Below are 132,238 nucleotides of genomic sequence, written 5' to 3' on the forward strand. Positions count from 1 at the left end.
ATTCCGTTTAATGATCATGTTCATCCTTAGGCTGCTTTCAGCCTATTGCAATCCTATGAGTATTTGTTGATCAATGTATTTATTTACTTTACTGAATCTGAAATAAAGAACAGTAGAAGAGGACGGGTGGGGGTGGGGTGGAGAATGCTCAGAGTGGGGGGGGGCACCTGCACAGGCTCACCCGGGGAATTCTTTGTGGGTGCCAGGACACCTGGCCCGCCGGTCGATTTATTCCAGCCCCTGTGGCGGCAGTATATGTTTTGGGGTAAAATCCTTTTTTAAAAAAAACTCAGCTCAATGCATTTTCACTTCATCAAATTTGGCCCTTTTTGAAAAAAACATTTGGGCACCCCAGACCTGATCTAAAGTGTTCTTTCCACATCAGATGCAGGCTTTCTGCTCCACAACATAGCTATAAACCCTCTTTCCTTTTTCAAAAAATATTTTTATTAGATTTTGCATTTTAAACATCAAAATTTCATATCATATCATATCAATCTATCTATCTACACACACACACACAAACACACACACATATATAATACAATTCCCAAATCCCCCCCCCCTGTTATTTCCCTCAACTTCCTCTTCTGGTTTTTTTACATCTTAACTTCTGTTTGCTCCAATATATTTTAATTTCAAAATCTTTAACTGAATTAGTTATACTCTTCTCATTTTCACATCCTCGTTATAGTCCCATTATTTATTTGTTGCTATAAGCCTCTTTCCTGTCAACCCCCAATCACTCTCTCAAAATTCAAAATATATTTTTACTTTTATTTATTTCATTACCCTGCCTGAGTGTAAAAAAACACACAAAAATCTCAAGGTGGTTTACAAAAAGATAAATCAAGAAAATCAATAAAAATCTACAACCATACTTTAGAACATACAAAAAGCTAGAATACTGAAAGAAATTAAAATTCACATCCACTTTCTAAGTATCTGGAAATGCGCTCACAGGTCCACAGGGATTTATCCCTTGTGCCACATAATATTCTCTCCCTCTCCTCTCCCTTCATGCAATAACTTGCCTGAAGCTTGCCAGTGATATTTGGCTGAATTTTTTTCAGAAACTCCTCAGGTAAATACAAAAACTGGATACACAATAGAATAAACCACCCAGAATCCCAACTTGACTCAAAGCTGCCTCTTGGTAGAGGCTTGGTGAGAATCTCAGCTGTCCATTAAAATAAAATGTCTTGCAGATAATGTATAGATGGTACATTACAATGGTCAGATTAGCGAAAATGTATAAGGTTGATAACAAGTGTTGGAAATGTAAGGAAAAGGAAGGTACCTTTAATCAGATGTGGTGGGCATGTAAGAAGGTGAGAGGCTTCTGGGATATGATTTATAATGAAATGAAGAAAATGTTGAAATATACGTTTGCTATAAAAAAAAACCCAGAAGCCTTCTTACTGGGCATTACTGGTACAGACATTAAAAAGAGAGACTTTAAACTTTTCCAATATGCAGTAACTGCGGCGAAAATCTTAATAGCACAAAAATGGAAACAAGAAGAAACATTGACAAGTTAAGAATAGGCAGTGAAATTACTGGAGTATGTGGAATTGGATAAAATGACGGGAAGAAACCGAGAACAGCGGGACCAGAAATTCATCAAAGACTGGACTAAATTTACGAATTATTGACTTCCGGCGAGGACGCCATCGCGGGCGGTTGTGGGTCGCTTCGGCAGCGAAGCGACTCAAGCCTGCCCGGGGGTAGGAGCCCCGCTACCGCAAAGCAGGGCTCCGCTAAACCGCGGGTCGAGCATCCCGCGGCATGGGCTCTCCAGCGAGCCCGCTATGGCACCGAACCCTTCCCCCGTTCCCTGTAAAGGGGGAGTGGGGGTGAAGGGACCACGGCGCCGGGCTGTGGAGGCATGCCCCAACCGGACCGGCGAAGCAGCGGCTGCCGCTCGCGATGAGCGAGATTGTTCTACCTGTCAGGAGGAAAACAGAAGAAGCCCGTTGGCCGTGAGTACGTTAACAATTGGACTTATTTTTGACATTTGGCGCTCCGGGAGCCACGATGGAAAGGAAGCCCGTTTTTTTCCCTTTGTGTGGAGAGAAAGTAACTGCTTTTGATGGCGACTGCTGTTGCAGTGGTGGATACAATGTTCTGAATCTGACAAGTGAGATCAGTTAGACCCCTTTGGGGGGACTTAAGTTGGTGGAAATATTTCTTCCTGAAGTGGATAGAATGTAATCTTTTCGCCCTGACTCCAGGGAAAATGGCTGCGGAGATCTGTAACTGAGATGGAAAAGTACTGAAATCTGATACCCTATGCCCACTTCTACCATGTTGGGTTTCGTTTTCAAGCTGGTTTTAGACTCTGGACTGACTCACGAACAAAGGATTATTTTTTTGAATTTAGAATTGCTGAACCAGAAATTAATTTTGCTGAATCAGGATGACAATTTATATCCCACAAGAAAGACTATTCAGAACATTGTTAAAATGGAAGAAAACCTTGGCAGGGAACTTAAGGGAATTATTGAAGTACAAAGTACAATGCTTTGGCAACTCCAAGAAGATGAAAAATCCTGTTGGGGTGAGAGACCCAGGATTAGAAAACAATTTATATCCAATTTCTGGGGTGAGAGCCCAGGAATGATGGGGAAAAGATTTATATATCTACAATTAGAAGATGAACGGAATTTTGAAGCGGAGATGCTGGAAGGTGATGATCTGTGTACCCTGATGCTCCCTGTAAGGACTGTTATGGACTACGTCTGGAACTGTGGACTTATAAGAAAAGAGGAGATTCTGAAAAATGGTTTTGGTGTAAGATGGAGAAATGTCTGCGGGGAGACCCCGAGATGGCGAAAGAAAATGGTTAGAAAAGGGATAGGGTGAAATACATTAAATAAAATTAGGATGGTTTATTATGGTACCCTGAAGCCGGTGTGTTAAGATTTTAAGCTTTTGAACTAGAGAAGAGATATCTGAATTTCTTTATTAGCAGCAGTCTAAGTGAAAAAAGAAGGTGCATGATTTGATACAAGAAGTAATATGTTGTGTTATGTAGTTTTATTATTAATTATTATGAAGTTATATTTGGAATAGATTTGATTCAAGCTAAGAAGTGATAGAATATTTTGGAGTAAAAACTAGATTTTAAGAAGTATGTTTAGTTTTGATTTTTGAATGATTTAATTTTAGAGATGAGAAGTTACTAAAGTAAAATTAGAATTGGAACCAAAGGAGAGAAAACGGGGGAAGTCACCTAGTATTGATTCGAACAAGAAAAGTTTTTTTTGTGTAAACAAGAAAAAGAATTATTGGTGTGATTTGTATTTGTTTTTATTATGGTTTGATTGTTGGGTTTGTGTTTGTGTTTGTGTTTGTGTATGTGTTATGTTGTTCTTTGTTTTGTAAAAACCAATAAATTCTTTATAAAAAAATAAATTTACGAATTATTTAAAATACGGTGGTATTCAATTAAATACGTTGATAGGATTGCAAGAAGCTTTGTAGATTATCGAAGAAATGTCGTTGTAAATATGAAATTATAGTGATTAAGTTGGATATGATGATTTAAAGCAATGATTGAGTTAAGAAGTATAGTATAAAGTAATAGAAATTAGAAAATCATGTGGAGGGTTTGAGGGAAGCCACGGCCCTAAAAGGCCAAAATGTTAAATGAATGGAAAAATAAATGCGAAAGTTTTTCTCAATGTATTTACTGTATATAAAAACAATAAAAATTATATATATATATATTTAAAAAGAGAATCTCAGCAGTCATGTCTTTGGTTTTATGGTAATAGAACTGCTCTATTCTGCCTTCATCACAGGACACCTAAAGTCCTGTATCCAGTTCGGGGCACCATGATTTGAGAAGATATGGACAATCTGGAACATGGGCAGAGGAGAGTGACCGAGGTGATCAAGAGTCTTATGAGGCACAGTTGAGGGATCTGGATATGCTTGGCCTACAAAAGAGGAAACTGAGAAGAGATATGATGTCCACCTTCAAATATCTAATAGGCTGTCATATGGAACATGGAGAAAGCTTGTTTTCTCCTGCTCTGGATGGTAGGACACAAACCAATGGATTCAAGTTCCAAGAAACGAGACAAATACTAAATATCAGGAAGGGCTTTCTGCAGGTAAGATGTATTCAGCTATGCAACGGACTCCATCAGAAGGTGGTGGGTTCTCCTTCCTTTGAGTTTTTAAAGCAGAGGTTGAATACCTATCTGTCATAGAGGAGATTCCCGCAGAGTCCCTTCAATTCTACAATCCTATGATCCTATAACTCTTTGATTCTCTCCGCTGTGAGTTCTTTGATGGAACATTAGATTGGCACGGCGGCTGAAGCCCTTTCCACATTCCAAGCATGGATATGTTTTCTCCCCCATATGGACTCTTTGATGGGAAGTGAGAGTTCTCTTGGAATTGAAGCTTTTTCCACATTCCAAGCATTTAAATGGTTTCTCGCCACTGTGAGTCATTTGATGGGAAGTGAGATTGGAACTCTGAATGAAGCTCTTTCCACATTCCATGCACTGATACGGTTTCTCCCCTGTATGAATCCTTTGATGTGAAGTGAGACTATTCTTGCAGCTTAAGCTTTTTCCACATTCTAAGCACGGATATGGATTTTCTCCTGTATGAATTCTTTGGTGGGAAGTGAACGTTTTCTTCCAATTGAACCTCTTTCCACACTCCCAGCATTGATATGGTTTCTCCCCTGTATGAATCCTTTGATGGAGAGTGAGACTATCCTTCCGACTGAAGCTTTTTCCACATTCCGTGCACTGATAAGGTTTCTCCCCACTGTGAGTTATTTGATGGGAAGTGAGAGCAGCCCTATGACTGAAGTTCTTTCCACATTCCAAGCATTGATATGGTTTCTCTCCAGTATGAATTCTTTGATGGGACCTGAGACCTGCGCTCTGAGTGAAGCTCCTTCCACATTCCAAGCACTGAGATGGTTTCTCCCCAGTATGAGTTCTTTGATGAGAAGTGAGACTATCCTTCCGACTGAAGCTCTTTCCACATTCCAAACAATGATATGGTTTCTCACCAGTATGAATTCTTTGATGGACTGTGAAATGGGCCCTAGTTCTGAAGCTCTTTCCACATGCGAGGCAATGATATCGTTTCTCCCCTGTGTGAATTCTTTGATGCGAAGTGAGTCTTTTCTTCCAGCTGAAACTCTTTCCACATTCTAAGCAGTGATATGGTTTCTCTCCTGTATGAATTCTTTGATGGGAAGTGAGACTTCTCTTCTGACTGAAGCTCTTTCCACATTCTTGGCACTTAAATGGTTTCTCCCTGCTGTGAGTTACTTGATGGTAAGTGAGGTGGGATTTCCGACAGAAGTTCTTTCCACATTCCGAACACAGATAGATTTTCTTCCCCGAGAGATTTCTTAGATGGGAAGTGGAGTGGAAGCTCTGGCTGAAATTCCCATGTCCCGAATATTTAAATGGCTTCCTCTTCATGTGGATTTTGTGGGGCCCTCCCTTATTCTTATTTTCCAATTCATCAACACCTGCAACAAAGAGAGAAACTGATTCTAGTTTCAAGAAGAAATGCAAAGTCAAAATATCAGAACCTGAGATTTGAAAAGCCAGACTCTTTTCTTCAATGGATTTTGTTTAGCACAATCACGGATTCCGCAGCACCTCCAAGGTCATTCATCTCTTTGGTGAAACAAAAATGGAAACAAGCAAAATCAAATAACCTGACAGAAGCTACTCCAACTCAAAACCAAGATTTTAAAAAGCCTGGCCAGTTCACACCAGCCTGATCATGGTTTAATAAGGCATCAATGGAGGAAGAATATTCAAAGTAGGAAACAGTAGATAGCACTCCAATCAAGATGAGCTGTGTTGGCGTGTTAGAATCCCAGGTGCTGTAGGAAGTACACCAAAATATTAGAGGTTCATCATGTAAATAATTTCAATAGAGATGTTGTGTTCCAACAGGAGGCCTTACTTAGAGAGTCCATGATCCCACGATTCTCCTCCATGACTTCCTTATGCAGAGCTCTCTGGTCAGGATCCAGCAACGCCCACTCCTCATCTGTGAAATGAACAGCTACATCTTCAAAGCAAACTGAACCCTACAAGAAAAAGAAAAGTATATTCCTTTTAGACACAATAAAGATTATCTTCCACACAGGTACCGTAACCACTGACTAGTGCACTTCACATCAGTACTTTGGGAAATTCCTAGAACAGATGATTAAACAGTCTGGGAGCACTTAATAGAAAAGGATGCTGTGATTACTAAGATATAGCATGGGTTTCTCAAAAACAAGACTTGCCAGACAAATCTCATTTTTTTTTTGACAGGATTACAATCTTGGTGGATCAGGGGAATGCTGTGGACGTGATATATCTTGATTTCAATAAGGCTTTTGACAGTGTCCCCCATGATACTTTTGTGGTGAAGCTGGATAAGGTAATTCTATGATTTTGTGAAATATAAGATGGGGAATATCTGGCTTACTGGTAGCACCTGTGAAAAGGATCTAGGGGGTCTTACTCAGTGCTTTTTTATTTAAAAAATGTTTAGGGGTACTCTCATTTCCCTACTCATATTGAAATATTGCCCTTCAATGAGGCCAAACTTAGATTCACAAAATGTTTAGGGGTGTGTGTACTCCTGCGTCCCCCCAGAAAAAAGCACTGGTCTTAGTAGACCACGAGCTTAACATGAGATGACAGTGTGATGCAGGAGCAAAAAAGCTAATATCAATTTAGGCTGCATCCACCAGAAATCTACTGTCCAGATCAAGGAAAGTAATAGTCCTGCTCCGTTCTGCCCTGGTCAGACCACACCTGGAATCCTTTGTCCAGTTATGGGCACCACAATTTCAGAAAGAACTTGACAAGCTGGAATGTGTGCAGAGCGGGGTGTCTGAAAACCAAGCCTTATGAGGAATGCTTGAAGAAACTTAATTTGTTTAGCCTGGTAAAAAAGAGACTGAGAGGAGATAGGATAGCCATCTTCAAATATGTGAAGGGCTGCCACATGGAAGATGGATCAAGGAACAAGATGGAAGAGGGAACAAGATGGAGAAAGCTTCTTTTCTCCTGCTCTGCAAACCAATGGATCCAAGTTACAAGAAAAAAGCTACATGCTAAACATGAGGAAGAACTTCATGCAGGTAAGAACTATTCAACAGAGGAACCAACTCCCTCAGAAGGTGACGGGTTGTCCTTCCTTGGAGGTTGTTAAGCAGAGCATGGATGGCCCTCTGTCATGGATGCTTTTGTTGAAATTATTGCATTGCAGAAGGTTGGACGAGATGACCCTTGGGATCCCTTCCAACTCTCCAAGTCTGCATTCCTATTGCTCTCTTGTTTCCTGCCTATTAATTATGGTGTTGTTTTAATGGGATTGTTTTGCTGCACAGTTGAGTTATGGGTGCTTTTTTAAGGTCTTAATCAAATTCTTCATTGTCTCTTAACGATGGGTCTGAATCTAGTTGTGGAATCCCACATGGTGGTCTTCAAACCATTCCATCTGCACAAGGATTCCTGTTTGCCTCTACTCTCCCCATGCACTATTCTGGATGGAAGAGAGATTTTCCTGATGCCCTAAAGCCAACTTCAAGGGGTGCCTGGGAGCAAGGGGAGGAAAGCGGGGAATCATTGTGCAACTGATGGAGCCACTTAGGTGAACCCTGGCAACGGTTTTGTAGGGTTTCTTAACTGCTTCAAAGCCCATCTCAGCATTCAACAATTAACATAGGAATAAAATATAGTGGTTGATAAATAATGCTAGCGATATTCAGAAGGCGAGGTAAGGTGAGTCTGTTGTTGTTCAGTCGTTCAGTCGTGTCCGACTCTTCGTGAGTCTGCTGTGCATTATTCTCAGAATGGCAGTTTCAGCCCTTCTTGACAGCCAACTTTGACAAAAGCCGAAGGGAGGAGGAGAGACATTTATTCAGGCGGAAAGGCAGCCTGGCTTCCCCTCTTTCCCCACAATGCTCCTTCTCCCTACCTGCTCTGGTACCACAGCCGCTGCTTCTCCTTCACCACCATGAGGAGATCCTGCCAGTGTCATTTTGTCACCTGCGAGAAACAAGTGGGAAGTCATGAGTTCATGCTTCTCTGAGAGGAGAAACGGGGCCTCTCTCACTTAAGATGGGCCTCAGAATAAGTCTCCGGTGCTGAATATATTTCAGTGTTTGTGCCCATTTCATGATTTAGTTGTGCAAAAATACATCTCTCCTTTTCTGGGCTCTTGGCCCCAAATCTCCCCCCCCCCAAAAAAGAGCAAAGGAACCAATGGATTAGTTTCAAAATCCACAGAATGTGACCAAACAGAGAAAAAGTTCCTTCCACCTTACCCAGTGACCTCTCTCTGGTGACCAACGGAGTCTTCTCTGCCTCAGGGGAACCCAGGCTCCTTTCTGCAAAAGGATCCTTCCCCTGATAGAACAAAGATTCAAAACAGAGAATGGGGAGCAGGATTACAAAATGAATGACAAAGGGAAAACTTTAGGGGTACTGTATCTGATATCATTTCTAGGATGCTTCCCCCCCAAAAAGGATGGGCCATTAGCAGAACATTTTGGAGATTTTCTCCCTCCTGTTCAGAGCCCCTTGGGAGTATCCTGAGGACAGACTCTCTCACCTGCTGATCTGCCTGCTTCCTCTCCTCTGCCTGACTCAGGAGGAAACCTTCGGCCAGGGCCACCGCCTGGGAGCTGGTCTCCGCTCCACATTCCCTCACCCAGCTCTCCATCTCCGGTGGAAGGACAGCCAGGAACTGCTCCAAGACCACCAAGTCCAGCATCTGAGCTTTCGTGTGCCTTTCTGGCTTTAGCCACTGACAGTCAATGTGGTGAAGTCGGCTGCAAACTTCTCGAGGTCCTTCAGTCTCCTGGTAGCAGAACTCCCTGAACTGCTGGCTCTGCACATCTGAGCAGAGAGTGTCCTCCTCACCCAGGATCTTCTGCACAGAGTTTTCCCAAAATGCCCCACTGTTCCCAGTGTTGATGACATGACCTTTTCCTGCTTCAGGGCCAGCTGAGTCTAGCTCATCCATCTGGGCTCTCAGGAAGCCTCCAAGAGATCGGAAGGAATCTTTTGGTCTTCTGCCCAGTTCTGTCTGTCCTATGTCTGCAAATCCTACAAAGCAAATACATTGTTCTGTTATGAAACAGATACATGGCCACAGGAAGAACAAAGTTCCCTGAGCAAACGTGGAGGAGTCTTGTTAAGAACCAGGGCTGGAATTTATCGCAGCCCAGACTCTGAGCCTTCTTCAAGAAACGAGCAAACAAATAAAATGAAGAAGAAGTAAGCCTCCCGCCCTCCTAAAAGTAAAGTTACCATGCAAAATGTCCAGGTGGGATGAAGAATCTGCCTAGCTGCTCCTTTCTCTCAGTATTTTCAGTCAAGGAATGAATCAGAACTCTTATGGACAAGTGAATCACTCGTAGTGAGTGTAATTTGAACACTAGGCTACATTGCGGGTCCTAACCCTGGAGTCCTCAAGAGTTGCTCTCCCTCTCACTACATATCTTTATATATATTAAAGGGGGTTTTTTTGCATGCACCCCCCCAATGCAGTCCTGGGACCCCCCTTCTCCCCATTGAACCCAAAAGAGGGGAGAGAGAGGAGACTCACCAAATCCCGGGAGGCGCCGCCAAGGAAGTACTTGCAGAGAGAGACAAAAGCCAGCCTCCCTTTGCAGGAAGGGGCTTTTGCTGTGGAGGAGCTGCTCTCCTCCCGCCTTTATTCCTATTCTCTCCGGGAATCCAGCTCAGCACCTTTTAACTCTGGCAAAGCCGAGCGCACCAAACTCACGCTTTCTCTCTCCGAGGCAGGAGCCCAGAAGGAGCCCCGTGCATTGCGCACACTCGGAGGAGAGGCTTTATTTTGGGGGGACCCTCCTGGCTGGGTTGTGTTCTGAGGGAGCTGCTTCCTCCCTTGGCCAGGAACAGGAGGAGCAGCTGGCAGGGAAAAGGCTTCGCAAGAAGCAGGAAACCCCTTTCTAAAACCCGAGAATGGGAGAGGGGAAAGAGGAGGGGGGGATAATTCTCTCTGCGATTTAGAATAACAATGAAACAAAAGCTGTGCTGTAGAGCATCCATCTATTCCTATTCATGTCCTTGCGAGGAAGGACAATAGCTTCCTTGGGTGTGGAGGAGCACCTGACTTCTGGTTGGGAGCGAAACCTCATCAGTCTCCTCAGGAAGGGGCCCCAAGGGTCATCCAGTCCAACCCGAGGCCATGCAGGAATCTCAGCTGAAGCATCCGTGGCAGATGGTCATCCAGCCTCCGCTTGAAAACCTCCAAGGAAGGAGAGTCCAGCACCTCCCAAGGAAGTGTGTTCCAATGTTGCTGAGTCTTGTTAAAAACAAAGTAATATTCCTGTGCTACTGGTCCTGAACAAAGGGCTGATTCAAGTAAAACATGCCTTCGACCAAGTTGGACGCCTGGTCCCTTGCGCTGCGCATGAACTGGCAGTGTCTCTCCACCATTTCAGGTGGGGATGTCCCCAGCCCTTATGTTCTTAAAGACTCGCTTCTGGGTCTGATCCTGGAAGTCAAGGCTTGTGGAACCAGAAACAAGCAGGAGAACCAAGATCACAAGCAAAGCGGATTGGAGATGTGTGTTGAAATCACAGCAGGGCATACAAATGGCGACAGTTTATAAACTCAGAAAGAAAACGTGTGAGAACGGGGAAAGCAGAGCATAAAAAGCAGTGTTTGTGTGATATGAGAGAATTAAAGAGAAGAGGAACATATACTGGTGAAACTCGAAAAATTAGAATATTGTGGAAAAGTCCATTTATGTAAGCAATTGTCTTCATTAGCTACCTGAGTTTAATATATGAGATAGACTCATGACATGCAAGGCGAGATATGGCAAGCCTTTGCTTGTTATAATTGTGAGGATTATGGCACACAGCTGATGAAAACCCCAAAGTTGAAATTGTTAAATTGGGGTTTTCATCAGCTGCGCGCCATAATCCTCACAATTATAACAAATAATGGCTTGGCATATCTCGCTTTGCATGTCATGAGTCTATCTCATATATTAGTTTCACCTTTTAAGTTGAATTACTGAAAGAAATTAACCTTTACACGATATTCTAATTTTTCGAGTTTCACCTGTATAAAGCAATTAATGTGTGAAATAGCTAAAGAGGAAGGCTATAGGCAGAAAACAATGATCCCTATGTGTAAAGTTTACCATTCTTCATATTCCCTACCCACCTTCTAGTACCACATCCACCACATAAAAATTATACAATACAGGCTTCCTCAACCTCGGCCCTCCAGATGTTTTGAGACTACAGTTCCCATCATCCCTGACCACTGGTCCTGCTAGCTAGGGATCATGGCAGTTGTAGGCCAAAAACATCTGGAGGGCCGAGTTTGAGGAAACCTGCTCTAGTACCACGTCCACCACATAAACATTATAAAATAACAAAACCAAAGAAGGCAAAATAAATCTGCAAACTGCCACCCTGGTGGCGGGGATGGCTGAAGGTACGAGTGAAGGAGGCACTTCCTGTAATCCTCATGGGGAAACTGGGGGGAGCTGAGAAAGAGTCATCTGCTGGAAAGGGAGAGGGGAAGCCCCTTCCACCACAGCCAAGTCCCCCTCAGTCCCAGGGGCACTTCAGGACACAAGAGCCCGGCCATGAACCCCAGGGGCATTTGGATGGAGGGCAGTGAGGGCAGGACGAGGAAAGTGTTTCCAGCTCTTCTTCAATGGGAAATATTGACCTCGTCTTGCTGGCCCAGTGGGTCCACCCTCACTCGGAGGATTGTGCTGATAGTGGGGCTTTTCCGAGGGCCTCGGCTGTTGTAGTTCTTACTGCGTATTAAAACCAATTAAGTTATCTGCGGAAAGGGAGACGGGACTTCTCAAATAAAGCTAGTGGGTGGTAATTTGACTAGGGTGCCAGCAAAAAGATTTGCACTAGTGCAAGGAGGCGTCCCTGCCTCACCCTCCTTCCTCCCAGTGTGCCTTGTGTCTCCCCCACATCTGCTCTCAAGGGTTGGGGGGCTCCCAGAGCGGATTTGGGGGGAGGGAGAGGAGTGGGGGAGAGCGTTCTGCTGTTGCACAATGAGAAATCTTTACACGGGCGCTGCCAACCTTTGGGGCCAGTGAAAACATTTCCAGATGCTTAGAAAGTTGGTGTTAATTTTCATTTCTTTCACTATTTTAGCTTTTTGTTTGTTCTAAAGTACGATTGCAATTCCCCCCCCCCCTTAATTTTATTGTTTTATCTTTCTGCAGAGCTTTTTCCCTCCCATCTCCTCCTCCCGTTCCTGGCCAAGGAGGGAGCAGCTCAGAGCCCAGCCAGGGGCTCCCCCCACCCCCCAAGGAAGCCTCTCCTCTGTGCGCAATGCCCGGGGCTCCTCCGGGACTCCTGCTTTCCAGAGGGACGGGGCGAGCTTGCTCCGCTCGGCATTGCAAGGGTTAAAAGGAGCTGAGCCTGATTCCTAGAGGGGGAGGAGATCACGGAGGGGGTGGGGCCAGATCCTGCCTAGCAAAGCTCCCTCTCCCTCGCCACTTCCTGCATGTTTGGTGTGTCTCCTGCGCAAGGGCTGCTGCCTTGGTGGCTCCTCCGGGGATCTGGTGAGTCTCCTCTCTCTTCCCCCTCTGGGTGCAGTGGGTGTTTTTGTTGTGATTTTATTGGTGTTAGCCGCCCTGAGCCCGGTTTCGCAGGGAAGGGCAGGGTATAAATAAAAAATTATTAATATTATTATTATTATTAGAAGAAGGAACAAAAAATCTGCATCTTATAACAATCTAATGCAATACAAAAATGTGATAATAAAACATAGCTTTAAAATAAGCAACCTACATCAAAAAGTAACATTCAACAATTATTAGAGTAGTATAAAATAATATCAACATATAAAAGTAAAACAGAAATTCACTCATTAATTACAATAAATAATTTCTAAACTAATCAATAAAACAACGGCAAGCCACAGTACATAAAATAATAAAATACTAATTGAGAAGCAAAGACTAGAGGGTGGGGCAAGGAAGGTGGAAAGAGGGCCTGCCTGACGGGAGTCTCTACCCTCACAGTTCATACACAGCCATTGATAGATGGTTTCTCTGCACTGAGTTCTCAGGTGGGCAGTAGTGACTCTTGAGAGTCCCGTGGAGTGCAAGAAGATCAAGCCTTAAAGAAATCCTTAAAGAAATCAGCCCTGAGTGCTCACTGGGAGGACAGATCCTGAAGTTGGTTTGGCCACCTCATGAGAAGAGAAGACTCCCTGGAAAAGACCCTGATGTTGGGAAAGATGGAGGGCACAAGGAGAAGGGGATGACAGAGGACAAGATGGTTGGACACTGTTCTCAAAGCGACTGGCATGAGTCTGACCAAACTGCGGGAGGCAGTGGAAGACAGGAGTGCCTGGTGTGCTCTGGTCCATGGGGCCACGAAAAGTCGGACACGACTGAACAACAACAACAGTGAGATTGGTGCTTACTGAAGCTCTTGCCATATTCCAATCCCTACTATGGTTTCCCCCTTGCATGAATTCTTTGATGGGCTGTGAGATTGCCCCTCTTATTGAAGCTTTTCCCACATTCCAAGCACTGATATGGTCTCTCCCCTGTATGAATTAGATGGTGGGAAATGAGACTTAACTTCTGGGTGAAGGTGTTCCCACATTCCAAGCACTGATACGGTTTCTCCCCTGTATGAATTGTTTGATGGAGAGTGAGATTTCTCTTACAGCTGAAGCTGTTTCCACATTCCAAGCATTTAAATGGTTCCTCCCCACTATGAAGTCTTTGGTGGGAATTGAGACTTTCCTTCCAGGTGAAGCTTTTTCCACATTCCAGGCACTGATATGGCTCCTCCCCACTATGAATTCTTTTGTGGGAATTGAGACTATCTTTCCGACTGAAGCTCTTTCCACATTCCAAGCACTGATATGGCTTTTCTCCAGTATGAATTCTTTGATGGGGTGTGAGATGGCAGCTCTTACGGAAGCACTTTCCACATTCCAAACACTGATATGGTTTCTCCCTTGTATGAATTATTTGATGGGAAATGAGATTTTTCTTTTGGTTGAAGCTCTTTCTACATTCCAAGCACTGATACGGTTTATCCCCTGTATGATTTCTTTGGTGGGAAGTGAGACTTTCCCTCCGAATGAAGCTCTTTCCGCATTCCAAGCACTGGTATGGATTCTCCCCGGTATGAATTCTTTGATGGCAAGTGAGATTTTTCTTATGGGTGAATCTCTTTCCACATTCCAAGCACTGATACGCTTTCTCCCCTGTATGAATTATTTGATGGGAGGTGAGATTGGAGTTCCGACTGAAGCTCCTTCCACATTCCAAGCACTGATAGGGTTTCTGTCCAATGGGGTTTCTTTGATGGGAAGAGGAATGGGAGCTCTGCCTGAAACTCTCTCCACACTCCAAATATTGATATGGTTTTTTCACTGTGTGGATTTTGTCCTGTTCTCTCTTGCTCCTAATTTCCAATTCATCGCCACCTGCAATGAAGAGAGAAAATAATTAGGAAGAAATGGTGCCCCAAATTACTGAACAATGCTAATGAATGCTTGTGATAGAAGAAGAACTGAACGGAATTAGTTGTGAGGTCTTCCTACATGGTTTGTTACCCTGATACTGAGGGATAATTTCAAATCACCATGGGAAGGGGAGATGGTGGAGGAAGTGCAGAAGTGCGGACTGTTCTCCCTTTATATAGAGTCCATGACTTATAGCCATGCTAAAGCGGTGATCGCTCAGAGATTGGGGGATATCGCCAGACACGAGGACATAGCCCGCGTGAAACCTGGGATGTTTCTGGGGGAGCAGGTGTATCGGGCTGCACCAGCCCATTACCTGGCAGATATCCACTATGTGGAATACCGCAGACTTCTCACTGCGGCTAGACTGAACGTTCTCGACTTTGCGGTTTTGAGGGGAAGATTTAGAGGAGTTCCATATGATCAGAGAACGTGCCATTGTGCTTTGGGAGAGGTAGAATCCACAGAACACATTCTACTGAGTTGTCCCTTTTATAACGACTTAAGGCAATATCTCATAGCCCCATATTTATATCAGTTTAGCTCTCGATTAAGAGAAAGGCAGGTAGCATATCTGCTGAATAAGTGTCGGAAGCATAAAATCAAATGCCTCGATGTGGGTTATCTGTATGAGGTTCAGTAGTACTGTCCTATTTTATTTGTGTACCCCTCTGATGTTTTTAGTTTTATAATTTTGTATTGAGAAATGTTTTTCTTTCTGACTATCGGTCAAATAAAGGATATGTATGTATGTATGTTACCTTTGTTAACTGGTATTAACAGACATATCTTTGGTAACCTTAGTTTGAAAAAGCCTGGCTCTTTCTGAAATAGAGTTTGTTTGGCCCTGTCATGGAAGCCCACCTTTTTTGGTAATAAAAAAACCTGACAGATGCAACAAAATAAATAAACATCCTGGCAGAAGCTACTTCAGCTTCCCTAGAACCATAGAATCCTAGAGTTGGAAGAGACAACAAGGGCCATCCAGTCCAACCCCCTGCCAAGCAGGAAACACCATCAAAGCATTCCTGACAGATGGCTGTCAAGCCTCCGCTTAAAGACCTCCAAAGAAGGAGACTCCACCACACTCCTTGGCAGCAAATTCCACTGCCGAACAGCTCTCACTGTCAGGAAGTTCTTCCTAATGTTTAGGTGGAATCTTCTTTCTTGTAGTTTGAATCTATTGCCCCGTGTCCGCTTCTCTGGAGCAGCAGAAAACAACCTTTCACCCTCCTCTATATGACATCCTTTTATATATTTGAACATGGCTATCATATCACCCCTTAACCTTCTCTTCTCCAAGCTAAACATACCCAGCTCCCTAAGCCACCCCTCACCACTCTGAAGCCTACATTTTAACAGTTCTGGTTCCTTCAGAGCAAACTGGTCATTGTTTAAAAAGGCGTAACTGGAGGAAGAATATTCACAAACATTAGATAACTCTCCATTCAAGGTGTGCTTTGGGGGGGTGTTAGAATCCCATATGCTGTACGTGGTCCTGCTGAGCTCCGTCAAAATATTGGAGGTTTGTTACATAGAGATACCGTACGTACCGAATTCCAAAACTGATATTATGATCCAACAGGGAGCCTTACCAAGCGAGTCCATGATCCCATGATTCTCCTCCATGACTTCCTTATGCAGAGTCTTCTGGTCAGGATCCAGCAACGCCCACTCCTCGTCTGTGAAACGGAGAGCTACATCTTCAAAGCACACTGGACCCTAAAATGAAAAAGAATCTTCCTCTTAGACAGCATACAGATTATCTACTACATGCTGCTCTGTCGCTTACTGCCTGTCAATGGCTGTGTTGTTTTAATGGGATTGTTTTCCTGCATATTTTAATTAAACGTGAGATTATTTTAATGTACTCAATCGTGTCTTTTAATGATGGGTATTAATCTTTTGGAGAAGAGTGGAACTCCAAATGGTGGTCTTCAGGTCATTTTATCTGCGCAAGCCTTCTCGTTTGCCCCATGGAAGGACCCCCTGTCTGCTGTTCTGGGGCAGAACCTTCCTGGTGCCTTAAAGCCAACTTCAAGGGGCACATGGGGGCACAGGGAAGGGGGTCAGAGGGAGCATAGCCTCATTGTGCAGCTGGTGTGGCTGTTAGGTGAATCCTCACCACTCTGTTGTATGGTTTTCCAACAGCCGATTTTAGCATTAAGAGATAAAGATGTAAATTAAACTGAAGCTACAGATAATATGATAATATGGTGCTGGAGGAGACTCTTGAGAGTCCCATGGACTGCAAGAAGATCAAACCTATCCATTCTTAAAGAAATCAGCCCTGAGTGCTCACTGGAAGGGCAGATCCTGAAGCTGAAGCTCCAAGACTTTGGCCACCTCATGAGAAGAGAAGACTCCCTGGAAAAGACCCTGATGTTGGGAAAGATGGAGGGCACAAGGAGAAGGGGACGACCGAGGACGAGATGGTTGGACAGTGTTCTCAAAGCTACCAACATGAGTCTGACCAAACTGACAGTGGAAGACAGGAGAGCCTGGTGTGCTCTGGTCCATGGGGTCACGAAGAGTTGGACACGACTAAATGACTGAACAACAACAACAACAACAACTGATAAATAATGCTAGCAACCTTCTGAAGGCCAGTCAAGGTGAGGATCCTTATTCTCAACACATAAACCTTGATTGGCACGCTCAGACTTTGTTCAGGGCAGCTTTGACAGGAGTCAAGAGGAGGAGAGAAGATTCTTTTGGGCCGAAAAGCAGTCTGGCTGCCCCACCACCACCATCTGCCCCTTCCCCACAAAGGCTCCTTCCCGCTACCTGATCTGGTTCCACAGCCACTGCTTCTGCTCCACCTCCATGGAAAGGCAGATGAAGAGGTCTCGCCAACATCCTTCTGTCACCTGACAAAGTTAAGTGGGAAGCCATGAGGGCCTGCTTCTCTCAGAGGTGAAGCTGTGCATCTCTAGCTACAGGTGGGCCTTAGAAAAAGCCTCACTTGAGGCTTTCATTTAGACATTTCAACCCATTTCGTCATTTAAGCTGTGTAAAAATACATTTCCCCTCCTTAGGATTCTAGGTCACAAATGCTTTCTCCAAAAAGTTGAGAAGAACTCTCATCATCATTATTATTTACCTGGGGGCCTCTCTCTGGTATTCAACAGAGTCCTCCTTGCCTCAGAGAAATCCGGGCCCATCTCTGCAAATGGATCCTTTCCCTGAAAGAACAAGGATTTGAGAAGAATTAGAAAAAGAATGGCAGATGTAAACACTCTAATGGTGTCAGACATCATTCCTTGGAAGCTTTCCAAAAAAGGATAGGCAAACGAGTACAGTGTTGGGGGGTACTCTCCCTCCTGTTTGGAGCCCCTTTGGGAGCATCCAGAGGAAAGTCTCTCTCACCTGCTGCTCTGCCTGCTTCCTCTCCTCTGCCTGACTCAGGAGGAATCCTTCGGCCAGGGCCACCGCCTGGGAACTGGTCTCCGCTCCACATTCCCTCACCCAGCTCTCCATCTTCGGGGGAAGGACAGCCAGGAACTGCTCCAAGATCACCAGGTCCAGCATCTGAGCTTTCGTGTGCCTTTCTGGCTTCAGCCACTGATGGCAAAGGTGGTAGAGTCGGCTGCAAACCTCACGGGGTCCTTCGGTCTCCTGGTAGCACAACTGCCTGAACTGCTGGCTCTTCATATCTGAGCAAACGGTGTCCTCCTCACCCAGGATCTTCTGCATGGAACTTTCCCAGCATCCTTCACTGCTCCCAGTGTTGATGACATGACCTCTTCCTGCTTCAGGGCCAGCTGAGTCTTGCTCATCCATCTGGGCTCTCAGGAAGCCTCCAAGAGATCAGAAGGAAGCCCTTGGTCTTCTGCCAAGTTCCGTCTGTCCTTATGAGAGGTGCTACCAAATCCTACAAAGCAAATACATTGTTTTGTTATAAAATTCATACACTGTCAGCAGAAGAACAAATGTCCCCAGAGCAAGCATGGTTGAGTCTTGCTAGGAAGAAGGCCTGTACCCCCTCACAGCTCAGATTCTTAGCTTTATTCAAGAAGCAAGCAAACAAGCAGGCAAGAAGGAGATGTAAGCCTCTAGCCCTCCTAGAGGGAAAGTTACCATGCAAAATGTGCATGCAACTGAAGGGATTTCTGTGCTATGAATGAGCCTGGTTGCTCCTGCCTTTCGGTATTTTCAGTCAAAGATTGAAGTCAGAATTCTGATTGACGCATGAGTAATATGCATGGGGTGGAATTCGTTTCCAGGCTCAATTCAAGGTGCTCACATGAGGGACTCACTTAGGCCCCCAAATATCTGAAGAACTGTCTCCTTCCCTACGCACCATCTTGGGTGTTCAGGTTGGCAGAGGGGGTCCTCCTGGTAGTTTCATCACCACCCTCAGAGTTTTCGGTGGGAGTGGCCCAAGTGTGGGCGTCTTGGTGGCAGTTCCTCAGTGAGGGAATTCCCTCCCAACAGAGGCCAGCCAGGCACCTCCCCCTCTTTACCACGATATCCGACTGCTGAGACGTGTGTTTTTAACACTGAATATGGTTGCAACCAGCCCTGGGTTATAAACGTAGTTTTAGTGATAAGAGTAACAAAAATAACAACCGGAACAATAAAAAAATAAAGTGTAGGGGGGAGGAAAATAAAACCGCAAGAAAACACCCACCCACCCCATCAGCATTTGGCTCAGTGTGGTTGATCTAAATTTAAATTATCTTCACTTTGAACGCCGCTCCCACATTCAACCAAAAACCAACATTTTTTTTTTATTTCATTGGTAACATAAGGAGAAATATGACTATTACTCTTAATTAACTACAAGGGCTCCTGACATCGCAGAGGGTTGGAATAGATGATCCTCAGGACCCCTTCCAACTGATTCTATGGCTTCCTCCACAGTATAATAATAATAATTATTATAAATATAATTATTTATTCTTTATACCCCGCCCATCTGGCTGGGTTTCCCCAGCCACTCTGGGCGGCTTCCAACAGAATATTAAAATACAATAGTCTATTAAACTTTAAAAGCCTCCCTAAACATGGCTGCCTTCAGATGTCTTCTAAAAGTCTAGTAGCTGGTTTTCTCTTTGACATCTGGTGGGAGGGCGTTCCACAGGGCGGGTGCCACTACTGAGAAGGCCCTCGGTCTGGTTCCCTGTAACTTGGCTTCTCGCAGCGAGGGAACCTCCAGAAGGCCCTTGGCGCTGGACCTCAGTGTCCGGGCAGAATGATGTGGGCTGGAAACCATAGTTATGGATGCTGATAGTTGCTAGGAGACACCCCCCCCCTTCCCAGAGTGGTTTAACAATCCATCCTCCTTGCCAGGGAACTCAGATAATTGTACCTTGGGCAAAGGGGGCTGGTGGAAGAGGGGGGGTGTGCTGCCCGTTTCACCCCCAGCTGAGCTTTGCTTCCTTTCCAGCAGGGCTCTTCTGCCTTGGATGGTGAGACCTCCGGGGGGGGGGGGTTCTTAGCAGGGTTTTCTGTTAAGTCTCCAAAGATTCTCAGGACATCTGAGCAATGGATGCGTGTCTGAATGGGTGCACATGGGTTAGCCAGGAATCTGGATTGCATCGGGACGATCTCAGCATCAGAACAGAAGATGAGTTCCACAGGATCAGGCCAAAGGGCCCACTGTGGAGGCCAGAGTAGACCCACCCAGGCTCCCCTCTCCTCCTCCTCCTCCTCCTTTTAAAGCCATCCAAGTTGGTGACCTTCCCTGCCTCCTGCAGGAGGGAGTTCCAAAGGTTTAACTCTGCACCGCAGGAAGAAGCACTTTCTTTCCCCTTCCCTCCACCTCCCGACATTCCTTATTTATTTACTGCACAGATCAGGTGTTCATTTTTACTGTGTATTTTATGTCCGAATGTTTCCGTCTGGCTGCCACCTCTAGTAATAAATGCGACTTGTGCATCTCCATGTGAATTGGGTTTATCTGCATGGCTTTTCCCGCGACCCACAGACCAGCCCCCTGCCCCCCCCCCCAAGTGACAAGAACCCCATGGATCCGGAGGAGCTGAGTTGCAGACTAGGAACTCTCCTCGGCTTTGCAGAGAGGAAGGAGTGGAGCGGGACCCTCTGCTCCTTGATCCGGTGGGTCCTCTATGCATGAGCCGAACAGCCCCACCCCCATGCAGCCCTGGGACCCCCCCCCCATTCTCCCCAATGCACGCCCAGGGGGAAGAGAGGGGAGACTCACCAGATCCCAGGAGGGGCCGCCGAGGCAGCATTTGCAGAGAGAGATCAGAGCCACCCCTCTCCCTATGCAAGCGGGGGGGGGGGGCGTTTAGGGAGAAGTTTTAGCTCTGGGGGGGGGGAGGACACCTGCCCCCTCCTTTATTTCCTCTCCTCTCTAGGAATGCAGCTCCACTCCTTTTAACCCTTGCAAAGCCGAGCGCAGCCAGCTGACCCCTCGCCCCGTCCCTCTGGAAAGCAGGAGTCCCGGAGGAGCCCCGGGCATTGCGCACAGAGGAGAGGCTTCAATGGGGGGCGGTGGGGGGGGGCAATCCTTTCTTCTGCAACTCAGAATAGCAGCCTCGGCTGCAAGCAACCTCTCCCTGTGCAAGTGGACGGAGGGAGGGCGATACTTTCCTCGGGTCTGGACGAGCCTCTGACACCTGGCTGCGAAACCTCTTCGGCGGGCTCCTCGGGAAGGGACCCCCGGGGGTCATCTAGTCCAACCCCCTCGTGCAAGGAGCATCCTCTGCAGACGCCCCCCTCCCCGCCTCTGCTTACTAACCTCCAGGGGAAGAGAGCCCACCGCCAACAGACTCAGAGAAATAGTAGAGCTGGGACCCCGCAAGGCCATCTAGTCCAGCCCCCTGCCATGCCCTGCCCTCGCTCCCCCGCCCCTCTCTTTTCTCAAGCGCCGGAAGCGGAACCTTTGCGCGCGGGCCCTGCCGCCGGGGGGGACGCCTTTCCTGTAGGGACGCGGGGCGCCTTCCGCCTCCGCCTCGCTCTGCCTCTCCTGTCATGGCGGCAGCCCTTCTCGGAGGCTGCGCAGGAGAGGCGCTCTGCGCCCAAAAGCTGCAGCAGAAGCACAAAGCATGCGCGACACGCGCAACAATGTGAAGCGGGAGATGTGGGGAGAACAGAGCAGCTTCAAGCAGGTGCTCTGTATCAGTTAAGAGCATAAGTTAAGAGCTTAGGGCCTCACTCTCTTGGGGGGCCCCCAAAAATTAAGGAAAAAATAACCTGGATGTACATTTCCAAAATATAAGACAAAAAACAATTACTTTGATAAAATACCTATTTTGCTATGTGCAAATGACTTCAGATACCAATTAGGTCCATCAATTGCCATAGCATGTATTCAACACAAAAAGTAGCGACCATTTGTTGTTGACAAAGGACAGCTGGACATAGAAAGGGCCCCATGACCTTCAGGAGCTGAGGGCCGCATCAGACCTAAATCCGGCCCTGTTCTTAATGCTAGTTGTACAATTCATGTCTCCCTGGAAGTAAGTGCACTAAGTGCAACAGGTCTTAAGTGTTTATGGGATTTCAACCTAAAGCACCTTGAAGAACAGCAGTGGGCTTTTTGAGAGTGGAAAGGCCTCCTCCTTTGTGGCAAGAGATTCTTCATCCCTGAAGAACACAGGACAAAGTCGTCCCTTGCCATGATGATGATGGGCATATTGATCAATGGTTGAGTTTACATCACAGTCCTAAGCATTTCTACCCAGAAACAAATCCCTCTTGAGTAATGGGACCAAGTGTAGAATAACTCTTTTGGATTACAGCCTTAAACTGCTCTAAATATACCCGGATGGGGTCTGAGCCAACCGTGCCAAAATAGAGGCCTGTCTTGGATGAGATCTGTCTCCGTTACTGGAGCAAGCAGGTTTGCCCCCTTTTATCATGGATCTCTCTGATTGTGCGGCATGTGTATTGTGTGGAACAGAGTTGGCTTCCCTCACCACTGTGGATGATGGGAGTTGTAGTCCAAAAACAGCTGGAGACCCAAGTTTGAGAAACGCTGCACTAGAGCAACGGGTCAATACAAAAACAGTAGAATATACAACTGAAATGTTACATTTGTTTTACTACTAATACTGTATTTGAGTTACTAATGAGGTCTTGTTTTATTTTGGCTTCTGTCATGAACAATTAGATCTGATTTTTTATAGTAGCATCACTGGGCAGCTGTTAAGATGGACGAATGGCAAAGTGCAGTCCTAATTGGTTCAGTCCATAAAAGCCTCAACTACCACAATCCTCACCACCAGAGCTCCAGTTTTGCTTAACCGGAGTGTGGTGGAGTCTCCTTCTTTGGAGGTCTTTAAGCGGAGGCTTGACAGCCATCTGTCAGGAATGCTTTGATGGCGTTCCCTGCTTGGCAGGGGGTTGGACTGGATGGCCCTTGGGGTCTCTTCCAACTCGATGATTCTATGATGTATTTTATATTTGCACGTTCCTTTTCTTCCAATAGTGAGTGCAAAAGACCAATGTCTGTTGCGATAAAGTCTCCTTCGAAGGTGTATATGTACCTGAGCTTCACAGCCTAACCTACCTCACAGGGTTATTGTCAGATTCAATGAGGAGCGGGAGAGCCATGTAGCACCACCTCGAGCTCCTTGGAGAAAAAAGTGGTACGTAAATGCAATAAATGAATTTCAATAGGGACAAATGTCAGGTTCTGCACTTAGGCAGGAAGAACCAGCTGCACCAGTATAAGACAGGGGAAACCTGCCTTGGCAATAGTACCTGTGAAAAGGATCTAGGGGTCTTAGCAGACCACAAGCTGAACATGAGTCCACAGTGTGATTTCTTGGATACTTGAAGCCCCTTAACGTTAAGAGTAACGTATCTTCATACTTCAAAATACAGTGGTGCCTTGCAAAATGAAATTAATTTGTTCTGCGAGTGTTGTCGTATAGCGGAAGTTTCGTCTTGTGAAGCACGGTCAGAGGAACCACGGTTTTACAGGGGGGGAACTGCAAAACATTTTCGTTTTGTGTCGTGGCCATAGGAAAATTCATCTTGCGAGTCACCCTTTCGTTAGCGAATGCCTTTCGTCTAGCGAGGCATTCGTCTTGCGAGGTACCACTGTAGTTTTAGCCCATTTATTTTTTGTTCAATATTCATTAATTCATACCCAGTTCCATATCTTCCAAACCCATTCCTGTAGGCCATGATGTATCACTCTAATTTAGAAATACCACTCCTTCCATTTCCGCTTCTTCCATTCCCGTTGGTGTGTCCAGAACAGTAATTCATGGGGTTTGTTCCATGAATTGGTGTTTCTCCGTGATCAGATTTGCTCTGGCAGTGCCCCCCACGCCTGCGCCCCCTTCCCACTTGAGCCAAGGGACACAGCTTTGACCCGAGTCTTTACTGGGTCTTTCAACAAACACTCCCTTTATTCTGCCTGTCATCACAGAGAACTTCACCCCTAACCAAGCAAAGAAGGTGTGCAGTGGAATGCCCCCCCTCTCTATATATAACAAGGGTTTCAAGGGAACTTTGTGTACACAAATGCATGCTTTCAAATGTTCCTGTTTCTTTTTTTTAATAGTTTCTTTATTTATTTTATTACATTTGTACACCACCCTTCACCCGCAGATCTCAGGGCGATACACAACATAAATACACAATATAAAAACACCAAGTGCATGATGATAAAAACAAGAACAGAAAACAAATCACTAACCCCCCACCTCTTCCCAACTGTAACAAAGGGTAAAGGTAAAGGGACCCCTGACCGTTAGGTCCAGTCGCGTACGACTCTGGGGTTGCGGCGCTCATCTCGCTTTACTGGCTGAGGGAGCCAGCGTCCAGCTTCCGGGTCATGTGGTCAGCATGACTAAGCCACTTCTGGCGAACCAGAGCAGCGCACGGAAACGCCGTTTACCTTCCCACCGGAGCGGTACCTATTTATCTACTTGCACTTTGACGTTTTTTCGAACTGCTACGTGGGCAGGAGCAGGGACCAAGCAATGGGAGCTCACTTCATCATGGGGATTCGAACCGCCAACCTTCTGATCGGCAAGCCCTAGACTCTGTGGTTTAACCCACAGCACCCCCTGCATCCCTAACAAGGGGTATTATAAGGCTGTTCCTTAACTGCTAATCTACCCAATGCAACACTGCTTCAAAACAACCACTACTTTCACCCTCCACCTCTCTACTGAAACGACCATAGACCATCTCAGGAGAGCTGCTCCCTGCCTAGCAGGCCTTTTCCCACCTGGCCTGGGAGGACTGATGGACTGACTCCAGCTGCAACGGCTGAGCCTGTTGAACAGTCTCTGGGGCTTAGGGGCTTTTTTTTGGGGGGGGGGTTGTTGCTGTCGAGTTCTTTGTATCTTTAATATTTTTATTCTTTTACTATTTATTGAATTTATATACCGCCCTATGCCCGGAGGTCTCAGGGAGGTTCACATAAAAAGATCACAGTATATAAAATAAAAATAGAAGCAATAATCCAATAATACTCCCCCCAAAAAGAGCTATATTTTAAAAGGGTATTGGATGTAAGGCCTGGTTAAAAAGGACTGCTTTTGCCTGGCGCCTAAAGGTGTATAATGAAGGCACCAGGCAAACTTCCCTGAGAGCATTCCATAGACGGGGAGCCACTGCAGAGAAGGCCCCGTTCTTGTGTTGCCACCCTCCGGACCTCTCGAGGAGGCACACGAAGAAGGGCCTCAGAAGATGATCTCAGGGTCCGGGTGGGTTCATATGGAAGGAGGCGGCCCTTGAGGTATTGCAGTCCAGAGCCGTTTAAGGCTTTATAGGTCAAAACCAGCACTTTGAATTGGGCCCGGAAACTAATCGGTAGCCAGTGCAGTTGGACCAGGATCGGTGTAATATGCTCAAAGCGTCTTGCTCCGGTGAGCAACCTGGCCGCTGAATTCTGCACCAGCTGAAGTTTCCGAACCAAATCTTTATTTTAGATCTTGTGATTTATGTGAAAACTGCTCAGTTTGTTGCTTTCAAACGCAGAGCTAAAACTCTCTCACTTTAGCATTCCTAACTCCCCCTCCCACTCCCTAGTTACATTTTCCTTAAAACCACTATTATACTTATTTACCACTATTACATTAATTACTTTGATACAGGTGTATACAACTTTAAATACAAAACACCAGAACATTGCACACAAACATTAAGGAGATGCACACACATGCACATTTTTCAAGAGTGTTACTAGAGAGCAAGTGATTTAGGTATAGTGATAAGGGTTTCAGGAACCCTGGGGGACTTGGGTTCAAATCTCAATTTGGCCATGAAGCTGAATAAATGGATTTCAAATAGGACAAATGTCTGGTTCTGCAGTTAGGCAAGAAGAACCGGTTGCACAAATATAAGGTGGGGTATCCTGGCTTGCCACAGACTGAACATGAGACAACAAAGTGATGCAGCAACAAATTATGCTATTCTAGACTGCATCAACAGAAGTCTAGTGTCCCGACCAAGGGAAGTAATAGTACCAATCTATTCTGCCTTCCTCAGACCACACCTGGAATCTTTTGTTCAGTTCTGGGCACCACAATTTAAGAAGGATATTGACAAGTTGGAATGTGTTCTGAGGAGGGCGACCAAGATGATCAAGGGTCTGGAAACCAAGCCTGACGAAGAACAGTAAAGGTATTTGGGTATGTACTGAAAAAGAGAAGATATGATAGGTGCCTTCAAATATCCAAAAAGCTATCACATACAAGACGGAGCAAAACTTGTTTTCTCCTGCTCTGGAGGGTAGGACACGAATCAACGGATTCAGGTTACAAGAAAGCAAATTCCAACTAAAAATGAGGGAAAATGTTCGGACGGTAAGAGATGAATTGGACCAGATAAACACTGGGTCCCTTCCAACTCTAAAATTCTATGATTCTACCCGATGTGAGTTCTTTGATGGGAAATGAGATGGGTTCTCTGACTGAACCTCTTTCCGCATTTCAAACACGGATAGGGTTTCTCCCCTGAATGAATTCTTTCATGGGAAGTGAGATGGGCACTCTGACTGAATCTTTTCCCACATTTCAAGCACTGATAGGGTTTCTCCCCTGTGTGAATTCTTTGGTGGGAAGTGAGACTTTCTTTCCGACCGAAGCCCTTTCCACATTCCAAACACGGATACGGTTTCACCTCACTGTGAATATATTTATGTCGACGGAAGTTTGTGATTGTATTAAAGCTCTTTCCACATTCCAGACACTGATATGGTACCTCCCCTGTGTGAATAATTTGATGGGAAATGAGGCTTAGTTTTTGGGTGAAGCTCTTTCCACATTCCAAGCACTGATAGGGTTTCTCCCTGCTGTGAATTCTTTGATGTGAAGAGAGACTATCCTCCTGACCGAACATCTCTGAACTCTCCAAATATTGATATGGCTTCTCCACTGTGTGGATTTGGTTGTGGTCCCCCTTAAGATTAGAACCCGCAATGAAGCCCTTCCCACATTCCAAGCACTGAAATGGTTTTTCCCCAATATGAAATATTTGGCGGGAAGAGAGTTTGGCACTCTGACTGAAGCTCTTCCCACAATCCAAGCACCGATACAGTTTCTTTCCTGTATGAATTCTTTGATGACCCTTGAGATGGGAACTCTGACTGAAGCTCTTTCCACATTCTGAGCAGAGATACGGTTTCTCCCCTGTATGAATTCTTTCATGGGATGTGAGATGGGCCCTCTTACTGAAGCTCTTTCCACATTCTGAGCAGAGATAAGGTTTCTCCCCAGTATGAACACTTTGATGGACTGTGAGACCAGGCCTGTGACTGAAGCACTTTCCACATTCCAAGCACTGATAGGGTTTCTCCCCTGTATGAATTCTTTGATGGACCGTGAGACTGGAACTCGCATTGAAGCTCTTTCCGCATTCCAAGCACTCATAGGGTTTCTCTCCTGTATGAATTCTTTGATGGGAAATGAGATTGGCTGTCCGACTGAACTTCTTTCCACATTCTAAGCACTGAAAGGGTTTCTCTCCGGTATGAAATCTTTGGTGGGAAGTTAGATTGGCACTCTGACTGAACCTTTTCCCACACTGCAAGCACTGATATGGTTTCTCTCCTGTATGAAATCTTTGGTGGGAAGTGAGGTGGGTGCTCCGAGTGAATCTTTTCCCACATTCCATGCACTGATATGGTTTCTCCCCAGTATGAATAATCTGATGGCCCTTGAGATGGGCACGCTGCCCGAAACTTTTTCCACATTCCAAGCACTGATATGGCTTATTCCCAACGGGAATGTTTTGAAGGGAAGTGGAATGGGAGCTCTGAAAGAAGTTCTCCCAGCAATCTGAATATATACATGGATTTTCCACTATTTGGATTTTGTCATGGTCTCCCTCGTTCTTAATTAGGAATTCATCACCACCTGCAACAAAGGGAGAAATTGATTAAATATCCTCAGGGGAAAAATGGAGCCCCAAATTATTGAACAATGCTCATGAAGGCTTGTGCTGGAGGAAGAACTGAAGGTCTTATCACTGCTGTTGACTGGCATTACACATTTATTGATTTTGCTTGGCCCAATCATAGAATTTGTGCCATTTCAAATGTCAGTAATCTCGTTGGTCATCCAAAAATGTGAGAAACATAAACCAAAACAAAAAATGTGACAGAATCTACTTCAAGTTCCCTAACAACTCTGAAGCCTACATTTAAAAGGGCAGGGCAGTTCAGGCCAGCCTATTCATAGTTTAAGAAGACAAATAATTCAAGGGCTGTGGGGATGTCAGAATCACATAAAGATATGTATTACATTTCAAAACAGATATTATGATCAAATGGGCAGCCTTACTGAGAGAGTCCATGATCGCACAATTCTCCTCCATGACTTCCTTATGCAGAGCTCTCTGGTCAGGATCCAGCAAGGCCCACTCCTCGTCTGTGAAATAAACAGCTACATCTTCAAAGCACACTGGACCCTAAAAGAAGAAAAATGTCTTGCTGTCAGACAGCATAAAGATTATCTCCCACACGTCGTTCTGCTGTTTTCTGCCTGTTAACTGCTATGTAGTTTTAATGGGGTTGTTTTGCTGTACATTTTAATTATGGGTGCTTATTTTAATGTCTTAAATAAGCATCATTGAAACTGTTCTCTGTAATTCTATAACAGCTTGGTACGGTACAGCCTCTAAGAGAGACAAGAAAAAGCTCCAACGAGCTGTAAGAATTGCAGAAAGGGTAATTGGTGTTAGCTTGCCTTCAATAGAGACAATTTATGCTACCCGAGTAAGGAAGAGAGCAGAGAGAATTGTAGCAGATCCTTTACATCCCGGTCATCATCTGCTTGATTTACTTCCATCTGGACGTCGCTACAGGACTTCATATACAAAATCGGCCAGGCACAAGAATAGTTTTTTCCCTTGTGCCATTAAATTGTTAAATTCGTAGTTGTATAGCTTAAGGGGAGGTAAAATATGGGTGGGGTTTCTTTACTTCTTTGTATTGTGAGAGGAACAGTGTCTGTATGTTTACATTGCAATGTAGCCGAAACAAATTCCAAGTATGTTGGAAAATGTACTTGGCCAATAATAAATTATTCCTATTCCTATTCCTATTAATGGAATTCTCCTATTGTATATTTTAATGATGGGTATTAAACTTGGGGCAAATGGGTAGAACTCCACATGGTGTTCCTCAAAGCATTGTGTCTGTGCAAGTTTGCCGAACGGAGGGGGTCTCCTCTTTGCTCTCCCTGTGCCCTTTTCTGGGTGGGGGGGGGAGAACCTTCTCAATGCCCTAAAGCCAAAGGGCTCATGTGGGCACAGGGGAAAGTGGGGGGGGGGTCCATTGTGTAACCGATGGGGCTGCTTAGGTGAATCCTGGCCACTGTTTTGTATGGTTTCTCAACTACTTAGAAGCCTATCTTAGCATTAAGTGATAAACTTACAAATAAAACTGAAGCTACTAATATATAATACCAGCAGCATTCAGAAGTCTTGTGAATGTGAGGTGATGGTTAGTTGTTCTCAGCACATAAACCTTCTGGAATGGCATTTTAAGCCTTTGTTAAGAGCTGGACCATAAAGAAGACTGAAGAATTGATGTTTTTCAATTATGGTGCTGGAGGAGACTCTTGAGAGTCCCATGGACTGCAGAAAGATCAAACCTCTCCATTCTGAAGGAAATCAGCCCTGAGTGCTCAAAGGAAGGACACATCCTGAAGCTGAGGCTCCAGTACTTTGGCCACCTCATGAGAAGAGAAGACTCCCTAGAAAAGACCCTGATGTTGGGAAAGATGGAGGGCACAAGGAGAAGGGGACGACAGAGAATGAGATGGTGGGACAGTGTTCTCGAAGCGACTGGCATGAGTCTGACCAAACTGTGGGAGGCAGTGGAAGACAGGAGTGCCTGGCATGCTCTGGTCCATGGGGTCACGAAGAGTCGGACACGACTGAACGACTGAACAACAACAAGGGCAGTTTTGACAGAAGTCAAGAGATGAGCAAAAGAGATTCGTTGAGGCCCAGAGAACCCCGGCTGCCCCATCTCTCAGCCTCTTTCCCCCCAAACAATCCTTCTCCCTACCTGATCTGGTTCCACAGCTGCTGCTTCCCCTCCACCAGCATAAGAAGATGGATGAGGAAGTCTTGCCAGCATCCTCGTGTCACCTGACAGAGGTAAGTAGGAAGCCATGAGTGAAGCAGGGCAGCTCTGACTACAGCTTGGCCACAGAAAAAGCCTCGCCTGCTTCATGCACTGGGCTGTTTGTAGCCATTTCCTATTTTAGCTGTGTAAAAATACATAATAATAATAATAATAATAATAATAATAATAATAATAATAATACCCTGCCCATCTGGCTGGGTTTCCCCAGTCGCTCTGGGTGGCTTAAAGTGTATTTAAAACATAATAAAGCATCAAACATTAAAAACCTCCCGATAACAGGCTGCCTTCAGATGTCTTCTAAAAGCTGTATACAGTGGTACCTCGGGTTATAGACGCTTCAGGTTACAGACTCCGCTAACCCAGAAATATTACCTCGGGTTAAGAACTTTGCTTCAGGGTAAGAACAGAAATCGTGCTCCGGCCGCGGAGCAGCAGTGGGAGGTCCCATTAGCTAAAGTGGTGCTTCAGGTTAAGAACAGTTTCAGGTCCAGAACGGACCTCCAGAAAGAAATAAGTTCTTAATCAGAGGTACCACTGTAGTTCGTTATCTCCTTGACATCTAAACGGAGGGTGTTCCACAGGGTGGGTGCCACCACTGAGAAGGCCCTCTGCCTGGTTCCCTGTTGCTACACTTCTTGCAGGGAGGGAACCACCAGAAGATCCTCGAAGGAAGACCTCAGTGTCTGGGCTAAGTGATGGGGGTGGAGAGGCAGTTTAGGGCTTTCAAGGTCAGCACCAACACTTTGAATTGTGCTCAGAAATGTACTGGGAGCCAATGTAGGTCTTTCAGGACCGGTGTTATGTGATCTCGGCAGCCGCTCCCAGTCACCAGTCTAGCTGCCGCATTCTGGGTTAGTTGTAGTTTCTGGGTCACCTTCAAAGGTAGCCCCACGTAGAGCGTGTTGCAGTAGTCCAAGTGGGAGATAAACAGAGCATGCACCACTCTGGCGAGACACTCTGTGGGCAGGGAGGGTCTCATCCTGCATACCAGATGGAGCTGGTGAACAGCTACCCTGGACACATAACTGACCTGTTCCTCCATGGACAGCTATGAGTCCAAAATGACTCCTAGGCAGCGCACCTGGTCCTTCAGGGGCACAGTTACCCCATTCAGGACCAGGGAGTCCTCCACACCCGCCCGCCCCCTGTCCCCCCCAAAATAGTGCTTCTGTCTTGTCAGGATTCAACCTCAATCTGTTATCCGCCATCCATCCTGCAACTGCCTCCGGACACATTCCTCCTTACCCAGTCGCCTCTCTCTGGTGTTCAGCAAAGACTTCTCTGCCTCATAGGAATCTTGGCTCCTTTCTGCAAACAGATCCTTTCCCTGAAAAAAAGGAAGGTTTAAAAACAGAGAATGGGGAGAAGAATTAGAAAAAAGGCAGATGTAAACCCTAACCCTAACCTTCCTTGAATGCTTTCCCCAAAAAAGGAGCCATTATTAGAAAATTAGGGGGTACTCTCCCTCCTGTTTGGAGCCCCTTTGGGAGCATCCAGAGGAAAGTCTATCTCACCTGCTGCTCTGCCTGCTTCCTCTCCTCTGCCTGACTCAGGAGGAATCCTTCGGCCAGGGCCACCGCCTGAGAACTGGTCTCCGCTCCACATTCCCTCACCCAGCTCTCCATCTCCAGGGGAAGGACAGCCAGGAACTGCTCCAAGATCACCAGGTCCAGCATCTTAGCTTTCGTGTGCTTTTCTGGCTTCAGCCACTGATGGTCAAGGTAGTGGAATCGACCACAAACATCTCGGAGTCCTTCAGCCTCCTGGTGGCAAAACTGCCTGAAGCACTGGCTCTGCACATCTGAGCAGAGGGTGTCCTCCTCACCCAGGATCTTCTGCACAGAGTTTTCCCATAATGCCCCACTGCTCTCAGTTTTGATAGCATAACCTCTTCCTGCTTCAGGGCCAGCTGAGTCTTGCTCATCCATCTGGCCTCTCAGGAAGCCTCCAAGAGATCGGAAGAATCCTTTGGGCTTCTGCCAAGTTCTGTCTGTTTGTCCTAAGTAGAGCTGCTAGCAAATTCTACAGAAAGAAATTCATTGTACCATAATAAAATTCATATACGGTCTGGAGAATAAATAGGTTCCCTGAAGAAGAACGGAGGAGTCTTGCTAGGAAACAAGCTGGACTCCACATCCCAGACTCTGAGCTTTCTCCTACAAAAAAAGGGGGAAGATGTAAGTTTCTGCCTCTTGCAAGGAAAGTTACTATGCAAAATGTGCAGGCAACAGAAGGGAATACTGCCGAATGAATCAGCCTACTCATGCCTTCCTTTCAGTGTTTTCAACGAATGAATGGCGTCAAACTGAGATTGGCAGGCGAGTCATTTGTATGGGGTGCAATTTTGACGCCAGGCTCAATTCAAGGTGCTCACATGAAGGATTCCCTCTCGTTCCCTACTGACCCTCTTGGGTGGGAGGGTTGGCATAGGGTCCCCTCTAGGTAGTTTCAACACCCTCAGAGTTTGGAGTGTGGAGTGGCCCAGGAGAGGGCACCCTGGGGGCGGTTCCCATGTTGGGAAATCCCCTCCCCAGAGGCCCCCCTGGCTCCTTCCCCTCTTTACCAAGGCCTCTGACACGTGAGACAATCCAGACCCATCCTATTCCTGTGACTGTCATTTGCTTTATCTCTTTTTAATATGGAATTTTACCACTGATGTAACTTGTCCTGGGTTATAAACGGAGCAGAGTGACAGGCAAACCTCCCAGGGACACACAACCCGCCACGCGCTCAGTGTCATGGACCAGGAAGCAGCATGGAAAGGTCATGGAAAAGAGGCGGAATGGGGCAGGGGACTAAAGGGGGGGCTGCTTGGAATAATAACAACAAGCTTTACAATAATAACATAAAGCCTCAAGTGGGGGGGGGGAGCTCAAGATACACACAGAATCCCAAGGAAGTGGGAGACCCTGTTGGAATTGCCAATGTTCTCCCTCCAAGATTTTGGCAGAACGAAGCGCACAAACATTACAGTGTCATGAGAGGGGGGGGATTATATAATTTTTATTGTTTTTCTATTTTACATTTTAGAATATTCATTTGAACAACCTTAAAATATCAGTGACCTCCCTTCTTCTCCTTCCATGGTTCAATCTGCATAACATAAATCCCCACATATCTTATATAAACTAAACCATTCATCATTACATCCATCAGAACTTATTTACACTGTTGAATTTATCTTAATGCTGCCAACGTTTTCAAGTGTACACAATTCCCCCCCCGCACTGTTTCATATATTCCAGTCTTCATAAAAACCACTCTGTTTCATATATTCCAGTCTTCTCTAAATGTGTATTCTTCTTGTTCTCTTATTCTATATATTAAGTCTGCAAGCTGGGCATATTCCGTCATCTTGAGTTGCCATTCCTCTTTGGTTGGGACCTCGCTCGTTTTCCATTTTGGGGCTAACGAAACACGGGGCGCAATAGAAGCATACATAAACAACCTTTTTTGACACCTGGGAATTTCCATCTGAATTATCCCCAACAAAAAGGGCTGGTTTTTTTTTGTTTTGTTTTGTTGGGAAAGTACTTTTAAACATTTTTTCAATTCATTATAAATTATTCCCCAGTACTCTTTTACTCAAGTCCACTGCATATGATGGAACGTACCCTCTGCCTCATTGCATCTCCATCACTTAGCTGATTCAGTCTTGTACATCTTAACACGTCTACTCAGAGTTAGATACCCTCTGTGAATCATTTTCAGGTAGTTTTCTTTCAAGGAATAACATGCTGTGAACTTCAAAGCACTCTTCCACAGTTTTCCCCAGAGGTTAAAATCTATATTACGGTATGTCCTATATCTATTGCCCAGTGTGTCATTGAGGCTTTAACAAGCTCGTCTTTTGTTTCCCAATCTAATAACAGATTGTACATTTTAGATAAGAGTTTTTCTTTGTTTTGTAAAAGTTCTTTTTCAAAGCGTGAGCTTTGGTCCAAAAAACCCCCACCAATTTTTCCTATCTGTTTTAAACATTTCATATAACTGATGCTATTGTAGCCAGTCAGTCAGTCACATGGCTCCTTACACTTTCCATTGATTAGGTTCCCCCTCTGTAAAATACAGCAATTCCCTGTAAGTTGCCCATTGTCTGTCCATATTATCTCTCTCTTTTTTAAAATTTTATTAAACAAATTTAGCAAAACAAATTATCGATTATCAATCAATGTAATCAGTTACATTTCCCCCTCTCCAATTTGTTTATACATATTATTTTCTGCATGTTATAAATCTGTACATATCATTACTTCATCTATCATGTGTTCTACTAATAAACTTGTGAATGTTTATTCAAAACCTGCCAAGGATTTGAAGTTCCCATTCTTCCTTAAAGTCCCGCCAAGGAAAACTAAGAATTTATTCATGTATTGCTACAACAGCGGCAAGAGTCTTGTTGGCACAACGATGGAAGGATGAGAAAATCCCGACGAAAGAAAAATGGCAAGAAAAACTGGTGAATTATGCGGAAATGGCAAAGTTAACATATAAACTACACGAGAAGGACATATGAGCTCTCTTTGTAGTAAAAGCCTCAATAGGAGACAGCCATAAAGGTGTTTTCCTTTCCAGCAGATTTTTATATTTCTCCCAAACTCTATACAGATTCTTCCTAAGGATATAGTTAATAAAACTTTTATAAATTGTTGCCTTCCCATACCAAAGACATGCAGGCCAGCCGAATTTTAAGTCATGACCTTCTAAATCCAGGATGTCTGCCTCCAGAAACACAACTCCCCCAACAGCATTTGGCTCAGGGTTGTTGATCTGCACCTTATGTTGTTTTATTGGTAACTTAATAAGAGGAAAAAAATGACTGCCTCACACTTGACCTGAGCACAACTAACTCCAAGGGCTCCTGACTAGGCGTTTGGCCAGGCAATGTTGACTGATACCTGTTAGCTCTGCTCTCTCCTCTTTCCCCTTTTTCTGGTTTTGATTAAACCAATTCATGAACCAAGAACTCAGACACTAATAATGACCCTGGTGTTGTAGACATTCCCATAAACTTATTGTGTGGTTTTTGTGATGCACAGATGACAAGAGGAGACTCGGTCTGTTTAATTTTCTCCTTTCTTCCTCCTGTGATCCTTGTTTATAAAACCCAATGAACCAGAATTCCAAGAAGGAAGGAAAAAGACAAAGCACACTCCCAGGTCCCCACCTGCGCTGTATCCGCAAAGCAGGATCAATCATTGGCTTCCTCCTACCTAAGAATCCTGCGATCTGTGGTTTCTTAAGGATGCTGAGAGCTCCTTGGAGCCACTCCCCAAGTGTGCTTTAACAATCTGTCCTTTGTGCCAGGGAATTCAGGAAACTCTAGCTGGTGGGGAGAGGGTCTCCCAGTAACTACAGCAATGGGGGGAGGCTGCCCCTTTCACCCCCATCTCAGGTTCCTCCCCATCCCAGCAGTACCTCTCCTGCTGCCTTGGATTCCTTGGATGGGGAGACCTCCAGGGCTTCTCAGCAGGGCTTTCTGCTCAGCCTCCAAAGATTCTCGGGGCACCTGAGAGGCTGCATGTCTGAACAGGTGTACACGTGTCAAAGTCTGGAGAAGACCCCTGTCGGATGAACGAGTGTTGGGGGAAAGCTTACCTTCTAACTGAAGAACAAAGGAGGGTTGGCTTGCACCTGGAGGAACTCAGCATCAGAGACTCCTGCAGGATCAGGCCAATGGGACTTCCTATTGAGTCCCCCCTCCTGTTCTTACAGGGCCCTCTTCCGGGAAGCACCCCAGCAGGATCAGAGCGCAAGAGCAACTTTCTCCCTGCCTGTGGTTTCCCAGCAACTGGACTTCAGGAGCATCTTTGCCTGACTGTGGTGTGGAGGCAGAGCAGGGCCCTCTTGGTTAGGAGTCTCCCACCGCCCTCTCCTCCTCCTCCCCCCTCACTTTGGTAGCAGAGAATCTCCGTCCTGGTGAAGATGCTGAAAAGCTCCCTCTGGGACCAAAGGGGAAAGCGCCCAGCACTGCCACCCACACCCCTCTCTTCCTCTTTGGAATGCCGTCCGGATTGGTGCCCATCCCATCCTCCAGTGGGAGGGAGTTCCCTAGGTTTAACTCTGCGCCACATGAAGCAGCTCTTTCTTTTGTCTGCCCTCGATTTCCCAACATTCCTTATTAATGGATGGCAAAATGTCAGGCTTTCATTGTTGTCGTTTTGCGTGTATGTTTTATGCCCGAATGTTTCCGTCCGGCTACAACCCCTGCTGACAAGTGTGGCTCATTCACAAATCTGAAATGGGTTTATCTGCATTCCATTCTTTTCTCCCCAAAATGGCAGCGTCTTGCCACCGTGGAAGAGCATAGTTGCAGACCTCCTGCACACTCGCTCTTTGCAGAGAGAGAGGGAGCGGGGAGGACCCTCTGCTTCCTGACTTGGGGGGCCCCCCATTGCCTCAGCTGAACAGCCCCCCCTCCCATGCATCGTTCCCCTGCAACCCTGGGACCCCCCGCTTCTCCCCCAGACTCACCGGATCCCAGAATGCGCCACGGAGGCACCGCAGACAAGACAAAAAACCACCAGCCTCCCTTTGCAGGGAGGGACTTTGCAAGGAGGTGCTTTTGCTCTGGAGGACCTCCCCCCCCCCGCCTTTATTTCCTCTCCTCTCTAGTAATCCAGCTCGGCTCCTTTTAACCCTTGGCAAGCCGAGGGCACCAAGCTCACCCTTCTTCCTCTCTCCGAAGCAGATCTGTGCATTGCGCACACCCGGAGGAGAGGCTTTATATTGGGGGGGGGGGGTTCCTCCTGTTTGGCCAGAAACAGGAGCAGCAGCTTGCATTGGGGGAAAGCTGCGCAAGGAGCAGGAATCGCCTTCCTAGAATCAGGGAGGTGGAGGGAAAGGAGCAGGGAAACCCACTCTGCAATTTGGAACACCAGTTTGCAAACTGTCACCATCGACCTGCTGAGCTTCCGCAAGGAGGGCACTTTCTTCATCATCATTTTTAATTTGTATAATTTTAATTTTCTATCTTACAGCACTCAAGGTGGTTTACAAGCTGAAGTGAAGAAACAAAAAATGTACATCTTATAACAATCTAGTGCAATACAAAAATGTGATAATAAAACAAAACTTTAAAATAAGCAGCCTACATCAAAAAAGTAACATTCAACTATCATTAGAAGAGTATAAAACAATATTAATATAAGCATATAAAAGTTAAACAGAAATCCACTCGTTACAATAATTTCTAAACTATAATCGATAAAACAACGGCAAGCCACAGTACATAAAATACAGTAATACAATACAACTTGGAAAGCAGAGACTAGAGGGTGGAGCAAGGCCTGACGAAGTCTCTCCCCACACCTCTGGGACATGGCTGGTGTCTCCTTGGAGCAACCTTCTCTCCAGGTGCTCAGAGCATGCTGGCCCACAACTGCACAGGTGTGTAAGGATACCTTGAGGAGGTGCGCATGCACAGCTTACGGCAGGGGTTTCCAAATCCCCCCCCCCCACAAGCCGCTTGAAAATTTCTGGCCACTTAATTATTTCATTCATTCAGTTTATTGTAGCTTTTGTGGTAGAATCAAAGAATTGTAGAGTGGGAAAGGACTCTGAAGATGGTCCCCAGATGGTTTTTGGCCTACGACTCCCATCGTCCCTGAGCACTGGTCCTGCTACCTAGGGATGATGGGAGTTGTAGGCCAAAAACATCTGGGGACCCAAGGTTGAGAAAGGTTGGTTTAGTCCAACCCCCTGCAATGCAGGAATATGCAGCTGTCCCAGAACCCACGACCTTGATGTTATCAGCCCCATGCCTAGCCAATGTTCTCTGCTAGATGCTCCATATTTAATTGTATTTTTATTGCTCCTTTTACATCTTACACATTGTCTTCTTTCATATTCCACAAAATTAAAAGTATTGCATTGCATTGCATTGCATTGTTTTATGCCCTGTGGCTTGCCATTGTTTTATTGATTATAGTTTCAAAATTATTTATTGTAATTGTGAAGTGTGGGTTTAATTTTTATATGCTGATATTAATAATCTATACTATTCTAATGATTGTTGATTGTTACTTTATTTGATGTAGATTGCTTATTTTAAAGCTATGTTTTATTATCACGTTTTTGTATTGCATTAGATTGTTACATATAAGGTGTGCATACTTTGTTTCTTCAGCTTGTAAACCACCTTGAGGATTGTAAAACAGAAAGGCAGTATACAAATTAAAAGTGACGAGGATGAGGATGATGATGATGATTCTGGCCCAACTGAACTGGCTGCTAATTACCTTCCACACCCAATTCAATGTGCTGGTTTTGACCCATTAAGCCTTTATTATTATTATTATTATTATTATTACTTCTAACAATTTATGAAACCACAGTAATACTAACATTACAAACCTCCTTATCTAAAAGTCAGATAGTTTTTTATTTTCTTAACATCTAACAAGAGGGGGTTCCACAAGGCGGGTGACACCCTCAAAAAGGGCCCCCTGCCTGGTTCCCTGTAACCTCACATCCCACCATCAGGGAACTGGCAGAAGGCCTTCGGAAGTGGAACTCCGTGTACGGGTTGAACATATTAATCAAAGTCTCTGAAAATTATATTCATATACAGTCATTGTTTGGTTTCTCCTGACTGTGACGTCTTTGACGGCCTATGAGACTGGTCTTCTGACCGAAGCCCTTTCCACATTCCAAGCATTGATATGGTTTCTCCCCTATATGAATTATTTTATGGGTCATGAGATTGATGTTCTGACTGAAGCTCTTTCCACATTACGAGAAATGATATTGTTCCTCTCTTCTGTGAGTTCTGTGATGGGAAGTGAGGTGGGTGCTCTGGCTGAAGCTCTTTCCACATTCCAAGCATTGATAAGGTTTCTCTCTGCTGTGAGTTCTTTGATGGGAACTGAGATGGGAATTCCGAGTGAAGCTCTTTCCACATTCCAAGCACTGATAGGGCTTCTCCCCTGTATGAATTCTTTGATGTGTTGTGAGATTGGCACTCTGGCGGAAGCTCTTTCCACATTCCAAGCACTGATATGGTTTCTCCCCTGTATGAATTCTTTGATGTGACTTAAAAATTGATTTCTGGCTGAATCTCTTTCCACATTCCAAACACTGATATGGTTTGTGTCCACTGTGAGTTCTTTGATGGGAACTGAGATGATCCTTCCGACTGAAGCTCTTCCCACATTCCAAACACTGATATGGTTTCTCCCCTGTATGAATTCTTTGATGTGTTGTGAGATGGGCCCTTTTACGAAACCTCTTTCTGCATTCCAAGCACTGATATGGTTTCTCCCCTGTATGAATTCTTTGATGTGTTGTGAGATGGGCCCTTTTACGAAACCTCTTTCTGCATTCCAAGCACTGATATGGTTTCTCCCCTGTATGAATTCTTTGATGGAAAGTGAGACTTTTTTTCTGGGTGAAGCTCTTCCCACATTCCAAGCATTCATAGGATTTCTTCCCAAAGCAATTTCTTGGGAGGGAAGTGGAATGGGAGCTTTGACTGAAGTTCTCTCTACACTCAAAATATTTACATTGCTCCTCCATTGTGTAGACATATTCTCCCTGGTTCATAATTTCTGATTCATCATCATCTGCAACAAAGAAAGAAACCGATCACAGCCTCAGGGAGAAATGCAGCCCTCGATTATGGATCTTTGCTAATTAATGCTTGGGAAAGAGCAAGAACTGAAGGGAATTTAAAGGAAGGTATTACAACAGGCTTCACTGCTGTTGTCAGGCATTAATGAACATATTTGTGGGAACCTGAGTGTCAGGAATGGGACAGCAATAAATCACATGGGGTAAGTGAAGTTAACTCTTTATGAGAGGAAACATGCTGCTCAGAAGTGTCAGGCCTAGTGAGCAAAGCAATACTTCCCTCTGGGTCTGGCCCCTATGAGCCAGTTGTGGGGACTGAAGGTCCCGGGCCTTCCCACAGCTGACAAAGATTCTCCCAGATTCTCCCCAAGGGATCTTAAATTCCAAAAGAGATATCATGATGCAACAGGGAGCCTTACGGAGAGAGTCCATGATCCCACGATTCTCCCCCATGACTTCCTTATGCAGGGCTCTCTGGTCAGGATCCAGCAACGCCCACTCCTCATCTGTAAAATGAACAGCTACATCTTCAAAGCACACCGGACCCTAAAAGAAGAAGAGAAAAGCCTTGCTCTCAGACAGAGAAAGATTATCTTTTACACATTGTTCTGTTGCTTTGTGTCTGTTGGTTGCCGTGTTGTTTTAATGGGATTGTTTGGCTGTACATTTGAATCATGGATGCACATTTTAAGGTCTTAACAGAATTGTTTTATTGTGCATTTTAATAATGGGTATTCATCTGTGTAAATGGGTGGAACTTCCTCTGGTGTTCTTCAGATCACTCTCTCTGTTCAACATTCCCCCCCTTTACTCTCCCCCTCTACTGTTCTGGGGAGGGGAAACCTTCGCCATGCCCTAAAGCGAACTTCAGGGGTGCAGGGGGTCACAGGAAGGGGAAGGAGAGGGAAAGCCCTATAGTGCAACTGATGTGACTCATGAGGTGAATTCTGGCCAATGTTTTTTACGGTTTCTCAACTACTTAGAAGCCTATCTTAGCATTAAGTGATAAATCTGTAACTAAAACTGCAACAACTGATAAAAAATACTAGCAACATTCAGAAGTCCAGTGAAAGTGAGGTGATGGTTAGTCATTCTCAGCACATAAACCTTCTGGAATGGTCTTTGTAAAGGACAATTTTGACAGAAGTCAAGAACAGGAGCCTCTTTGCCTGCAATGATCCTTCTCACCACCTGATCTGGTTCCAGAGCTGCTGCTTCTCCTCTGCCTCCATGCAAAGATGGGTGAGGAGGTCTTCCTGGCATCATTCTGTCACCTGTGAGAGACAAAGGGAAGTGGCTGGCCATTAGCGTATGCTTTTCTGCGAGGGGAAGCAGTTCACCTCTAACTACAGATGGTGCACTCTATGCGCGGCTACCACTGAAGGTGACTCAGAAAATAATCCAGAATGAGGCTACCAGACTTGTGACTGGGAGCAGCTGCTGGGACCATATCATGCTGGTCCTAAAAGACCTACACTGGCTCCTAGTATGTTTCCGAGCACAATTCAGCATGTTGGTATTGACCTTTGAAGCCCTAAACTGCCTCAGTCCTGTAGATCTGAAGGAGTGTCTCAACCCCCATCGTTCTGCCCGGACACTGAGGTCCAGCTCTGAGGGTCTTCTGGCGGTTCCCACACTGCGAGGAGTAAAGCTACACAGAACCAGGCAGAGGACCTTCTCGGCAGTGGCACCCTCCCTGTGGAACACACTTGAATCAGATGTCAAGGAGATGAGAAAATATGTATATATTTTTAGGATTCATTTGAAGTCAGCCCTGAATTGGAAAGCTTTTTAAGGTTTAACTTATTATTATGTTTTTACATATTAGAATTAGAATGACTAGTGTACCTTAGAAAATGTCTCACCTATTCGGTCCACTTTGACATTTGTAGTTTAGCTATGTAAAAATAGACTTCCCCTACTTTGGTTGGCACCAAGTGTCTTCCCCCCAAAGACCACGGATTAGTTCCTAAATCCACAGAATGTGACCAAATGCAGAAAAAGCTCCTTCTTCCTTACCCAGTGGCCTCTCTCTCCTGACCAACCGAGTCTTCTCTGCCTCAGAGGAATCCATGTCCATTTCTGCAAAGATAATCTTTCCCTGAAAGAGCAACAAGGATTCAAAACAGGAAGAAGAGAAATATTAGAAAAGGAATGACAAATGGAAAACAAATTTGGGGGTGCTTTCCAAAAGCTTAGTAGAGGATTTCAGGATACTGTCCCTCCTGTTCAGAGCCCCTTGGGAGCATCCAGAGGAAAGTCTCTCTCACCTGCTGCTCTGCCTGCTTCCTCTCCTCTGCCAGACTCAGGAGGAAACCTTCAGCCAGGGCCACCGCCTGAGAACTGGTCTCCGCTCCACATTCCCTCACCCAACTCTCTATATTTGGTGGAAGCACAGCCAGGAACTGCTGCAAGATCACCAGGTCCAGCATCTCAGCTTTCGTGTGCCTTTCTGGCTTCAGCCACTGATGGCAAAGGTGGTGGAGTCGGCTGCAAACCTCACGGGGTCCTTCAGCATCCTTGTAGCAGAACTCTCTGAACTGCTGGCTCTGCAAATCTGAGTGGAGGGTGTCCTCCTCACCCAGGATGTTCCACACAGAGCTTTCCCAGAATCCCCCACTGCTCCCAGTTTGGATGCCATGGCCTCTTCCTGCTTCAGGGCCAGCTGAGTCTTCCTCATCCATCTGTGTTCTCAGGAAGCCTCTAAGAAATTGCAAGGAATCCCTTGGTCTTCTGCTAAGTTCTGTGTGTCCTTATGAGAGGTGTTACCAAATCCTACAAAGGAAATACATCATTCTGTTATTGTTATCCTTTTATTAAAATACTATAATTCAAAGTTCAAGTTCTTTTAAGGAGTCTGGCCTCTTTTTTAGGGCTGGGCGATGTTTGGTTTTCAACATCGCAATATATCACCAGCTAAACACCCCAATATTCCAGTTCTAAAACACCTGCATTGGTTGTCCATTCAATTGTAGAGGTGCTCACATGAGGTTTGCTTAGACCCCCACATATCTGAAGAACCACCTCCTTCCCTACAGACCCTCTTGGGTGGGAAGGGTGGCCGAGGGGGTCCTCCTAGCTTTTCCACACTCTTGTGTTTTGGGGGGCAAGGTGGCCCCAGAAAGGGCATCCTGGTGAGAGTTCCTTGGCTGGTGAATACCCTCCCCACAGAGGCATCCCTGGCTTTGTCCCCTCTTTACCAAGCCCTCTGACCCCAGAGACACGTATTTCCAGGACCCAAAACATTTCCTGTGTGATTCTGGGAGTTGCAAGGAGCCAGAAGTCTGGGAAGGGGAGCTGGTCAAGAATGTCCGGGTGTTTCCACCTGGCCGCAATCTCTGCAAACGTTTTCCTAAACCTGAAACGGGGTTCTTGGCATGCCTTTCCTTCCTGACGCCAAGCGGCAAGCAGCGTGGCATCCAAAGGAAGACCACCGTTGCAAGCAGGTGCCCCCCCCCCATGCACCCTCCCGCTGCAGCCCTGGGACCCCCTTTCTCCCAAAGGGGGAAGAGAGAGGAGGCTCACCGTATCCCAGGAGGCGCCCCCGCTGGCACGGGACGGGAGGCAGGCGAAACCTCCACCCGCTTCCAACGCTTGCAGGAAATGAGTGGGAGGGAGGGGTTTTTGTTGGGGGGGGGGAGGGCTTGGTCCCACCCCTTTCTTCCTTTCCTCTACTCTCCAGGAACCCAGCTCTGTTCCTTGCAACCCTTGCAAAGCCCAGCGCACCGAGCTCAGCCACACACACCCCGCTCAAAATGATGAATTAGGAGCCCCGCCCTTTGCACACGCTCAGAGAGGTTTTCTTTTGTGGGAGGGGGACAAAGTCGGCAGAAGACAGAAGGGCTCCCTCCGGTCTTATGGAGGCTTCCAAGGGAAAACACCTTCAGCTCAGATATGAAGAGCCTTGCTATCAGGAGGCGAAAGGACCTTGAGAAGTTTGCAACCGGCTCCTGCAGCCAATCGGAATTTGTTCCTTAATTTTTGAAAGGTTCCGTGAGTCGAACACCCTTCCGGAATGAATTAATTTCGAGAACCAAGATTCCACTTTATTGGGAAAGGGGGTAGAGCTGGCTGCAAGCCTCTGAGGGTCCTTTGGCCTCCTGGTGGCAGAACTGCCGGAGCTGCTGGCTCTGCGCATCTGAGCTGAAGGTGTCCTCCTCCTCCTCACCCAGGAGCTTCTGCACAGGGTTTTCCCTGATTCCCCCACTGCTCCCGGGGTTGATGGCATGGACTCTTCCTGCTTCTGGGTCAGCTGAGTCTTGCTCATCCATCCTGGCTCTCAGGAAGCCTCCAAGAGATCGGAAGGAATCCCTTTTGTCTTCACCCAACCTCTGTCTGCACCTTCTGCAAAGCAAAGACACTGTTCTGTTATAAAACCAGCACACTCTCCGGAGAAGATGAGGGGTTCTCTGAGCAAGCAGGGGCGCATCTGGCTAGGAACCAAGCCTGCTGGACTCCACCGCAGCTCCAGATTCTGAGCTTTCTTTAAGTACAAAAGGAAGAAGTGTGGGAATGTTGAGGGATGTGGGAGAGGATATATTGCTATGGATATCCTATCCCAACTTGTGTTTACAAGCTCGATAATATCAGCAGAGCTAACATTCCCTTTTTACCTCACACGCACAGCGGATAGTTTGCATATACTCGCTAGAGTCATAAAAATGTTATCCTGGTGTCTTCCCCTTTTTATCCCTCTTTCAATAAGACACTTCACAGTCTTCGGTCAAGTGAAAAACGTTTACTCACAAGTAATCATCTAGTCACACACAGGATCCTAGAGGCAGGCTTAAAAGTTACTAAACAATATACGTGTGGTGACTTTCTCCTTATGAGAGAAAGTCCCCCTTTTCTACTCTTAGCCAAGTGCCAACGGTACATTTTTAGTAATGCTGCTTTTAAACTGTCAGAGAGAGAGATCAACACGACAACTGAACAGCAACAAAATGGAGCCCGGCCTGAGCTACAGTTGGCCGCTCCCAACTGTGGAGTTCCATATAAGGAAGTTTTGTCTCAGTCCAGGAAGACAGGAAGTTCCGGCTTGAGGACTGAGACAACCTTCTAGAAAAAGTTGGGTTTGACTGCCCCTGTTCTTTTTACATCCCACAAGAAGAAGCTGAAGTAAACCTAGTCCTCCTAGAGGGACAGTGACCATTCAAAATATGCAGGCAATTGAAGGGGTTAATGAGGACACACACAGGAAGATGATGGCTGGCTCGTGAAGGACCCTGTGTGAGAGGCAAGGGAGGGAGGGAGGGAAGTTGGGATATAGGTTTAACCTGGATTTTTTTGGTGGTGGTGGGGAGAACCTCCCTTGATTTTTTATTATTATTTGGGGGGTGGGTAGCTGCCCCTCCTTGCTCCCCCTTGGCTATGCCCATGGGCTGTGAGACCAGGATTAAGATCTGCCTTTGAGAGAGCTCTCTGAACTTTCCCCCCTATGGAGTCCCCCCTCCTGTTCTCACAAGGGCCAACCAGGGGCCTCTTCTGGGAAGCTCACCAGCAGGACTGGAGCACAAAAGCAACACTGAAGCACTGCAGAGCCCAGCCCAATTGGCAAGGAGCCACCCACAGCTCCATGCATTGCTCTCATGCTTTTTTAAAAGCCATCTAGCTTGGTGGGCATCCCTGCCTCCTGTGGAGGGGAGTTCCACAGGTTTAACTCTGCACCACACGACGAAGCACTTTCTTATCTCTGCCCTCCATCTTCCAACAGTCCTTATTTATTTACTGCACAGGTCAGGTTTTCGTCTTTATATTTTGTGTGTATTCTATGTCCACATGTTTCTGTCTGCCTACAACTTCTGTTAATAAATGTGACGTATTCATCAATCTGAATGGGGTTTATTTGCACGGAATCTTTCCTGACCCAAAGACACACACACCCTGGAAGCGGCAAACAGTGTATGGATCTAAAGGAAGACTAGTTGCAAACTCATGGCCACCCTGGCTTTGCAGAGAGGGGGGGCGGAACCCTCTTCTCCCATACCTGGGGGTCCGCCCCATGCATTAGCACCCCTCCCGCTGCAGCCCTGGGCCCCCCACTCCTCCCTTCTCTCCATTGGAACCCTAAGGCTGGAAGGACAAGACTCACCAAGTTCCAGGAGGCGCCACAGAGGCAGCCTTGGCAGAGCAGAGATGCAGCAGCCACCACCTCCCCTTGCAGAAAGGGGCTTTTGCTCTGGAGGACCCCCCCTCCCACTTTTCCTGCCTCTCTAGGAAGCAGGCGTCCCAACAAGCCCCACACACTGCACAGCCTTCCCTCCTAGGTGCTCTGGCCCTGCCCACCCACTCCTGTGCCCCCTCCCCATTTTATTCAAGATGCACAGCTATGTGCTGGGTCTTGACTGGGTCTTTCATCAGACCCCCCGCTTCATTCCCGCTGCCACCTTGGGGAACTCTTATCTGAACACTTCACCCCTAACCTAGCAAAGGAGGAGACGTGTGGTGGAATGCAACTGATTTATTAAAACAAACACACAAGGCTATCAAGATAATGCTGGGTACATAAACTTGTGATTTCAAATGTTCCTGCTCCTCTTTTTGCCACCTGATTACAATGGGTGTCATAATGCCATTTCTCTACTGCTAATCTAGCAACCCTGCTTGACAACAACCGCTACTCTCACACTGTCTCCACTGAAGAGGGAAGAGGTTGCTGGAGAGGGCAGGGACCATGTTGAGAGACCTGCTCCTTGCCTTGCAGGCCTTTTCCACCTGGCTTGGGAAAGCGGGGTCTGGACTGCCTGCCGTTGCTCCCAAGCACCTCTGAAGTATGGCAAAGAGAGAACTCTTTCTTCATCCTGGATACAATCCTTTGCTCCTTGCATCTCTCGGAATGTACTTTGAATAATCGAACGACGACAGCAGCAAGGGAATCCTCGACTTACCCTTCTCACAGAGGGAAGCCTGAAACTTGTGGCTTTTCTGGAAGATGTTGTGTGTGTGTTGAGCAGAAACCGGAAAGAGCTTCAAGGGACACGACCACAATCCTGGACGTGCTGAGGATGGCAGTGACGGCCAGGAGCACCACAGATTAGTAAATTGGAGGCTCCTGAAGTACATGAATTGCTTGTCAAATTGAAGACGCGACACGAAGCAGGTATTCAACCCCTTCCCCAATGACTTGCACCTCGCAGATCTGGCTATGAAGAGACACTGGGCACGGAGGGTGTGTGCACTCCATGGTTTTGAGAGACAATGTCAATTTTTTGCTGGGTTGCCAAATGAGAAGAACACTGTTGCAATCCTCACTCGCATATTCATAAAGTGTCCTCAAATTAAATTCATACACAGTCATTGAAATGGTTTCTCCCTGCAGCGAATTCTTGGAAGGGCCATTGAGATTGGCGCTCCGACTGAAGCTCTTTCCACATTCCAAACACTGATATGGTTTCTCCCCTGTATGAATTCTTTGATGGGCTGTGAGGCTGTTCTTACTGAAGCACTTTGCACTTTCCAAGCGCTGATACGGTTTGTCCACTGTATAAAGTAATTGATGGGAAGTGAGACTTTCCTTCCAGGTGAAGCTCTTTCCACATTCCAAGCACTGCTATGGCTTATCTGATATGGCACTGATATGGTCTCACTGCTATGGGAACATATAGCAAATGGAAGAAAGGGGAAATCACAAAGGAGGAGTATACACGAGTAGCCAACAGTTGCAGGGAGGTCTAGGCAGGCCAAAGCTCTGAATGAGCTCAGGCTTGGAAGAGAGATTGAAAATAATTTTAAAAGTTCTATCCAGCTATGTTCGAAGCAAGAGGAACAACAAGCAAGTGGTAGGTCCTCTGCATGGAACAGACAGAGAAATGCTGTTGGGTGACGGAGAGAAGACGGAACCACTCAGCACCTACTTTGCGTCTGTCTTCCCCCAAAAGAAAGCAGTGCCCAACCTGATGATCACAGAATCCATGATGCAAAGAGACAGCTGAGGCTGAAGATAGGAAGAGAGGTAGTAAGGGAACACCAGGCTACTATAAATGAATTCAGATCTCCAGGGCCTGACGAGCTGCATCCAAGGGCATTAAAGGAGCTGGCAGATGTAATCTCAGTGCCTCTTTCTATAATCTTTGAGAATTCCTGGAGAACAGGTGAGGTCCCTACAGCCTGGAAGCATGCAAATGTCCCCACCTTCAAAGGGGGAGGGGTTGAGACCCAGGTGACTACTGACCGATGAGCTTGACATCAATACCATGAAAAGTCCTAGAACATTTAATTCCGAACTCAGTCTGAGAGCACTTAGATTACTAAAACCCAGCATGGGTTTCTCAAAAATAAGTCATGCCAGACCAATATAATTTCTTTTTTTGATGGAGTAACAAGTTGGTCGATCAGGGGAATGCTGTGGACATAGTGTATCTTGATTTCAGTAAGGCTTTGGACAAAGTCCCCCATGATATTCTTGCGAGGGAACTGGTAAAATGTAGGCTGAACGTGGTGACTGTTAGGTGGATTTGTAGCTGGTTGACTGACTGAACCCAAAGAGTACTCATTAATGGTTCCTCGTCATCCTGGAAAATAGTGACAAGTGGGGTGCCGCAGGGTTCTGTCCTGGGTCCGTTGTTGTTCAACATCTTTATAAACAACTCAGATGAAGGAACTGAGCGGATGCTCAGCCAATCTGCAGATGGCTCCAAACTGGGAGGGGTAGCTAATGCCACAGAAGACAGAATTGGAGAACCGGGCACAAACTAACAAAACGAATTTCAATAGGGACGAATGTCAGGTTCCGCACTCAGGCAGGAATAAACAGCTGCATAAATGTAAGATGGGAGACACCCAGCTTGCCAATCATAGAATCCTAGAGTTGGAAGAGACCCCAAGGGCCATCCAGTACAACCCCCTGCCAAGCCAGAAACACCATCAAAGCATTCCTGACAGATGGCTGTCAAGCCTCTGCTTAAAGACCTCCAAAGAAGGAGACTCCACCACACTCCTTGACAGCAAATTCCACAATAGTACATGTGAAAAGGATCTAGGGGGTCTTAGTGGACTACAAGCTTTACATGGGTGAACAGAGTGATGCAGAAGCAGCAAAAAAGAGAGCAAATGCTATTCTAGGCTGCATCAACAAAAGAATAGTGTCCCGACCCTGTGAGACTTTTGATGGGAAGTGAGATTGCAGCTCTGGTAAAAGCTCTTTCCACATTCCATGCACTGATATGGCTTCTCCCCTGTATGAATCCTTTGATGAGCAGTGAGACTTCCCTTTTGACTGAAGCACTTTCCACACTCTTGGCATTGAAATGGTTTCTCCCCACGATGACTACTTTGATGCCGACGGAAGCTTACACTTGTATTAAAGCTCTTTCCACATTCCGTGCAGTGATACGGTTTCTCCCCTGTATGAATCCTTTGATGGGAAGTGAGATAGGCGCTCCGACTGAAGCTCTTTCCACATTCCAAACACTGGTAGGGTTTCTCCTCTGTATGAATTCTTTGATGGGAAGTGAGACTTTCCTTCCAGGTGAAGCTTGTTCCACACTCCAAGCATTGATATGGTTTTTCCAATGTATGAATTCTTTGATGGGAAGTGAGACTTTCCTTCTGCCTGAAGCTCTTTCCACACTCTTGGCACTGAAATGGTTTCTCCCCAGTGTGGATTTTGTCATGGTCTCCCTTGTTAATTTCCAGTTCATCACCAGCTGTATCAAAAATAGAAAGATATTAGAGCACCAGAAAGAGATAGGGCTCCAAGTTGTTGTTGTTCTTAATTTATTACCCTTTGTCAGTTATAAAAGCATAGTAAATAGGCTGCCTAATAATAAATTTGTCATCATAATAACATTCCTCTCCCCCACACTTTTACAGGCCATAGAGTACTAAACAATGGTAACTTACTAAAAAGTATTACAACAGGGTTCATTGACTTTTCTGACAAGCATTAACAGACATACTTATGGGAACCCGAGATTCAAAAACCCTGGCTCTTTTCTTTGATGGATTTTGTTTGATTCAATAAGGGAATCCAATCCATCCCCCATGTCAGAAGTCTCTTTGGTCTACCAAGTACAGACAGACAGAAGGAAAGACATGAAAATATAACAGAACCTAACCACTCTGAAGTCACATATAAAAAGGCCAGGGCAGTTCAGACCCGCCAGATCATGGTTTAAAAAGGCACAATTGGAGGAAGAATATTCACAGATAAAACAGTAGATAACTCTCCATTCACGGTTCACCGTGGGGCTGACAAAATACCAGATGCTAAGGGTCAGGCTTCCTCAACCTCGGCCCTCCAGATGTTTTGAGACTACAATTCCCAGCATCCCTGACCACTGGTCCTGCTAGCTAGGGAGGGCCGAGGTTGAGGAAGTTGTTGTTTAGCTCCATCAAAATACTTGAGGTTCATCTCATGGAGATCCGTACTGGATTTCAAAACAGATATTGTGATCCAACAAGGAGCCTTACCGAGAGAGTCCATGATCCCACGATTCTCCCCCATGACTTCCTTATGCAGAGCTCTCTGGTCAGGATCCAGGAACGCCCACTCCTCGTCTGTGAAATGAACAGCTACATCTTCAAAGCACACCGGACCCTAAAATAAAAAGGGAAAGTCCCCTTCTTAAACAACAGAGAAATTATCTACTACACATTGCTCTGTTGTTTTCTGCCTGTTAATTGCTGTGTTGTGTTAATGGGATTGTTTGGTTGTACATTTTAATTATGGATGCTTCTTTCACATGTCTTTTATTGTGCCTTTTAATAACAGGTAGTAATCTATGTGTAAATGGGAGGAGCTCCACTTGGCCTTCTTCAAATCAGTCTGTCTGTGCAAGCGTTCCTGTTTCCCAGATGGAAGGATCCCCCCTTTCCTCTTCCCGTCTGCTGTTCTGGAGGGGGGAAACTTCCCAATGCCCTACGGGGTGCAGGGGGTCACAGGAGGGGAGGGAGGGGGAAAGTGCAACTGATGGGGCTCATTAAGTGGCCACTATGTCTTTTATGGTTAGAAGCCTATTTTAACACTAAATGAGAAATCAGTAAATAAAACTACAACTGCAGATAAATAATACTAGTAATATTCATCAACCTTCTGGAAGAGCATTTTAAGCCTTTATTAAGGGCAGGTTTGACGGAAACAAAGACGAGGAGGGGGATTCATTCAGGCCCAGAGGCCCCCTGGCTGCCCCGTCCCTCAGCCTCCTTCCCCACAATGCCCCTTCCTCCGACCTGAATTGCATCCACAGCCACTGCTTCCCCTCCACCAGGAAAAGATGGATGAGGAGGTCTTGCCCTCGTCCTTCTGTCAGCTGCAAGACAAAAAGGTCAGTGGCAAGCATTAGTGCCTGATTCTCAGAGGTTGTAGCAGTGCAGCACTAAATACAGAAGAGCCTTTTTAAAATAATAAATAATAACAAATAATTTTTTTTATTAAAACCCCACCCTTCCTGGTTCAGAAACCTGGGCTCAGGGCGGCTAACAACAAATTTAAAACACTTAATTGTAATGCAACATAAAAGCAGCATAAAATACAGTCTAAAAGCATGAAGAACAATAAAATTCAAAGTTCAAAAATCAATTTGGGGAAAATCCATCCAATAAACATTATATACCGGTAGTCACCAAGGCTAGCTGGCTAAATTAGTCCTACCTGGGACAGCCTCACCTGCTGAGTGAATTTTGATGTTTGTACCCATTTCATATTTTAGTTGTGCAAAAATACATCTCCCCTTCTTTGGGCTCTTGGCCCCAAATGATTACAAGAACCTACGGATTAATTTCAATACCAACAGAATGTGACCAAACAGAGAAAAAACTCCTTCCTCCTTACCCAGTCGCCTCTCTCTGGTGTTCAGCAGAGACTTCTCTGCCTCATAGGAATCTTGGCTCTTTTCTGCAAACAGATCCTTTCCCTGAAAGAGCAATAGGGATTCAAAACAGGATGGGGAGATGGATTAGAAAAGGAATGGCTGAGGGAAAAACTTTAGGGGTATCTAATACCATTCACTTAATAGATGGGCCATTAGATGAGAGTTTGGGGATACTCTCCATCCTGTTTGGAGCCCCTTTGGGAGCACCCAGAGGAAAGTCTCTCTCACCTGCTGCTCTGTCTGCTTCCTCTCCTCTGCCTGACTCAGGAGGAAACCTTCGGCCAGGGCCACCGCCTGGGAACTGGTCTCCGCTCCGCATTCCCTCACCCAGCTCTCCATCTCCGGTGGAAGGACAGTCAGGAACTGCTCCAAGATCACCAGGTCCAGCATCTCGGCTTTCGTGTGCCTTTCTGGCTTCAGCCACTGACGGTAAAGGTGGTGGAGTCGGCTGCAAACCTCTCGGGGTCCTTTGGCCTCCTGGTAGCAGAACTGCCTGAATTGCTGGCTCTGCAAATCTGAGCAGAGAATGTCCTCCTCACCCAAGATTTTCTTCACAGAGCTTTCCCAGAATTCTCCACTGCTCCCAGTTTTGAGGACATGGCTTCTTCCTGCTTCAGGGCCAGCGGAGTCTTGCTCATCCATCTGGGCTCTCAGGAAGCCTCCAAGAGATCAGAAGGAATTCCTTGGTTTGCTGCCAACAGGGGCTAGCAACTTCTACAAAGCAAATAGATTGTTCTGTTATAAAATTGATACACGGTCAGGAGAATAATATTGTTCCCTGAATTAAGCATGGCTGAGTCTTGCTACGAACCAGGACTGGACTGCACCACAGCACAGACTCTGGATTTTCTTTAACAAAAAAAGGAAGAAGGAGAAGCAAGCCTGTAGACCAGGCATCCCCAAACTCGGCCCTCCAGATGTTTTGGGACTACAACTCCCATCATTCCTAGCTAACAGGACAAGTGGTCAGGGATGATGGGAATTGTAGTCCAAAAACATCTGGAGGGCCGAGTTTGGGGATGCCTGATCTAGACCTGCCAGGAAGAATGTCATCATGCAAGTTGTACAGGCAGTTGAAGGGATTTCTGTGAGATGAATCAGCCTGGTTTCCTTGGCCTTTCAGTGTTTTCAGTGAACGTATGAACTTAGAACTGTGATTGAAGAGTCATTTGTACCGAGCGCAATTTGGACACTGGGCTAGACTGGGGGTGCTAACCCGGGGATCCTCAAGAGTTGCTCTCCCTCCCACTCCCAACTCCAGTGCACATTCCTTTCCTGCTTCGGTCACTTTTTCTAGCACTTGAAATCTGCATCATTCTCAAGGCTTACTACTTTGGTGGGGTCCTTTTGTCTTCGTTCTGAGGCCCAGATACATATGTGTTCAAAACTGTGTCTAAACCCCGGTTGAAACAGATCTAGGAAATCAATTTCCTCCAGGAACGCCTGGATCTGGTCCATTATGAACCTCTCAAGAACCTTGCCCAATAAGGGGAGGCTGGCAACTGGCCTGCAGTTACTTAGATTTTCCAAATCCAGGGAGGGTTTCTTGAGGTGTGGTTGGTTCTACCCCTGCCTCCTTCAAGCAGGAAGGGACCACCCACTCATGCAGGGAGGCATTAACCACCTCCTCCCTGCTATTTCTTATCATCCAAGGGGGCGTAAGAGTGCAAGTTGTGGCGCTGACTGATCCGAGCACCTAGTCCACATCCTCCAGCCTCACAAACTGAAACTCATCCAACACAACAGGACTAGACTGTGCTCTGGACGCCCCACGAGGCTCGTCCGCTATTACGGCAAACTCAAGGTCTTGGTGGATTCAAGTGATTTTATCCTCAGAAGGATTTGCAAAAAAGTCACAGTGAGCTGCTGTCCACTGTAAAGGATTCCACACTACCTGGAACAGCTCTGCTGGGTGGCACAATGAGGGAGCAATGGAGGCTTCCTTGCCGACTTCACTGCCACTAGGTAGAGTCCATGATGAGCCCTCACAGTGTTCGGTTGCATTCAACCAGGTTTTCCCTCCACTCCCAGCTTCTTTCCTTGCCCTAAGCACTGGAGTGTACCAGGTTTAACTCTGCACTGCACAAAGAAGCACTTTCTTTTCTTTGCCCTCCGCCTTCCAATGTCCCTCATTATTATTATTGTTATTATTCATTTCACTTCTGTACCTCTATATTTTTAAGAAAAATCTCAAAGCAGTTTACAGCATATTAAATATCAATAAAACAACCCAGAATCAAACATTTCTGAAGAAAGTCAGATATAAAGTATACAGTCAAAGCAACATAATTCACAGGAAACTAAAATATTATCTTAAAAGATTTCAAAATAAAACATTACAAAGGAGGAGGTCAACCACAGTATACATATTTAACACAAAGTTAACAAAAAAACATTTCAAATGAAAACATTGCTAAGTGAAGTTACAGGTAGGTAGCAGTGTTGTTCTGCCATGTTGTTGTTGTTCAGTCGTTCAGTCGTGTCCGACTCTTCGTGACCCCATGGACCAGAGCACGCCAGGCACGCCTATCCTCCACTGCCTCTCGCAGCCTGGCCAAACTCATGCCAGTAGCTTCAAGAACACTGCCCAACCATCTCATCCTCTGTCGTCCCCTTCTCCTTGTGCCCTCCATCTTTCCCAACATCAGGGTCTTTTCTAGGGATTCTTCTCTTCTCATGAGGTGGCCAAAGTACTGGAGCCTCAACTTCAGGATCTGTCCTTCTAGTGAGTACTCAGGGCTGATTTCTTTGAGAATGGATAGGTTTGATCTTCTTGCAGTCCACGGGACTCTCAAGAGTCTCCTCCAGCACCATAATTCAAAAGCATCAATTCTACGGCGATCAGCCTTCTTTATGGTCCAGCTCTCACTTCCGTACATTACTACTGGGAAAACCATAGCTTTAACTATACGGACTTTTGTCGGCAAGGTGATGTCTTTGCTTTTTAAGATGCTGTCTAGGTTTGTCATTGCTTTTCTCCCAAGAAGCAGGCGTCTTCTGATTTCGTGACTGCTGTCACCATCTGCAGTGATCATGGAACCCAAGAAAGTGAAATCTCTCACTGCCTCCATTTCTTCCCCTTCTATTTGCCAGGAGGTGATGGGACCAGTGGCCATGATCTTAGTTTTTTTGATGTTGAGCTTCAGACCATATTTTGCGCTCTCTTCTTTCACCCTCATTAAAAGGTTCTTCAATTCTTCCTCACTTTCTGCCATCAAGGTAGTATCATCAGCATATCTGAGGTTGTTGATATTTTTTCCGGCAATCTTAATTCCGGTTGGGGATTCATCCAGTCCAGCCTTTCGCATGATGTATTCTGCATATAAGTTAAATAAGCAGGGAGACAATATACAGCCTTGTCGTACTCCTTTCCCAATTTTGAACCAATCAGTTGTTCCATATCCAGTTCTAACTGTAGCTTCTTGTCCCACATAGAGATTTCTCAGGAGACAAATGAGGTGATCCGGCACTCCCATTTCTTTAAGAACTTGCCATAGTTTGCTGTGGTCGACACAGTCAAATGCTTTTGCATAATCAATGAAGCAGAAGTAGATGTTTTTCTGGAACTCTCTGGCTTTCTCCATAATCCAGCGCATGTTTGCAATTTGGTCTCTGGTTCCTCTGCCCCTTCGAAATCCAGCTTGCACTTCTGGGAGTTCTCGGTCCACATACTGCTTAAGCCTGCCTTGTAGAATTTTAAGCATAACCTTGCTAGCGTGTGAAATGAGTGCAATTGTGCGGTAGTTGGAGCATTCTTTGGCACTGCCCTTCTTTGGGATTGGGATGTAGACTGATCTTCTCCAATCCTCTGGCCACTGCTGAGTTTTCCAAACTTGCTGGCATATTGAGTGCAGCACCTTAACAGCATCCTCTTTTAAAATTTGTTCTGCCATAGTCAAAACAAAACAAAATAAAATAAAGAATTCCTTCCAGTAGCATCTTAGAGACCAACTAAGTTTACAAAAGCTCAAAACAAACTTAGTTGGTCTCTAAGATGCTACTGGAAGGATTTTTTTTATTTTTTATTTTGTTATTCCTAAGTGAAGTCAGATATAAAATACATATAAATTATTTGCATCACCTAATCACTCTATAATTCCACCGCAATCAGTTTTGTCTGACATATCTGCAAATACACTTATAACTGGGTATTAAAGGTGGATCTGTATTCCAAGCAGACCCTGTGGAACGCCCTCCCACCAGATGTCAAAGAGGAAACCAACTACCGGACTTTTAGGAGACATCTGAAAGCAGCCCTGTTTAGGGAAGCTTTTAATGTTTAACAGATTATTGTATTTTAACATTCTGTTGGAAGCCGCCCAGAGCGGCTGGGGAAACTCAGCCAGATGGGCGGGGTATAAATAATACATTATTCATTCATTCATTCATTCATTCATTCATTGCAAAGGTCAGCTTTCGTGGGTTTTTTTTTTTGTTTTTCCGGCTACAACCTCTGTTAATAAGTGCGACTTTTTCGTCAATCTTAATGGGGTTTATTTGCACGCTCTCTTTTCCTGACCCAAAGGCAGCGTACTGAGCCGAGGAAAGAGGAGAGTTGCGGCAGACCCAGGCAGAACTCTCTATCTGGCTGTGCAGAGAGGAAGGGGGCAGGCGACGCCCCCCGTCCCACGAACCCCACCTGCAGCCCGGGGACCCCCTTCTCCCCAGGGCACCCTGAGTGGGGGGGGGGAGAGGAGACTCACCAGGAGGCGCCTCCCAGGCAGAAGGGACTGTCAGAATATGCCCCCCCCCTTTCCCTTGCAGAAAGGCTTTTGCTCTGGAGGACCCTCCCCTCCTCCATTTCCTGTCCTCTCTAGGAATCCAGCTCAGTTCCTTTTAACCCTTGCAAAGCCGAGGGCAACAAAGCCGCTCCTCTCTGCGTACTGTGCTGTATTCTCTCTGGAAAGGGACCCGGGGGGTCATCTAGTCCAACCCCCTGCAATGCACGGAGAGGCTCCAGAGTACTAGAGCGGCGCTCCCTCCCATCCACTTGCACTCTTACGCCTCGTTGGATGATAGAGAGCACCCCCCCGAGGACTAGAGCGGAGACGCCCTTTACCCGCCAGCCGACGGAGAGCGCCCGCTTCCGCCGGAAGTCAAGGTTGGGGGAAGTTGTTGCAGGCGGCACCGGAGGGCGCGGTCACGGGACGGAGCACCGGCGGGCGGCGATGGTGGGCGGCTCTCCTCCCTCCGCGGGTGGGGGAGGGGGAGGACGACCCCCCCACTGACCCCCCCCGCCCCCTCTGACTTCCTTTCTCCCCCCCCCCCCAGGCGGCGACGGCGGCGCTGACTCAGGGGCTGGAGCGGGTCCCCGACCAGACCGGCTACCTGGTCATCTGCGACGGGGCGGTGCTGGCGGTGAGGCGGGGGCCTTGGGACACGGAGGAGAGCCGGGAGAGGCCAGGGCCCACCTCTCTCCTGGGAAGCAGAGCTCTTTATATTGGGGGGGGGGGAGGCAGGCTGCTTAGGGAAGTTTTTAATGTTTAATCCTGCATTGCGCTTTTAATACTCGATTGGGAGCCGCCCAGAGTGGCTGGGGAGGCCCAGCCAGATGGGCGGGTATAAATAAATTATTATTATTATTATTATTATTATTATTCTCAGCCTAGCCTACCTCGCAGGGCTGTTGTCAGGGGAGGGTTAAATGCAGGTGGCGAAGCACATGGGCCACCTCGGGATCCCCTTGCAGGGAGAAGAGGCGGGTGGCAGGGATGCCCTGAGATGCCAATAATAATAATAATAATAATAAATATATTTATACCCCGCCCATCTGGCTGGGCCTCCGCAGCCACTCTGGGCAGCTTCCAACACAATATTAAAATACAATAATTCACCAGACATTAAAAGCCTACTGACAAAGGACTCCTCTTCCTTTTCTCCCTGCCCTGCCAGTCTTCGGGTGACCTGGAGAACGACGAGCGGACAGCCGGGGTGATCTCGGAGCTGGTGAACACGGCCTGCGCTTTCCGCCTGCCCCGCTGCCCCGAGGTGCCCTTCCGGCGTATCTCTGGTGAGAAGGGGGCAGGACCCCCCCCCCCAGCGCTCGCAGGCGGGCTTCCTCCGTGGGGCCTCCCTGGATACAAAGGGGGGTGGGGCTGCATCCCACCCTTTTGGTGGGAGAGGTCGGGGGTGAGGTCACAGGTTTTTGAGACGGACTCAGGGGAGCCTGGATTCCTCTTGGCACCTGCTCTTGTCCCTCCCCTGTGTAGAGTTGAACTCAGAGCTTCCCTGATGTGTCCTGTTCTTGCCCCCTTTCACCAAACCCCAAAGGAGAGCCAGCAGGTGGTAGGGAGAGCTAGGATGGTGGGGAAGGAATGCTCAGCACCCCCTCCCCTGAGCCATGGCACCTGCCTTGCATGCAGAAGGCCCCATGGTGGCTCCCCGATGGCAACTCCAGGTATGTCTGCGGAAAACCCTATAGTGGATTCACTGCCAGTCAGTGAAGACAGCACTTGGCTCAATGGACTGAATGGTCTTCCTTGGGAGAAGCAGCTTCCTGTCACTGAGCGTGACCTACCACAGAGGGGTGTGAGGAGGAAATGGGGTGACCGCTGTTGGTGCAGGATGTTGTTGTTGTTCAGTCATTCAGTCGTGTCCGCCTCTTCGTGACCCCATGGACCAGAGCACGCCAGGCACGCCTATCCTCCACTGCCTCCCGCAGTTTGGCCAAACTCATGCTAGTTGCTTCGAGAACACTGTCCAACCATCTCATCCTGTTGCCCCCTTCTCCTTGTGCCCTCCATCTTTCCCAACATCAGGGTCTTTTCTAGGGAGTCTTCTCTTCTCATGAGGTGCAGGATGCTGCAGTGCAATTGCTGGCAGGAGTGAGGCCTTGTCAAGCACCTAACACTTGTACTCAGAGACCTGCACTGACTGCCCATTTGCTACCAGGCCAAGTTTAAGGTGGCACAATTAGAATGTAAAGCCCTTAATAACTCGGGACCGATTTACCTGTGAGATTGCCTGAGCCCACATGTGCCAACCTGACCACTTAGGTTGGCTACAGGTGCCACATAATACGTGCACTGCAGGGGTACGAACTTGATCGCTTAATGTGGCAGCACCTAAACTCTGGAACTCCCTGCCTATGGACGTTAGGCAGATGTCTTCAATTGCACTCTTCTCGATGCCTGCTAAAAAACGTGCAAAACAACCCTGCCCTGGCGTTCAGAGAGTTGGTGCCAGTTTTAACCAGTTTTTACTCTATATTAACTTTTTGAAAGTTTAAAATTGCTGCTGTTCATCTTCCTCAGTGATATTATTATATACTGCTTTGAGGTTTTATTATAACCAGACTGTGTATAAATATATGAAATAAGTACATGAATGCACCCAGGCACCCTGCTGGGGGTCTCGTCTCTCCTAATACCCTTATTGGGGTCTCTCTCTCTCTGTCATCCCCCCAGTGGTGTTTGGGGAGCACTCCTTCCTTGTGACCATCTCTGGCCAGAAGCTGTTTGTGGTGAAGAGGCAGAACAGTGTCCGGGAGCCTGTGATCGTCTGAACTCGACCTGCCCGCTTCTGCTGTTACTGTGACTTTGGGAGTGGGGGACTCAAGGAGAGTGGGGATGCAGGAACAAAACACCTTTTTTGTATGTGTGTGGGGCTCACCCCTGTGTTGATACTTGGTCACGAGAGGGTAGGTGGCTCCTTGGATGCGTTGTACACACTGCTTAAAGGCTTTGTGCCACTGGGGGTTTGCTCCATATAGCTGTGGGTGCGATGGCGGTATCATGTGAAATAAAGTTCTTTGAAAAGAGACAACTAACCTGGTGTGGCTCCCGTCAGACTAGCTGTTTAGTAGAATCGTGGAATTTTAGGGTTGGAATGGACCCTGGGGTCATCTAGCCCAACCCCCTGCAATGCTAAAGAACCCCTGACAACCTCTCTTTCAAAATCTCCAATGAAGGAGAGCTCACCACCTTCTGCAGTCATAGGACTATAGTGTTGGAAGGGACCCTGAGTGACATCTAGTCCAGCCCCCTGCAATGCAGGAATCAAGCAAAGAATCATGCGCAGATGGCCATTCAGCCTCTGCTTAAAAACCTTCAAGGGAAGAGGTTTCTCAGAGGTTCTCTGTTTCCCGTATGGCAGCAGAAGGGCCTGAGAGTAAAGGCAACCTGGGGGTCAGGAAATGGCACACTTCCCCCCACCCTCCAAAAAAGGTCTGGATGTATTTGTGTAGCCTGGCTTGTTAGGTGATTTAGCACAGCACCCGTGTAATAGCCTTGCTATCCCCTTCGTCTGGTTTTGCTGCCATGGAAATAAGCTCAATACCACACCCAAGGAATGCAGAGAGATAAATCACAAACTAAACAACTGTATATGGCATTAAAAAAATACATTAACAATAATACACAACATTTCAACACCTTTAATAATATTATTATTTTATTATTTGTACCCCGCCCATCTGGCTAGGTCCCCCCAGCCACTCTGGGTGGCTTCACACAAATAATAAAATACATTAAAATGTCACAGATTAAAAACTTCCCTAAACAGGGCTGCCTTCAGGTATTTTCTGAATGTCAAGTAGTTGCTTATCTCCTTGACCTCTGATGGGAGGGCGTTCCATGTGGCGGGCGCCACTACTGAGAAGGCCCTCTGCCTGGTTCCCTGTAGTTTTGCTTCTCGCAGGGAGGGAACTGCCAGAAGGCCCTCGGAGCTGGACCTCAGTGTCTGGGCTGAATGATGGGGGTGGAGACGCTCCTTCAGGTATACTGGACCAAGGCCGTTTAGGGCTTTAAAGGTCAGCACCAACACTTTGAATTGTGCTCGGAAACATAGAATCTTAAATAACGTCTACCATGCCAAAATAATAACCACATAACAACAATATCTCCCAAATATTCCTGAAAGAAGTCCATGAGAATGACTGTGTAGACTTGTGCTGGTGCAATCCCAATGGAACTCCCAACGATGAGATACCCAGATTTCAATCTCTGTTTTTGTGAATCTTTTGGTTGGCCTGTAAAGGAACTATATAATGGCAATTTAGTGCGCCACCAAATAAATCCGCTCCGAACTTAGAATGACACTTTGCTCCATTTTGAAAAGGCTATACACCTTGACATATACAGGGCCAAAGCCATTTAGGGCTTTAAAGATCAGCACCAACACTTTGAATTGTGCTTGGAAACTTGCTGGGAGCCAGTGTAGGTATTTCAGGACTGGTGTTATATGGTCCTGGCGGCCGCTCCCAGCCACCAGTCTGGCAGCCACATTGTGGGTTAGTTGTAGTTTCCGAGTCACATTCAAAGGTAGCTCCACGTAGAGCTCATTGCAGTAATGTTTATGGTCCCAATATGGACTCTCCACAAATGTTTTATGATTATTTTGGACACCTGAATGATTGTAATTATGATGAGTTAATAATAGCAGGGGACTTTAATTAAATATTATCCTATTATCCTAACCTAGATGGAAATACACCAACAAAGAAAAAGAATTCTTTGAGGTTAGACAATCGGGAGAGATGAATGAATTGAATTGAATAGATCCTTGGCATGTGATATACCTATCCTACTGTGGTAATAATTTACCTCTATGCCACTGGCCTCGGGTGAGGAAACAAACCTTCAAATAGCAATGAAACCAAGACAGCAAACAAAAGTGTCCTGTTGGGACTTGGTTTATTAAAACTATTGCACAATAGGGCAGTTTTGCCAGCTAGAAAAGTCTGCCCCAAAGGAACATTTGAACAAAGCTTTTATAGGGTTTTATACACATAGCTGCTATACATCACAAAACATCACTGCATACATCAAAAGAGATCACAAGTAAAGGAGTGTAAAAGTTCTGGCTCCTAGCTCCCCTCATTTATCTTGGGGAACCCCAACCCTTAGGTTTCAGCTTTTGCACTTGGGATCCAGTTGCCTTCAGTAAGGGGCCATTCCCAAATCGTCCTTCCATGTCCCCGGAACGCTTCAAGGAGCCGCTTGCTGAGCACTCCAGGACATCCCTCCTTGGCTGGGCATTTGTGCCTTTCTAGCAATGCAAATAAACCTCCCCCGATCCAGGGTCAGATCAGCATGGGTGCAGTGTAGACGTGTGGCATGAGAGATTTGCAAACAGTAGGAGCATAAGAAGCAAATCACTCATTGATACACTGATACGCAATCCCATAAACACTTTAAACAACTGAAGCAAAATCTATATAATATGAAAAATTATTTAACACTACTAACAGAGAATATTCATTTTTCTCACATGTGCACAAGAATTTCTTTAGGTTTGATTGTTTTCTAATACCATGTTTCTTCCAACATATATTTCTCCCCTGTATGAATTCTTGTGAGATTGGCCCTCTCATTGACCTCCTTTCCACATTCTCAGCACTGTTGTGGCTTCTCCCATGGATGAATTCTGAGACTGGAAGTGAGATAGGGGCTCAGACTGAAGCTTTCTCTACATTCCAACTAGTGATTTGGTTTCTCCCCTGATGGGAAGTGAGACTCACCCTGGAATTGAAGCTCTTTCCACATTTTAAGGATTTAAAATGGTTCCTGCCTACTGTGAGTTCTTTCATGTGAAGTGAGACTTCTCTTGCGACTGAAGCTGTTTCCACATTCCAAGCACTGATACAGTTTCTCCTCTGTATGAATTCTTCGATGCGAAGTGAGATTGGCCCTGTCACTAAAGCGTCTCCCACATTCCAAGCAAGGATATGGTTTCTCCCCTGTATGGATTCTTTGATGGGAAAGGAGATGGTGGCTGTGACTGAAGGTTTTTCCACATTCCAAGCACTGATACAGTTTCTCCCCTGTATGGATCCTTTGATGTGAAGCAAGATTGTTGCTCTGACTGAAGCTCTTTCCGCATTGCAAGCACTGGTATGGCTTCTCCCCCGTATGAATTCTTTGATGGGAAGTGAGATTGGCCCTGTCACTAAAGCTCTTTCCACATTTGGAACAGGGATACGGTTTCTCCCCTGTATGGATTCTTTGGTGGGAAGTGAGATGGGCACTTTGACGGAAGCTCTTTCCACATTCCAAGCAATGAAATGGTTGCTCCCTTGTATGATTTTTTTGAGGGGCTGTGAGACTGGACATCGCCGTGAAGTTTTGTCCCCATTCTAAGCACTGATGTGGTTTCCCTTCTGTATGAATTCTTTGATGGGAACTGAGATGGGCTCTCTGAGTGAAGCTCTTTCCACATTCCAAACACTTACAGGGTTTCCCCTCTATATGAATTCTTTGATGGGAAATGAGATGGGCCCTTTTACTGAAGGTCTTCCCACATTCTGAGCACTGATGTGCTTTCTCCTCTGTATGAATTCTTTGATGGGAACTGAGATGGGAATTCTGACTGAAGCTCTTTCCACATGCCATGCACTGATACGGTTTGTCCCTGATATGAATTTTTTGATGGGCTGTGAGATTTGACTTGACACTAAAGCTCTTCCCACATTCTGAGCACTGATGCGGTTTCTCTCCTGTATGAATTCTTTCATGGGAAGTGAGATGGGCTCTCTGAGTGAAGCTCTTTCCACATTCCATGCACAGATATGGTTTCTCCCCTCTATGAATTCTTTGATGGGAAGTCAGACTATCCTTCCGACTAAAGTTCTTTCTACATTCCAAGCACTGATAGGGTTTCCCCCCAAAGGGATTTATTTGATGGGAAATGGAAATAAAGTGCTGACTGAAGCTCTCTCCATGCTCCAAATGTTTATATGGCCTCTGCCCTGTGTGGATTTTATCATGGTCCCTCTTGTTCTTCATTCCCATTTCACCACTACCTGCAACAAAAATAGACACAGATTAGAGCCTCAGGTCTTGGTCTTTCCAGTTCTTAATTTCCAATTCATCACCACCTGGAACGGATAGAGAAATGGATTCCAGCCAGATTACAGAAAGAAATGGAGCTCAAATTATTGAACAATGCTAATTAACGCTTGTGATATGTCGGAATACGTTTCACGGATCCGCCATGGATTCATATTTATGTAGTTATTTAATGAGGTTTTTCGAGATCTATTTTTTGTATAACTACGCACAAAAGCGAAAGTGAAAGCATGAATGAATAGTGTGGTTCACTTATGAGATTAATCCGCCTTTATTTTATAGTTCCGGTCATGTTCAAAGTTGTTAATGAGCGTTAAACTTGCTTCCCGCCTTTTTGGAGGGCAGCAACAGTGATTTTATTGGTTGCGGCATTGATGATGATGTCACGTTTGTTCCCTAATAAAAGGCAGAGGCACCCCGCTTAGGCACGTTCTTTTTGGTTAGTCGCACGTTCTCTTACTTTAAGTTCAGGGTTTAGTTTAAGGGTATTGGGAGCGGGCTGGACGGGTTGGATGGGTTTTTCTTTAGTTAGAGTTAGATCGCGGAAGATCATTCGGTTTAGTTTTAGATAGGTTCCTTTAGGTTAGCCTAGGGTTAGGCCCGCGGAAGATATTTCGGTTTTAGTTTTATTTAGCTAGCCTCGCGGAAGATTGGGCGCGCAGGGACTTTAAGCTTAGGAGAACTTAGCTTAGGGGACGAGCCTATGCGGGTTCTGCCGAAGCCACTAAAGATACAACCGGTGTCTGTCTTCCTTTGGGGTTAAAGGGGGGAGTAAAGTAAAAATTTTAATTTCTTTAAGTTGGTACGTCTATTCAGAGTCAGGGTATATATTTTATTTCACGAGGCAACTTTCCATTAAGAAGGCAATTAGGAACTCACACACCTTCGGAGTCATCAATTGGCTTACTCAACTTCCTTCAGATTGTGAGACTTGGCCGGCGACCGTGCTCAAAAGCACGCGGAACGCTGGCCGCTTTCCCCGCAACTGGTACCTCGTGTATAACCAGTCCAAGGCTGTGCACGAGGAGCTCCAGCACCCAAACCCCGACAAGTGGTGCCCCGTGTGAGGCAAAGCGTAATCGAAAATCGCTTCCACGAAGACTCCGGTTAAAGGCAACATATCGGAAGTGGCTCGGAAACAGACGTTGAGAGGTGAGGTATAACGGCCCGGTTTATCCAGGATTTCGCTGCAGTAGCGCGAATCCACCGCTTGCCCAAAATAGAGTAAAATTTGCCCCAAGGGGTCCCCGGGTAGAGCGGCAAGGAGTTTAGTGTAAGCCTACGGGCAGGGTAAGGTCTTCCCGAAAAAGCCTACGGGTGGGAAGGGTTTCTGGCAAAAGCCTACGGGTGCCAGGGTTTTTCGGTCAAAGCCTACGGGTAGGGCCGGTGTCTCCCGAAAAAGCCTACGGGTGGGAGGGAAAGGTTTTCTGGCTAAAGCCTACGGGTGCCAGGTTTTTCGGTCAAAGCCTACGGGTAGGGCCGGTAGCCCCTAGTAGAAGCCCACGGGTGGGGGTGGAGGTTTTCTGGCTAAAGCCTACGGGTGCCAGGTTTTTCGGTTAAAGCCTACGGGTAGGACCGGTGTCCCCTAGTAGAAGCCTACGGGTGGGGGAGGAAAAGTTTTGGAAAAAGTGTTAAAAATGGGCTCCTCACTCTCAACTGCTCAAGTTAAATTTTGTGAAGATTTATTGTACCTTTTGAAAAGAAATGGTCACCCTGTCTCTGAATCAGAAGTAGAGCTTTTAGTTAAAACTATTGGGGAAGTTTGCCCTTGGGTCCCTAAGGAGGGAACGAAAGATCTTGCTTCATGGGAAAGGATCGGGTTAGAATTTATGGCCAACCCGAAAATCGGAATTCCTGTACAATTGGTATGGAGCAAAGTAAGAAACTGCTTTCAACAAATCGCTCCAAGAAATGTTTTGCTTAATGGAACGGTGAATTTAGGAAATACTGCTCTTAATAGTGCCCCTGTGCTGCCGCTTGCGGTTGTGCCATTTTCGGCCCCCTCGCAGCAGCCAGTTCAGGCCCCGTTGTCGTACACGCACTCGCCCTTGTCCAATTTGTCATTGCCAGATTCATTGCCGCCTGTGCCGGTGCAGCAGACGCCGTCGGCCTTTCAAGCCCCGCCGCAGACTGCCCCACCGCCAGTCGCTCAGCAGTCATCGCAGGCCTTTTACCAGCCGGCGATCTCAAGTCAGCAGCAGCCGTGGACCTCGCTCCAAGCAACGGTCCCGCTTCCTCCATCGCAAGCCGCGCTTTTGCCAGCGATCCAGCAGCAGCAGCAGCAAGCAGCTTTTTTGCCAGCAAACCCTGCTGCCCTGCAGGCCGCGCTCAAGCCAGCAGCTCCAGTTTTGCAGCAAGCTGATTTCCAATCAACAGCGATCCAAGCTTCAATGCAAGCAGCACAACAGCAATTTACCAACCCTTCAGCACCTCCGATGCCAATGCAGGTTCCAAGACAAGAACAAAGCCAAACAATGATGATCCAGATGCCAGGACTTGCAGTACAGAGCCAACAACCTTATGCTCCAACTTCAAGTCAGCCATCTTGTTTTCATCCAACTTCAAGTCAGCCATCTTGTCTTCATCTAACTTCAAGTCAGCCATCTTGTTTTCATCCAACTTCAAGTCAGCCATCTTCAAGGCATCCAGATGTCAAAGACTCTTTAGCACCATCTAGTGGCTCATCATTTGGAAAGCGTCAAGAAGATTTAAACTCACTGATGCCACCTACAGATCCAACAGCAATGCAACCCATCTGCAGAACTCAAGCTTTGGAAGCAGCTTTGGGACAAATAGACTTTAGTGCTGATCCAATGCACATCTTTCCAGTGATTCGTGCCAACGGAGGACAACCTGCAAGATATCAAGCCATCCCTTTTGAAACACTACGTGAACTGCGAAAAGCCATACGTGAAAATGGACTCCAAGCTCCTTATACTAGAAGTTTACTTGAAGGACTGTCCACTAGTAGACTTCTGCCATCTGATTGGAAGTTGATACTTCGCACCTTCCTGTCGCCTACAGATGCTCTTCTGTGCCTGCAAGAGTGGAAAGAAGTAGCAGCCAGACGTGCAACGCCACTCGCCGCAGAAGATATGCTCACAGGATCAGGACATTACTCCAATCTCAATCAACAGCTAGCCATACCTGATGCTGCACTCGTCACCATAGCAGACATCGTAGTCAAAGCTTGGCGCAGATTACCCAATCGCACAGATGCCAGCTCAGTATCAGGATTCGCTGCAGTTAGGCAAGGTCCAAAAGAGCCTTATGGGGACTTCGTGGATCGCCTGATTGTTGCAGTGGAACGCCAGATAGAAGATCGTCATGCCAGAAACATGCTGACAAAACAACTTGCCTTTGAAAATGCCAACGATGACTGCAAAAATGCCCTAACAGCAGTTGCAGCTCGTCCAGATGCCACATTGACTGAGATGCTACGCGTCTGCCAGAATGTTGGTACCCACTCCTACAAAGCACAACTCTTGGCAGCTGCGGTACAGATGCCACGTCAAGACAGCTCTACGCCAGTCAAGAAGTGCTATGGGTGTGGAGGCGATGGGCATTTCAGGTCGCAGTGCACGGCAACACCAAGGCCTTCTGCCAAGCCGCCAGAGAGATGTCCCATCTGTCAAAAAGGATTTCATTGGGCGAATGATTGTCGTTTGAATCCACAAAATACATCACCTACCTCATCTCCAGTTCAGGGAAACGGTTCTGCGGGCCGCGCCCCGGCCCCGGTAAAACTGTACCGGATCAGACCACAATCCGGTACAGTTAAATTTAAAAATGATTTCCAAGGATTCTTTTAGATGGAGAATGGATGACGCTTTGATGAGAGACACCAAGCTAGTAGAAAGAGCGGCGAAAAAGATGAAAGAATACTTTCAGATAAATTGGAATTCCGAAGTGGAGAAAAGAACTGCCTGGGATGCAAGTAAAGCTGTAATGAGAGGATTCCTCATTAGTGAAAAAGCGAAAAAGAAGAGACAACAGAATGCAGAAATGGAGAGATTGTTGAAATCAATCAAAGAAAAGGAAAAAGAATTAAGAGGACATCCCAGATGTGTTAAAATCCAAAAAGAAATTAAATACCTGCAATCCCAATATGCTAATATAATGAATCAGGACATTGAATGGAAAGTGAAAATGATGAAACAAAGAACATTCGAATCGGCTAATAAGTGTGGAAAACTACTAGCTTGGCAACTGAAGAAAAGACAAAAGGCAAATGTCATCAATACTTTGGTAGTAAATGGAAGAAATGTGGAGAAACCGGAGGAAATCAGATGGTGTTTTCAAAGATTTTATAAGCAACTGTACAAGGAGGAGAAGATAGATGAAGCAGAAATAGACCGATTTCTGGAAAAGAACGGATTGCAAAAAGTCCCAGAGGAAAAATTAGTTACTCTCAACCACCCAATATCGACACAGGAGATAGAAGACGCAATAAACAACATGCAATTAGGGAAGGCTCCAGGACCGGATGGATTAACAGCAAAATACTATAAGACATTGAAAGACTGGCTATCGCAGCCGTTAAGAGAGATTTGCAACAAAATATTAGAAGGAGATAGGGCACCAGAGACGTGGAAGGAAGCCTTTATCACACTGATTCCAAAACCAGATACTGATAAGACTCAAATGAAAAATTACCGCCCAATATCCCTCTTGAATGTGGATTATAAAATTTTTGCAAATGTGTTGGCTACAAGGTTAAAAAGAGTGCTGAAAGACTATATTCATAGAGATCAAGCAGGTTTCTTGCCAGGAAGACAAATTAGTAACAATACGAGAATCATTGTGGACATTTTAGAAAAACTGGAGAGAAACATAAACACAGATGCGGCATTACTGTTTGTTGATGCAGAGAAAGCATTTGATAAAGTTTCTTGGACATTTATGAAAAAGAACCTGGAAAGGATGGGAGTTGGTGAAAAATTTTTGAATGGCATTAAGGCCATCTATACAGAACAAAGAGCTAAAGTAATAGTAAACAGTGTGATATCGGAGGAGTTTGAAGTTGAAAAGGGAACAAGACAAGGGTGCCCTATCTCCCCTTTACTTTTTATTACGGTCCTGGAAGTTCTTCTAAATATGATACGAAAGGACAAACAGATAAAAGGAATTCGTGTGGGAGAGAAGGAATACAAATTACGCGCCTTTGCAGACGATTTGATGTTATCCCTGCAGGAACCGGAAAGCAGTGTTCCCAGAGCCCTGGAACTAATTGAACAATTTGGACTTGTAGCTGGTTTCAAATTAAATAAGCAGAAAACCAAAGTTCTAGGAAAAAATTTGAGTGCAGAACAAATTCAAAGAATACAGGAAGGCACGGGCCTCAATTTTGTCAAAACAGTAAAATATCTAGGTATCAATCTCACAACCAAGAATTTGAACCTGTATAAGGATAATTACGAAAAACTGTGGATGGAAATAAAGAAAGACATGGAGATATGGACAAGATTGAAACTGTCGTTAATGGGGAGAAGTGCCGTGATAAAAATGAATGTCCTACCAAGGATGCTGTTTTTATTCCAAGCCATACCAATTTTGGACAAACTGGACTGTTTCAAGAAATGGCAAAAGGACTTATCAAGGTTTATATGGCAGGGCAAAAAGCCAAGAATTAAGTTTAAGATTCTTACAGACTCTAAAGAGAGAGGAGGCTTTGCCCTGCCGGACTTAAGACTTTATTTTGAAGCAGCGGCCTTTTGCTGGCTAAAGGATTGGTTTAAACTAGAGAATGTGGATGTATTGGACTTGGAAGGATATGATAACATGTTTGGTTGGCATGCATACCTTTGGTATGACAAGGTTAAGATCCACAGAACTTTTAAGTCTCATATAGTTAGAAAATCCCTGTACCAGGTCTGGATTAGATATAAAGACTTGTTAGAGAGAAAGACTCCTAGATGGATCTCTCCAGTGGAGGCCAAAGCCTATAAGAGACCGAACATGTCTGCAAACTGGTTAAGATATATGGACATATTGCAGCAGGAAGGGGACTCTTTTAAACTCAAAAGTTACGATCAAGTGAAAAGTCAGGTCCCCGACTGGCTGCACTATCATCAGGTATATGAAACATTTAAAATGGACAAAAAAGTTGGTTTTCAAGTAGAAAAATCAAAACTGGAAACAGAACTGATAGAATCGAACTTTAAGAACCTTTCCAAAATGTATAATCTTTTGCTAGAGTGGCATACGAAAGATGAATTGGTTAAATCGTCAATGATAGACTGGGCGAAAGATGTAGGACATAATATCATGATGGATGACTGGGAGAGATTGTGGCGAAAAGGTATTAAATTCACTGCTTGTCATAGTTTAAGAGAAAATATAATGAAAATGGTTTACAGATGGTATTTGACACCAGTTAAGATAGCTAGGATGAATACCAAAATGTCAGATGTATGTTGGAAATGTAAACATGCGAAAGGTACCTTTTTCCATATGTGGTGGTTGTGCCCAGCGGTAAATGCTTTCTGGGATAAGATTTATAATGAACTCAAGAAGGTAATGAAAGTTACCTTTTGTAAGAAACCAGAGGCATTTCTTCTGAGCATAACTAATGATGAGATACCCAGTCAGGATAGAGTGTTTTTTATGTATGCCACAACAGCAGCCAGAATTTTATTGGCAAGAACATGGAAAGGCGAAGAGATACCAACGGTGGAAGAATGGCAGATGAAGATGATGGAATACATGGAACTCGCAGAACTGACCGCCAGAATCCGGGACCAGAGGGAGGAGAAGGTGTCATGGGATTGGAAGAAATTTAAAGACTATTTAGTTAAATCAGTAAAACTGAATATTTGAGCAGAATTAAATAGAATAGTGGCTTTAGTAGGTATATGTTAGATAAAAGTGTTATTAAGATATTTTTGTGTGAAAGATTTAATTGTTAGAAAATGTGTTAAGATTTGGTGTTTAAGTTAAGATATGGATAAGTAAAGTAAAGCGCATTAAAAGTTGAGCAAATGTGAATAGAATAAGATATAAAAGCTACCCAGAAGTTATATATGATTCTAAAGACAGTGGAGGGAATGGGGGAAGTCCCCCAAAATAGAGAAGAAAGTAATAAGAAAAGTAAGAGGATAAGTGTTGGTTTAAAGGTTTGTATATGTTTCTTTTTATTGTAATTGTTTGATTGTGTTTTTGTGTTGTGTTTATGTATTGCATTTTTGTATTGTTATTGTTGTTGTGTATGCTATGTTTTCTCTTTTGTTCCAACAGAAAATAATAAAATCTTAGGAATGAAAAAAAAAAAAAAAAAACAATAGGGTGCAAGCTCAAGAACATCATGAAGGTCAACCATCCCAGAAAGATGAACAACGCTACTCCCTATCCAGGTCATCAGGAAAAGAGAGTGATCCAGAGAGATGTCTACTCTTCAGATGTCCAGAAAAAAGATGTGACCTCATCAGACATTCAGGTTCCAGAGGTTTCATCGTCTGCCCTACCTATTCAAAGGGTTCCAGTAGCGAACACAGCATTCAGTTCACCTCCTGCTAACCGCCTTTCAGTTCCTACTGATGTTACCCCCGCTTCACAGCAAGCAATCACAGTCAAGTCTCTGATCGCAGAATTGCCTTCAACGTTGAGAAGACATCCTACTGAAGTCAACCTTGCAGCACCTGAGCTTTATTCACCTTCAAATCAAGGTCAACCTATCGTTGAAGAACATTTGCCCTTGGTGAAACAGCAATGTTCAAGTTGCAACCCAGCTGATGATCACTTTCCATGTGGCCAAAGAATACAAGTGAGTGAACCAGCTCCCTCTTGTGGAAGCTTAAACATCACTCCAGTTAACAATGTCCACACCTTTGTGTCACCTCCAGCTTTTAAGCTCAGCCCGCCACAACCAAACAATTATCATGAACAACAACTTCGACTGCCTTGTGTCAAAGAAGAAGTTCCATCCTGCCAGTTTGATGCACAACTGACTGAATGCCAGCAGGTTCAACAGCATCAGCAACTCTTACCAACGGAAGAACCTCAAGTTTGCCAACTCAACGCCAAGCAGCTTCAAAGTTGCTGTGCTGGCCCCAAGGGTTTGTCCATGAAGCGAGGTCCAAATCCAGTCCTGGGTCTAGGGGTCCAAAGGAGGTCAATCCGGCAGGGAGCGAGGCAGGGAGCAGATCAAGGTCCAAGGCAGGTTCAGGCACAAGGTTGCAGGTTGAGCACACGCTTGCAACTAAGTTGCTCACGCAACTTGGGCTGGGTCTGGCTGGCTTTTATCTGGCCCTATGCTTAGGGCGGTCCCGATCCTCCGGAGACTTGCCTCTCCTCCGGGCCTGGAGGCGAGCACTCCTCCTGCAGACACTTAACTCCCTTCGCCTCTCTGCCCTGAGCCTCTGTAGCTCAGGAGAGGATGGTGGGTTACTGGACCCAGGGGATGCCTCAGCTTCCTCTGAAGAGGCTGGGAGTGGAGCACCTGCAGGCAATGGGTCCTCCCTCCCATCAGGAGCCAGAGCAGACTCTGCTGATGCCTGCACCTGGGGATCCAGCACAGGTGGGGATCCTTCAGGCTCAAGCCCTGGCCCCGGCTCAGCTGGTTCTGGAGGCGGGGAATCCCGTGCAGGCTGGGATCCCTCAGGTTCAGCATCAGAGTCTGACTCCCAGGCCATCACACCATCCCCCCTCCCAGGCCCCCCCCTCAACCGAGGGGCCGGACCAGGCTTGCTGGGGTAAGCTGCATGGAAATCACGGAGGCAGGCAGGTGCGTGGACGTTTTCCGCTGGTTCCCATGAACGATCCTCAGGCCCATACCCCTTCCAGTCGATGAGGTATTGGAGCTTCCCCCTGCGGTATCGTGAGTCGAGAATGCGCTCCACCTCGTACTCAGGCTCCCCCTCAACCAAAACTGGCTGCGGTCGTGGATTGTCTGGGTGGAACTCGTCGGGCGGGGCGACTGGACTAAGTAGGGACCGGTGGAACACTGGGTGAACCTTGAGCGATGGAGGTAACTGGAGGCGAAACGCCACCGGCGACACCTGCGCAGTGATGGTGAATGGGCCGGCAAACCGTGCATCCAGCTTTCGTGAGGGCCGAGAAGGATGCAGGTGACGGGTAGAGAGCCACACCCGATCGCCAACATGGAGTTCTGGCCCCTCCTGACGATGTCGGTCAGCCTGGGCCTTGTATGCGTCCTTGGCCTGGCGCAGTTGCTCCATCAATAATTGTTGCTGGGACTGAAGCTCCTGAAGCCAGTCTGTCACTGCGGGGACCGCGGAAGCTGGCAGCACGTCCGGGAACAAACGAGGATGGTAGCCGTAGGAGGCCTGGAACGGGGTCTGCTGGGTGGAGGCGTTCACTGCATTGTTGTAGGCGAACTCCGCCAATGGCAAGTGATCGACCCAGTCATCCTGCTGGAAACTGCAGTAACACCGGAGGTACTGCTCCAGCACCGCATTTGCCCGTTCCGTCTGGCCATCGGTCTGCGGGTGGTGGGCCGAAGATAGACAGACCTCCGTCCCAAGGGTCTGGTGCAGGGCTCGCCAGAAGTGGGATGTGAACTGGACGCCGCGGTCAGAAACCACACGCTCGGGCAGGCCATGCAGGCGGAAGATGTGCTGCAAGTACAGTTGAGCCGTTTCCTTAGCTGTGGGTATGGACGGGCAGGGGGCACAGTGCACCATCTTAGTGAAATGGTCCGTGAAAACCAGGAGGCAGGTACAGTGACGAGATGGGGGCAAGTCCACCACAAAGTCCAGCGAGACCGTGTGCCAGGGACGCGGTGGGACTGGTAATGGCTGGAGCAGACCGGGGGGTCGCCCGGTAGGACCCTTGGCCCTCCGGCAGACATCGCAACCAGCAACATAGCGTGCCACATCAGCCTTCAGGCGGGGCCACCAGAACTCCCGGCTTACCAGATGGGTGGTCCGGTACCGCCCAAAGTGCCCTGCTGCTGGGGCATCGTGGGACATCTGGAGAACCTCAGCCCGCAATGGTCCTGGTGGGATGTATAGACGACCCTGGTGCAGCAGTAGGCCCTGGTGCAGGGCCAGCCCCGGATATCGAGGGCATGACCCGTCAGACAGTTCCCGGAGCCGTTCCTGTGCCCAAGCGTCGACCCGTTGCTGTTCTCGCACCCGAGCCTGCAGCGGCTTGGCCTCCTGAGTGGCCAGGAATGCGGCTGGTGGTAAGATAGTCGTCGGTACTGCCTGCTGTACAGTGTCTGCGACGTCCTCAGGTTTCCGGGACAGGGCATCCGCTTTCCGGTTTTGGGAGCTAGGGATGTAGCGGATCCGGAACTGGAACCGGGAGAAAAACAGCGCCCACCGGATCTGCCTTTGGTTCAACTTGCGGGTGGTCTGGAGGTACTCCAGATTCCGGTGGTCCGTTCTCACTTCCACCGGGTGTCGTGCCCCCTCAAGATGATGGCGCCAGACCTCAAAGGCCACCTTGATGGCCAGTAGTTCCCGCTCCCACACGGTATAGTTACGCTCCGCCGGAAGGAGCTGCCGGGAGTAATAAGCGCAGGGTAACAGTGGCGCATCGGGTCCTTGTTGCTGAGACAGGATGGCACCGAGAGCCGTACTGGAGGCATCAGTCTCCACCACGAAGGGACGAGAGGGATCAGGATGCTGTAAAATCGGCGCCCTCTGGAAACAGGCTTTCAACCCCTGAAATGCCACTTCAGCCTCCTCATCCCAGGAGAAGGGCGTCTTGGGGCGCAGCAGTCGGGTTAATGGGGTGGTGCGATGAGCATAATCTGCAATGAAGGTCCGGTAATAGTTGGCGAACCCTAGGAACCGCTGTAAGTCCTTGCGGTTCCGGGGCACTGCCCACTCTCGAACCGCAGCCACCTTCCCAGGGTCCATCTGCACCCCGTCAGGGGAGAGTCGGTGTCCAAGGAAGTCTACTGACCGCTGGTGGAACTCGCACTTGCTGAGCTTGGCGTACAGTCGGTGCTCCCGCAAGCGCTGCAACACGGACCGAACATGACTCTCGTGACGGGCTGGGTCACGGGAATAAACCAGAATATCATCTAGGTACACCACCACGTATTTGTCTAGCAAGTCCTGGAACACGTGGTTGATGTACCGTTGAAACACGGCGGGCGCGTTGCATAATCCGAACGGCATAACCAGGTATTCAAACTGCCCATACCGGGTCCCGAATGCAGTCTTCCACTCGTCCCCGGCACGGATCCGAATCAGGTTGTAGGCCCCTCGGAGGTCCAGTTTGGTGAACATCTGCGCCCCCTGCACCCGCTCCAGCAATTCTGCAATAAGGGGCAAGGGGTACCGGTCTGGGATGGTGATCTTATTCAGGGCCCGGTAGTCATGGCAGAGGCGAAGCTCCCCACACTTCTTCTTAACGAAGAGTACAGGAGCGGCAGTGGGTGAGGTAGAGGGCCTAATGAACCCGCGTTCCAGGTTCTTGCGAAGGAAGTCCTGCAAGGCTTCACGCTCTGGCTCCGAAAGAGAATATAAGCGGCTCACAGGCAGGGGCGCCCCAGGCTGTAGGTCTATGCCGCAGTCGAAGGACCGATGAGGCGGCAGCTTGTCTGCTCCCTGTTCCTCGAACACGTCTAAATAGTCCTGGTACACAGCAGGGAGCGTTGACAAAGCCTGACCCATGGGGGCAGCTGCTACTAACTCGGACTGAGCATGGGAACCCGGGTCTGGGAAGCGTACCGTCCGATTGACCCAGTCGATCTGAACATTGTGCGACTCCAGCCAGTCCATCCCAAGCACCAGGGGAAACCGGGGCATGGTGGCAATGTCCAGGGTTCGCACCTCCCGGTGCTGCTGGTAGCACAGGACCAAGGGCTGGGTCTCCCGAGTAACAGCGCCCGAGCGTAGGAGCCGTCCGTCAATTGCCTCCACCTGTACTGGTTCCGGCTTGTTCTGAAGCGGCACCTGATGCTGAGTGGCGAAGGCAGAGTCCATATAGGAGCGGGTTGCCCCCGAATCCACCAGAGCGTGGGTGAGAATCCAGGGCCCACCGGGGGGGTATAGACGCACCGGTATCATGAGGTGTTGCAATTCCACTGGTGAGGGCCCATCATGCGATGCTTGGGACCCCAGGTAGCCTGGGCCATCGGCTACTGGGGTTGGCCGTTTTCCCTGCGGCTGGCGTTTCTCAGGGCAGGTTTGGGCGTAGTGTCCACTCCCACCGCAGTAGAGGCACAGGTTCCCCTCCCGACGCCGAGTCTTTTCCGAGGGGGAGAGGCGAGGCCGCGCTGCCCCGAGCTGCATCGGCTCCTCCAATGACTCAGCTCTGGCCACGGAACTGCAGGGAAGCACCGGCGCCGGGAGGCCGGAGTGCCGGCGGCCCCGGGCCTGGCGACGGTCCTCCAACCGATCGTCTATCTGCAGACTCCGTTGGATGAGGGCATCCAGTGTGGCAGGGCGATCCAACGTGGCCAGCTGATCCAGTATCTCGTCTGAAAGTCCCTCGAGATACTGGTCCCGCAGGGCAGAGTCGTTCCAGGTCAAGTCCTGCGCCAGCAGCCGAAATTCCGTGGCATAGGTGGCCACTGTGGACTTGCCCTGTTTCAACCGCCGAATTGCCCGATTGGCTTGACTCCCCTTCTGAGGGTTGGCGAACGTGGTTTCCAGATGATTGCAAAACCCCGTATAGTCTGTCAGCAAGGGGGAGTCTTGCCGGAGCAGCGGCAACGCCCACTTGGCCGCCTGGTCCTTCAGCAAGCTGATCAGGAAGTGCACCTTAGTGCGATCATCAGGGAAATCCCGAGCTCGCCCCTGAATATACAGCTTGGCCTGGGCGAGAAACATGGGAAAGCTGGCTGGGGACCCATCAAATTTCTCTGGCAGGGCCACTGGGTACTTGCCAGGAGCTGGGGCGGCGGCCCCAGGAGCCAGTAAGGCATCCAAACGCTGCTGAAGCGCCGTAACCACATTGCTTAGCTGCTGCACGGTGTGGGTCAAGGCCTGGTTCTCCTGGGCCAATGCCACCAGCGCAGCCGCCTGGTCAGCCATGGCTACTAGTTCCTCCCGAACGCACCCCAGCGAAGGGGGAGTGCGGGTGTGGCGTGAGCAAACTGTGCTGGCCCCAAGGGTTTGTCCATGAAGCGAGGTCCAAATCCAGTCCTGGGTCTAGGGGTCCAAAGGAGGTCAATCCGGCAGGGAGCGAGGCAGGGAGCAGATCAAGGTCCAAGGCAGGTTCAGGCACAAGGTTGCAGGTTGAGCACACGCTTGCAACTAAGTTGCTCACGCAACTTGGGCTGGGTCTGGCTGGCTTTTATCTGGCCCTATGCTTAGGGCGGTCCCGATCCTCCGGAGACTTGCCTCTCCTCCGGGCCTGGAGGCGAGCACTCCTCCTGCAGACACTTAACTCCCTTCGCCTCTCTGCCCTGAGCCTCTGTAGCTCAGGAGAGGATGGTGGGTTACTGGACCCAGGGGATGCCTCAGCTTCCTCTGAAGAGGCTGGGAGTGGAGCACCTGCAGGCAATGGGTCCTCCCTCCCATCAGGAGCCAGAGCAGACTCTGCTGATGCCTGCACCTGGGGATCCAGCACAGGTGGGGATCCTTCAGGCTCAAGCCCTGGCCCCGGCTCAGCTGGTTCTGGAGGCGGGGAATCCCGTGCAGGCTGGGATCCCTCAGGTTCAGCATCAGAGTCTGACTCCCAGGCCATCACAGTTGCCAACTTCAGCAGTGCAAAAAACCCGAAGCCAAAAAGATGTCTTCAGACACTGCCAATGAGGAACAAGAAGCTTCTTCTGTCCCAGGTATACCACTCTTCTTAACAGAGGACTGTTACTTTTCAAATCCATGGTTTGCTCAGCAATTGCCAACATCTATTCGTGGTCCATTCCCAGACACTTCGATTTGCCTTATTCTGCCTAGGATGGATCGCCTCCCTGCCACAGTCACACTGACTGCAGGCCTAGTTCGAATCACAGATTCATCGCAGTTGCTGATTCCAGGATTTTCAACTGTTCCTTGTGTCCTAACAAAAGGTTTGGAGATTGCCAGACTCTATTTGCTTACTTCTACGCCTACAGCTCCTGTAGACTCTTTGCCTCCTCAGGCAGCAATGGCGCTAATCAAGATTACAGAAGAACGCCCTCATCTCGTCTTAGAAATGGGTGGACGAAAGATCAAGGGTCTTCTTGATACAGGCGCAGATGTCACAGTGATCGCCAGAAAGGATTGGCCTGACCAGTGGGCAACGACTGTCACCCAGGAAGTCTTCGGAGTCGGAGGTTTCGAACCCGCCCACCAGAGCGTGCATCCGATTACCTTCCAGTCAGACTCAGGCTCCATGGTGCAGCTCCGTCCACTTGTTATGGATGTGCCTATCACCCTTTGGGGTAGAGACTTATTGTCTAAAGCAAGAACTGTTGTCCATACGCATTTTTGATGTGGGCCTTTGCATCAGCGCCAGTACATGCTCTTCCACTCACGTGGAAGGAAGGACCCCCTGTATGGGTCGACCAATGGGCGCTGACGTCAGAAAAGCTCGCTGCAGCAGAGGCCCTAATCAAAGAGCTGTTACACCAGGATCGTGTGCAACCCTTTACTCTCCGTCAGTACCTCATGGATAAAGCTCCACAGTCGTTGACCTTAGAGCATTCCCTTGATAGTCTTAAAACTGTCCTTTGCAGAAAGCCTATTGCAAAGTTCTCCTGGAGAGTTTCGCTGCTTGGTAAGGTGAATTCTCCTGTCTACAAGTTCTGTTCAGCAGCATCTTCAAGCGCTCTCACGCCGTTGAAACTTTCCTTTGTTTCAGTGATCCAATCGCCAACCATGGGACGTTCCTTGCTATGTTCCGTGCTGTCTTTCGCATGGGCATTCTGTTGGCTGATTTTGAATGGTACTCACCGTGTCTACAGATTGCTGCCATCACTTCTTGCAGCATACCTGTTTCCAACCAAAACCGCAAACCCTTTTCACCTGCTTTCTGTTGCTCTCTACCTGATTGCGAATATGCTCCGCATCTCCCCAGGTATTCTTTTGGAGTATCTTTTCCTGCATCAGCCAAGAACTCTACTACAGGCTCTTCAGGCGGTTCCTCCTTGTGCTCAGGAGTACTGTCTTCCGCAAGGAATTCTTCATCTGAAAGTCAAGTCAGGTAACCCTTGCGTGGTACTTGCCAACCTGCATCTTCAACAGTAGCCCCTTGTTGCTTAATCCTTCTCAGCGGAGGACTATCCTTGCTTCTGCGGAAAAAACTCCTACTTCCCACACCTTGTTTGTGCGTTCAACTCCCACTCTCCTCTAGAAGACACGCTGGACTAACCTTGCGTGAAATTCGATACTCCCTTTTCATCGCAAGCCGTGATTTCCAACTCTGGTTGTTAGCTACTCGCTAACTTCTCAACTTCCTGCCAAGTGCAGCAACTCTTCAAAAGTGCTCAACAAACAGCACCAGTTGAGTTCTGGGCAGTTTGCCTTACCCTCCTACTGCCTAGGCCTTTTGTTTGCTTCTGGGCGGCCTCTGGTTCCTGGCTGCCTGGATTTGTTCCAGTTTCACTCTTTCTCACACTCACTAGCAGATCGCTATGATTTGCTTGCTTAACCTTTTTTCCTCTACAGATGTTCCTGTATCCCTCGTATGCAGAACTTTATTCATGAACTTTTCCTGTGTTCCATGAACTTTTCCTGACTTCCAGGATCGTATATACCTGAGTAAAAGACGACCGGCAACTCATTCATCGTCTTCATCTTCCTCTCCAGTGTATTTTGCAGTTCTAAAACTGTCCTGTACTTTTATTGTATTTACAAAATTTGTATTTTCAATTTTGTATGCTTCTTGAAATATCCGCCTCGCATGTTACATGTGTTTTCCTTATAGCTTGGTAATTAATAATATGGGTGTTTATGTATACAAAGCTTTTCTGCAACGGTTTCCATTTAGAGCGTCACAATTTTGATGATATGGAAATGTTTACGTAAGGTCAAAACATCGTCTTTGTGCAGTTCTAGTCATAGACATATTCATGCATATATGTTCAATTCCAAGAATCCTGAATCTCCACGTTGTGCTTACAAGAGTTGTAGTCTAAACTGGGTGTTTTGATATTTGTATACCTTATTTGAAATACTTTCCTTTGGTCAAAGAATTGGTCATTCTCGGATTTGTTCAAAGTATATATGTCAAGTCTGGTGGCATCCTACCCTCTTGGTACCCCTTTTTCTTTTGAAAAAACCCCCTCTATATGCTACCTTTGGCAGTAAACCAGGTTCCCAGCTTTTCCTTTCACTCTATTTCCTGCTGTTGATGGGAGACCCTTATGTAGGTGGTTTAAATCCCATCTCGTTTTTGCTGGAAACCCTTGCGTAGATGGCTTAAATCCTTTCTCATGGCTGGGAGACCTTTACTTAGGTGGCTTAAATCTCAACTCACGGCCGGAAAGCCATTACTTAGGTGGCTTAAATCCCCTCTCTGGAATCGGACCCTAGTTCCCCGTTACCTGTGGTCGCTGTGGTAAGTCCAGAATCTACCTTCCTGAAAGTTCCCTCGATTCTGTAGCCTCAGAGCCACAACCCTTTTCTGTTACCTTATCCATTTTCCTCAGTTTTCCAAATAAAAAATAAAAAAAATGGGGGAGGGGTCTGGGTAGGCAATGAAGCCCCAGCTCTAGTTATATTTTATTTTGGGTCCCGGATCGGGACCTCTCTTATGTTTGGGCAGTCGTTATCAGTTATTTTTAATTTTGGACCTGTATCAGGTCCTCTCTTGTGTTTGGGGAGTAATTTGTTGTTTTACGCTGCACGCGAAAGTATATATGCTTATGAGGTGATTTGTTGTTTTATGCTGCATGATATATATGCCTAAAAGGTTTATAGTGTATCGGATCGATCACTTTTTATGTTCAGCCAGTGGTTTGTTATTTTCATGACTTTATTGCTACATTATTGTACAAGTATTTCCTCCTATGAAAAGGTGAATGTTGATAATGTTGGTAGTGTTTATATCAAAGTCTATATCAAAACAAATGGTAATGTTTATGTCAGGACAAATGCTTATGACGTCTTTAACTTTTCTTTCTTTATATAACTAAAACAAAAATAATTTAATTTACAACAAAAAAAGAAAGATGATATGTCGGAATACGTTTCACGGATCCGCCATGGATTCATATTTATGTAGTTATTTAATGAGGTTTTTCGAGATCTATTTTTTGTATAACTACGCACAAAAGCGAAAGTGAAAGCATGAATGAATAGTGTGGTTCACTTATGAGATTAATCCGCCTTTATTTTATAGTTCCGGTCATGTTCAAAGTTGTTAATGAGCGTTAAACTTGCTTCCCGCCTTTTTGGAGGGCAGCAACAGTGATTTTATTGGTTGAGGCATTGATGATGATGTCACGTTTGTTCCCTAATAAAAGGCAGAGGCACCCCGCTTAGGCACGTTCTTTTTGGTTAGTCGCACGTTCTCTTACTTTAAGTTCAGGGTTTAGTTTAAGGTTATTGGGAGCGGGCTGGACGGGTTGGATGGGTTTTTCTTTAGTTAGAGTTAGATCGCGGAAGATCATTCGGTTTAGTTTTAGATAGGTTCCTTTAGGTTAGCCTAGGGTTAGGCCCGCGGAAGATATTTCGGTTTTAGTTTTATTTAGCTAGCCTCGCGGAAGATTGGGCGCGCAGGGACTTTAAGCTTAGGAGAACTTAGCTTAGGGGACGAGCCTATGCGGGTTCTGCCGAAGCCACTAAAGATACAACCGGTGTCTGTCTTCCTTTGGGGTTAAAGGGGGGAGTAAAGTAAAATTTTTAATTTCTTTAAGTTGGTACGTCTATTCAGAGTCAGGGTATATATTTTATTTCACGAGGCAACTTTCCATTAAGAAGGCAATTAGGAACTCACACACCTTCGGAGTCATCAATTGGCTTACTCAACTTCCTTCAGATTGTGAGACTTGGCCGGCGACCGTGCTCAAAAGCACGCGGAACGCTGGCCGCTTTCCCCGCAACTGGTACCTCGTGTATAACCAGTCCAAGGCTGTGCACGAGGAGCTCCAGCACCCAAACCCCGACAGTGATACATACAGGAAGAACTGAAGGGAATTAGGCAGTCTCACTACAGGGATTGCCATATTTGTTGAAAGGCATTAGCTAACATATTTATGGGAATCTGGCTTTTGAAAAGCCAACTGAAATTGGACAGAAGCAAAACAAAAACAAAAACAGCTGACAGAAACTACCACCACTTTCCTAACCAGCCCAGCCCAATCATTTTAATTTTACTATCTTCTATAATGTTTTAAAAAGCAAAACTGGAGGATGTGTGTGTCTAAATCACCACTGCTGGGGGTTGTGCTCTTGAGCTCCATCAGAATATTGGAGGCTCATCACATAGAGGTATGTATTGAATTTCAAAACAGATAATATGATCTGACAGGGAGCCTTACCAAGAGAGGCCACAATCCCACGATTCTCCTCCATGACTTCTTTATGCAGAGCTCTCTGGTCTGGATCCAGCAACGCCCATTCCTCGTCTGTGAAATGAACAGCTACATCTTCAAAGCAGACTGGACCCTAAAATAAAAAGGGAAACGTCCTCTTCTTAGATAGCATGGCTGTGTTGTTTTAAGGGGATTGTTTGGCTGCTTCTTCTAACCACGATGGAATTCTTTTATAGTGTACTTTAATTATGAGTATTTTAACGATTAGATTAGGGACGTGGGTGGCAATGTGGTTTAAACCACAGAACCTACGGATTGCCAATCGGAAGGTCGGCGGTTCGAATCCCCATGACGGGGTGAGCTCCTGTTGTTTGGTCCCAGCTTCTGCTCACCTAGCAGTTCGAAAGCACGTCACAGTGCAAGTAGATAAATAGGTACCGCTCCAGCAGGAAGGTAAGTTTCTGTGTGCTGCTCTGGTTCACCAGAAGCAGCTTAGTCATGCTAGCCACATGACCTGGAAAAATTGTCTGCAGATAAACGCCGGCTACCTCGGCTAGTAAATTGAGATGAGCGCCGCAACCCCAAAGTCATTCGCAACTGGACTTAACTGTCAGGGGTACCTTTACCTTTACCTATTTTAACAATGGCTACTACTTTTGATGTAAATGGGTAGAACTCTGCATTGTGTTCTCCAAATCATGCTGTCTCTGTAAGCATTCATTTGCCAGATGGAAGGACCCCCCCCTCTGCCCCCTGTGCATTGTTCAGCAAGCAGGGGACCCTCCTGCTGCTCTATTACCAACTTCAAGGGGGGCATGGGGAGGAAAGCCCCATTGTGCACCTGCTGGGGCTGTTTAGGTGAATCCTGGTCAATGTTTCAAATGCTTTGTCAACTGCTTAGAAGCCTATTTTAGCATTCAACAATTAATATAAAAATTAAGTTCAGTTAGATAAGTTCAGTTCAGTTTTATTACAGCAAGCGCCAGCAGTACAAAACAACACAACTCCAAACAAAAGATGAACAACATCATCATCACAGGAGGGCAAAATCCAAAGGGCCAGAGAGAAAATAGCACTAAAAGAATTTATAGCATATTATTCAATAGAAGAGATTTACGTTTTCTAATAGCTAGGGTGCAAAAATTGGCCACAGCATAGGATACTGAGCTCAAAGAGTTTTCTAAAATGAATTTACGTAAAGTTTTGGGAGAAAATTCCAAATAATATTGCAAAGGTATAAATTTTGATAAAAGGGGTAGTATAAGTCAAGATCGCTCAACACTTTAAAATTCGCAAAATAAAAGAATATGAGTAACAGATTCCACCTTATTGGACATGCATGGATAAAGGCGCTCATAAATTGGTACCTGCAAGAATTTGCTGTGCAATACAGATGTAGGCATCGTCTCAAATTGGGCTCTAGAGAAAGCCCATCTATATGATTCATAATTATTTATAGATAAATAAAGGGCAGCTGCAAAGTTAGGCCAAGATTTTAGGCACCTGTAATTCTCAGGGAGAGAGGCATCTTCTTTTTGCAATTTGATGTCAAAAGTCTCTGGGTAATAATTGTTTTTGCCTTATTCAGAGTTCCGTTAAGTCTTCAGGGTTTAGGCCAATTTGTTTGATTTTGTTAACAATTTGCATAAGCCAAGGTGGATAAGGGGCTGCGGCCAGGAAATGAGATAACATTCCCTTTGGGTTATAATGAATTTTCAACCAGAGGGATATTGCTTGTTCCCAGATTTTTAATTCAACTCTGGGAAGTCCTGCCTCTTGTCTTAGTATTACATTAGGTGTACTCTTAGGGGGTACCAAGTAAGGATCTAGAAATTAAACTGCAACTACTGATAAATAATGCTAGCGACATTCAGAAGCCTAGTTAAGTGGAGGCGGCTGTTCATTAGTCTCAGGGAGATTCGTTCAGCCCCAGAGGCATCCTGGCTGCCCCACCCCTCAGCCTCTTTCCCCACAAAGCTCCTTCCCGCTACCTGATCTGGTTCCATAGCTGCTGCTTCCCTTCCACCATTAAAAGATGGGTGAGGAGGTCTTTCCAGCATCATTCTGTCACCTGCAAGAGGCAAAGGTAAGCAAGAAGCCATGAGTGCATGCTCCTGCCAGAGGTGAAACTATACAGCTCTAACTGCAGATGGTCCAGGCATTTGTACATTTGTACGCATTTGATATTTTAGATGTGTAAAAATACATCTCCCCTCCTCTGGGCTCTTGGCCCCAAGTGTCTCTCCAAAAAGATGGGGGGGGGGGAACACACACATTACAGTGGTACCTTGGGTTACATACGCTTCAGGTTACAGACTCCGCGAACCCAGAAATAACGCTTCAGGTTAAGAACTTTGCTTCAGGATAAGAACACAAATCGTGCTCTGGTGGCACAGCGGCAGCGGGAGGCCCCATTAGCTAAAGTGGTACCTCAGGTTAAGAACAGTTTCAGGTAAGAACGGACCTCCAGAACGAATTAAGTACTTAACCCGAGGTACCACTGTAGTTACAAAATACACACAGTGTTATCAAAGAGATGGAAAAACTAATTTCTCCTTACTCAGTGGCCTCTCTTCAGTCATCAATGGATTCCTCTCTGCCTCGAAGTGATTGACGCCCATTTCTGCAAATGGATATTTCCCCTGAAATAGCAACAAAAATTAAACCAGGAAATGGGAAGAATGCCTAGAAGTGGAATGGCAGAGGCAAAACCTTTTGGGTCATCAGAGATAATTCCTTGGAATCTTAAAAAAAAAGTAGAGATATTTTGGATACTCTCCCTCCTGTTCAGAGCCTCTAGGGAATATCCAGAGGAAAGTCTCTCTCACCTGCTGCTCTGCCTGCTTCCTCTCCTCTGCCTGACTCAGGAGGAATCCTTCGGCCAGGGCCACTGCCTGGGAACTGGTCTCCGCTCCACATTCCCTCACCCAGCTCTCCATCTCCGGTGGAAGGACAGCCAGGAACTGCTCCAAGATCACCAGGTCCAGCATCTGATATTTCGTATACCTTTCTGGCTTCAGCCACTCATGGCAAAGGTGGTAGAGTCGGCTGCAAACCTCACGGGGTCCTTTGGACTCCTGGTAGCAGAAATGCCTGAACCGCTGGCTCTGCGCATCTGAGTGGAGGGTGTCCTCCTCACCCAGGATCTTCTGCACTGAGCTTTCCCATAATCCCCCACTGCTCTCAGTTTCCATGGCATGGCTTCTTCCTGCTACAGGGCCAGCTGAGTCTTCCTCATCCATCTGTGTTCTCAGGAAGCCTCCAAGAGATCGGAAGGAATCCTTTGGTCTTCGGCCAAGTTCCGTCTGTCCAAATTAGAAGTGATACCAAATTCTGCAAAGCAAAGGAGAAAGAGGTTCCGTGAGCAAGTGTGGGTGAGTCTTGCTTGGAACCAGGGTAAAAATTCCACCACAGCCCAGACACTATCCCCCCCCCACCTTTTTAAAGAAGGCGTAGAACTCATTTTTTTTAGTATAATCAGCCATGGCAAAATCCAAAATCAAAACCACTAGAATGTCTATATTATGCAAATCCACTTGAAAAAACAGGTAAACGTAATTGGTGAAACAGGGGAATATCCAGGAATTGCATTTTGTACATACTGGGCTTGGTGGTTAACTGAATAAGCTACATTTTAATTTGTTATGTCACGATGTTGACTTTGATGTTATGCAAAGCTGTATCTAATTTAGAGAAGTAGTTTCTAGTAAATCACTTTACAATCTATATAAATAAAAATGTAACTTTTTGTTTGTCCGTAATCTTAGATCTCCCAAAGTACTGCACCGATTGCTTTGAAATTTTGACACAACGTTGGGTTCCATTCCTGGCATGTTTTTATGTAGAAGAATTATACAGATGTCACACCTGTGACAGGTAAAATCATTATTTTCGGCAAAAACAGCACCATCTGCTGGACATCAAACCAAGACACACTATAGAACATCAGACTTCAGGAGGGGGAGGGAGGGAGGGGGAGCGGAACTTCAGGTCAGCTGTTGGCGGGGGAGGGGACAGGTCAAGCTTCAACCGCTGTGACAACACCTTGCCTCAGGTAGGGCCATTTCCCATTTTACTATCTGAACTAACTGCCAAAACCAGGTGAAGGGGGGGGGGAGAGACAGAAAGGAGGCAGGCGGGAGTTCAACGGGAGAAGCTGTGGGGAGGGAGGCGAAAAGGGAAAGACGGAGAGGAGGCAGGCGGGAGTTCAACAGGAGAAGCTGTGGGTAGGCAGATGAAAAGGGGGGAGACGGAGAGGAGGCAGGCGGGAGTTCAACGGGAGAAGCTGTGGAGAGGGAGGCGAAAAGGGAAAGACGGAGAGGAGGCAGGCGGGAGTTCAACAGGAGAAGCTGTGGGTAGGCAGATGAAAAGGGGGGAGACGGAGAGGAGGCAGGCGGGAGTTCAACGGGAGAAGCTGTGGAGAGGGAGGCGAAAAGGGAAAGACGGAGAGGAGGCAGGCGGGAGTTCAACAGGAGAAGCTGTGGGTAGGCAGATGAAAAGGGGGGAGACGGAGAGGAGGCAGGCGGGAGTTCAACGGGAGAAGCTGTGGAGAGGGAGGCGAAAAGGGAAAGACGGAGAGGAGGCAGGCGGGAGTTCAACGGGAGAAACTACCGCCTGCCTTCTCTCCGTCTCCGTTATTATATAGCCTATTACGTTTACGTGTGTTTTCAGTCAACAAATCAAGTCAGGCCCGTGATTGACAGAGTGTAATTTGCACCCCAGGCTAGAGTGGGGGTCCTAATCCTGGGGTCCTCTAGGGCTGCACTCTCCCCCTCCCCCACTTCATTGCACATTTCTTTCCTGCTTCATTTTCTAGCGCTGGGCATATCCAATGTATTCAGGACAAACTACAGGGGTGGGGCGCCCTTTTCTTTGTTCATAGGGCCAGATCCAACCCTCCGAGGGCCAAGAGGGTGATGCCAAAGAATAGCTCTAAAATGTGAGTAAAGTAGGACTCACCTCCTTTCTGTGAATGTAAATTGTTTTAAGCTGTTTTTGATATTGTGGTTTTCTGCCCTGGGAATCTAGGTTGAAGGGCAGGTAACTAATGATGATGATAGCGATGTTACATGACTTTACCCCCAGAAAGCCAGATATGCTTGGGGGTCCCTCTGGGGTCCAACATGGTCACTTGAGGCTCAGGTGGCCTCAGTGACCAGGAGTGTCCAGCTGACCAGCCAGAGAGATGACAGGGCTGGGGGACTCCCTGGGTCAGGTGGCATCATTGCAAAGCCCTGTAGGGGGGCATATCCTTCACAAAGAAAGACAGTGGCTTTTGCCCTTTGCCTTCTCCCCAATGCAGCCCCACTAGGGGGCCCCCCATGCATGAGCTGAACAGCCCCCTTGCCATGCACCCCACCTGCAGCCCGGGGACCCCCTTCTCCCCAGTGCACCCTGAGTGGGGAGAGAGAGGAGACTCACCAGGTCCCAGGAGGCGCCACCCAGGCAGAAGGGAGTGTCAGAATATGCCCCCCTTTTCCCTTGCAGGAAGGCGCGGGGGGGAGGGGCTTTTGCACTGGAGGACCCCCCCCACCCTTTCATTTCCTCTCCTCTCTAGGAACCCAGCCCCGTTCCTTTTAACCCTTGGCAAGCCGAGCGCACTGAGCGCACCCCTCTTTTCTCCTCTTCTGCGCTTTCTCTCTCCAAAGCAAGAGCCTACAGGGTCCAGGAGGAAAGCAGCGCATTGCGCACACTCAGCCTTTGGAGGAGCACCGGGCAGGGGAGAGGGCTGAGCCAGAAGCAGGAAAGCCCGTCCTAGAAACACAGCATCTTACAGTTGCAACTTGGGGTCCGTGGGTCATCTAGCCCAACCCCCCGCAAGGCAGAATTCGCCCTGGCAGATGCCCAGCCAGCCTATGCTTAGAATCCACGACCGCCTTCTGACAGTCAGAAAGTTCTTCTTTTCTTGAAAGGGTCCCCCTCCCGCAAAACAAAACCTCTCTGGGCGGGGCTGAGCTCGGTGCGCTGGGCTTCACGAGGGTTGCAAGGAACTGAGCTGGGTTCCTACAGAGTAGAGGAAAGGAAACAGGTGGTGGGACCAGGCCCTCCCCCCCCCCCGGCAAAAGCCCATCCCACTCATTTCCTGCAAGCGTTGGAAGCGGGTAGAGGATTCGCCTGCCTCCCGTCCCGTGCCAGCGGGGGCGCCTCCTGGGATGCGGTGAGCCTCCTCTCTCTTCCCCCCTTTGGGGGTCCCAGGGCTGCAGCGGGAGGGTGCATGGGGGGGCACCTGCTTGCAACGGTGGTCTTCCTTTGGATGCCACGCTGCTTGCCGCTTGGCGTCACGAAGGAAAGGCATGCCAAGAACCCCGTTTCAGGTTTAGGAAAACGTTTGCAGAGATTGCGGCCAGGTGGAAACATCCGGACATTCTGACCAGCTCCCCTTCCCAGACTTCTGGGTCCTTGCAACTCCCAGAATATTGGGATATTGGTGATATATTACGATGTTGAGAAAGAGGCCAGACTTTTTAGAAAAGGTACTTGATGATGCCATAAATATTAATCTTTTTAAAAACTTGAACTTCGAATTATAGGATTTTAATAAAATGATAACAGTAACAATAACAGAATGTTACAGGTGGGTAGCCGTGTTGGTCTGCCATAGTCAAAACAAAATAAAAAATTCTTTCCAGTAGCACCTTAGAGACCAACTGAGTTTGTTCTTGGTATGAGCTTTCGTGTGCATGCACACTTCTTCAGATACACTGAAACAGAAGTCACCAGATCCTTAAATATAGTGAGGGAGTGGGGAGGGGTATTACTCAGAAGGATGGTGGGAATGGGTGATCAGCTGATAGGTGTGGAAAACCTGTTGACGACTCTTAGCGGCTGCTATTAACAAAATGATGTATTTCCTTTCTAGGATTTGGTAACAACTCTCATAAGGACACACAGAACTTAGCAGAAGACCAAGGGATTCCTTGCAATTTCTTAGAGGCTTCCTGAGAACACAGATGGATGAGGAAGACTCAGCTGGCCCTGAAGGATACTTATACCAACAGAAAAGAAAGAGAAAATTCAAATGATGAACATGCAGATATCAATATTAGAAACCAGGAATGCTATCAAAAAGGCCAAACTAGGAAAAACACCCGGTCCAGATGGACTTCTGGCAGAATTTTATAAAAAATTTATTAAAAGATGGATGAAATCCTAATAACACTGTTAACCAAAATAATGAATGATATTCTAAATAAAGGTAAAATCCCTGACTCATGGAGAGAAGCCTATGTAACATTAATCCCTGAACAAGGTGGAGACCCAGAACTAATATCAAATTATAGGCCAATATCACTACTAAACTCTGATTATAAACTCTTCGCTAATATATGAAGGATTCCATTGGAGAGGTTATCCACCCAAATCAGACGGGGTTTCTTCTAGGAAGACAAATCTCCAGAAATACAAGAAACATTGTCAATATCTTGGAATACCTGGAATTTAAAAGCGACAAGAAAGCAGCTTTGCTATTATTGGATGCTGAAAAAGCATTTGACAGTGTTTCTTGGTACTTTATGAAAAAACAATTAGAAATATTAGGTCTAGGAGAAACGTTTAGGAACGGAATTGAGGCAATATACCAATAACGAAATTTGTCTGGAATGGAAGAAAGCCGAGAATTAAATATCAACGATTAACAGACAAGAAAGAGGGGGGAGGTTTTGCGCTTCCTGACCTAGAGCTATACCATACAGCAGCTGGACTGGTATGGCTGAAAGATTGGATTATCCTAAAAAAACACAGATCTGTTAGATCTTGAAGGCCATGATAATCGGTATGGATGGCACTCTTTATTTAATATATGACAAAGTGAGAGTCCACAAAGGCTTTTTGAACCATGTAATTAGAAAGTCACTTTATAAAAGTGGCTTGGGGGACCTAGCCAGATGGGTGGGGTACAAATAAAATAATAATAATAATAATAATAATAATAATAATAATAAGATATGGAATAAATGTAAGGGAATACTGGAACTGAAAATACCATTGTGGACCTCACCAGTGGAAGTGGTAGTGGTAAAAAGAAATAATATGAAAGGAGAGTGGCCTACCTACCGATTATTATTGGAGAAAGATAAGGATCAACCAACCCTAAAGAAGTACGGGGAAATTAAAGGACATCTGTCTTGCTGGCTTCAGTATTTTCAGTTAAACCAAAGACTGTGCATAGACAAGAGGGAAGGTATTGCAAAAGAAGCATCAAAATTTGAGAAAGAACTAATCCATACTAAAGGAAAATACCTATCATGAATTTATGATTATTTATTAGAGTGGGAAACTAAAGAAGAACAAGTTAAGGACGTGATGTGAAGTGGGCACAGAATTTGGGTTATAATATATACATGGAACAGTGGGAAAGATTATGGAAAACTGACATTAAATTTACGGCATGCTTTAACCTTAGAGAAAACACAATGAAGATGATCTACAGGTGGCATCTTACCCCTTTAAAACTAGCCCAAATGTATAAAAGTAGATCACAAGCACGCTGGAGATGTAAAAAGGATATAGGGTCTTTTTTCCACATGTGGTGGAGTTGTGAAGTTATATGTGAGTTCCAGAATAACATCTATGACAAACTTAAAAAGATATTTAAAATTACATTTAAAAAAAGACCAGAATTTTTTATTGGGCATACTACCGGCTGAATTCACAAAAAATACAAGACCACTGTTCATGTACGCAGTTACGGCAGCAAGAATATTAGTGGCCAGAAACTGGAAGAATGAAAAACTACCACCAATAATAGAATGGCAGACCCTTATGATCGAATATCTACGATTAGCCAAGCTGACTGGAAAAGTTAGAGGAATGTCTGATCAGAAAACCTACGGCTCCATCCCGGCAGCACCAAAAATAGCCTTTAAAAAAAAAAAACAGCCCAGGGGGCGGGGCCACCACCCAAAGTGTCACCCCCAGCAAGGCGGTGCCCGGGGTGGGCTGCCCCCCTGCCCCCCTTTGTTATGCCCCTGGCCATGGCACCTACAAATCTTTCCCAGGTGCTGCTGTGCAGGTGCCCCAGACCCTGATAATTCTACCCCCTCTTCTTCTCCTGTTCTTTATGTTAGTTTCAGTAAACAGAGAGATCCATAAGACAAATACTCATTGCATTACAAACAGCAAATGTTTGTAGCTTTTCAGTAAACTCAGAGGCTCCCTTGACCAACCTCGTTTTCTGCGGCTCCCCTGTGAGATACCTGGTAAAAACGTGTGTTGTTTCGTCATTTAGCGTTTTCAGACTTAAATTTGAAGCAGAGTAGAGCATTGAAAAGGCTTTAAAGAATCATGAGTCATTCACTTCCCTGCTAAATGCTGTAAATAAAAACAAATTAAAAAAAATCAATCTGATAATTATACACACACATGCACAAAAAGAAAATAAAAACGAAACACTCTTGAGCAGGGGGTTGAAAGGAAGGGGGAGTATATCTTTTCTCCTGCCAGTTTTTCCTCGTTTGTTTTTTGTTGGGGTTTTTTTTCAAGGGAGGGAGGAGCAGCTCAGAGCCCAGCCAGGAGGGCACCCCGAAATACAGCATCTCTGGATGTGCGCAATGCGCCGGGCTCCTCCTGCGCTCCGGCTCTGGAGGAAGAAAACGCAGAGAAAGGGGGGGGGGTGAGCTTGGGGCGCTTGTCTTGTCTTGGCCAGGGTTACACGGAACGGATCCAGATTCCTAGAGAGGACAGAAAGCAAGGTGGGGGTGGGACAGGTCCTCCAGAACAAAAGCCCCTCCCTCCCAAGTCACTTCCTGCAAGGGGGGCGGTGATGTTTTGTCTGTCTCCTTTGCAAGCGCTGCCTCGGTGGCTCCTCCTGCAACTGGTGAGTCTCCTCTCTTTCCTCCCTTTGGGTGCAGTGGGGAGAAAGGGGGTCCCAGGGCTGCAGGCGAGGATGCATGGGGGCCGTGTGCAGATCATGCACGGGAGGGGGGGAATCAGCGAGTGGAGGGTCCTGCACCCCCTCCTTGCTCTCTGGAAAGCCAGGGGGCGGGCGATTTTGCAGGAGGTCTGCAACCCTGTTCTTCCTTTATTATAGCAAATGCTATGCTTTGTGGAGAAGCAATCGCTTTCATCCACCAAGACCTTGAGTTTGCCGTAATAGCGGACGAGCCTCGTGGGGCGTCCAGAGCACAGTCTGGTCCTGTTGTGTTGGATGAGTTTCAGTTCGTGAGGCTGGAGGATGTGGACTAGGTGCTCGGATCAGTCAGCGCCACAACTTGCACTCTTACGCCCCGTTGGATGATAAGAAATAGCAGGGAGGAGGAGACAGCTGGCTGGGCCAGGGAGGTGGTCAGTGCCTCCCTGCATGAGTGGGTGGTCCCTTCCTGCTTGAAGGAGGCAGGGGTAAATCCACTCCTGAAGAAACCTTCCCTGGATTCAGAGAACCTAACTAACTCCCGGCCAGTTGCTAATCTCCCTTTCCTGAGCAAGGTTCTTGAGTAAGTGGTGGCTGACCAGATCCAGGCGCTTTTGGAAGAAACTGATTTTCTGCATCCATTTCAATGATCTGCATGCAAGCGAACCTTCCCTTGTCCTTCCGTTAGAAGGAAAGCTTTCAGGCAGGAGTCTTATCCAGACTCCTGGCTGACCCACGTGTGCCTGTTCAGACATGCAACCTCGCATATGGCCAGAGGAACTGTAGAGACTGGACAGAAAGCCCTGCTGATAACTCTTGGAAGTCTCCCCATCCAAGGAATGCAAGGCAGCAGGAGAGGCCCTGCTGGGAAGGGAGGGAACCTTGGGAGGGATGGGGGTGAAAGGGGCAGGGCTCCCCAGTGGTGAAAGTTACTGGGAGACCCTCTTCCCACCAGCTATAATTCCCTGAGTTCCCTTGCAAGAAACTACGGCTCCCAGGATTCTACGGTACAAACTACGGCTCCCAGGATTCTATGGACTCTTTAAAGGGGTCTCATCCTGCTTTACAGATGCAGCGCAGAGGGGGTCCTGGGAGTTTGTGTTTGTCTTTTTGGAATAGGTTTTAATTGAATTTTATAACAAGGATCTTGGGAACAATGAAGGATACAAATAAATTGACCGAGTCTTCTCTTCTCATTTATGTATCACAAAAATAGTGCAATAAGTATACGGGAATATCTACAACATATAGTTCATTATTAGAGGTCAGACAGTGTCTCAGTTGTTGGTTTGTGATAGAAATGGTTCTACAATAGGAGGTAAAAGGCTTAACTTGGTTTTTGTTCCTTCCCTCTTGTTCTCTTACCTAGTTATGACCAGGGTTACACTTAAATAATTTTAATACAGCACAGACCAGGGGATCCCCTCAGGCCTTGTTCTTGGTTTGGGGGTCTCATTTTCCTAGGAGATCTCTCCCCTCCTGACTGGAAGGAGACCCTGGTATAGTCCGTCTTCCCACAGCTTCTCCCTCTCCTGCCGCCTCAGACTCGGCCCTCCAGATTAAATCCTGTCTCCATACTCTCCCCAGACCCTCCACTGGATCCTCTTCCTATGTAAGATGCTGCAAGGCTCCTTCTCAGATCAGAGCCAGTTCTCCCTCAGACAGAACCTCTCAAAATAATAATAATAATAATAATAATAATTACTGTATTATTATAAAATAATAATAAAACCCCCAGCTCCCCTCTCAGATCTGGCCCTGCCCAACTCTCTCCCTCAGAAAGGGCTCCTTGGATTTTCCCTCCAAAAGGGCTGGCAGCCAATCAGAGAGAGAGAGAGGCTCCCGCCCTCTGGTGGAACCTCGGAGGCACTGCAGCCCCACACTCAGCTCTGGCTCTGAGGGAAAATACCTCCTGGGAGAACCTGGGTTGAAGCAAAATGAGAAAAGTAGGAATAAGAAAGGATACAGATAAATTCACCGAGTCATCTCCTGTCATTTGTATATCACAGAAATAGCACAATATGTTTACAGAAATATCCATAACATATGGTTCATTATTAGAGGTCAGTGTCTGAGGAATAGGTTTAAACAAAACCAGAAAAAAGGATGTAGGCGTACTGACACAAAACCACAAACTGCCCTTATCTGAAAAGACCATGCACCAACGTGCACCACACCTACTAGGACGCAGTAAACATCACATACACGCAGGCCTATTGATTTACGTAAACATGGCATGTTAACTACGTAAGCAAGTATGAAGTCCACCCTACCCATATATGGCATTTCCATACCCCTGGCTGATGCAATCATGTAGTCCAAATATGGTGAAATGTTCCTGTATGCTTTTGTATAAATAAAGGCTCCTGAAGCCCTTAGAATCATCAGACCCTTTCAACCCACACTGTTGTGAGACTGATCATTTCGCACATGACGGGCTGGCTCCCGTCAAAAGGAAAACAGCTGAAGAGGGGAGTTTACAGACACAGTAGGAATGTGAGCCCTTCTCTACTTGCTTTTGAGCACTGCTCTTTGGCTCTCAGACCTAAGAAAAAGGGACTCCATGCCAGTAGTGTGTCTTGAGAACATGGGAGAAGCCAAATGCTATAAACTGAGGCAGAAGCAGGAAAGAAATGGGCCCTGAATTGGGGGAAGGAGGGAGAGCAGCCCTAGAGGACCCCAAGGTTGGCTGGCTGGCATCTATTTCTTCTCAGGAGACAATGGCAGAGAGTTCTTTGGGGAGGAAGTCAAAGGGTTGGAAGGATGCAGAGCCTGCTGTGGCAGAAGAGGCTATAGGCTAGTATCTACTTTACAGTTGTAGAAATGACTCACTGATAGAAAACACTGAAAGACAGGAGCAAATAGGCTGATTCATCCGACAGAAATTCTCTAGGTTTCCTGCAGATTTTGTATAGTAACTTTTCTTCTAGGAGGACTAGATGCTGTCTTCTCTTTGTCCTTTTTTGAAGGCAGCTCAGAGTCTGGGCTGTGATAAATTCCAGCCCTGGTTCTTAACCAGACTCCTCCACGTTTGCTTATGGAACTTTGTTCTTCCTGTGGCCGTGTATCTGTTTCATAACAGAACAATGTATTTGCTTTGTAGGATTTGCAGACGCCTCTACTTAGGACAGACGCAACTGGGCAGAAGAACAAGGGCTTCCTTCCGATCTCTTGGAGGCTTCCTGAGAGACCAGATGGATGAGCAAGACTCAGCTGGCCCTGAAGCAGGAAGAAGCCATGCCATGGAAACTGAGAGCAGTGGGGAATTCTGGGAAAGCTCAGTGCAGAAGATCCTGGTTGAGGAGGACACACTCTGCTCATATGTGCAGAGCCAGCAGTTCAGGCAGTTGTGCTACCAGGAGGCCAAAGGACCTCGAGAGGTTTGCAGCCGATTCCACCACCTTGACTGTCAGTGGCTGAAGCCAGAAAGACACACGAAAGCGGAGATGCTGGACCTGGTGGTCTTGGAGCAGTTCCTGGCTGTCCTTCCTCCGGAGATGGAGATCTGGGTGAGAGAATGTGGAGCGGAGACCAGTTCCCAGGCGGTGGCCCTGGCTGAAGGTTTCCTCCTGAGTCAGGCAGAGGAGAGGAAGCAGGCAGAGCAGCAGGTGAGAGAGACTGTCCTCTGGATATTCGTATGGGCTCTGAACAGGAGGGAGAGTATCCTAAATTTCTTTCTGAACTCCCCAACCTTTTTTGGAAAGCACCCAAGGAATGATTTCTGATACCCCTAAAGTGCATGCCCCATTCGTTTTCTATTCTTTCTCTCCATTCTCTGTTTTCAACCCTTGTTGCTTTTTCATGAAAAGGATCTGTTTGCAGAAATGGACCCGGATTCCACTGAGGAAGAGAAGACTCCACTGGACACCAGAGAAACACCACTGGGTAAGGAGGAGGGAGCTTTTTCTCCATTTTGTCACATTCTATGGATTATGAAACTAGCCTGTGCGTTCTTTTCATCTTTTGGGGAACGACACTTGGGGCCAAGAACTCAACTTTCAAAATTCACTCAGTAGGTGAGACTTTTTCTGAGGCCCTCTGTAGTTAGAGATGCACTGCTTCACCGCTAAGAAAAGCATACACTAATGGCCGGCCACTTACTTTTACCTCTCACAGGTGGCAGAATGATGCCAGGAAGACCTCCTCATCCATCTTTGCATGGAAGCAGAGGAGAAACAGCAGCTCTGGAACCGGATCAGGTAGGGAGAATGAAGGATTGTGGGGAAAGAGGTTAAGAGATGGGGCACCAAGGGTTCTCTCTCCTCCTGCTCTTGACTTGTATCAAAATTGTCCTTAACATAGGTTGTAAAGGCCATTCCAGAAGGTTAATGTACTAAGAATGATGAACAACCACCTCACGTTCACCAGCCTTCTGAATGATGCTAGTATTATTTATCAGTCGTTGCAGTTTTATCTACCAATTTAACATTTAATGCTCAGATAAGCTTCTAAACAATTGAGAAACTATTAAACAGTGGCCAAAATTCACCTCACGAGTCCCATCAGTTGCAATATAGGGCTTTCCCTCTCCTTCCCCCCCTTGTGGCCCCCTGCTCCCCTGAAGTTGGCTTTAATGGAACACTCCTTCAGGCCCATGGCCTCCTCTGGCAACTGGAACAGCTACGTAGCATTCCTGGGAAGGTGTCCTGGGACTCACAACTGCTGTCTTGTGAGCACCCGATCTAGCAGAGTAAAAGCAGTGCAGACGGAGGTGAGGAGGTATTTGGGCATACCTACTTTATTTCTACTGATTACAGATTAAAGAACATAACATACACGTATGAGAGGAGCAGCCCTCATACGGACATCCTGTCTCGTCGCAAGACAGAGCAGAAAGAAAAAGTACAATAGTACCAGAGATGGAAGTCACACAGACAGGCTTCCTTTCTCACTGAAAAGAGAGTAAACAATAGGATCAGATGATCCTTGCAATGGGAGGAATGAAATACTAACATCCTCCCCCGTTTCATGATAACCATTGCAATATCTAGCACATCAGCAATCTATGTACATACACATCCGGTAGTTCTCTGTAAACAACTTTAGACAATAAATCAGCAGGAATTTCTTTCATTGGCATGTAGGACACTTATGAGTCCCCTCTGGATACAATCCCTTGCATGACATAGCTTGATCTACAAGTGCTTGGTTCTTTAGGGCATGGCGAAGGTTCTCCTGCTCCAGAACAGTAGGCGGGGAGAGGAAAGGGGGGAATGCTTGAGCAGAGAGAATGATCTGAAGAACACCATTTGAAATTCCATCCATTTACACAAAGATGAATACCAATCATTAAAATACACAATAAATAATTTTGTTAAGACATTAAAATGTGCATCCACAATTAAAATGTGCAGCAAAACAATCCCATTAAAACAAAATAGCAATGAACAGGCAGAAAGCAGCAGAGCACTCTGTTGTAGATAATCTGTTGGCCATCGTAAGAGGAAGACTTTTCTCTTCTTCTTTTAGGGTCCACTGTGCTTTGAAGATGTAGCTGTTCATTTCACAGATGAGGAGTGGGCATTGCTGGATCCTGACCAGAAAGCTCTGCATAAGGAAGTCATGGAGGAGAATTGTAGGATCATGAACTCTCTCAGTAAGGCTCCCTGTTGGATCATGATGTCTGTTTTGAAATTCAGTATGTATCTATATATGATGGACCGCCAGTATTTTGATGGAGCTCAACAGTGCCACCTACAGCATCTGGGATTTTGACACCCTCACAGTGAACCCTGAATGGAGGGCTATCTACTTCTTTGTCTATTCTTCCTCCGGTTTTGCCTTTTAAAACCATGGTTGGGCTGGTCTGAACTATCTGGGCCTTCAGAGATGTTATGGAATTTGAAGAAGCTTCTGTCACATTTTCTGTTTCTGTTTTTGCTTCTGTCAGTTTTTCATTGACAAAAGAGATGACTGACATTGGTATGGTGTGAATTCCATGATTGAACAGAACAAAATCTGTCCCAGAATAGAACCAGGCTTTTCAAATCTCACTGTCATGGATTGGCTGGATGTAGAGGAATGGTGGGAGGAACCAGGTGGGAAACCCCCAAGGGAATAAGGCTCAGAGCCTGGGAAGTGGTGATGGGACAACAATGAGTTGTCAGAGGGATAGGAGGAAGCGATTGGGCAGAGGAGGTGTTGGAAGCTGAGGAAGTAACAGGTTTTAGTGATTAGGGGGAGTCTGTGGCAGACAGGAGTCCAGAAGGAAAAGGTGAAGAAGAGGGAGGCTAAGAGGCACAGAAGAGTCAAGCTAGTGATGAAGCCAGGGTGTCTCGCCCTCCTGCTGTGATATGCTCCTCTTTCCCCTTGTCTCCCTGAACCAGAAGAGGAATGAAGAAGAAGAAGCAGCAGAGACAGTTGTGCTGGCAGAAGGGAAGGACCCATGAGAAGAGGAGGCTTAGTCAGTTGTGGGAAGGCAGGGACCTGAAGTCGCCATGACTTCCTCATAGTGGCGAAGTCTACGGGAATTGTTCCTGTGCTCACTAGGTCTGAGTCTTCTGAACAGCCTGTTTGTTCTCATAGAAAAATGGTAACTTTTGATTTATTGCTGACCTGTTCCTGACACTCAAGTTCGCTTTAAGGCCTGTCAACAAAAGCAGTGAAGCCTGTTTTAAGACCTTACATTTAATTCCCTTCAGTTCTTCCTCTGTCCCAAGCATTAATTAGCAATGTTCAATAATTGCGAGCAGCATTTCTTCCTGAGGCTATGATCAGTTTTTCTCTTTGTTGCAGGTGGTAATGAATTGGAAATTAAAAATGAGGGCGATCATAATAATGTCTACGCAGTGGAGAAGCGATGTAAATATACAGAGTGTAGTGAGAACTTTAGTCAAAGCTGCCATTCCACTTCCCTCCAAATAAATCCCATTGGGAAGAAATCCTATCAGTGCTTACAATGTGGAAAGAGCTTCACCCAGAAGGAAAGTCTCACCACCCATCAACGAATTCATACAGGGGAGAAACCATATAAGTGTCTTGAATGTGGTAAGAACTTCGCCTGGAAGGAAAGTCTCACCACCCATCAAAGAATTCATACAGGGGAGAAACCATATCAATGTTTGGAATGTGGTAAAAACTTCGCCTGGAAGGAAAGTCTCACTTCCCATCAAAGGATTCATACAGGGGAGAAACCATATCAATGTTTGGAATGTGGAAAGAGCTTCGCCTGGAAGGAAAGCCTCACCACCCATCAAAGAATTCATACAGGGGAGAAACCATATCAATGTTTGGAATGTGGGAAGTGTTTCAGTCAGAGTGCCCATCTCACTACCCATCAAAGAAGTCATAAAGGGGAGAAACCATATCAGTGTTTGGAATGTGGGAAAAACTTTACCCAGAAAAAAAGTCTCAGATCTCATATAAAAATTCATAAAGGGGAGAAACCATATCAGTGCTTGGAATGTGGAAAGAGCTTCAGTCGGAAAGAAAGTCTCATTTCCCATCAGAGAATTCATACAGGGGAGAAACCATATCAGTGTTTGGAATGTGGAAAGAGCTACAATCAGAGATCCAATTTTAAGTCACATCAAAGAATTCATACAGGGGAGAAGCCATTTCAGTGTTTGGAATGTGGGAAGAACTTCAGTCATAGTGCTATCCTTAAGACACATCAAAGAGTTCATACAGGGGAGAAGCCATTTCAGTGTTTGGAATGTGGAAAGAACTTCAGTCAGAAATTAACTCTTAGTTTCCATCAAAGAACTCATACAGGGGAGAAACCATATCAGTGCTTAGAATGTGGAAAGAGCTTTAGTCAGAGGACCAATCTCACAGCCCATCAAAGAATTCATACAGGAGAGAAACCATATCAGTGCTTGGAATGTGGAAAGAGCTTCACCCAGAAGGAAAGTCTCACGAACCATCAAAGAATTCATACAGGGGAAAAACCATATCAGTGCTTGGAATGTGGAAAGAGCTTCACCCAGAGATTAACTCTCACTTTTCATCAAAGAATTCATACAGGTGAGAAACCATATCAGTGCTTGGAATGTGGAAAGAGCTTTAGTCAGAAGCCCCATCTCACAGCCCATCAAAGAATTCATACAGGTGAGAAACCATATCAATGCTTGGAATGTGGAAAGAGCTTCACCCGGAAGGAAAGTCTCACTCCCCATCAAAGAATTCATACAGGGGAAAAACCGTATCAGTGCTTAGAATGTGGAAAGAGCTTCACCTGGAAGGAAACTCTAACTTCGCATCTAAGAATGCATACCAGTAGTAGTAGTAGTAGTAATTTTATTACCGTCAGTGATCAGTATCAAGATAAAATCACCAGTTACAAAATTGAATAGTTTAGAACAAAGTTGAGTAGAACAAAATAAAATAGTATAAAATCACATACACATAAAAAGTTGTTCTAGTTTGTCATTTATCTGTCAGAAAGAAGTTCATTCTGAAATGGACAGTCTAATCAGCAGGTTTACAGAGACAGTCAGAAAGGAGATTGACTTTTCTACCCAACTCATTGAGAGCCAACGATAAGGTCCAGGAAATTAGCTCTAAATCACGAGAGTTTACAAGGCAGAAGCTTGACAGTGGATTGAAAGAACAACATCACTTAGTGCTTCTATTGAATAAGGTAAGCCTTACTACCGTATTTTTCCATGTATAAGACTATTTTTTTCCTAAATTTTTGAAGTTTATAGTAAGGGGTCATCTTATACATGGATAATGCAGTGTATTTTCTTAATTTTGGGTTAAAAAATAGGGGTCTTATACATGGGGGGCATATTATACATGGAAAAATACAGTAATCATATGCTGGGTCCTATCCTAGACTACATTCCAGCTGGCCAAGAGACGTATGAGGACCTTATCAGGGGATCAAGTGGTCATATAGACTTAACATGGAACCTCTGAACTACTACAATCAAGCTCAGAGTCTTACTGTCCTTTAGGACCCCCCAAATTCCCTCACTGCTACATCGCGCAAAGCCTATGTTGACTTCCAAAGGAATTTCCCCAGTATGAGTCTTTTAACAACCTGATTTTATCACTGCTAATTCTTCACTTTAAAGCAGCCAGATCCCAGAAATATAAAAGGACTCTAAAGAGAGAACCAAAGGAACTTAAGCAAATCGTCTCAAGAAGATTTGATCAGCTGTTGGGAACCAGAGGACCCAACTAAGGATAACTATTCCCTAGAGGAGAATTTGATCGTCCCACTTAAAGATTGCATACCAGGAGAATCATAGAAACACAGAGTGGGAAGGGGCTGCAGGGGCCATCTAGTCCAGCCCACTGCAGTGCTGGAATTTCAACAAAAGCATGCATGGCAGATGGCTTTTGGTGCTGCTCTGCCTTAATGGAGGCAGCTCCCACGACAGCGGGAGATTGTTAGTGAAGGAAAAATAAGGATGATTGAGGGTAATCATCCTTGCAAATTCCCCCCAGGGACGGGGGGCACAGGCTTCACTCACAGTTCGTCTATGTACATGGCTCTTGCTCCAGCATGGAATGCAGGAGGCAGGGAGGCACTGAGTGCAAAAGAACCTCGCCTGCCAATAACCCTCCTATGCCACCATTAGAAAGCCGAGGTTCTCCTGTTAATTAGAGTTTAATTTGGATTAAAGTACAGGTGTGTGCGAGAAGAGATGTGATCATAAACTGCACAATTTAATCAGCTGCAAGGTTGTTAGACTTCATTCGGTGTAAACGACAGTTTGGAGGGAGGGGAGTCTATGGTCTCTTAATATAAAGTTTTATTTTTTACATATATGATTTGGCAACCCTCCTTGAAATGCTAGTTCAGTTATATATGTATAGGTGAAGCTGGTGATGGGAAATTCCATTCCACCTTAAGGTTGCAGATATGGAACTGTTGTGTGTCACATGTCTGTTTACACACTTCCGTTTGTGTATAGCTTTTGCTTTTGCTTAGAGACTCTCAGAGGAGACAGAGGAGAGCTGACATGTTTTTCCTTTGTTCAATAAACTGCTTGTAAATATGCTTACACAAGCCTCTCAGTGCCACTTCTGTTGCGCAGCGCACATCTGCAATTAGAGTGTGCTCAGGCTTTTAAAGTCTGAGTCGCTGTTTATGTTGAACCAGAGATCGGAGATCGCCCAGCATGTCGGCTGGGAGGGCTTGATACAGCTGGGGCAAGCCAGCTGGCCTCACGATGCCCTCTGGATGTCAACAGCTGGATCGCAGTTAGGGAGTATAATACCAAATGGCACTTTGTGTGTTATAAAGAAAGAAGGAAAAAAGAAAGCTCTGTTTTGCAGGTTTATGATGGAAATTTAGAGCTGACCTCCCTATTCTGTATTATATGTAGACTGAACGGAATAATGCTAAAAAGACTTGGAATTTAAATTAATTGGAAGCATATTTGCTTTTTTTTGCTGAATGGAGGGATGAAAGGAATCAGTGGACTTGCCAAGGAAGGTTCATTACTAAGCTATTTGAAGTTCATCAGATCACTCTCCCTCCCAGGCTGAGAGAAAAATGGCGAAAACAGGATATTTACTGGAACAGTGTGATTTTCGCAGCTGCTGTCGAAGTTGCAGAACAGTGAATCACGGGACGGAGCAATGGAGAACTTCTGAAACTACAATGGGATATTAGCTCTGCCCAAGGCATGATGGAGAGCAGCAACAGCTGGGAAAAAGATAGATATAATATTTTACAAGGACAGGAAGGAACACGGACAGAATAACTGACACACACAGGAGGAATAAAGACATAGTTGGAATGCTTCACTTATAGCTTTTTAAATAATTTGATGTGTTAACACAAATGGATGTCATTAATATTGCAGTTGTTGTACAAGGGATTGTTATTTCAACTGGAGTGTAATTGAGATGAGTAAGATTTTGGAACGCAGAAATAAAGTAAATCATCAAACCATCAATTTTATTATGCGGGAGGCCACCTAAATTATATAATTTGGCATTTGAATGATTGGGATAAGTAATTGTATTATAATTTGTCATGGTTATAATGAGGCTTTCATTCGATTAGTGTAATAAATAAAATTATTGTAAAAAAAATGCATGCATGACAGATAGTCATCCAACCTCTTGCTTAAAAACCGGCAAGGAAGGAGAGTCCACCATCAGAATGTTCTGCCTGCTGTTTAGACCGAACCTATTTCCTTGTAATTTAAAGCCACTGGTTTGGATCCTGCCTTCTGAAGCAGAAGAAAAAAGCTTGCTCCATCCATGTGGCCCTTGATCATCTTGGTCACATGTTGTAGCTTGTCAATGTCCTCCTTAAATTGTGTTGCCAAAAACTGGACACAGAATTCTAGCTGGAGTCTGACCAAGTTAGAATAGAGCATGACAATTTCTTCCCTCAATCCGGTGACTATGCCTCTATTGATGCAGCCTAGAATAGGATTAGCTGTTTTTGCTGCTGCATCACACTGCTGAAGAGAAGAAGCGAGAGTGGAAGAATGAAAAGCCTTGTGAGTGGTCATGGGTGTTCTGTCCATGGGAAATTGACCACCACACCAGCAAGAGGACTTCCATAGTGCCCAGATCCTCAGCTGTCAGGATGGGGTGGGCAGGCAGGATCAGTACCATGGAGAGGGACAAAGGAGTCAGCTTCAATACCCCAGCTAGCAACCCTGCAGCAGAGGCAGAGCAGTTATCTCAGCAGTGGCCTGGAGTTACCAATGAATCTAGCTTGCTATTGGCTGACTTGAGGCCCCACCGCCTGAATGCCATACTTGGGCAGTTAAAGGGCTGGTACCTCTGTAACTGCTGGCTTCCTCTTGGTCCCTAAAGTGGGTGATGCCACCCCCATGAAGGGTTTTTTCCTGGGGGGTGCTAAGAGGCAAAGGTGTGGCAGTGTACACAACTCTCAGACTTTGAAGAACTCTCACTGCATGATCAAGTTAATTGGTTTTGTGTTGTACTAATTAAACTACGTACGTTTGATTTTGAATAAATATGCAACTGTTACCATTTAGAATTTATTGTGTTGCAATCCGTGGTCTAAACCACTGAGCCTAGGGCTTGCCGAACGGAGGGTCAGCGGTTCGAATCCCCGCGACGGGGTGAGCTCCCGTTGTTCAGTCCCAGCTCCAGCCCACCTAGCGGTTTGAAAGCATGTCAAAGTGCAAGTAGATAAATAGGTACCCCTCCGGGGGGAAGGTAAACGCTGTTTCCATGCGCTGCTCTGGTTCAATAGAAGTGGCTTAGTCATGCTGGCCACATGACCTGGAAGCTGTCAGTGGACAAACGCTGGCTCCCTCGGCCTATAGAGTGAAATGAATGCCGCAACCCCAGAGTCGTCTGCCACTGGACCTAATGGTCAGGGGTACCTTTAACTTTTTATCTGCCTTAGTGTGTTGCGCAAACAGCTTTTCTGAATAATGCTTTTATATGGTAGGGAGGACTGGGGGGCAGTGGCCCAAAAATGTTTGGTGACCAAGTACCTGGAGTTTAAGTCTCTGAGGATTTCTCCCCAGGGTCTCTCAGTTCTCTGAGGAGCCTGTAGACTAGTGGATTAAGGTGGCAGCGGTGTCTTCCTGGGCTTCAAGGGAGGAGATACAGGCTCCTGAGACTCTGGCTTCACATGGAATGGGTCAGGGAAGGAATTCATTTCTGGGCTGCCATTAATGGAATACTCTGCCTCTGAGGATTCCTGGAAAAGGGGAAGAATTAAACATAGAAGTTAAAAAGCCTTCTCCCATTAGAGTCTCTGCCTTGGCATTTCTACCAACCCTGGGCATTTGGGGTCACTCTACCTCCAGAACTGATACCTGTGCTTAGCTTGAGGAAAAGTGCACTATGGAACTCCTTGACACAAGAAAATTACAATGGAAATAATTTAGCACTTCCAAAACAGCTATTGGTACTTCATGAACTGGGGTAGGATAGCTCTCACTTAGGGGCCTTATTTCACCTCGGATAACTTTTCAGTGTGAGCACAAAACCTACATCTGATGTGGAAAGAGCTGTAGCCTGAGCAAAGACTTTTGACCAAAGGACTCCTGCTAGAGAGGAACTATTTACACTCATTGTGTTAGAAATTGGCTTGTGTTCACCTGAATACTAGGGGGGGTCACCAACTGGGCACATGCAGGTGCCATGTGTTACGGAAATTACCGGGTCGAGAAGGCTCAGCTCCCGGTCCTACGGAGGAAGCCCGTGGTTCGCTGCGGAGGCAATGGAGACCAGCCGGAGATTGGAGCAAAAGCAAAGGAGTTTATTGCGCAACAAGGTTCAGGAGGATCCGAACCCCGAACAAAGGGTGTCCTGGACTTTTAAAAGTTCCCGCGACAGCCCAGAATACACAGCGAAATACATCACAGAAACGTCAGAGATGGGGAGGGGAGAGAGGAGGTTACAGTAAATTTACATAGGGGAAAAACAAGTTTTGCATATCAGGAAGGATGGCAGGAACCGGTGAATGGATCTAGGGTGGGTGAAATACACATTGAAGGTTTCCTCTGCGTCAGGACAATAGAACGCTCCTAGGAGGATGTCTGCTGCTATGGTAACTGATGGATGGGTGCTTGAGTGGATTACCGGGAGGGGTGTATCCCCTCCTGCGGACGTGACTCGCTGCTTAGGGGATTATGAAAGCCACTGAGTGGAGAGTCCAAAAATAGTGCAATATCGAAATACTATACTTCCGATGATCGGAGGATGGCGGGAACCGAGGGGTTAGAAAGGTTATTTTATTAGGAGCAGATAGACACTTGAACCAGGCAAATCGGACACTGCGTTCAGGAGTTGTGGATTTTTACAATAATAAACATTTCGAGCTGTCAAAAATGGGCCACCCAGCGTCTAAATTGTCCATTTGATACATTGTTGCAAGTTATAATTAATAGTTTCCCCAACTGGTTACATTTTGGTTTCGATTCCATTGTTCTCCCAGCAGGGAGCCTGTCAATACCCACTTAGCGTTCAGTCAAGCGTGAAGGTGATGATTGAATCATAGTAGCTGAGCTGAACGTTCCATTTTGCAGGCTGAGCTGAATGCATGCTCCTGATTGGTGGGTTTGCCGTTCATTGAGAAAATGGAGCGCGTACGGAGCGCTGTTTTGACAGGAGCGCTTCTCCGGAGGCAGATTGAGGCTTGGGGGCGCAGATCGGGACATTTAGGGGAAACCCTTTATCGCGAGGGTTTTATGTGGTGCTTGTGCGACTTGTGTGGTGAAGGGGTACCCGCTCATCGTCGGGGGGGGGGCAAAGAGAAGAAAAGAGGCTTCCAGGTCCCGCATTTGGCAGCGCGGGAGTCCCGCGAGGAGGCTGCACGGTGGGGGAAGGTGGCGGCTGGAATTTTCCCTAACACATGGCACCTACAAATCTTTCCCAGGTGCTCCTGTGCAGGTGCCCCAGACCCTGATAATTCTACCCCCCTCCTGTTCTTTATTCTGGATTCAGAAAACAGAGTCATCCACAGACAAATACTCATTGCATTACAAACAGCAAATGTTTGTAGCTTTTCAGTAAACTCAGAGGCTCCCTTGACCAACCTCGTTTTCTGCGGCTCCCCTGTGAGATACCTGGTAAAAACGTGTGTTGTTTCGTCATTTAGCGTTTTTGCCTATCATGTTTTCAGACTTAAATTTGAAGCAGAGTAGAGTCATTCATTGCCCTGCTAAATGCTGGGGGTTTTTTTCTTCTAAAAAGGCGAAATAAAAACAAATTTAAAGCATGGGGTTGAAAGGGAGTAGATCGGCTTGTGTTTTTTCCCCTGCCAGCTTTTCCTCTTGTTTTTTTTTTCCAAGGGAGGGAGCAGCTCAGAGCCCAGCCAGGAGGGTACCCCGAAATACAGCATCTCTGGATGTGCGCAATGCACGGGGCATCTGGGCGCTTGAAAGAGAAAGCGCAGAGAGAGAATGGCGAGCTTGGGGCGCTTGCCTTTGCCAGGTTTCCACGGAACGGAATCGGATTCCTAGAGAGGACAGAAAGAAAGGGGTGTGGGGGGGACCAGATCCTCCCGATCCAAAGCCCCTCCCTCCCAAGTCACTTCCTGCAAAGTGGGGGCGGTGATGTTTTGTCTGTCTCCTTTGGAAGCGCTGCCTCGGTGGCTCCTCCTGCAATCTGGTGAGTCTCCTCTCTTTGCTCCCTTTGGGTGCAGTGGGGAGAAAGGGGGTCCCAGTGCTGCAGGCGGGGATGCATGGGGTCCGTGTGCAGATCATGCACGGGAGGGGGGGAATCAGCGAGTGGAGGGTCCTCGTCCTGCACCCCCTCCTTGCTCTCTGGAAAGCCAGGGGGCGGGCGATTTTGCAGGAGGTCTGCAACTGTGTTCTTCCTTTGTAGAAATGAGATGCTCGCTGCTTGGAGAGAAAAAAATGTCATGCAAATGACCCCCCGTTCAGATTTAGGAATGAGTCGCATTTGGTAATAGAGGTTGTAGCCAGACGGAAACATTCAGACATAATATGCATAAAAAATAAAGACGAAAATCTAACCTATGCAGTGAAGAAAGAAAGAATGTTGGAAACTGGAGAGCAGAACAACTTGCAGACTTAACAGATAAAATAGCGCAGGGGGGGGGGCTGAGAATGTGTGTTGCCTTTTTTTATTTTTGGAACAACTTTCTATTGTGTTTTGGAAACAAGTATCATAGGGATAATAGAAGATAGTAATAAATTGACCCAGTCTTCTGTTGTCATTTGTACAAAAATAGCACAATAGATTTATGGAAATATCTACAACAAAAGCTTCATTATTACATGTCAGACAGTGTCTTTGTTTGTGATAGAAATGGTTCTACAATAGGAGGCAAAAGGCTTAACTTGGTTTCAATTAAAATCAATCAGATGGAGCCAAATGCTCAAAACTCTCTAAATTCCAGCCTCTCCATGGCTGTTTCTTGAGGCTCTGGGTGTAACTCAAGGCTATTTTATCTCATGCTTGAGGCTTTATATGTTGTCCTGGATGTTATTTTGATTACTTTTCGTACTGCTACTGCATTTCTATGATTCTATTAGGCTTTATCTTTTTTCCATGTGTAGCGGATTCACCCCGCTAACTGCCCCCCATTAAATATAGCAGACCCAGCTCATGGTACGCCAATCACACCCTCCGCCTCTTCCCCCCCATGCTCCTTCTCCCCACCTCATCTGGTTCCACAGCCGCGACTTCTCCTCCGCCACCAAGAAAAGATGGATGAGGCGGTCTTGCCAGAATCACTCCGCCATCTGTGAGACAGAAAGGTGAATGAGAAGTCAGGAGCGCATGCTTCTGCCAGAGGTGAAGCTATGCGTGTTGAACTAGAGATGGGCCACAGAAAAAGCCTCACGTGCCGAGGGCATTTGGACATTGGTAGCCATTTCAGATTTTAGTTATGTAAAAATAGATGTACCCTGCTTTGGGCTCTTGGATCCCACCAATGACCATCAACTAATAATGTGGTAGACTCAACCTGCTAACTGCCCCCCATTAAATATAGTGGACCCATGGCTTGGCAGTAAAATTACATGAATTTCTGCAATTTACCACAGGCTACCTTGTGAGTGGGACGCAGGTGTTGTTGTGGGTTAAACCACAGAGCCTAGGGCTTGTTGATCAGAAGGTCGGCGGTTCGAATCCCCATGAGCTCCTGTTGCTCGGTCCCTGCTCCTGCCAACCTAGTAGTTTGAAAGCACATCAAAGTGCAAGTAGATAAATAGGTACCACTCTGGCAGGAAGGTAAATGGCATTTCCATGCACTGCTCTGGTTCTCCAGAAGCAGCTTAGTCATGCTGGCCACATGAGCCAGAAAAACTGTCTGCAGACAAATGCCAGGTCCCTTGGCCAGTAAAGTGAAATGAGCACTGCAAGCCCAGAGTCATTTGCAACTGGACTTAACTGTCAGGGGTCCTTTACCATTTTACCTTGTGAGTATCTTCTTTGAGGGAAAACTTGGTGATTTAGAGTCATAGGAAGGAGCTGAATGAACAAGAACAGTTTTATTTACAAAAAGAAGATTGTGAAACAAATTTGGGTCAAGAGGTGTGTTCTCCTTAACTTCTTACTTAAACCAAATACAGTCTAAAGATGTCACTGTAGTATATGCACAGCTTTTCTTATCTTCAGTTGCTAAAAGCTCACTTGTTGCACTTCAGTTAGATGTTCAGGTTTCTACAATAGGAGGTAAAAGAATTAACTCTGTTTCTGTCTCTTCCCTCTCGTTCATTTACTTAGTTATGACATTTAAAACAGCACAGCTTCCTTCTCAGCCTAATACTTTGGTTCCTGAGTGAGGGGCACGTTTCGTCAGTCCCCCTCTCTCATAGCCATCCCACTCCCGAGGGATTTCCCACAGACCCAGGGGATCCCCTCAGGCCTTGTTCTTGGTTTGGGGGTCTCATTTTCCTAGGAGATCTCTCCCCTCCTGACTGGAAGGAGACCCTGGTTTAGTCTGTCTTCCCACACCTTCTCCCTCTCCTGCTGCCTCAGACTCAGCCCTCCAGATTAAATCCTGTCTCAATACTCTCTCCAGACCCTCCACTGGGTTGTCTTCCTATCTAAGATGCTGCAAGGCTCCTTCTTCTGGCTAGAGAGAGTCTCCTCTCAGATCAGAGCCAGTTCTCCCTCAGGCAAACCCTCTTCCAATCCCCATCTACCCTCTCAAATCCCTCAGAAAGGGCTCCTTGGATTTTCCCTCCAAAAGGGCTGGCAGCCAATCAGAGAGAGAGAGAGGCTCCCGCCCTCTGGTGGAACCTCGGAGGCACTGCAGCCCCACACTCAGCTCTGGCTCTGAGGGAAGATACCTCCTGGGAGAACCTGGGTTGAAGCAAAAGGAGAAAACGAGGAATAAGAAAGGATACAAAGAATTGTCTTCTCTTGTCATTATCACAGAAATAGCACAATATGTTTATGGGAATATCTACAACATATGGTTCATTATTAGTGGTCAGTGTCTGAGGAATATGTTTAAACAAAACCAGAAAAAAGGAGAACAGAGCTGAAGAGGGGAGTTTACAGACACAGTAGGAATGTGAGCCCTTCTCTACTTGCTTTTTAGCACTGCTCTTTGGCTCTCAGACCTAAGAAAAAGGGACTCCACGCCAGTAGTGTGTCTTGAGAACATTGGAGAAGCCAAATGCTAGAAACTGAGGCAGAAGCAGGAAAGAAATGGGCCCTGAATTGGGGGAAGGAGGGAGAGCAGCCCTAGAGGACCCCAAGGCTGGCTGGCTGGCATCTATTTCTTCTCAGGAGACAATGGCAGAGAGTTCTTTGGGGAGGAACTCAAAGGGTTGGAAGGATGCAGAGCCTGCTGTGGCAGAAGAGGCTATAGCCTGGTGTCTAATTTACACTCGTACAAATGACTCGCTTCTCAATTACAGTTCTGACCTATTTCACTGATTGAAAACACTGAAAGACAGGAGCAAATAGGCTGATTCATCCGACAGAAATTCTCTATGTTTCCTGCAGATTTTGTATAGTAACTTTTCTTCTAGGAGGACTAGATGATATCTTCGCTTTCTCTTATTTTGAAGGCAGCTCAGAGTCTGGGCTGTGATAAATTCCAGCCCTGGTTCTTAACAAGACTCCTCCATGTTTGCTCAGGGAACTTTGTTCTTCCTGTGGCCGTGTATCTGTTTCATAACAGAACAGCGTATTTGTTTTGTAGGATTTGCAGACGCCTCTACTTAGGACAGACGCAACTGGGCAGAAGAACAAGGGCTTCCTTCTGATCTCTTGGAGGCTTCCTGAGAGACCAGATGGATGAGCAAGACTCAGCTGACCCTGAAGCAGGAAGAGGCCATGCCATGGAAACTGGGAGCAGTGGGGAATTCTGGGAAAGCTCAGTGCAGAAGATCCTGGGTGAGGAGGACACACTCTACTCAGATGTGCAGATCCAGCAATTCAGGCAGTTCTGCTACCAGGAGGCCAAAGGACCTCGAGAGGTTTGCGGCCGCCTCTACCACCTTTTCCGTCAGTGGCTAAAGCCAGAAAGACACACGAAAGCTGAGATGCTGGACCTGGTGATCTTGGAGCAGTTCCTGGCTGTTCTTCCACCAGAGATGGAGAGCTGGGTGAGGGAATGTGGAGCAGAGACCAGTTCCCAGGCGGTGGCCCTGGCCGAAGGATTCCTCCTGAGTCAGGCAGAGGAGAGGAAGCAGGCAGAGCAGCAGGTGAGAGTCTGTCCTCTGGATATTCCCTAGGGGCTCTGAATAGGAGGGACAGTTTCCTGAAATTCTTTAATAATGGCTCATCCTTTTTGGGGGGCAAGAATGATCTCTTATACCCTGAAGTGTTTACCCCTCCCATTCCTTTTCTAATATTTCTCCCCATACACTGTTTTGAATCCTTGTTGGTCTTTCAGGAAAAGAGTCTGTTTGCAGGAATGGACCCGGATTCCACTGACGCAAAGGGGATTCTGTTGGTCAGCAGAGAAAGACCAATGGGTGAGGAGGAAGGAGTTTTTTCTCCATTGCGTCACATTCTTTGTATTTGGAAACTAACATGTGGGTTTTTTTTAATCTTCTTTGGGCAGACGCTTGAGGCCAAGATCCTTAAGTTGTGGACATGTATTTTTATGTAGCTAAAATACAAATGTCAAAATTCACTCAGTAGGCGAGACTTTATCTGATGCCCATCTGTAGTTAGAGATGCACTGCCTCACCTCATGTGCTAATGGCCTGCCACTTTCCATTGTCTTTCACAGGTGACAGAATGATACTGGCAAGACCTCCTCATCCATCTTTGCATGGAGGCAGAGGAGAAACATCAACTCTGGAACCAGATCAGGTAGGGAGAAGGAGCATTGCAGGCAAAGAGGCTCTTGCTCTTGGCTTTCCCCCTCCTTCCGCTCCTTGTGGCCCCCTGCACCCCTGAAGTTGGCTTTAATGGAACACTCCTTCAGGCCCCATGGCCTCGTCCGGCAACTGAAACAGCAATGCAGCATTCCTGGGAAGGTGTCCTGGGACTCACAACTGCTCTCTTGTTAGCACCCGGTCTAGCAGAGTAAAAGCAGCGCAGACGGAGGTGCGGAGATATCTCAGCATACCCACTTTACTTCTACGAATTACAGATTAAAGAACATAACATACACGTATGAGAGGAGCAGCCCTCATACAGACATCCTGTCTCGTCGCAAGACAGAGCAGAAAGAAAAAGTACAATAGTACCAGAGATGGAAGTCACACAGACAGGCTTCCTTTCTCACTGAACAGAGAGTAAACAATAGGATCAGATAATCCTTGCAATGGGAGGAGTGAAATACTAACACCCTCCCCCGTTTCATGATAACCATTGCAATATCTAGCACATCAGCAATCTATGTACATACACATCCGGTTGTTCTCTGTTAACAACTTTAGACAAAAAAATCAGCAGGAATTTCTTTCCCTGGCATGTAGGACACATTTATGAGTCCTCTCTGGATACAATCACTTGCATGACATAGCTTGATCTACAAGTACTTGGTTCTTTAGGGCTTGTCGAAGGTTCTCCTGCTCCAGAACAGTAGACGGGGAGAGGAAAGGGGGGGGATACATGAGCATAGAGAATGATCTGAAGAACACCATTTGAAATTCCATCCATTTACACAAAGATGAATACCCATCATTAAAATAAACAATAATTTTGTTAAGACATTAAAATGTGCATCCATAATTAAAATGTACAGCAAAACAATCCCATTAAAACAGAACAGCAGTGAACAGGCAGAAAGCAGGAGAGCACTCTGTTGTAGATAATCTGTTGGCCGTCGTAAGAGGAAGACTTTTCTCTTCTTTTAGGGTCCACTGTGCTTTGAAAATGTAGCTGTTCATTTCACAGATGAGGAGTGGGCATTGCTGGATCCTGACCAGAAAGCTCTGCATAAGGAAGTTATGGAGGAGAACTGTGGGATCATGAACTCTCTCAGTAAGGCTCCCTGTTGGATCATGATGTCTGTTTTGAAATTCAGTATGTATCTATATATGATGGACCGCCAATATTTTGATGGAGCTCAACAGTGCCATCTACAGCATCTGGGATTCTGACACCCTCACAGTGAACCCTGAATGGAGGGCTATCTACTTCTTTGTCTCTGAATATTCTTCCTCCGGTTTTTCCTTTTCAAACCATGGTTGGGCTGGTCTGAACTATCTGGGTCTTCAGAGATGTTATGGAATTTGAAGAAGCTTCTGTCACGTTTTCTGTTTCTGTTTTTGCTTCTGTCAGTTTTTCATTGACAAAAGAGATGACTGACATTGGCATGGTGTGAATTCCATGATTCAACAGAACAAAATCTGTCCCAGAATAGAACCCGGCTTTTCAAATCGCACTGTAATGGAATGGCTGGATGTAGAGGAATGGTGGGAGGAACCAGGTACGAAACCCCCAAGGGAATAAGGCTCAGAGCCCGGGAACAATGAGTTTTCAGAGGGAAAGGAGGAAGAGATTGGGCAGAGGAGGTGTTGGAAGCTGAGGAAGTAACAGGTGTTAGTGAGCAGGGGGAGTCTGTGGCAGACAGGAGTCCAGAAGGAGAAGCTGAAGAAGGGGGAGGCCAAGAGGCACAGAAGAGTCAGGCTGGTGATGAAGCCAGGGTGTCTCGCCCTCTTGCTGTGATAAGCTCCCCTCTCCCCTTGTCTCCCTGAACCAGAAGAGGAATGAAGAAGAAGGAGCAGAGACAGTTGTGCTGGCAGAAGGGAAGGACCCATGAGAAGAGGAGGCTTAGTCAGTTGTGGGAAGCCAGGTACTTGGAGTCCCCACAACATCCTCATAGTGGCAAAGTCTACGGGAATTGTTCCTGTGCTCACTAGGCCTGACACTACTGTTCTCATAGAAAAATGGTAACTTCATTTATTGCATGTGATTTATTGCTGACCTGTTCCTGACACTCAAGTTCGCTTTAAGGCCTGTCAACAAAAGCAGTGAAGCCTGTTGTAAGACCTTACATTTAATTCCCTTCAGTTCTTCCTCTGTCCCAAGCATTAATTAGCATTGTTCAATAATCGAGGGCTGCATTTCTTCCTCAGGCTATCATCAGTTTCTCTCTTTGTTGCAGGTGGTAATGAATTGGAAACTAAAAACGAGGGAGATCATGACAATGTCTACACAGTGGGAAAGTGCTATAAATATACAGAGTGTAGAGAGAACTTCGGTCAAAGCTCCCATTCCACTTCCCACCAAAGAAATCACCTTGGGAATAAATCCCATCAGTGCTTGGAATGTGGGAAAAGCTTTACCCAGAAAAGAAGTCTCATGACCCATCAAAGAATTCATGAAGGGAAGAAATCATTTCAGTGCTTGGAATGTGGAAAGAGCTTCAGTCGGAATTCCCATCTCAGTTCCCACGTAAGAACTCACAGCGGAGAGAAACCTTATCAGTGCATGGAATGTGGTAAGAACTTCGCTTGGAAGGAAAGTCTCACTTCCCATCAAAGAATTCATACAGGGGAGAAACCATATCAGTGCTTTGAATGTGGAAAGAGCTTCACCCAGAAGGAAAGTCTCACAGCCCATCAAAGAATACATACAGGGGAGAAACCATATCAGTGCTTTGAATGTGGAAAGAGGTTCATTCATAGCGCCAAGCTCACGACCCATCAAAGAATTCATACAGGGCAAAAACCATATCAGTGCCTAGAATGTGGAAAGAGGTTCAGTCAGAGTGCTCATCTCACAACCCATCAAAGAATTCATACAGGGGAGAAACCATATCAGTGTTTGGAATGTGGAAAGAGATTCAGCCAGAGATCCATTTTTAAGTCACATCAAAGAATTCATACAGGGGAGAAACCATATCAGTGTTTGGAATGTGGAAAGAGCTTCCGCCAGAGTGCTATGCTTAAGACACATCAAAGAGTTCATACAGGGGAGAAATCATTTCAGTGTTTGGAATGTGGGAAGAGCTTCACAAAGAAATTAACTCTCACATTCCATCAAAGAATTCATACAGGTGAGAAACCGTATCAGTGTTTGGAATGTGGAAAGAGCTTCATTCGGAAATCCCATCTCAGTTTCCATAAAACAACTCACAGCATGGAGAAACCATATCAGTGTATGGAATGTGGAAAGAGCTTTGCCTGGAAGGAAAGTCTCACAGCCCATCAAATAATTCATACAGGGGAAAAACCATATCAGTGCTTGGAATGTGGAAAGAGCTTCACCCGGAAGGAAAGCTTCATAGCACATCAAAGAATTCATACAGGGGAGAAACCCTATCGGTGCTTGGAATGTGGAAAGAGCTTCAGTCGGTACTCCCATCTCAGTTCCCATCAAAGAACTCACAGCAAGGACAAACCATATCAGTGCAAGGAATGTGGAAAGAGCTTTGCCTGGAAGGAAAGTCTCACTCCCCATCAAAGAATTCATACGGGGGAGAAACCATATCAGTGCTTGGAATGTGGAAAGAGCTTCACCCAGAAGGCAAGTCTGACTTCTCATCAAAGAATGCACACCAGTAGTAGTAGTATTCACTTTATCACGAGTAATGACCAGTATCAAGATAAAAACACCAATTACAAAATTGAAAAGCTTAGAAAAAAATTAAATAATATAAAATCACATACACATAAAAAGTAGTTCTTCTTTGTCATTTATCTGTCAGAAAGGTGTTCATTCTGAAACGGACACTCTAATCAGCAGGTTTACAGAGACACTCACAAAGGAGATTCAATGGAGAATAAAACCTTTTCTACCCAAAGTTTTGAGAGCCAAATATAAGGCGCAGAAAATGAGATCTAAATCACGAGAGATTACAAGGTAGTGGAATGAAAGAACAACATCACTTGCTGTCGAAGTTGCAGAACAGTGAATCACAGGAAGGAGCAATGAACTTCTGAAACAATGGGATATTAGCTCCGCCTAAGGCATGATGGAGAGCAGCAACAGCTGGGAAAAGATAGATATAATATTTTACAAGGACAGGAAGGAACACAGAGAGAATAACTGACACACACAGGAGGAATAGGGACATAGTTGGAATGCTTCATTTATAGCTTTTAAAATAATTTCATGTGTTAACTGAAGAAGTGTGCATGCACATGAAAGCTCATACCAAGAACAAACTTAGTTGGTCTCTAAGGTGCTATTGGAAGACTTTTTTATTTTTTATTTTTGTTTTGACTATGGCATACCAACACAGGTACCTACCTGTAACTGGATTATATTGCAGTTGTTGTATAAAGGATTGTTATTTCATCTGGAGTGTGATTGAGATGAATAAGATTTTGGAATGCAGAAATAAAGTAAATCATCAAACCATCAATTCTAGTATGCAGGAGGTCACCTAAATTATATAATTTGGCATTTGAATGATTGGGATTAGTAATTGCATTATAATTTGTCATTGTTATAATGAGGCTTTCATTCAATTAGTGTAATAAATAAAATTATTGTTAAAAATATGCATACATGACAGATAGTCATCCAACCTCTTGCTTAAAAACCAGCAAGGAAGGAGAGTCCACCATCAGAATGTTCTGCCTGCTGTTTAGTCCGAACCTATTTCCTTGTAATTTAAAGCCACTGGTTTGGATCCTGCCTTCTGAAGCAGAAGAAAAAAGCTTGCTCCATCCATGTGGCCCCTGATCATCTTGGTCACATGTTGTAGCTTGTCAATGTCCTCCTTAAATTGTGTTGCCAAAAACTGGACACAGAATTCTAGCTGGAGTCTGACCAAGTTAGAATAGAGCATGACAATTTCTTCCCTCAATCCGGTGACTATGCCTCTATTGATGCAGCCTAGAATAGGATTAGCTGTTTTTGCTGCTGCATCACACTGCTGAAGAGAAGAAGCGAGAGTGGAAGAATGAAAAGCCTTGTGAGTGGTCATGGGTGTTCTGTCCATGGGAAATTGACCACCACACCAGCAAGAGGACTTCCATAGTGCCCAGATCCTCAGCTGTCAGGATGGGGTGGGCAGGCAGGATCAGTACCATGGAGAGGGACAAAGGAGTCAGCTTCAATACCCCAGCTAGCAACCCTGCAGCAGAGGCAGAGCAGTTATCTCAGCAGTGGCCTGGAGTTACCAATGAATCTAGCTTGCTATTGGCTGACTTGAGGCCCCACCGCCTGAATGCCATACTTGGGCAGTTAAAGGGCTGGTACCTCTGTAACCACTGGCTTCCTCTTGGTCCCTAAAGTGGGTGATACCACCCCCATGAAGGGTTTTTTCCTGGGGGGGGGGCGCTAAGAGGCAAAGGTGTGACAGTGCACACAACTTTAACTGCATGATCAAGTTCATTGGTTTTGTGTTGTAGTAATTAAACTACGTACGTTTGATTTTGAATAAATATGCAGCTGTTACCATTTAGAATTTATTGTGTTTCTATCTTCATTAGTGGGTTGTGCAAGCAGCTTTTCTGAATAATGCTTTTATATGGTAGGGGGCACTGGGGAGGAGTGGGGGGCAGTGGCCCAAAAATGTTTGGTAATCTAGGACCTGGAGCTTCCGGCTGTGAGCATCTCACCCCAGGGTGTCTCAATTCATCTGAGGAGCCTGTAGACCAGTGGATTAGAGTGGCAGAGGTGTCTTCCTGGGCTTCAAGGGAGGAGATTACAGTGAAGCATTAGAGCCTGAAAAGGCTTTAAAGAATCAAGAGTCATTCGTTGCCTTCTAAATACTGTTCTTTTGTAAGATAGGGAAAATAAAATAAAATTTAAAAAAATTAATTCGATAATCTGAATATATGTTATATATATGTGTGTGTTAATACAACCGCAGTTCACATTGAATCACATGGAGAGCTCTTTCCCCACTAGGTGGTCAACTCCTCACCCTCAAGAAAATACAGCTGACCAGGCAGCTGGGGATACAGAAGAGAGAAAGCGAAGTAGAGGTCAATTGGTATTTATTTGGAGGGGGAGAGGCAGAAACCAGTATAAGCCCAGAAAGAAAGAAAGACAGATAACCACAACTAGGAGGAAACCTCCCCGCTCCCAAATCTCTCCCTAAGTTTAAGGATGCGCGGAGCCCCAACAGCCTCCCCCAGATCCCCATTTTTGTACAGTCAGTGCCCTCTCTTTCTAACTACCAGTAAACTAGCTCACTCCCAGAAATGACTAGACTCCCCTTCTTTTTTTTGCAGCCCTCTCTGCTTCCCTTGCCAAATTCCCCCCTCTGCCCACTCCCATCATCCTTTACAATGTCCCAGATGAGCGGCAGGGGCCGACTTGTCTTCCCAGCTGGTGGAAAGGGGGGCGGGGGGCGGATCAGGCAGCAGGAAAAGGCTTCTTCGCCTGCCTGCCTCCTCCCTTTCTGCTCAGGTCCCCTGTTAAGCCTCACGCACATCCCCAGCTGACCAAGGCCCTCTCCAAAGCACCGCAGCCAGGATCAGGCCCCCAGAAGACTCGAAGGAAGGAAGGAAGGAAGCAGGTGGGACAGGGACGCTGACTTGCGGAGAAGGGCGATCCGTGAACGTGGCTCAGCTCCACGCGCGAGCCGAGCTTGTTTGGTTTTGGCTACAGCCAAGCGCGTCGCAGCCATCAGAAGACAAATACAGCATCTCTGGGACGGGGGTGCAATGCGCGGTGCTCTTCCTGCTCTGGAGGAAGAAAACGCGCAGAAAGGGAGGGGGGTTTGTTGAGCTTCGGACGTTTGCCTTGCCAAGGGTTAAAAGGAACTGAGCTGAATTCCTAGAGAGGAGAGGACAGAATGGTGGGGTGGGACAGGTCCTCCAGAACAAAAGCCCCTCCCCCCAAGTCACTTCCTGCAAGTGGCGGGGGGCGGGCGGCGATGTTTTGTCTGTCTCCTTTGCAAGCGCTGCCTCAGTGGCTCCTGCAATCTGGTGAGTCTGCTCTCTTTGCTCCCTTTGGGTGGATGGGGGAGAAATCCCAGGGCTGCAGGCGAGGATGCATGGGGGCCGTGTTCAGATCATGCGGGGGGGGGCAAAATCAACGAGTGAAGGGTCCTGCACCCCCTCCTTGTTCTCTGCAAAGCCAGGGGGCGGGTGATTTTGCAGGGAGTCTGCAACCCTGTTCTTCCTTTATAGCAAACGCTGCTCGCTGCTTTGTGGAGAAACAATCGGTTTCATCCACCAAGACCTTGAGTTTGCCGTAATAGCGGACGAGCCTCGTGGGGCGTCCACAGCACAGTCTGGTCCTGTTGTGTTGGATGAGTTTCAGTTCGTGAGGCTGGAGGATGTGGACTAGGTGCTCGGATCAGTCAGCGCCACAACTTGCACTCTTACGCCCCCTTGGATGATAAGAAATAGCAGGGAGGAGGAGACAGCTGGCTGGGCCAGGGAGGTGGTCAGTGCCATCCTGTGGGAATCCAAGGCAGCAGCAGCTAATGGATTGAGGTTGAATCCTGACAAGACAGAAGTACTGTTTTGGGGGGACAGGAGGTGGGCAGGTGTGGAGAACTCCCTGGTCCTAATTGGGGTAACTGTGCCCCTGAAGGACCAGGTGCGCAGCCTGGGAGTCATTTTGGACTCACAGCTGTCCATGGAGGCACAGGTTAATTCTGTATCCAGGGCAGCTGTCTACCAGCTCCATCTGGTACGCAGGATGATACCCTCCCTGCCCGCAGACTGTCTTGCCAGAGTGGTGCATGCTCTAGTTATCTCCCGCTTGGATTACTGCAATGCACTCTACATGGGGCTACCTTTGAAGGTGACCCGGAAACTACAACTAATCCAGAGTGCGGCAGCTAGACTGGTGACTGGAAGCGGCCACCGAGACCACATAACACCGGTCTTGAAAGTCCTACATTGGCTCCCAATACGTTTCTGAGCACAATTCAAAGTGTTGCTGCTGACCTTTAAAGCCCTGAATGGCCTTAGCCCAGTAGACCTGAAGGAGCATCTCCACCCCATTGTTCTGCCCGGACACTGAGGTCCAGTCCAGAGAACCAGACAGAGGGCCTTCTCAGTAGTGGCACCCACCCCGTGGAACGCCCTCCCACCAGATGTCAAAGAGAAAAACAACTACCAGACTTTTAGAAGACATCTGAAGGCAGCCCTGTTTAGGGAGGCTTTTAATGTTTAATAGATTATAGCATTTTAATATTCTGTTGGAAGCCGCCCAGAGTGGCTGGGAAAACACAGCCAGATGGGTGGGGTATAAATAATAATAATAATAATAATAATAATAATAATAATAATAATACTATTACCACTGTTCCAGAGGAGATTGCAACTGTTTTAAAGTATTTTAAACATTAAAACAAATAATAATTACAGGAATAGGCTGGGTCCTGAAAACGCATGTCTCTGTTGTCAGAGGCCTTGAGAAAGAGGGGAAGGTGCCTCTGTGGGGAGGGAATCCCCCAAGGGGGGATCTGCCCCCAGGATGCCCTCTCTTGGGCCACCCCCACCCAAGACTACCAAGAGGGCCCCTCTGCCAAATTTCACAGCCAAGAGGGTCTGTAGGGAAGGAGGCAGTTCTTCACATATTTTGAGGGGGGGCTAAGTGAACCCCTCCTGAAGGCAGCCCTGTTTAGGGAAGTTTTAAATGTTTAATGCTGTAATGTGTTTTTAATATTTGGTTGGGATCCGCCATTATATTATACTCCTGTGAGCACTTTGAATTGGACCTGGAAATGAACGGACCACCAATGCAGGTGTTTTAAAACAGGAATTAAATGTGTTCTCAGGGGATGTAATGGGAGGGATTCAATGAGGAGGAGGAGACCCATGGATGCTCCTTGGAGAAAAAGGGGGGAAAGGAATGCCCTTCATAAATGTAAGAGAACCCTGTCAACAATCCGGCTTCTGCAATTTGGAGCGGATTCTGAACCATCTTCAAGAGGAGTTCCACATAGAGGGCATTGCGATGATCCCATCTGATCCACAGCAGGGAATACCTTGGCCATGTCATCTCTGCTCCAAGGGGACAATGGTTGGCAAGCTAACCAGAGCTGGAAAGAGAATTTATTTACAATCATAGGAGGAATGTGAGCCTTTCTCACTTGTTTATAGTGCTATCCTTTGGCCCTCAGAGGTTGGCCAGATACGTATCTGGCACTCAGACCTAGGAAAAAGGGATCCCACCCCAGCAGTTATTCTTGAGAGAGAAGCAGGAAGGAAATGAGCACTGAACTGTGGGAGGGAGGGAGAGCAACTCTTGAGGATCCCAGGGTTAGTTGGTTGGCATTCATCTGTCACAGGAGACATTGGGAGAGTGTGCTTTTGGGGGGAAGGTGGAACAGTTGGAAGGTTGCAGCGGCTGCAGAGGCTATAGCCTAGCGTCAAAATTACACTTGTACAAATGACTCACCTGTCAATCACAGTTCTGACTTCTTTCATTGACTGAAAACACTGAAAGGCAGGAACAACTAGGCTGATTCATTTGACAGACATTCCCAATGTTTCCTGGACATTTTGCATAGTAACTTCCCTTTTAGTAGGGCTAGACACTGACTTCTCCTTTTCTTTTTTTGAAAAAGAAAGTTCAGAGTCTGGGCTGTGTTGCAGTCCAGCCCTAATTCCTAACAAGATTCAGAAAACCTTTTCCTTTTCCTGGCTGTGTATCGATTTCACAACAGAACAATGTATTTGCTTTGTAGGATTTGCAAACGCCTCTACTTAGGACAGACGGAACTTGGCAGTAGGACCAAGAGCTTTCTTCCAATCTCTTGGAGGCTTCCTGAGAGCCCAGATGGATGAGCAAGACTCAGCTGGCCCTGAAGCAGGAAGAGGCCATGCCATCAACACTGGGAGCAGTGGGGGAATCTGGGAAAACTCTGTGCAGAAGAGCCTGGGTGAGGAGGATACCCTCAGCTCAGAATGGAAGAGACAATATTTCAGGCAGTTTTGCTACCAGGAGGCCAAAGGACCTCGAGAGGTTTGCAGCCAACTTCACCACCTTGACTGTCGGTGGCTGAAGCCAGAAAGGCACACGAAAGCTGAGATACTGGACCTGATGGTCTTGGAGCAGTTCCTGGCTGTCCTTCCACAAGAGATGGAGATCTGGGTGAGGGAATGTGGAGCGGAGACTAGTTCCCAGGCGGTGGCCCTGGCCGAAGGATTCCTTCTGAGTCAGGCAGAGGAGAGGAAGCAGGCAGAGCAGCAGGTGAGAGAGACTGTCCTCTGGATGCTCCCAAAGGGCTTCGAACGTGAGAGAGTGTACCCCAAAATTCTCTCTTAATCCCCCAACCCTTTTTTGAAAAGCCTCCAAGGAATGATATCTGATACCCCTAAAGCTTTTGCCTCTGCCATTCCTTTCTAATTTTTCTCCCCATTCTCTGTTTTCAATCCCTTTTGCCCTTTCAGGAAAAGATTATCTTTGCAGAAATGGGCCAGAATTCCTCTCAGGCAGAGAGGACTCTGTTGGACACCAAAGAGAGGCCAATGGGTAAGGAGGAAGGAGTTTTTTCCCATTTGGTCACACATTCTGTAGATTTTGCCACTAATCTGTGCCCCCCCCCCAACATTTTGGGGAGGACACTTGGGGTCAAGAGCCCAAAGTGGGGACATGTATTTTACATAGCTAAGATACAAATGTCAAAATGCACTCAGCTGGTCAGACTTTTTAAAAGGCCCATCTGTAGTTAGAGATGCACTGCTTCACTTCTAAGAGAAGCATGTGATAATGGCCGGCCACTTACCTTTGTCTCTCACAGGTGACAAAATGATGCCAGGGAGACCTCTTCATCCATCTTTGCATGAAGGCAGAGGAGAAGCAGCAGCTATGGAACCAGATCAGGTAGGGAGAATGAAGGATTGTGGGGAAAGAGTCCCAAATGAATCTCTCACCTTCTTCTCTTGGCTTCTTCGAAAACTGCCTTTAACAAAGGCTGTAAAGGCCATTCCAGGAGGCTTATGTGATGAGAATGATGAACAATCACCTCATGTTGACTAGCCTCTTGAATGTTGCTAATATTATTTACGAGTAGTTGCAGTTTTATTTACAGATTTAACAGTTAATGCTAAAATAGGCTTCTAAGCAGTTGACAAATCATAAAAAAACAGTGGCCAGGATTCACCTCACCAGCCCCACCAGTTGCTTTCCCCCTCCTTCCACTCCCTGTGACTCCCTGTACCCCATGGAAGTTTGCTTTAATGCATTGTGAAGGTTTTCCTCCCCCTCCAGAACAGTAGACGGGCAGAGCAAAGAGGGGGTCTTTCCATCTGGGAAACTGGAATGCATGAGCAGAGAACTCCACCATGTGGCGTTCCACCCATTCTCCCAAAGGTTAATACCAGTCATTAAAATACACAATAAAACAGTTTTGTTAAAACATTAAGATATGCATCCATAATTAAAATGTACAGCAAAACAATTCCATTAAAACAACACACCAGTGAACAGGCAGAAAACAACAGAGCAATGTGTAATGGATAATCTGTATGTTGTCTAAGAAGGGGACCTTTCTCTTTTTATTTTAGGGTCTGGTGTGCTTTGAAGATGTAGCTGTTCATTTCACACAGGAGGAGTGGGCGTTCCTGGATCCTGACCAGAGAGCTCTGTATAAGGAAGTCATGGAGGAGAATCGTGGGATCATGGAGTCTCTCAGTATGGCTGCCTTTTGAATTACAATATCTCTTTTGAAATTCTTTCTGCAATTCAGTCCCTGAGGCTGTGATCCGTTTCTTTTTTGTTACAGATGCTGATGAATCAGAAACGAAGAATGAGGGAGACCAAATCTACACAATGGAGAAGCGGTATAAATATTTGGAGTGTACAGAGAGCTTCAGAAGAATTCATACAGGGGAGAAACCGTATCAGAGTTTGGAATGTGTCAAGAGCTTCACCCAGAAATCCCATCTCCATTCCCATAAAAGAAATCGCAGCGTGGAGAAAACTTATAAGTGCTTGGAATGTGGAAAGAGCTTCACCTGGAAGGTAAATCTGACAACTCATGAAAGAATTCATACAGGGGAGAAACCATATCAGTGTTCGGTATGTGGAAAGGGCTTCATCCAAAAGGAAAGTCTCACAGGCCATGAAAGAATTCATACAGGGGAGAAACCATATCAGTGCTTGGAATGTGGTAAGAGCTTTAGGCGGTACTCCAATCTCAGTTCTCATCAAAGAATTCACAGCAAGGACAAACCATATCAGTGCATGGAATGTGGAAAGAGCTTCAGTTGGAAGGATAAGCTCACTCTTCATCAAAGAATTCATACGCAGGAGAAACCATATCAGTGCTTGGAATGTGGAAGGAGCTTCTCTCGGAGCGAAGGTCTCAGGTACCATCAAAGAATTCATACTGGAGAGAAACCATATCAGTGTTTGGAATGTGGAAAGAGGTTCAGTCAGAGGTTCCATCTCACATCCCATCAAACAACTCATATGGCGGAAAAGGCATTTCAATGTTTGGAATGTGGAAAGAGCTTCACCCGGAAGGAAAGTCTGACTTTCCATCAAAGAATTCATACAGGGGAAAAACCATATAAGTGCTTGGAATGTGGAAGGAGCTTCAGTTGGAAGATTAATCTGACTTTACATCAAAGAACTCATACAGGGGAGAAACCATATCAGTGCTTAGAATGTGGAAAAAGCTTCATTCGGAAGGAAATTCTCACTTCCCATCAAAGAACTCATACAGGGGAGAAACCGTTTCAGTGCTTGGAATGTGGAAAAAGCTTCAGTCGGAAGAGAAGTCTCACTTACCATGAAAGAACTCACAGCGAGGAGAAACCATATCAGTGCATGGAATGTGGAAAGAGCTTCAGTCGGAAGGATTGCCTGACTTCACATCAAAGAATTCATACAGGGGAGAAACCCTTTCAGTGCTTGGAATGTGGGAAGAGCTTCAGTCACTGTGCTAGCTTTAAGAACCATGAAAGAGTTCATAAAGGGGAGAAGGCATTTCATTGCTTGGAATGTGGGAAGAGATTCAGTCAGAGAACTGGTCTCATGTCCCATCAAAGAATCCATACAGGCGAGAAGCCATTTCACTGCTTGGAATGTGGGAAGAGCTTCAGTCACAGTGCTAGCTTTAAGAACCATCAAAGAGTTCATACAGGGGAGAAGCCATTTCAGTGCTTGGAATGTGGAAAGACCTTCAGTCGGTACTCTCATCTCAGTTCCCATCAAAGAACTCACAGCAATGACAAACCATATCAGTGCATGGAATGTGGAAAGAGCTTCGCTTGGAAAGCAAGTCTCACTCCCCATCAAAGAATTCATACAGGGGAGAAACCGTATCAGTGCTTTGAATGTAAAAAAACATTCAGTCACAGCGCCAAGCTCTCTGTCCATCACAGAATTCACACAGGGGACAAATGATACCAGTGCTCAGAATGTGGAAAGAGCTTCATTTGTAGTGCCCATCTCACTTACTATCAAAGAATTCATACAGTGGAGAAACCATATAAGAGCTTCAGTTGGAAGAGATGTCTTACTTCACATGAACGAACTCACAGTGAGGAGAAACCACTTCAGTGCATGGAATGTGGAAAGAACTTTGCCTGGAAGACAAGTCTCACAGCCCATGAAAGAATTCACATAGGGTACAAAGCATATTTCATCATCTTTTCTTATCTCCTCATTCAACACTTCAAGTGTTAAAATAAGGAAAGTCGGCACCCCTGTCTTGTTCCCTTTCATATAGGAAAGAACTCGGTCATCTCATTATTTATAATTAGGTTAGCTGTTTGTTTATGGTATATTGCTTTTATTGCCCTTAATACAGGTATTCCCAAATCCAATTTCTCAATAATTTCCCAAGAAATTTCCAAGACAGATTATCAAATGCCTTTTGGGCGTCAATTAGTACAAAGGCTGCTGCTTTCCCTGGGTTCATATCCAGGTATTCTATGGTACCCACCAATAATCTTATATTGTCCAACATTTTCCTCCCCAGAAGAAAACCTGTCTGAACTTGATTAACATGTTCCTTCAGTATCATTTTTAATCTGTGGGCCAAAATGTCAGCATAGATCTTATAATCATTGTTAAGCAGGGATATGGGCCTGTAATTGTTAAAGTTATCTTTATCATGCTTTGGGATTACTATAATGTGTGCCTGGTTCCATGATTCTGGGATCACCGCTTCTGTCATTATGTTGTTTAAAAGTAAATTCCAGGGGTGTTGCTAGGACTTCTTCCATTTTTTAATAGTACAAAGCCGTAAGTCCGTCCGGCCCCGGTGATTTGCCCTTCTTGCTTTTTGTATAGCTTCCTTAATTTCATTTGTGGATATTGGGGCATTTAAATATTCTAATTTTTGTTTCTCTATTCTTGGTGACCATTTATCTTGTAAAGAATTTGATAATTATTTTTCTGTCTGTTTTCCCTCTTTGTATAATTTGCTGAAATGTTTTACAAAGCATTTTTTAATTTCCTCCTGAGTGTTTATTTTCTCCACCTCTTTTATTTTATCAATTTGTATTTCTTTTTGTCTCTTTTTTAATTGCCATGACAATAGTTTCCCCACTTTATTCGCCGATTCAAAGGTTCGTTGTTTCATATATTTCTTTCCACTTCCTCTCCAATTACCATTGCTAATTGAGTCTGGGCTATTTTAATCCTCTGCACTGCCTCATTATTTTTTGGATCTTTTGCTAATATTTTTTTCATTTTTGGCAATTTCTTTCCATATATCTTCAAATTTCTTTTCCCTTTTCCTCTACCTAACTACATTTTGCTATATGAAATACCCTCTAATATAGGCCTTGCTTGTGTCCCAGGTTACTGAAATATTAGTGTCCTGTGGTTTATAATTTCAAAAAATTCTTTTAATAAGTCCTGTTATTTTCTTACTACATTCTCATCATTCAGCAGCGTGTCATTTAGTCTCCATCTTCAGTTTATTTGTTTTGTACATCCTATTTCCAAAATTACCAGATTGTTTTTTCGATTGAATTTCTATTTTCTTAATTTTTGGTATTAAATTATTTGTGACTCAGATGGCAACTATTCTCCCCGCCGATTGGCTGATGCGGAATAATGCATATACTATTTTTCCAGTGGATTTTTATGTCTCCAGGCATCTCGCAGATTAAGCGTTTCCACCATTTGGAAAAAAGACTGAGGCAGTCTCCCTTTCTTAGTTTTCCGTTCATTTTGGTTCTATCCGGTAATAATGTGGTCACCCCATTAAAATCTCCCATAAGTACAATTTCTTCATTGTTGTATTCAATCAATTCAATCAGTTCCATTAGGACTTGCATTATCTACAGTCATGTATTAAATACTGGAAACTCACTGTTGGTCTTAATTTTCCGACGTGGGTGACTTTAGAATGTGCACATGCAGCTGCTTTGGTGGGCTGGACAATCCTAGGATCAAAATATTTGAAATCCCAGGTGACTAGAAACAACTAAGTCAGTTAGAAAGATATGGAACATATATTTTTTTTATAAGAATTTATTGACATTTTTTACTTATAACCACATACACCCATAACCACACCTACATTTATACACATACAAAACAAATACAACTAAAAATCAAATACAAACATTGCCAGGATTTCTCTTCTTTTTTAAGCATCTCATAAAAAATTTCTTATTCTTAATCTTGACAGTTGACTTCCCCTGCCTTTTCACCTTCGATTTTATACCCATAATCTACTTTTTAACCTCTTCTTTTAGAAATTAAACACAATTATACATATAAAATAAAACATTCATCTTAATCTTGATCATCCTGATCTATAAGCTTAATCAACTTATCTTGACTTTACTTATAACACATCATCATAGATCTTCATTAATCATTTTTATCAAATCTACACTATCAAATCTACCCTTATCAAATCTATACTATCTTCTCTGTCTTTTAAACTGCTGCTAATAACATAGGAACTTCAAATATCTCCTTTCTTATTCAAACAGAAAATAAAACTCAATATTGCTGACAGTGTTTACCTTCCGATTTCAAAATACCATGACCGACTGTTTTAGATTTTATTTAATACTTCACCCCACTCCCCCTCTGTCCATTGTCCTTCTCCTGATGACGCCAGAACCAAACTTCCAAATGACTTCTTTTTCCAAATATCCACAGATCCAGGCATAGTTCAAAACACTCCTTGCCACGAGCCTCAGGGTACCCATCTCATCTTCTTCCAGCTGCTCCATTTCTTTGTACCATTCCTTTTCTTCTTGTAGATATCTTAATTCTTTGTCCCTTGCCCCCGAGCTCACACCTCGGGGGCTGGATATATCAAATCTTCTCATCGTCTTGGGGCTGCCACCCCCAAAAAACGAATCTTTTTCCCGGAGTAGCTTTGTCGTTTCTTTCCATCCTTCCAACAGCCCTCTCAGCTCTTTAGCAAGGCTTTCTTCCAAGGTGTCAAAGATTTTAAAAGCCTCCTCTGTGGGCAATTGATTTCCTTTCAAACCCCCACACAAGGCTTTCACTTTTTGATAAAGCAGTTCCAGCCTCAAAGCGTTGAGTCTTTGTTCTTCCGTTAGCCTAGAGTTCAAAACAAGTTCAAAGACGAAACCCAGCATAATGGTAGAGGAGGAGGAAGTGGGTATCAGATTACTTTTCTGTCTTCTATGTTCGTCGCCATTTTCCTGAGCCGGAGCGCAAACGCCGCAGCTTTAAACGGAGATATTTTCCACTAGTTTACTTCTCAAAAGAAAATTTCAACAGTCTCATATAACGAGTTTTAGATACTTTGTAACCAGTACTGTAGCGGCAGTCACTCAGATTGGTTAGCTTCTTTCACTCGAAGGGAGGGAGGCAGGCTGCCTTTCTCCTTCCCCCCCGGATCGTCCAAAAAGCACAGTATCTAGTCCAATCAAATACTCACGACCCCTGGGTTTCTTTAGATCCATACATCAAAGGTAGAACTTAGACGCTCATCACAGGCTCTGTCGCCGCATTTACATCCCGGTTGGGGCATGTCCCCTAAAGCCCAGCTCCGTCGTCCCTTCACCCCCACTCCCCCTTTACAGGGGGGGCGAGGGAAGGGTTCGGAGCTCAACGGGCACAGCCGGGGAGCCCAGGGTGCGGGACGCTCTTCCCGCACCCCAACCGGAGCCCCGCTTTGCGGTAGCGGGGCTCCTAACCCCCGGGATGGACTGGGCGCTTCGCAGCCGAAGCAGCCCACGACCACCCGCAATGGCGTCGCCGCCGGAAGTGAAAGATATGGAACATATTGTCTAATAATAAAGTTGATCTATACTCGCATGCCAAATTCGCCCTGTGGGGAAACCCTATATTAAAAATTGCTAAAAAGATGGTAATATGGAAAAATTGAATGGAAACAGGTCTATTGACTCTAAACCAAGTGATAGATGAGGAAGATGAATTTTATAGTTATGCTGCTCTAAAACAAAAATATCGTCTACCAGTTGGGGCCCGGAGGATATATCTTCAGTTACATCTCCTAACTAGTCTGTTTGGGCCAGGAGCTTTCTCAGTTTCTTTTTTTTCTTTTTTAAAAGGTTTTTTATTATTTTCCAATAAAACAAAGAAAAAACATAGCATAAACATAAACACAATAAGCACACAATATATAAACACATAAACACATTGAAAACAATAACAACATCAACAGGAAAAGAAAAAAACATACCAACCTTAATGAACACCTATCTTTGTATTTTTCTATTTTCTAACTTTTCTACTAGGGAACTTCCCCTGTTCCCTCCACTGTCTTCAAAATCATATATACGTTTTGGGTAGCTTTATATCTTTTCCCCTTAACCTTCACCAAATTTCTTAATACTCTTAAATATAGTTAATCCAATATAAATCATATCTTAAGCACAATATCTTAGAATATTCTTTAACAATTAAGTCTTTCATAAAAAATTTCTTCTATGCAGTCTTATCTAACATTTACATACTAAAGCCGATCTTTTACCTAGTTCTGCTCAAATATTCAGTTTCTCAGATTTAACTAGATAATCCTTAAAATTTTTCCAGTCCTGCGACACCTTCTCCTCCCTCTGGTCTCGGATTCTAGCGGTCAGTTCTGCGAGTTCCATGTATTCCATTAACTTCATCTGCCATTCTTCCACTGTTGGAATCTCTTCACCTTTCCAAGTTCTTGCCAATAGAATTCTGGCCGCTGTCGTGGCATACATAAAAAATACTCTGTCCTGGCTGGGTATCTCTTCATTGGTCATGCTCAAAAGGAAGGCCTCTGGTTTCTTACTAAAGGTAATTTTCATTACCTTTTTAAGCTCATTATAAATCTTATCCCAGAAGGCCTTCACCCCTGAACACGACCACCACATATGAAAAAAGGTACCTTTCGAAGACTTGCATTTCCAACACACATCCGACATATTAGAATTCATCTTAGCTATCTTAACTGGTGTCAGATACCATCTATACATCATTTTCATTACATTTTCTCTTAAACTATTACATGCTGTAAAATTAATGCCTTTCTGCCACAATTTCTCCCAGTCATCCATCATAATATTGTGACCCACATCTTTTGCCCAATCTATCATTGTCGATTTAACCAGTTCATCTTTCGTATGCCACTCTAGCAACAAATTATACATCTTGGAAAGGTTTTTAGAGTTCGATTCGATCAGTTCTGTTTCCAGTTTTGATTTTTCCATTTGAAAACCAATTTTCTTGTCTAATTTAAATGTTTTGTGAACTTGGTGATATTGCAGCCAGTCGGGGACTTGGCTTTTGACCTGGTCATAGCTTTTCAGCTTAAATGAGTCCCCTTCCTGCTGCAATATATCTATATATCGTAACCATCTTGCAGACATATTCGGTCTCTTATAGGCCTTGGCCTCCACTGGTGAAATCCATCTAGGAGTCTTTCTCTCCAATAAGTCTTTATATCTTACCCACACCTGATACAAAGATTTTCTAACTATATGATTCTTAAAAGTTCTGTGGATTTTAGCTTTGTCGTACCAAAGGTATGCATGCCAACCAAACATGTTATCGTGTCCTTCCAAGTCCAACACATCTACATTTTCTAGTTTAAACCAGTCCTTCAACCAACAAAAGGCCGCTGCTTCAAAGTAGAGTCTTAAATCCGGCAGGGCAAAGCCTCCTCTCTCTTTGGAATCTGTCAATATCTTAAACTTAATTCTAGGCTTTTTGCCCTGTCATATAAACTTCGATAGGTCCTTTTGCCATGTCTTAAAACAGTCCAATTTGTCCAAAATTGGTATGGCTTGGAATAGAAACAGCATCCTTGGTAGGACATTCATTTTAATTGCAGCTATTCTTCCCATTAACGACAGTTTCAGTCTCGTCCATATCTCCAAATCTTTCTTTATCTCTGTCCACAGTTTTTCATAATTGTCTTTGTACAGGTTCAAGTTTTTTGCTGTGAGATTGATACCTAGATATTTTACAGTTTTAACAAAATTGAGGCCTGTGCCTTCTTGTATTCTTTGTACCTGTTCTGCACTCATATTTTTACTTAGAACTTTGGTTTTCTGTTTGTTTAATTTGAAGCCAGCTACACGTCCAAATTGTTCAATTAATTCCAAGGCTTTGGGGACACTGCTTTCCGGTTCTTGTAGGGATAGCATCAAATCATCTGCGAAGGCGCGTAATTTATATTCTTTCTCTCCCACCCTAATTCCTTTTATCCGTTTCTTTTTCCGTAACATATTTAAAAGGACCTCCAGGACCGTAATGAATAATAGAGGGGAGATAGGGCACCCTTGTCTTGTTCCTTTCTCAACTTCAATTTCCTCCGATATCACACTGTTTACTATTATTTTTGCTCTTTGTTCTGTATAAATGGCCTTAATGCCATTTAAGAATCTTTCTCCAACTCCCATCTTTTCCAGATTCTTTTTCATAAACGTCCAAGATACCTTGTCAAAGGCTTTCTCCGCATCAATAAACAATAGTGCTGCATCCGTGTTTATGTTTCTTTCCAGTTTTTCTAAAATGTCCACAATAATTCTTGTGTTGTTATTTATTTGTCTTCCTGGCAAGAAACCTGCTTGATCTTTATGTATATAGTCTTTCAACACTCTTTTCAGTCTTGTAGCCAAAACATTTGCAAAAATTTTGTAATCCACATTCAAAAGGGAAATTGGTCTATAATTTTTCATTAAAGTTTTGTCTGTATCCGGTTTCGGGATCAGTGTGATAAAGGCTTCTTTCCACGTCTCTGGTGCCCTATCTCCTTCTAGTATTTTATTGCAAATTTCTTTTAAAGGCTGCGATAGCCAGTCTTTCAAAGTCTTATAAAACTTTGCTGTTAGGCCATCTGGTCCTGGTGCCTTTCCTAGTTGCATGTTCTTAATTGCATCCTCTATCTCTTGGGTCGATATTGGGTGGTTGAGGGTTACTAATTTTTCCTCTGGGACTTTTTGCAAACCATTTTTTTCCAGAAATCGGTCTATCTCTTCTTCTTTTATCTTCTCCTCCTTGTACAGTTGCTTATAAAATTTTTGAAAACACCATCTGATTTCCTCCGGGTTCTCCACTATTTTCCCATTTACTACCAAATTGCTAATGACATTTGCCTTCTGTCTTTTCTTCAACTGCCAAGCTAGTAGTTTTCCACATTTATTCGCAGATTCAAATGTTCTTTGTTTCATCATTTTGACTTTCCATTCAATATCTTGGTTCACAATTTTCGCATACTGGGATTGCAAGTATTTGATTTCTTTTTGAATCTTCAGAGATTTGGGATGTCCTCTTAATTCTTTTTCTTTCACTTTGATTAGTTTCAGCAGCCTCTCCATTTCCGCATTTTGCAATTTTTTCTTTTTTGCTTTTTCACTTATGAGGAATCCTCTCATTACTGCTTTACTTGCATCCCAGGCAATCCTCTTTTCCACTTCCGAATTCCAGTTGATTTGAAAATACTCCTTCATCTTTTTTACGGCTCTTTCTACCAGCTTGGTGTCTCTCATCAAAGCGTCATCCATTCTCCTGGAGCTTTCTCAGTTTCTGAGACACGTGAGATAATGGAATAATTGAGCAATTCACTTGAAACTAAAAAGCCATGAATTACTTTTTGTAGATACCTACTAACAATAAACAAGTTTGGTATGCAGTCCTTGAGGAATGATTGGAATAAAGAATGCGAAATGTCAATATTACCCGCATAGTGGGAATGTATTTTAGAATCTGTTGGACTCCACATAGAGGTCTGTATAAAAAGGATTTGCTAAGGTTGCATTATGGTAGAGATGTGGTAAGGACAATGCCTCCCTGAAACATAGGTTTATAGCAT

The 132,238-nt window shown here is 45.9% G+C and overlaps 6 protein-coding genes and 2 long non-coding RNA genes across 9 annotated transcripts; 3 read left to right on the top strand and 5 right to left on the bottom strand.

Annotated features, from left to right (window-relative positions):
* Positions 1 to 4,256: 4,256 nt before the first annotated feature.
* On the bottom strand, positions 4,257 to 16,136 carry LOC117055479 (zinc finger protein 850-like). Its single transcript, XM_033165014.1, has 6 exons — positions 16,103 to 16,136; positions 14,289 to 14,468; positions 13,478 to 14,078; positions 11,754 to 11,811; positions 8,324 to 8,405; positions 4,257 to 5,512 (listed from the first exon to the last, which is right to left on the bottom strand). Exons 1-6 carry the CDS (start codon positions 16,134 to 16,136, stop codon positions 4,257 to 4,259), a joined length of 2,211 nt encoding a protein of 736 aa, XP_033020905.1.
* Positions 16,137 to 16,191: 55 nt separating this feature from the next.
* Positions 16,192 to 17,688, bottom strand: LOC117056204. The gene is made up of 3 exons (XR_004427704.1): positions 17,611 to 17,688; positions 17,295 to 17,377; positions 16,192 to 16,229 (listed from the first exon to the last, which is right to left on the bottom strand). It is a non-coding gene; the product is annotated as an uncharacterized LOC117056204 (long non-coding RNA).
* An 8,240-nt stretch (positions 17,689 to 25,928) lies between these two features.
* LOC117055480 (zinc finger protein 420-like) lies at positions 25,929 to 62,281 on the bottom strand (the record flags this gene model as incomplete). The annotated part of the gene is made up of 8 exons (XM_033165015.1): positions 25,929 to 27,799; positions 28,226 to 28,319; positions 29,959 to 30,041; positions 31,285 to 31,366; positions 38,776 to 39,602; positions 41,629 to 41,710; positions 43,689 to 43,953; positions 61,917 to 62,281. Coding segments are annotated over 8 exons (3,288 nt in total), but the record flags the coding sequence as incomplete, so codon positions are not given.
* On the bottom strand, positions 28,315 to 31,305 carry LOC117056203. Its single transcript, XR_004427703.1, has 3 exons — positions 31,285 to 31,305; positions 29,959 to 30,041; positions 28,315 to 28,352 (listed from the first exon to the last, which is right to left on the bottom strand). It is a non-coding gene; the product is annotated as an uncharacterized LOC117056203 (long non-coding RNA).
* LOC117056201 (ragulator complex protein LAMTOR4-like) lies at positions 56,497 to 59,180 on the top strand. Of its 2 annotated transcripts, XM_033166388.1 has the most exons (4): positions 56,497 to 56,590; positions 56,691 to 56,777; positions 57,312 to 57,429; positions 58,826 to 59,180. In XM_033166388.1, exons 1-4 carry the CDS (start codon positions 56,588 to 56,590, stop codon positions 58,921 to 58,923), a joined length of 306 nt encoding a protein of 101 aa, XP_033022279.1. In that variant the 5' UTR covers positions 56,497 to 56,587; the 3' UTR covers positions 58,924 to 59,180. The 2 variants fall into 2 exon arrangements, with proteins under 2 accessions (XP_033022279.1, XP_033022280.1); XM_033166389.1 differs by lacking the exons at positions 56,497 to 56,590; positions 56,691 to 56,777 and adding an exon at positions 57,126 to 57,142 and having other exon boundaries at positions 57,266 to 57,429.
* Positions 62,282 to 84,361: 22,080 nt separating the features above from the next.
* LOC117056200 (zinc finger and SCAN domain-containing protein 31-like) lies at positions 84,362 to 87,028 on the bottom strand (the record flags this gene model as incomplete). Its single annotated transcript, XM_033166386.1, has 2 exons — positions 86,949 to 87,028; positions 84,362 to 84,860 (listed from the first exon to the last, which is right to left on the bottom strand). A coding segment is annotated over exon 2 (408 nt), but the record flags the coding sequence as incomplete, so codon positions are not given.
* A 9,794-nt stretch (positions 87,029 to 96,822) lies between these two features.
* On the top strand, positions 96,823 to 122,249 carry LOC117055481 (zinc finger protein 420-like). The gene is made up of 8 exons (XM_033165016.1): positions 96,823 to 96,970; positions 98,110 to 99,517; positions 105,839 to 105,845; positions 113,425 to 114,694; positions 116,971 to 117,055; positions 118,200 to 118,335; positions 121,422 to 121,503; positions 122,242 to 122,249. The coding sequence occupies exons 1-8, from the start codon at positions 96,937 to 96,939 to the stop codon at positions 122,247 to 122,249; spliced, it is 3,030 nt and encodes a 1,009-aa protein (XP_033020907.1). The 5' UTR covers positions 96,823 to 96,936.
* A 207-nt stretch (positions 122,250 to 122,456) lies between these two features.
* Positions 122,457 to 124,608, top strand: LOC117056191 (zinc finger protein 420-like). Its single transcript, XM_033166375.1, has 2 exons — positions 122,457 to 122,664; positions 122,756 to 124,608. Exons 1-2 carry the CDS (start codon positions 122,631 to 122,633, stop codon positions 124,381 to 124,383), a joined length of 1,662 nt encoding a protein of 553 aa, XP_033022266.1. The 5' UTR covers positions 122,457 to 122,630; the 3' UTR covers positions 124,384 to 124,608.
* The last annotated feature ends 7,630 nt before the right edge of the window (positions 124,609 to 132,238 follow it).

The sequence above is a fragment of the Lacerta agilis genome, chromosome 12 (assembly GCF_009819535.1).
Source record: "Lacerta agilis isolate rLacAgi1 chromosome 12, rLacAgi1.pri, whole genome shotgun sequence".
Taxonomy (NCBI): Eukaryota; Metazoa; Chordata; class Lepidosauria; order Squamata; family Lacertidae; genus Lacerta; species Lacerta agilis.

Excerpts from the sequence above, each read along its gene's own strand:
- LOC117055479 (XM_033165014.1), bottom strand. The coding sequence starts at position 16,136 with ATGGAGGAGAATCATGGGATCATGGACTCGCTTG. Across the intron at positions 11,812-13,477 it reads CATGCAAGGGGGAAACCATA|TAAGAACTACAACAGCCGAG; the intron begins GTAGGGATTGGA and ends TTTAATACGCAG. Across the intron at positions 5,513-8,323 it reads CACCAGAGAGAGGTCACTGG|GTGTTGATGAATTGGAAAAT; the intron begins GTAAGGTGGAAG and ends TCTTTGTTGCAG.
- LOC117056201 (XM_033166388.1), top strand. Across the intron at positions 56,778-57,311 it reads GCGACGGGGCGGTGCTGGCG|TCTTCGGGTGACCTGGAGAA; the intron begins GTGAGGCGGGGG and ends CTGCCCTGCCAG. Across the intron at positions 57,430-58,825 it reads GCCCTTCCGGCGTATCTCTG|TGGTGTTTGGGGAGCACTCC; the intron begins GTGAGAAGGGGG and ends TCATCCCCCCAG.
- LOC117055481 (XM_033165016.1), top strand. The coding sequence starts at position 96,937 with ATGGAGGAGAATTGTAGGATCATGAACTCTCTCA. Across the intron at positions 114,695-116,970 it reads TAGTATTCACTTTATCACGA|GTGGTCAACTCCTCACCCTC; the intron begins GTAATGACCAGT and ends TTTCCCCACTAG. Across the intron at positions 117,056-118,199 it reads AGCGAAGTAGAGGTCAATTG|CAAACGCTGCTCGCTGCTTT; the intron begins GTATTTATTTGG and ends CTTCCTTTATAG.
- LOC117056191 (XM_033166375.1), top strand. The coding sequence starts at position 122,631 with ATGGAGGAGAATCGTGGGATCATGGAGTCTCTCA. Across the intron at positions 122,665-122,755 it reads TGGGATCATGGAGTCTCTCA|ATGCTGATGAATCAGAAACG; the intron begins GTATGGCTGCCT and ends TTTTTGTTACAG.